Source organism: Cupressus sempervirens, chromosome 11 (genome assembly GCF_028749045.1).
Source record: "Cupressus sempervirens isolate cs-2001-9-10 chromosome 11, ASM2874904v1, whole genome shotgun sequence".
Taxonomy (NCBI): Eukaryota; Viridiplantae; Streptophyta; class Pinopsida; order Cupressales; family Cupressaceae; genus Cupressus; species Cupressus sempervirens.
Window position 1 is genome coordinate 600,263,992 of NC_143128.1, and position 144,179 is coordinate 600,408,170.

A 144,179-nucleotide genomic window follows, 5' to 3' on the forward strand; every position below is an offset into this window, starting at 1 on the left:
TCTTGTAATAAAATGTGTCGAAATGAATCATAGGTCATCCTATGGCCTCTTTCAACCCACATAAACGATTGTAATATGTCCCTAGGGCTCCTAGGAGCCCTAGCAACATATGTTGTAATAAAATGTGTCAAAAGGGGTCATAGGTCATCCTATGGTCCCTTTTGACCCATATAAATGATTGTAATATGTCCCTAGTGGTCTTAGGACCCCTAGAGACATATGTTACCATAGAATGTGTCGAAAGGGGTCATAGGTCATCATATGGCCCCTTTTGACCCATATAAACAATTATAATATGTCCCTAGGCGTCCTAGGGCCCCTAGAGACATGTTGTAATAAAATGTGTTAAAAGGGGTCATAGGTCATCCTATGGCCACTTTCGACCCATATAAATTATTCTAATATGTCTATGACCCCTACACACATATGTCATCATGGAATGTGTAGAAAGGGGTCATAGGTCATCCTATGGCCCCTTTTGACCCATATAAATTATTCTAAAATGTCTTTAGGGGTCCTAAGACCCCTAAAGACATATATGTCATCATAGAATGTGTTGAAAGGGACCTATGACCCCTTTCAACCTACATAAATGATTATAATATGTCCCTAGGGGTTCTAGGACCCCTAGAGGCATATGTCATCATGGCATGTGTCGAAAGGGGTCATTGGTCATCTTATGGCCCCTTTAAACCCATATAACGATTGTAATATGTCCCTGGGGGTCCTAGGACCCCTAGACACACATGTCATCATGGAATGTGTTGAAAGGGGTCATAAGTCATCCTATGGCCTCTTTCAACTCATATAAATGATTCTACTATGTCCCTAAGGGTTCTAGGATGCCTAGAGACATATGTCATCATGGAATGTGTTGAAAGGGGTCATAGGTCATCCTATGGCCCATTTCAACCAATATAAATGATTGTAATGTGTCTCTAGGGGTCATAGGACCACTATAGACATATGTCATTATGAAATGTGTTGAAAGGAGTCATAGGTCATCCTATGGCCCCTTTGACCCATATAAATTATTCTAATATGTCCCTACGGGTCCTAGGACCCCTAGGGACATATGTTGCAATAAAATGTGTCAAAAGGGGTCATAGGTCATCCTATGGCCTCTTTCGACCCATATAAATGATTCTAATATGTCCCTAGGAGTCCTAGGAACCTTAGAGACATATGTAATCATGGAATGTGTTGAAACAAGTCATAGGCCATCCTATGGCCCCTTTCGACCCATATAAATGATTGTAATATGTCCTTAGGGGTCCTAGGACCCCTAGAGACATATGCCATCATGGAATGTGTCAAAAAAGGTCATAGGTCATCCTATGGCCCCTTTCGACCCATATAAATTATTCTAATATGTTGCTAAGGGTCCTACAGCCCCTAGAGACATATTTTGTAATAAAATGTGTCGAAAGGAGTCATAGGTCATCCTATGGCCCCTTTTGACCCATATAAATGATTCTAATATGCCCCTACAAGTCCTAGGACCCGTAGAGACATATGTCATCATGGAATGTGTCGAAAGGGGTCATAGGTCATCCTCTGGCCCCTTTCAACCCATATAAAAGATTATAATATGTCCTTAAGGGTCTTAGGAACCCTAGAGAGATATTTTATCATGGAATGTGTTGAAAGGGGTCATAGGTCATCCTATGGCCCCTTTCGACATATATAAATGATTATAATATGTCATTAGGGGTCTTAGGACCCCTAAAGACAAATGTTATCATCGAGTATGTTGAAAGGGATCATAGGTCATCCTATGGACCCTTTTGACCTATATAAACAATTCTAATATGTCCCTAGGGGTCCTAGGGCCCCTAGAGACATGTTGTAATAAGATATGTCGAAAGGGGTCATAGGTCATCCTATGGCCCCTTTCAACCCATATAAACGATTGTAATATCTCCCTCGGGGTCTTACAACCCCTAGAGACATATGTCATCATAGAATGTGTCAAAAGGGTTTATAGGTCATCTTATGGCCCCTTTCGACCCATATAAATGATTCTAATATGTCCTTTGGGGTCCTAGGACCCCTAGACACATATGTCATCATGGAATGTGTCAAAAGGTGTCATAGGTAATCCTATGGCCCCTTTCAAACCATAAAAATGATTTTCATATGTCCCTAGAACCCCTACAGACATATGTCATCATGAAATATGTCGGAAGGGGTCATTGGTCATCCTATAGCCCTTTTTGACCCATATAAATAATTGTAATATGTTCTTAGGGGTCCTAGGACCCCTAGAGACATATGTCATCATGGAATGTGTCGAAAGGGGTCATAGGTCATCCTATGGCCCCTTTCGACCCATATAAATGATTGTAATATGTGCCTAGGGGTCCTAGGACCCCTAGAGACATATGTCATCATGGAATGTGTCGAAATAGGTCATAGGTCATCCTATGGTCCCTTTCGACCCATATAAATGATTCTAATATGTCCCTAGGGATCCTAGGGCCCCTAGAGACATATGCTGTAATAAAATATTTCAAAAGGGATCATAGGTCACCCTTGGCCCCTTTCGACCCTTATAAATGATTCTAATATGTCCCTATGGGTCGTACAACCCCTAGAGACATATGTCATCATGGAATGTGTCAAAATGAGTCATAGGTCATCCTATGGCCCCTTTTGACACATATAAATAACTATAATATGTCTCGAGGGGTCCTAAGACCCCTAGAGACATATGTCATCATGAAATGTGTCAAATGATCTATGACCCTTTTTGACCCATATAAATGATTATAATATTTACCTAGGGGTCCTACAACCCCTAGAGACATATTTCATTATGGAATATGTTGAAAGGGGTCATAGGTCATCCTATCGCCCCTTTCGATCCATATAAATGATTCTAATATGTTCTTAGGGGTCCTAGGACTCCTAGAGACATATGTCATCATGGAATGTATCAAAAGGGGTCATAGGTAATCTTATGGACCCTTTCAACTTATATAAATGATTCCAATATGTCCCTAGGGGTCCTAGGGCCCATAGAGACATATGTTTTAATAAAATGTGTCGAAAGGGATCATAGGTCATCTTATGGCCCCTTTCGACCCATATAAATGATTCTAATATGTCCCTACAGGTCCTAGGACCCCTAGAGACATATATGTCATCATGGAATGAGTCAAAAGGGGTCATAGCTCATCCTATGACCTCTTTCGACCCATATAAATGATTATAATATATCTCTATGGGTCCTAGGACCCCTAGAGATATATGTCATCATGGAATGTGTCAAAAACGATCATAAATCATCCTATGGCCCCTTTCGACCCATATAAATAATTTTACTATGTCCCTAGGGGTCCTGGGACCCTTAGAGACATAGGTCATCATGGAATGTGTCGAAAGGGGTCATAGGTCATCCTATGGCTCTTTTTGACCCATATAAATAATTCTAATATGTCCTTAAGGGTCTTAGGGCTCCTAGAGACATATGTTGTAATAAAATTTGTCAAAAGGGGTCATAAGTCATCCTATGGCCCCTGTCGACCCATATAAACAGTTCTAATATGTCCCTAGGGGTCCTAGGACCCCTAGAGACATATATGTCATCATGGAATGTGTCAAAAGGGATCATAGATCATCCTATAACCCTTTCAACCTATATAAACTATTATAATATGTCCCTGAGGGTCGTAGGACACTGAGAGACATATATCATCATGGCCATGTGTTGAAAGGGGTCGTAGATTATCCTATGGCACCTTTCGACCCATATAAATGATTATAATATGTTCCTATGGGTCTTAAGACCCCTAGAGACATATGTCATCATGGAATGTGTCAAAAGGAGTCATAGGTCATCCTATGACCTCTTTCGACCCATATAAACGATTATAATAATATGTCCCTAGGGGTTTTAGGATCCCTAGATACATATGTCATCATGGAATGTGTCAAAAGGGGTCATAGGTCATCCTATTGCCCCTTTCAACCCATATAAATTATTATAATATGTCCCTAGGGGTTTTAGGACCCCTAGAGACATATGTCATCATGGAATGTGTCGAAAGAGGTCATAGGTCATCCTCTGGTCCCTTTCAACCCATATAAATGGTTCTAATATGTCCCTAGGGGTCCTAGGGCCCCTAGAGACATATGTTGTAATAAAATATGTCGAAAGGGGTCATAGGTCATCCTATGGCCCCTTTCAACCCATATAAATGATTCTAATATGTCCCTAAGGGTCCTAAGATGCCAAGAGACATATGTCATTATGGAATGTGTAGAAAGGGTCATAGGTCATCCTATGACCCCTTTCGACTTATATAAATTATTATAATATGTGTCAAGGGGTCCTAGGACCCCTAGAGACATATGTCATCGTGGAATGTGTCGAAATGGGTCATAGGTCATCCTATGGCCCCTTTCAACCCATATAAACAATTTTAACATGTCTCTAGGACCCCTAGAGACATAGGTCATCCTATGACCCCTTTCGACCCATATAAATAATTCTAATATGTCCCTAGGGGTCGTCCTAGGACCCCTAGAGACATATGTCGTCATGAAATGTGTCGAAAGGGGTCATAGGTCATCCTATGGCCCCTTTCGACCCATATAAATGATTGTAATATGTCCTTGGGGGTCTTAGGACCCCTAGAGACATATGTCATCATGGAATGTGTCAAAAGGGGTCATAGGTAATCCTATGGCCCCTTTCAACTCATATAAACGATTCTAATATGTTCCTGGGGGTCATAGGACCCCTAAAGACATATGTCATCATGGAATGTGTCAAAAAGGGTCATAGGTCATCCTATAGCCCCTTTCGCCCCATATAAATGATTGTAATATGTCCTGGGGGGTCCTAGGACCCCTAGAGACATATGTCATCATGGAATGTGTCGAAAGGGGTCATAGATCATCCTATGGCCCCTTTCGACCAATATAAATGATTGTAATAGGTCCCTAGGTGATCTAGTGGATAATTTCAGTGAAAATTGAAGTGTTTTCAAATTTTTAGATTTTTGCACTATCAAAAAGATCTCAACATCTTGATTCCAACGCAACTTGAACGGAGCAAAAAGGAGTCTGTTTGTGCAAGTTACGCTCAGTCAAAGTTTTGGTCAACAGGTAGACTAGAGGGCTAGATAAGGGGCAAAATCAAACAACCTCAAAAGTGGTCAACAATGGGTTTCAAATTAAAGATCTCGTCACAAGCTTTTCGACGACGTATGTTTCATCAAAAATGGACTTCATATGTAAAAGTTATGGCAATTTGAATTTTGGAGGTAAAAAACATCTTTTTGAATTCTGATGACAGCATCATGATGTCATGGTGGCATTTACATATCATTGGCAAGTGGATGGAGGACTTTGGTCGGTGGGGGTCGAACTCCCAACCACCCTTCTACCAAAATAAGACTTTGCCATTAGGCCACGCAAGTATTCAAAATACATTTGTCAAACTTTCTATTTCAACCATGCATGCCGCCAAAGACTTTTTAAATGGTCGCCCATGGGGTTTGAAACCCTGACCCTGCAGATTCTAAAATAAGCATGTGCCGACACGCCACTTATGCAAGTTAACATATTGATAGCAAATGTTTTATTTAACCTATAACCAAATGTCGTACCCACCTTAAAATAGCCTTTTTTGTTAATTATTTAACCACCAAAATTGTATAAATGCCAAAATGTAAAAATGGCAAAGGAGATTTTCGAGGGGGGTTGTTTTGTTTTATTCCCTATTATTAAATTAATTGGTGTTGAGCCAATTTAAGAAAATTATTTTGTATAAAAAGGGGGGTAGGATGTCATTTGGAGAAAATGAAAATTAAGGGAGACTTGAGAGAAATTGCTCTTGGTGAAGTTTTTTTTAAAGGAATAGGGAGATTTTTCTATGAGATTTTTTGGAGCCATTTTCGTACTTCAGAGTATTGTTATGCTATCGAAGTGCTAGAAGAAATGGTCTTCTTTGGTGCATATTTGTAATTGATTTCTGGAGATTAATCGGATCAGTCGTACTCTATTGGAGCCGACCCGAAGACGTAGTCATGTTTGTGATGAACTCCGAAATCAAACTTTGTTTGCACTTTCTATCTTCTTCTTTCTTTCAATTCTGTTTATTTCACCTCAAGCTTTTGAGTTTGTGATGCTTAATTTCATTTATGTTAAATGTATTAAGACTTCCGCTAATTTGATTTTAGTTAAGCATTCAATACTGCAATTAATCTAGATCCGTCCATCAGATCACTAGGAGTCCTAGGACCCCTAGAGACATATGTCATCATGAAATGTGTCGAAATGGATCATAGGTCATCCTATGGCCCCTGTTGACCCATATAAATGATTCTAATAATAATAACAATAATATTATATGTTGTTATAGTAACAAATAAAAATAATATAGTAAAAACAACAATAATATAATATACTAATCATATATGGGTGAACCCACAATAATGGGTTCCACTTTAGTGGGACGAACAAAAATGAAAAAAATTGCAAAATGAGAAATTGAGTTTACCATATGTTCGTGCGAACACACTTATTGTGTTCACGTGAACTTTTTTTTAATTATGTTCACGCGAACATATTTTGTATGTTTGTGCGAACATATGTGATATATATGTTAGCGCAAACATGATTTGCATGTTCGCGCGAACATACGTTCACACGAACATGGTAAACGTGTTCGCACGAATGCCATGTTCGCACGAACATGCAAAATCATAAAAAATTTAACCTTTTTTTCTTTTCCTTTTTTTTTTGCTTTTTTGACTGCCATAATTGCAGAAGAATGATCTCCTACTATAAAATAAAAATATGTCAAAATGTGCTACTCAGAGCAAGCTTTCCAACGACTATAATTTTATTACATAATTTAATCATTAAGACTTTCAAATATGAGTTTAACTCATTATAGGTTCATTGTCGATTGAACATCAACTGACTTTGACACCTCAGAAAAACTAGTAAATTAGGTCAAAAAAATTTGAAAAATATGGAGGCACTGGCTTATTGAGACACCTTTCTATTCAAGAAAAAAAATGGTTTATGATAAATTGACTTCAAATTATCTGTGTCAAACGGAACATATGTCTGAATTACGGTTCATGTCACTTCAAAACTTCATAAACTATACAATATTCAACAAAAATAAATCAAACCAAATGCAGACACTGGAAAGCTTGCTCTGATTGACCACTTTTTGGAGGAGATAAAAAAAATTGACATAAATAAAATAAAAAATTAGATTTAAAAATATGGTTACAAAGTAGGAACAAAGTACTCAAAATCACTAGTTTATGTCATCTTGAAATTATTTATAGTTTTGGAGATATAGTCACTTGAACGTGATGTTTGTTGCAAAAATATTGATTTCAGTGTCAAAATTGGTCAAAAAGTGGAACCCATTATTGTGGGATCACCCATATATATATTATATTTATAGATTATAATTATAATAATAACATAAGATATTATTATATATTAATAACGTAGGTCATAGTAATAACAATAATATATATTATAGATTATAATTTATAGATGATAATAATAATAATAATATATGTTAATAACATATATAATATATTACGTTATTATATTTAATAATAATATAGTAAAAATAATTATAATATAATATAATAATTTCATATATATATTAATATATCTTATATTTGTAGATTATTATAATAATAATAATAACGTAATATATTATTATATATTAATAGTTAACATAGGTCATAATAATAATAATCATAATAACATATTTTACGTTATTATATTTAATAATAATAATATAATATAATAATTTCATATATATATATATATATATATATATATATATATATATATATATATATATATATATATATATATATATATAATAACATATATTATTATATTTAATAATAATATATTATAATAATACATTATAAGGTAATACATAACTCATAACTCATATATTTTGGTAATTCATAGCTCATTACTCACTAATAATCAATAGTAATTCGTTTTTCCCTCCAATATTTGGGTGGCAATATCAGGTATCCAATTTAAAAATAGGTATCTGATTTGAAATCGGATACCCAATTTTTACTAGCATGATTTTTTCCAAAATATTCTCTATCACTACAGACTTGACAACATCATTTTTTGTGGGCCATTTTCACGGGTTTTTGGAAAAGTCATGTTTTGGGGCCCAAACCATCGAAAAAAGTTTGATAGTATATCCCTTGGTGTCTGATATTCTCATCTGAATGGGGAGCGCCAATCGTCGAAAGGCTAAATGCAAAAGGAAGGTATCCAATGAAGACATTGCAGCATATAGGGAAATGGACAAAGTAAATCATCGAAGCAAAAGGTAAGGTATGTTAAATGTGAGTCAAGTTGACAATGAATTAGTCGAAGGTGAAATCATAGAGTCAGATATTGCATATGTGCAGTTGGGGAATGAAAATGTACCAATTGAAAACGATGATGTCGGGATTGAAAATTTAGAGAATGAAAATTTGGAAGATAAAATGCTACCAAGTCATAATGTAAATTGCATAATTGACCATGCCGAAGATGACAATGCATAGGAAACTAATGCACAAGAACCTGACATATCTCCTAATTATAATTGACATGAAGGTTCTAGAACACCAAAATGGATAATTAAAATTGGTGAAACGATTATTACCAATTTGGAAGCGAAAAAATCATAAAGAACCATTCAGTTATGGGCTTCAAGACTATACAAGATGTTTTTGGGCAACAAGATAGTGGTGGAGCAATGTCAGCTTTTTATGCACTTATTAAAGATGCAAAAGATGAGACTTGTGCTTTCCAAATTGAAGATTCGTGTCAATAAAAAATTGGAAAGAAATGTCATTATTGTGAAGAATCTTTTCAGTGCTCTCAATAGCATTGAAAAAAAAAGCAGGGAGAATGATAAGAGAGCTTCTTGAAGGGTTATTACAACCTCTTTGGTAAGTCATCATTTGAGAAATGGTAGATATATGAGACAAACTTGTATTGACTTGAACCTAAATCATACTACTTTGAGAAGAGCACTAAGTATACGAGAGAGAATTGATGATCCTCTTCAAAATGAAACATGGGCTTTTGGTGAGAGATTTCCATGCTTTGATAAGAAGTTATCCGATGATGTGAACGAAAAAATTACACAATTTTGGCACTCTAGCTCACGAGTATCACCCAACACTAAAGATGTGTTGAAGTTGAGAATTGGCATCAGAGACCGCATGCCACATCCTAAACACTATTTGGAGGTAAGTCAAACTATGGTGTTCAAACAATTTAGAGAGAGCCATCCAAGTCTTCATATATCACAAAGGGCTTTTGAATCTTTGAAGCCATTTTATTGTGTGTCACTTAAAATTTGAAATACATGTTGTTGCAAATATCATGTCGAGGTTTCTATGCACCATGAACTATTATGCTTCATCCATTCTACTTTGCATAGTAAAGAAATGTTGGAGAATTGTGGTGCTAGTGGGCTTCCAAAATCATCAAGAGACTTGCTAGATCAATTTTTATGTTGTAGAGTTGATGGTTGTTTCTTTTATAGAAATGCTTGCTTAAATGAGAAGTGTTCAAGATGTGGTGGCTTATCCAAGTTTGACACATGTTTCCATGAGGGGTGTGAACAAGATCTTGGAAAGACAATAGTAAAAAAAAAGATATATGAAACAATGAAATACACATTGAAGAGTAGGGGTGAGGGCTCTAGATGTGAATTGGTTGCAAAAGAAATCAGTGTGACTAGTTTTATTTTAGATTTCAAGGCAAATATTTTCTACAAGTATGCAAGACATAGACACAAGTCTCAGTGGTTGGATCAACAATTTAGAATGTATAAGGAGACTTTTCCCACTGGCACTATTATATTAGTTGTTGATTTTGTTGAGAACTACACATTGCAACTTCAAAATGAGACACAATCTCAATACTACAACTCCATTCATATTGCTATTTTCGTCCACATAACATATAGACATGCCCCTGATTGCACGGAAGATAACCGAAAGATTATTAGAGAGTATCATTTTTATACGAGTGATGATAGATATCACTCTCACAAGTTTGTGCAACATTTTTTCAAGAATTATTTTGATTTCTTACAGGAGCATGCAATTGCTATGGATAGACATATCATTTGGTCAAATAACTATATAGGTCAATTCAAGAATGCTTGCATATTTTATTGCTTGTGTAGGATGCAGGTAGAGAGGGGGGTGCCTCATATTTGGATTTTTTTTGAGTTCGACCATGGGAAAGGGGAACATGATGGAGTAGGGGCATGTGTGAAGAGAGCTCTAATTAAGAAGCAATTGAAGATTTCACCAGCAGAGCTTCTTGATGCTCATAGCATTGTTGATTGGTGTAATTTAGCATTATCACAAGGGGGGGACTCTTGATTCAGTGGTACGCAGGTTCTTTTGGTTGGTTGAGAAAGGGTCCATAAGTGATAGATCAAATTGTGCTATAGTGAGAGACTCCTCAAAAATGCATTCATTCTAGAGCTCTGATTCTAGCACATGGACCATTTGGACATGAGAACTAGCTTGCTTTTGTCCTAATTGTTTTTAGTGTGATTGGGATCAATGTGAGTCGAGTGAGTGGGTGGACAAATGGGCTCCACGTTATCTTACTCCATTGTCTATCATACCCGCTATCAAAAATGATGCAATGGAAAGTTAACTCGAACATAACCATCTATCAGATCTTCTTCAGCCAGGACATGTCTTTGCATTGGTTGCACTACAAGGAAATGATGAGAAATTTAATTATTGGTTAGCATGTTGTGTAAGAGGTAAACAAAATCTTACACAAGCAATCATAGATGATGATGGATTCACATATCCTACTGGTTCAATGGTTGTTGCTAGAACATGGCTACAGACATACATGCTTAGAAGGAATGGAATTCTTGCATTTGAAGACTATCAAAAGCACAAAATAATTCTCATATATTCGAATCTTATTATTGCAACAAATGTAAACTTGTTGAAGCATCAAGGAAGACCAAAATTAAAAGAACTTTTTAGTATTACTAATGTTGATCATGAAGCCCTGTTGGAGACCCTAAAACGGAGAGAGGAGCCTACTAGAACACTCGACTAGGTATATTTACTTCTTATGTTATTTTCTTCATAATGATTCAATGAACTGATAATTATCTTGTTTAATACAATAAGTTACTAATATTTTTTATGATAGTGGAATGTAGGTACATCATGAAGAGTAGGGAGGTGGGGTGTTGAGGAGAATTCCTAAGATTTATGATGTATTATGATGTAAAATGTGAAGTTTTTTTTATATATGGTTTTTGTAATAATGAAAAAGACAGGTTAAATTAATTACATATCCTAATTTCTATTTTGGTAGGTTCTTTGTAAGGAATTATAATAGGAAGATATTGAACAAGTTCTTGCAAATCATATTTGCATTTGATACAAGGCTATAAGGACAATTTTAAGAGCCTTTATAGCTATATGAGTATTGAAGCAAGGAGACAATGAAAGATATTTTCTTGTGGATATCTTATTACAAGTTTGGCTTTTTTCTTATTTGACATAGAGCTAACATTATGATTATTAAAACCATTTTTATCAAACTAATCAAATAAGAAAAATCTACAAAATACAGATGAACAATTGGAATACTTGATTCCTTAAAAAATAATTTGGGGAAGGTGTCAATAAGTTTGAATAATCATTCGTAATGAGGCATTGAAACAAGAAGTGATTTTATGATGCTAGTATTGTGTAAGCCTTTTAGTACAAGTCTTATCAATGCATTTCATTTCTTTTTATGGTATGAGGTTTCCATCTCTAGGTTATTATAAACAAAGACTCGTGGTGCAAGAAGAGTGATGGGTGGAAGAAATAGTTGATTTGGATAATGTTTTTCTATATCTTGGGAATGCTAGGGTGGTTTTGTTATACTTTATTAAAGTTGGTTGTTATAGTTCAAGTCAAATTTTGGGTTCTATATATTATATAGGCTCTAATTGTGTGACAACAATCACATAAACTTATTGAAACACTTGTGTGCTTTGCTACATTTATCCAATATATTTGTATAAACTCAAAGCATTGTTGTTAATATATATCCATTGTATATTTTACTCATTATTTTATTCTAATAATGTGATCTTGTATATTGTCAAAGTTAAACCCTTGCCTTTTTTTCTCTTTACCTATCTGTGACAAGTTCTTGCATACATGTGTTTTTCAGGGTTTCATGAATTTATATTGCTCAAATTCTACAATGGAAAAAAACAAAGCAAGCCTACAAATCACCCAAATTCCAAATTTACAACTCTAAGAAAAAAATTGCATTGGGACCCAAAGTCCCTAGGGAATAGGTCAACTCGAGTCATCCTATTTTGGAATAGTTGGACCTAGGTTAACCTATTCTAGACTTAGTCAACCTAGGTTAACCTATTCTAGACTCAGTCAACCTACGTTAACATATCCCAAAAAGAGAAGACAATGAATTATGATAATAACATTGAAAAATTAATCCTTATTGGTTATTATGACTCTAGTAAAGCCTATTGGTTGTATGATCCTAAGGGGGGTGAATTAACATCTCTAAAGATATGTCAAATTAAAATAAGTGTTTCACCTTTCAATGTTTTTCCATGTTGGTTTATTAGAAGAAAAACATGGTAGTGACACATCATCATACTTACCCAAAAATGTTGAGCTAGAATTCAGAATTCCTATTGAATCTATGTATAAGAAAGGAAAGATATTAACAAGCCAAATTTAGGCTTAATGTACACTCCACAATTGACAAGTATTATCCAAAGGTAACACTTGTAGCAAGCTTGAAAACTAACCTACTCTACCCTAACCAGTAACAAGACAAATGCTAAATAAATTCATTCACTGGTTGGCTAAAATAGTTGATTTTATTCTTAAAAGTGCCATGATTAACATGCTTGAAGCAAAATACCAAAATATGGATAAATGAACAATATTGAATCATTTGATGCAACATCTATTGAGGAATGAAAATGGTGTGACTTAATTCACATTGTTGATTGAAAGTATAAATGTTTGGGGTTGAATCAACATGTTGCATTTGATCCTCTCCATAATCATCTTCATGTTCTAGTGGTAGTTTGAATGGTGACTCCTCCCTTGACTTGAGCTAGGAAAAATACCTGATTGCATAGCCTCTTGAAAGCACAAACTTTAAGCTTGATTTGATGGTTTCTATAGTGTTTCTCCTTTTTGTTGGTTCATCATGGTTACCGTGCATTATTACAACCATGCCAACTCTTCCTCCATGGTCAAGGAGTCCCCTCCTTTTGTTAAGGTAGCTCAAAGTTCATAACAACTGTCAACTTGCTAAATGCTCTTGAGAAATGCATCCATCTTGCATTCATTCTTAGAATCGTTAGGAAAAATGCATATACTCTGAATTTTCAGTAGCAAGGTTCTCACAAAAAACATTTACAATATTATAAAAATAATCTTCTAAGCTTTGGTTAGCTACCATCTCATTCATATTTTTTATCTTGGCATTGAATCATCAGCACCATTAGCTTCAGATGGGCAGGTGAACCCTAGTGACATCCTTATTCTGGCCATGGAAATCCTCCATCATCCACGACCACCCCGTACTGAGTAGTCTCCAAGGTGCTCTAAGTGCATTTTGAGGTCAATCTTCTGAGAGTCATAACTCGAAGCTCGTGAGGGCTATCGATGAAACGTCAAATTTTGCAAGATGGTGATGCCGAGTCCTAAAATAACCTATCTCATTTTTGAGAGATCACTTTTTGTTTGGATTCAGCACAGCAATCTTGCTCGATGCCAAAACTTGCAGTGTGCCTTAGTTCATAGGTGCACCACAGCGTAACTTTGAAACTGTTGATCTTGGCATCGAATCATCAGCACCATTAGCTCTAGATGGGCAGGTGAACCCTAGTGACACCCTTTTTCTAGCCACAGAGACCCTCCATCATCCGCGGGCAGCCTGTACCGAGCAATCTCCAAGGTGCTCTAAGTGCATTTTGAGGTCAACCTTCTGAGGGTCGTAACTCGGAGCTCGTGAGGGCTATCGATGAAAGATCAAATTTTATAGAAAGGCAATGCCAAGGCCTAAAATAACCTATCTCATTTTTTGAGAGATCACAGTCTGTTTGGATTCGGCACATTGATCTCGCTTGATGCCAAAACTCGCAATGTGTCTCAGTTCATAGGTGCACCATAGCATAACTTTGAAACCACTGATCTTGGCATTGAATCGTCAGCACCATTAGCTCCATATGGGTGAGTGAACCCTAGTGACACCCTTTTTTCGACCACAGAGACCCTCCATCATCCGCGGGCAGCCCATACCGAGTAGTCTCCAAGGTGCTCTAAGTGCATTTCGAGGTCAATCTTTTGAGGGTCGTAACTCGAAGCTCATGAGGGTTATTGATGAAAACTTGAATTCTACAAAAAGATGATGCCAAGGCCTAAAATAACCTATCTCATTTTTGAGAGATCACATTCCATTTGGATTCAGCACAACAATCTCGCTCGATGCCAAAACTCACAGTGTGCCTCAGTTCATAGGTGCACCACAGCGTGACTTTGAAACTGTTGATCTTGACATCCAATTGTCAGTGCCATTAGCTCTAGATGGGCGGGTGAACCCTAGTGATGTAAGGAAACTCAGGTGCGAAAACAGCTTCCTATACTAATCTCTTAAGAGAAGTATGGTGCAAATCCTAATAAAATATTTTACACTTACAGATTCAATATCATGTAAACAACAATATTTCAGGCAACCAAGCATTAAAAAAATTGATAGAGAAAGAAACACATAACACAAAGATTTTTCGGTGGAGAAAAACCTTTTGGTAAAACAACCCCACCCCTCTAGAACCTGCACAATGTATTATCTTCAACACAAGCTTACAATACACTTGCAATGCAAGTTCAATAGCGACAACAGAAGACTCCAGTAGCAACTCATAGTACCAACAACACTTTTTCGCATCCCTCCTCTTCGCAACCCTAAAAATGCTTATAACATGTGCTTCACTTTTAGGGTTACTCCCAAAGATAATCGTATTAGGGTTTTACCATTCTCTGAGAAAATAGGAACCCTAAAAAAAATTTTGGGCAAACCCCACTATTGGGGTAGAGTGTACAGTACTCAAAATTATCAGTTTCCACATGTCTTCACCTATCATTAGATCTTCCTAACATAGCTCTTACGTGTCATAGGAATCTGTCATAACCATTTTAGTGATGATCTCCTTATACACAATTCAAGATGCCAACACATCAACATTATTTGCAAGAAATACATTTTACAAAACAAATAATAAGAATAGGAATTATCCAAAGTTGAGACACCTTATTCCTAACAAGTGATACTCTTGTTTTGGCCACGGAGGCCCTCCATCATCCATGGCCACCCTGTACCGAGTAGTCTCCAAGGTGCTCTAAGTGCATTTCGAGGTCGATCTTTTGAGGGTCGTAACTCGAAGCTCATGAGGGCTATCAATAAAATGTCAAATTCTACAAAACGGTGATGTCGAGGCCTAAAATAATCTATCTCATTTTCGAGAGATCACATTCCATTTGGATTTAGCACAGCGATCTCGCTCGATGCCAAAAATCGTAGTGTGCCTTAGTTCATAGGTTCACCACAATGTAACTTTGAAACCGCTAATCTTTGCATCGAATCATCAATGCCATTAGCTCTAGATGGGTGGGTGAACCCTAGTAACACCCTTGCTTTGGCCACAGAGACCCTCCATCATCTGTAGCCACCCTATATCGAGGAGTCTCCAAGGTGCTCTAAGTGCATTTCGAGGTCGATCTTCCAAGGGTTGTAACTTGAAGCTCGTGAGGGCTATCAATAACCCCTTACCAAGTTTGGTGAACTTATCTAATTAAAAATTTTAAGTTATATCAAAAATTGTTCAAATTTGCAATTTTGCAACTTTTTCTTGCAAAGTGAAAATGAGTGCAAAGAGTCAGTTAGTAGTTTGAGCACGACCATACAAGGTTGGAAACACGTATATAAGGTGTGAAATTATAGCATGCATTAATGAAGCTAATTTTTTTAAGTGGATTGGTATGGGTTATGTGAACCTTGTGTACGAGGTTAACAAGTGTGTTTATGTCATGAGAGCACTTCAAATTAAACATTGCATCCAAATTTGATAATAAAAGTTGTTAAAATGTTATTCACAAATTATTGCATTTGAATCGAATATAAAAAACATGTTCAAAATTAGTGATATTCCATAAACATGAATGATACACATGATCCACGATAAATTAAACAATATTAGATACTAAATTAATATGTATATCATTGTGCACATAAATGACAAAAATATATATCAAAATACATGTATCCATAGACAAATTACACAAATATATATCAAAGATCATGTATCCATAGATAAAGTACACAAATATATATCAAAATACATAGATACATATACAAAATGTGGTTGATCATGCCATGGGAATGTGTATAATATCAATGTTTCTGTAAAAAATGTGGCATATGCCATCTCAAAATGTCTCATGACACATCCTATGACAACTATACTATCCTAGGGTGCTAGCGGATGCTCAAAATGGAGCCTCTTCACTGCACTAGGTAGATCAGATGCCTCCTACATAAACAAAAAAGGAAAAACCAAAGTTAGACTACTAAATTTATATGATTCTTTGTATCTAACATTGAATTACTCAAATGCATAATGCTCTTTTTTTAAATAAAATTTATACTATTAAACTTCATAATAAATACCTCTCTCATCAACCTCCTACACCGATCAAGAGTCCTCTCGTATGCCCTCGACAATGCTCATACCTCGCTGATTGTGGCATGTGTATGTTCAAATATGTTTGTCAGATGAATCTACAACTTAAAGTATAACATTATAATTCATAGCATGCTAAATTTATAAAATATTTAATCATGAATTCAAACTACAAGTTACTAGTGTAGGCTCCTCCTCAGGATATAGTGGCAACATCATCAAATCTACAAAACTCTCCTGTCGAACCACACATGCACTAGGAGTTTCCTATGAGATACAAAATAGTAGTTGTTAATATCATAGAATTCAGTTTTGAATTTATTCATGAAGATAAGGAAAATGAAAAATAAATGATACTTATACATACAATGGGGCTCTCGGTGCGAATAGAAATGCCTGAGCATCTACGAAGCGGAATGTGTATGCGCTCATCGCCAATAGCCATGGCCTATATACAATAAAGAATGTAATTAAATTTCATTACCATAAATATTTTACAAGAATGCATCGTATTTAATCAAATATAAAGCACCTAATTACCTTTCCTTTATTGATGGGTGTTGGCTCATCCCCCGCACTTTGTCGCCCAAGGACAGGTGATACTTGCAAGATAAAAGAAAGATTAGAAACCATATATGCTACAATATCAAATATAAAAAACAATGAGAACACAAAATAATGTATTGTAGATGTCTCAAGGCCAAATGAAATGGCCGAGAGCGTAGCATCATCAACCTGTCTCAACCTCCTCTGTCATCAACTAAACATGAATGAAGATCACATACATGTATAAGTCTGTATGGCTTGAAACTTAAAATTTCTCTATAATAAAAATTAACTTTAAATCGCATATGTCATAACAAAAAAATGTATACACGTACTGACATAGGATTCCATGCCTCTATAATCCCCTTCTCTCTCACATCAGGGGTTGTAGCCTCTACATCTACATCTGGTGTATCCTCATCTAATACAAAATGATACTCAGGAAGATTACCGATGGAACCCAAGTAAATATTCTTGCATGTAATGCAAGTGTGAGGCACACAAACGTGTGATGCGCTAGCTGATGATCAACTGGTGCTAGCATCATCAACACGGGGAGGCAGGACTGACCTAGTCTGAGATATCAATAGGCTACTCAATCTATGAATGGCTCTAATGGTTTGAGAGCTAGCCTCTACAATAATATCAAGATGCTACACTCGAGGAGGGGGGAGATATTAGTAGGGGGGACAAAAGTGTCAGCTTTCTTCCACTGGGAAGAGGGTCTATCCTGAGGAACTCCTAGTCCTACACCCATGTTGGGCTTCATGCTCCAATAATTCACTTTGAGTTTCAACACAAATTTTGCATACAATTTTTTAAGGAAATAACATGGCACCTCTAAATTGCTATGTGGAGGAATATCAAAAACCATCCACCAACGATCCCAAAAGCTTGCGCGTATGTCATCATTTGTGCACCATTTAATCGATAATTTGAGTTTTTTGCGATCGACTGGTAAACTAATTTTTGGGTTCACAAAAAGGATAACCAAATCATCTTTGGTTATATTGAGGGCCGCAACCTCATCATGGTCCAAGCCATCATCAAACATCTCATGCATTTGGTCATGCCAACAAAGAGCAGCATTTTGTTTGTTGGTAAGGGTTTCAATTTTATCCACTATGGTGTTTAACACGGATAACATAGGAGCCAATGTGGGTACATTATTATATGTTCTTTGCAAACCCCTCAATTTAGTGAGATTTTCAATTATCAAATCCTCGATTCAAGGAGGGTTTTGAGGGGGTAAAGGATCATTTGGTGGATGATTTTGCAATGGCACTGGATCGTTTGTTGGGGGGTTACGAGAAATATTATTCCTTGCCTCATGGTCATCATTTTGATCAGTCATTCCTATTAATTTGTAAAACATAATTTATACTTTTAAAAAAACCTAAATCTTAACATTTTTTATCAAAAAAACTCTAAATTCTAACAAATTCAACTAAAACTAACAATTTTATAATAAATTTTATTAAATTTATATTAAAATTGATTTTTTTTTTTTAAATCAAACTATTATCGCGTATCTAATAGTAAAATGGATATCCATGCTGAAAACAAATATACGACTGTGCAACACAAGCCGCAGGTTGATTTTTTTTTTAAATAACACTATCACTTTTCTAGTATCCGATATTATATTGGATACCCAATATTTTTGGGTATCCGATATAATATCAGATACGCGAAAAGTGACAGTGTTATTTTTTTAAAAAGATCAACCCAGCGGTTGTGCATACCCATTATTAAGGGTTGGGTTTTACTTTCCAGGTTTGGTATCAAGATGGGTGAAAAAAAGTCAGAGTGGATTTTGAAATGCTTTTAGACATTTTCAAACTCTCTCTTTTTCACATTGCCACTTTTTGGCACACCATGATCCTACACATACCCATGAGGAACGCATGTTTTATCCTAGCTCAGTAAATGAGTCTTTTATATTGGCATGCAGGGTAGAGGAGAAGTTCTTGATTCCTAGAAAGCAAGGGGCTAATGTGACAAGAGAAAAAGGATATTCAACACCTTTTCTCCCTCAACCTACTAGGTTGACTCCACAACAAATTGAGGAGAAAAGAATAAAAGGGTTGTGTTTCAATTGCGATGGCAAATATAGTCGAGGACATAAGTGTTGGAGTTGAGGAAAGCCAACTCCGAAGACGCCCAAGATCACCTGCATGCGAGAACCTGTTAAAGAGAAGCCAAGAAAGGAAGAGCATGGAGCAAGGGAAAACCCTAAATGGACATGAGAGCAATATGTGCAAACACAAGAAGAAAATGTATTTACAATATGCAATATGATATATGTTGTAATGTTATGAAAATACAATGAGAAGAGCCCGCTTATAAAGAGCTCATGGAAGCTTGTAGAACAAGCTGGAAGGTGCTAGGAGATAAGTGTGACAACTAGAAGGGAACAAACTCCCGTGTTGTCAACAACTAACCACTACATGCATTAAATATTAAATATTAAATAAATGCATGACCTAAGTAAGCTTAAGCAAATAGAATAAATAATTAATAATTAATTAATTAATTATTTACTCTAACACCCCCCCTTAAGTGCAACTTAGGGAAATGCCTTAAGCTCACAAAACTAAGATGAAATGCATAATGGGTCCCGACAACGAGGCCATTTTAGGTACCCAAGTACAATGCAAGAAGATGAAACCTCTGTAAATGGGGAAAGAGAGAAAACCACGTGGGAAAAACCCTCCCCCAAAAAGAGGTAAGAACCTAGTGAAGAACTGAAGAAGTCTCCAACTAGGGAAATTGTCCCCTAAAACAGGAACAAGGAGTGATCATGAAGAAGCATCACTGAAGCATGAAGAAACTGCAAATCTGCTAAACTGTTGATCTGAAGAACCTCCATGGAAGAAGAAGGCACGAACCAAGCATGTCTATATGGTAGATGATCCATCTCACTGAAATGCATAGGTAGCCAGCCACTGCAATCGCCTTGTATATAGGATCAACCACTGAATACATAGTTCACACTATCGAACCATCGAACCACGGATGCATTAGAACAACAGCATAACCCCCCCTTAATGCAGACGGGGTGTGATGACAAGCAACTGAGAAGGTGAGCCAAAGTCTCCTACAGACGAACCAAGAACGAGGAGAGAGGAAAAGAGGTACAAACACCGATAAAGACACGGTCAAACTGACTCTGCATGGGGCTAATGTCGTGGAAGGGACACTCACTTGACAAAGGGAGAATGCCTAAAATAGCAAACAAATAATCCCCCCCATGGTGCTTTATGAAAATAGTGCAAGTACAACTGACTCAAAACAACGTTCATGATTCCCAGAATGCAAAAGTGGCACTTTATCTCAGTGCGAAACAAAAAAGTACTTCAAAATGATAGCTACAATTATCAGAATTGAAAAAGAGCTGCAAAAAAATAAAGTACAGCTGAAAACAAAGCAAACCATGCCAGGAAAATGATCCTCGGGCCTAAAACACTCAAAATATCAACCATAGAGAAAAAATGCCAAAATTATGATAGAAAGAGTAGAGGCCAAAAACTAAGGACAAGGACTGCATTTCTGAAAAGGTGACAGAACCAGCTTTCCAAAAATATAAAGTTTTCAAAAAACTGACATGGGACACAAAAGATATGCATGTCGGAGTCAAAAATAGGACTTCGGACTTTAACTGAAAAAAAATGCAATAAAAAAGCATCAAAACCAAAAAATACCTACACCAAAATCTCTATCTCGGAACCAGCTTTCTGGCGCTTCTTTTGGATCATAAAAATACCTCCGTATGCAAAAGTTATGGCCAAAAAACCACAAGTAGGTCCAAAAGCAAATCAGGAGAGGTGCATGCAAGGTATGATGCAGCGCTGAACTCATGGTGATGTCAGCAATTTAGGGCATTAAATTTGACGGCCCATCAGCCATCGCCACAAAAAAGAGCCACGTGGCATCGCCATGTGGAAGTACGAATGATGACGTGGCAGGGGCGACGTGGCGGGTCCACGTGGCAGTGTGCCACGTGGTGCCCAGGCCACGTGTCAACCCTGCTGGCGCTGACTGTGCTGCAGATCAGTGACAGAGTGGACAGCGGGGTGCTGACGGGACAGACGGCAGTCAGAGCAGCGATTTGAAGATGCGCCGCCGGCAGAGGTTGTTGAAGGGCGCACCGGAGTGGCCCGCGAGCGGCGCCGAGCCGCAGCGGCTCAGTGACGGCGCTGCTGGTGGCAGCGGCCGGCGAGCTGCGCGGCGGCAGCCACTGGGTGGTGCAGTGGTGGCCGCTGGGTGGCCGCCCGGCAGAGCGCGCTGAAATATATATTTTTTAAAAAAAAATTTGACCCTGCGTCCGTACGATCCGTACGGCAGACCCTGGAGGCTTCAAAAAATCTCCAAAATTGCCCTGTGTCCAAAATCGAAAAGTTTTATATGAATCCTGACTGCAAACGGCCTTCCGGATCCAATGGTGATGTCCGTTTGGGCTGAAAGTGCTCTGAAAATTTTTTGATCTCCTGATTTGAAGAGAAAATTGCACAAATAAACTAGGGTTTGTGACTCCAAATCACGGCTTCAAAATTCTTCAACGAAGCTGCAGCAGGAAGGCTCTGATACCATGTTGGAGTTGAGGAAAGCCAACTTCGAAGACGCCCAAGATCACCTGCATGCGAGAACCTGTCAAAGAGAAGCCAAGAAGGGAAGAGCATGGAGCAAGGGAAAACCCTAAACGGACATGAGAGCAATATGTGCAAACACAAGAAGAAAATGTATTTACAATATGCAATATGATATATGTTGTAATGTTATGAAAATACAATGAGAAGAGCCTGCTTATAAAGAGCTCATGGAAGCTTGTAGAACAAGCTGGAAGGTGCTAGGAGATAAGTGTGACAACTAGAAGGGAACAAACTCCCGTGTTGTCAACAACTAACCACTACATGCATTAAATATAAAATATTAAATAAAAGCATGACCTAAGTAAGCTTAAGCAAATAGAATAAATAATTAATAATTAATTAATTAATTATTTACTCTAACAATAAGTGTAGTGAAAAGAAATTGTTCTATATTGAAGGTCCAAGTGAGGAAGAAGAGGATGAGTCCATATTAGAGGAGGATAGGGAGTCAGGTGAGGAATCACATGATTCTCAACCAATCATTTCTTGTCATACACTTTCAAGTTTTAGTGCACCACAAACCCTCAAGGTAGTGGGTTTCTTAAAGAAGTAGAAAGTAACAATGTTGATCAACTCAGGTGGTACTCATAATTTCATCAACAAAAAGTTGGCAACTCTTCTAAATTGTTTTATATATCCATCCCCATAGTTTTAGGTTTTGATTGCAGATGGGGGCATAGTTAGTTGTTCGAGGAAGTGTCATAACATCAAATTATCCATGGGAGATTATCAACTTGATACCCCAATGTATGTGATATCAATGGGTGCGGCGGATATTGTTTTGTAAGTATAATGGCTTACTACATTAGGAACAATTGAGATGAACTTCCAAGAGCTATTCATGCAATTTCAATCAAAAGGAAAGGTAGTGGAATTAGGGGATTGAAGGAAAAATCCCCACAGATTGTAAGCTCTCATCAAATGCAAAAGTTTCTTAAGAAAGGTGTGAATGGATTTGTGGCCCAGCTATGTTCATTAGAAGTCTCTCAATCTAATGCTCTTACTCATCCAGATTTACAAGCAATAATTGATTGTCGCTCAGTGATTCTTGGAGATATGCCTAATGGACTTCCTCCTAAGACGGATCATGACCATGCCATACAACTAGTTCTAAGGAGCCAGCCACCAAACATCAAGCCTTATAGGTACCCACACATACAAAAAAGTGAGATAGAAAAAAATTGTTGAGGAAATGCTACAGGTAGGAATTATCAGGCATAGCCAAAGTGCTTACTCCTCACTTGTTGTGATGGTGCGTAAGAAGGATGAAACTTGGCGCATGTGTCCAGATTATAGATTGCTCAACAAGTACATCATTAAAGATAAGTTTCATATTCCAGTCATCGATGATCTTCTAGATGAATTAAATGGAGCTATGTATTTTACCAAGTTAGATCTTACATCGGGTTATCCCCAAATTCGGATTAAGGAGGAAGATATTTGTAAGACAGCATTTTGAACTCATGAGGGTCATTATGAATTTTTGGTGATATCATTCGGTCTTACCAATGCACCATCTACATTCCAAAGTTTGATGAATTCTATTTTTAAGTTCTTGAGAAAGTTTGTGTTAGTATTTTTTATTATATATAATTTATAGCAAGACTTGTGAAGAACATTTGCATCATGTAGATCAAGCATTACAATTACTCGAAGATCATCAACACTATGCTAAGCCATCCAAGAGCACTTTTGATCTTAAGGAGGTAGAGTATTTGGGACACATAGTTTCACATGGAGTAAAGGTGGACCCTAACAAAATTAAGGCTATCTAGAATGGCCTATTCCAAAAACTATTAAGAAGTTGAGGGATTTCTTGGGATTGATAGGATACTATAGAAGATTTGTGAAGAATAATGATCTATTGAAGAAGGATTCTTTTCATTGGAATGAATCTGCTAATGTATCATTTGAGGAATTGAAGAAGGCTATTTGTACAACTCCAATGCTTGCCACTCCAGACTTCACCAAGGAATTCATTGTGGAATGTGATGCTTCTGGAAATGGGATAGGAGTAGTTCTCATGCAAGAAGGTCGACCTTGCTTTTGAGAGTCATCAATTAAATGGTAAAAATCAACTCAAACCTATTTGTGAGAAGGAAATGCTAGCAATCCTTCAAGCAGTTAAAAAATAGAGGCCTTATTTAATGGGTTGACACTTCAAGGTTATGACAGATCATGATAGCCTAAAATATTTTTTGGAACAAAGACTATCGTCAAAAGAGCAACAAAAATGGGTCACTAAGATGTTGGGATATTATTTTGAAATTGTATACAAGAAAAGAAAAATATTGTGGCCAATGCGCTTTCCAGGAAGGATGAGAAAGATGAAGCCTTATTATGTGCCCTTTCAATATTACAAGAAAATTGGGTGGTAGAAGTCAAAGAAGAGTGGCAAAATGATGTTGTAGCAAGTAATTTCATCCAACAAATTAAAAGTGACCCTAGTACTTTAGATAAGTTTTGTTTAAAGGGGGGTATCCTTAGGTAATAAGGGCACTTGTATCTCTGCAAGAATTCCACTCTTAAACACAAGATTCTCAAAGAACTACATGAGTCCCCAATTGGTGGTCATTCAAGATTTTTGAAGACATATCATCGGATCAAGAAAGATTTTTTTTGGGAAGGGCTAAAAGGTGATGTTCAAAAATTTGTGGTTGAATGCTTGGTTTGCAAATAAATAAGGGGAAAACAATTAAGACACCAGGTTTCTTGTGGCCTTTATCTATTCCTAGCCAACGTTGGGAAGAGGCATCCATGGACTTCATCACAAGTTTTTCCAAATCTAAAGGTCATAATGTCATCATGGTAGTAGTTGATCACCTCACTAAATATGCACATTTCATTGCATTATCACATCCTTTTACATCAAGTATAGTGGAAAAAGTTTTCTTGGAGAGTATCCAAAAGCTACATGGTACACCTAAGATTATTGTTAGTGATCGTGATCCTATCTTTACTAGTGACTTTTGGAAAGATTGATTCTCATGTTTGGGCACTCAATTGGTTCATAGTTCTTCATACCATCCTCAATCAAATGGGCAAACTGAGGTTGTCAATAAATGTTTGGAAGGATATCTACATTGTTTCACTATGGAAAAACAATCTCAATGGGTAGATTGGCTACCTCTTGTAGAATGGTGGTACAATACTTCTTTTCATAGCTCATCAAAAATGTCTCCATTTTTGGCACTTTATGGATATCATCCTCCTTCCATCACATCATCATTAAAGGTGTCACCAAGAGTTCAGGCAGCAGAGGACCACTTGCTTCATCAACAATAAGTGCTTTCAGAACTCAAGGAGAATTTAGCTATGGCACAAAATCAAATGAAACAAGCAGCGAACCAACATCGTAGTGAAAAAAATTTTGAAGTTGGGGACTGGGTCTTCTTGAGATTGCAGCCTTATAAACAAATCTCAATGAAGCAACAAAAAATGAATAAGAAGTTGTCTCAAAAATATTATGGGCCATAACAAATCATGCAAAAGATTGGTAGTGTTGCCTACAAGCTTGAGTTGCCACCAACAACAAAGATACATCCAATTTTTCATGTTTCCTGTTTGAAGAAGGTAATTGAGCAGAATATTCTTACTCAAACAGTACCACCAAAACTCGATAAAGAAAGAAGAATAATTTTGGAACCAAAGTGCACTCTTCAAACACACACAAAGAAGTTGAGGAATAGAACCCTAACTTAGTATCTTATCCTAGGACAATGCTTCTTTCAAGAGAGGGGGCATGCTATGCCCTTAATATTGGTGTATATAGGGTTATGGGTACTCAACTTGTGGCTATCTTAATCCTTAATTAAGTCATGTTACTATTATTATATTATTATTTAGGTAGGTCAGTCCGCCTAGGTGTTATGTAAGGTTGTGTCTATTCAACCTAAGCATAATTATGTATATAAAGGAGGTTGTGAGTCTTATTTCAACATCACATTGTGAAGTGTGTTCTCATTGGAGATATTTGGAGGTTGTCCCCTCGAAGTGGCCTATTACTCTCAATTATTATCAAGTATTTATATAATACTTTATATTATTTCTTCTATTGCACAAGTTATTTCATTACACGTCGTGATCTGCACCGTGTTGTTGTTTTAACAATAAATGAAAGAAAACGTGATATTTTAACTTATAATTGCATAAAAATATGTGAAAATAATAGAAGCAAAAAAACTTTAAAGTTACCAAATATTACTTTCTAGAATGCAATCTTCAGAATTGTGCTTCACCTATTTTTCATTAAATTTTGGTATTTCCCTACTTAACTAGTCGAGAGAGATGTTTTCTTAGCATCAATGACCACAAAGAATTTTCAGTGAACTTATGAGGTTTAATACATTTGTTATCACATGCATTGTTATCTACTCTCTGTTACCATTTTCACATTGAATAAAAAGAAAATGTGCACTTTTAACTGTAAATAAGCTCACTTCAAATTATAAAATGTGAACTTTAACTGTAAACTTACTTCAAATTATTCAATTCTTGATTTCCATATTTATTTATTTATTCACTCACACACATATATTTATTTATTTATTTATTGACATTTACTCAATAAAATAATATTCGCTAGGAAACGGTACAAATGTAATCTTGTTGAAAACTAAGGAACATAATGAAAGATACTAATCTTAATTGTAAGGAAACAATCCATCACTTCTTAAGAAATCTCACTATATGAATCAAAATTCTGGAATTCAAACAATACTTGTCCCGTTGACAACACTCTTATAGAAAGAACAAGACACGATTGATTGGAAAACAAGCCAATTTTCTGCAGAATTAATGTATCTGACAGTGTCTGTGTAGTCCACTGAGTTGCATTTTCAAATTAAGATAACTTGAACTTCTTCCGAGCCAGTAGTTTAATACCCACATATGATATAAACATTAGAGTAAAAATCATTATAACTCCAGATGTAACTAAGCGATATATCTGCACTGCAAGTACTCTTGCCAACTATTAAAGAGGCTCTAAATGAAAGAAACTACCAAAAGAAACACACATATTGGCATCTTTGACGGCATTGCTCAAATTGTACAGCAATAAGACTTTAAATTAAACACACGTTAAACAGGAAAAACATATCTAGTTGGAATGAAATGAAAGATGTATATCTCATTATTTCATTACATGAAGAGCCAAAATTGATGCCTTCAAATTTTCTTTTCTAGTCATGGAAAAAGAGTTACTTGAATACCTTAGCAATGCACTTCAAGTGGCATGTAAGGCATGACTTCCTCTAGCTTTTCTTACCAAATTTTGTTAGGAACCACAAGTACCTCTATCAGCCTATAGAATACATCCTTGAATTTTCAAATTGTGTTCGAGAATACATTTTCCAATCAAAGTTTTCACCAAATTCCAGAACATAAGTATGAAACTTAACAAGTGATAACCTGTGACCGACAGATATGTAGGTGTTTATCTTTCTCTCTAAGAAAGAATACAACCGAGACTCATTTGCTAAATCCAAAGCACTAGTGGCTTCATCCAAGAAAGCCATCTTTGGCTCATGCAGGAGCAACCTAGCAAATGCTAATCGTTGTTGCTCCCCGGCACTGAGTATGTCTGCCCAATCACAAGAAACACCAAATCCTCCTGTTCTTCCAGGAAGATCAGCCAATGAAACATCATTAAGGAAGCTCGACAGCTTTTCATTGCTAAGACTTGAAGAGCACTTATCAGAGACTGGAAAGAGCAATTGATCCCTTAGTGTACCAAGTGTCATGTATGGCTTTTGTGGAAGGAAAAAGGTATCCTTTTGGGGTGGTCCTTGAATCATGCCTCCACCCCTGTTCCATAGTCCTGATATAGCTCGTAACAAGGAAGATTTGCCACATCCTGAAGGGCCTATGATCAGCAATGATTCTCCTTGTGTGAGTGAGAAACTCAAATCCTTGATAAGTAAAGTTTTTAAGTTGGGAGTTGTCACATATAGTCCCATGGTAATTAAATCACGTCCCACTTCTCGTGATATAACACCTGTACAAGAAATATATAATGAGTCTATAGTTCGAAGGAAGCTCACAAAATGAAAGTTCTTTATAAATAAGTATCTAACATACTAAGAAAAACATACCAGTGGGAACCTTCTCGATTAGAGGTTTTAATTCAGAAGATACCCACAGTATCTCTGAATTTTTCTGTGAGTAGAGATCCAATTTACCAAGTTGATTACCCAGAGCTCTATGAAGTGCATCTAAACGCTCTGTTTGTGCTGCAAGACCGCTGCAAAGTTCATAAATTAAACCCTGACAGATGGAGACAATAACTAAAAATGAATATCTTTAAAAGCATACTTCCCATCCCATCATTATTTCCAACTTATTCCCATATCTTGATAATGTCTGATTCTTGATTGTACATTAGGAAGGATGATCACTATACAACCAGATATTTTGTCACATGAATGTCTAGTGATAAATGCACAGAAGATTTTGCCGTGACTGGAAAAAATTAGTAAAATTTTGATTTGTTTTCTAAGCTTTAAAATAAATCACTCAGGCAAATCTCATAAATGCTCGATTGATGGATCTGTAACTTCGAAACTGTTTTTTGATGTATGCCTTCAAAGTTAAACTAATAATACAGATAGATTATTATATTATTAATGATGCATTTGTAACCAGCAACAAGCAAAATTAAACTAATAATGCAGTTAGATTATTCTTATATTGTTAATGATGCATTGCAGCATTTGTAACCAGGAAACAAGCAACACATTCTGTATCAGCTCCAAACCTCATGTAACCAAAAATGTTGTAGGAAATTATCTTAAGGAAAATTTTGTTCAAAATGAGATTGTGAGGAACTCAAATCAGTCAATTCAAATACAAATTGGTTTTCTATTGGGATAGTTTTTCATTGGTGAATTGTGAGATAAGGGTGACATAAGAACATTTTGCACCCTTGGTAAGGAAAGAAGCCGTAGGATGAAAAGCCCAAGGCAATGAATTACATTCACCATTCCTTCCAGTAACCAAATCCCAGGGAGTCTCCTTGCCACAATATTTTTAAATTGTATGAATCTAGGTGTGTTGTGGAGAAGCAACGTTGACAAGTCTATAATTATAAAAAAAAAAACAGAACTAAAACAAACAATGATGTATTACTCTATGAATTTTGTATATGGCATACCCTTACAGGCATCTGATTATCTATCCTCTAGCTGTCTATGCTATGATCTCTGCTTACTTTGTCTATCAAAAATACTACATATGCATATAAAAAATAATACATTTACAAGGTCAGTTACATAAAGAGCCGTTAAAAAAGGTTGTGTTTCAATAATTGTTGATGGTTCACTTACCAATGGATGTGACAACTCCAGATGTTATATGGAAAGGTCCATTGCTGCATGGCTTTAAAAGCACAGTCAAGTATGGCATGGCATGGAGGCTCATCTCGGCACGCGGGTCAAACAAAAACTTTGTATCACGACTCATTCCAAACCCAGGACAACAATAGAGCTCTAGTATCTGCTTAAAATGTTTTCCTGATTTGTGTTCCTAGGTTCTATCTTTCATTCTAAATTTTTGAGTGGTTCTTTTGAAGTTTTCAGTTTTATTCTGTAAAGGTGAGCACATTTCAATCTCTGTTTTGATGTATTTCTCTGGTTTTGTTTCTTAGTTTGTTTTTATGGTTTCATTTTTCTATTATGCTCTCAGTTTCCTTTATTTCCTTGACTTAACCATTTTCCTATTGTTCTCTCAGTTTGTTTTATTTCCTCAACTTAATCTCTATTTAAATTTTTTAGCTGCTGCTCATGGATCAGCTAGGACTTGAACCTGGGACCTTCAATTTTCTGCTGGAGTATTCTATGGCAGAAGTACTGGCCCCTGTGTGGCTAGTTCAGCATTGGTCCAGGTGTGTGGCTTATTTCCAACATCCACCCATAAGCCACACTGCAAGTGCTTGGAGTTCCTAGTCTGCCTTATTGCTCATGAACCAGCTAAGATTGAAGTGATTGGCACTAGATTGGAAGTGCAATGGTTGCACTCACTTTGCAAATACAGAGAGAATTATCACACCACAATGTTGAAGTTCAAATCTAGTAAGGCAGTTCTTCATGGCCTTTCCATCGAGGGCCCTAAGACAGTTACCACAAGAGGATGGATGGAACTTTTGTAGAGACCAAATGGCTTGGGCAGCATAATGCTTAATTACCTATATGTGGCCATCCAAGGATGAGAGGTCCCACCTTGTTGATATTCAATCTATCTTAGTTTAACAAAGCAAGGTGTTCAATGAAATTTGTCCTGGTTTACCCCTGGATAGAGACTTTCTGCATGTGATTGAGCCTAGGGAAGGAGTGCCATCACTGCTGCTTATTGGCACCCAAGGTTAAGGAACTATTTGACATAGGGCACATATAACCTATTTCCAACCCATTTGCTTCATTTATGGGCTTGGTCAAAAAGAAAGATGAGTCCAAAATATGCCTTGATCATAGATCCCTCAACAAAAAGGCAATCAAGAATCGCTACCTCACAGTCAGAATTTGTAATAATCTCATGTTATCAAAATAATATAAATATGCATCAATAATTTAGTTCCAATTTTTCCAAATAAGAAAATATAATTCCACCTAGAATTATTTGAATTTCCATTAACAGAATGTAGTATACATGTCTATTCTCATTAGAAAATCAAAATAACCAAAATTGACTGAAAACCAATCATTGTCACACTTCACAAAGTAATAGTTATTACAGATATTAGAAAAACACAAGGGATGTAACAAACACCAGGTTTTTGGAGATTTTGACAAGATGGATACCAGGTTTATGGGGCTTTTCTGGCAAGATTCATACGCTTAATCACAACAATATTTTCATCATTTTTTGAAAATCCAATGGCTATTCTTGTATCTATGCTAATTCTCAACTCTCTTTGTTCTTGTTTTTTAAAGTTTTAGATAACCATAACAGAAAAGTAAGATGAAGATCTATAGGTTCTTTCTCTATCTTGTGAATCAATATGACCTTGTCACAATGACAGCCATGTCCTATATCACTAAACATCATAGCTTGCCAATCTTTCTATATACCCTTGTTGCAACAACCAATACAATCGTACACTTTTAAGATATCCTTATATTAGCCAGTGATGCTCGTTTTGTTATCCAATACCTAACCTTACCAACTCAGAATATTTATAGATCCCTATTGTACTCCCATATATAAAGAGAATTTGACTCAATAATATGTTCTTTTGACATAGCCACTTAGTGAACAACAAAACCCAACATCCTAATAATCATAATAGATTTGAGTCACTGTTGCACACAAAAAACGCTTTCAAAAGCTGCAAACATTTTCTTAAATTTATCATACCGGCATCAGCAAAACAAAAGCATTGAATTTGGTTGATCTGCAGCCTCAAATGCACCACCAAACTAATTGCAGATTAGGTATCAGTACTAGTAATTTCATAGATATATATTCACTCCTCAAAGTCTTAATATGTACGGGACTCAAATAGAACAAGTACAGTCTTCCAGAAAACCCAAATCAGAAACCCTAATTATAGACAAATACAAAGCTTAAATGTTGTTGCTCACCTGAAACGATCAAATTTTAATATAATGACAGACACAGCATGCAGAATTCTTTTGAATGCCATACCAGATTGAGTCACAACCCCAAACTCTACCTGAGGATTTCCCAAAGTAAACATTAATAGTATGATCTTAGCACCATTGCCGATATTGAATAGAAAGAATATCATAACAAAATACCATCATGTAAAATTAGTTGACGCACCTCTCCTCTAAAAAACCTCGGGGCAATTATTAAACTTGGAATAATGAGCACAGAAAAATCATAAGCATTGCTGAAGAGAGCAAGGTGCCTGTTCCAAATTATAAGCTCTCTTGCATTTTTCACTAGGGATGAAAAAAAACCCTGCTCAGGAGTTTAAACAGCAAGAATTGTTTATTTTAAACAAGAAAGAGTAATGCACACTATCTACCCATCATATTGTCTCTAAAGGAGCCCCATGTCATTTCATAGGCATGAATTGCTCTCAGAGACTTATATAACACAATACAGACTAAGTTTACAATCATGTTTGAAGAGGGGAAAAGAAATAACTGCTTAGTACTGAAATTGTCCACATAGATGAAATTTCCGAAGTTGTGAAGTAATTGCAGTATGGGTAGGACTTAAAAAAATTTAGTGTACCTTAATTGAAATGGACTCGTGTTCTTCCCCCCTGTAGAAAGCAATGGCCTCTGCGTTGTCTCGTATTCTAACCAAGGAATACCTAAAGTCTGCCTCCTTTTGTAAGCCCTTCATAGAATAATTGATAACCCTCATTAGTGTTAGCTAGAGTGCCTTACTTAAAGAATACAAGATTATACCTGCCATAGATCTGACAAAAAGCACAAGTATGTGGAGCTATAACAAAATATATAATGATAGCTACAAAAACAAGCCATAAAGCTTCCCCAAAAAACAAAGTTTCATATATCACAATAATATCTTGCAAAGAACATACATAGATCAGATGGCCTGGGCATTTCTCAAATTCATGAAAAAATATTACGCATGGCTTTGGCAATTGAAAAAAGTAATCCATTATCCCTGCTTGTGAATTGGGTTTAAAAGTCAACATCACTTAAGTTATCAATTAGGTGGAAAGAAATCATAATTGACCCATCTGCTTTTAAATATGGGATCACAAGATAGATTCCAAAGCTAGGACACAGCTATTAATGAGGGGTTCAAAGAAAACTTTGAACAATGTGTTACCTGTAGCTTCAAAAACATTATCTTTTGTCCAAAGATCCAGATTGTTGCAAAAGTTCCAATAACCGAATAGAGCAAAAGAAAATATACCAGTTCTGGAGCAATAGACCTGAATGTACCAAACAATATTTCTTCCAAGGATATGTTATGTATAGCATAAATTAATATCGGAAAAAATTAAAATTGTTTCATGCACTTGCGAAATGTAAATTGCAAGCCAGCAATATGCCAAACATTACAAAGTCACATGTCCAAAATAGTTGCTCACCATAGTACTCCTGTAAATGCAAAGATATTGAGCACTTTGCTCGATGTCAATGCTATGATATCAACAGCATTTCTCACAAAGCTTGCCACATCTTCACATATTCTTTGATCAGGATTATCAAGCTTTCCTTCCATTTTCAGATCAAAATATGCCCTATTAACTTTATACAAACAATAGTTAAATACAATGCCTGATATTTGTGACATTCAATAAACCTAGGCAAATGCAAGTGAACAACAAAATAGAAAATAGAATGTAAGAAAAATTCACAAGTGAAGCATGCTCTGAATTGTAAAAAAAAGTCTCATACCAAAATAGTTAGAAAGGAGAAAATCTGTTAGCCATATGCGCCATTCAACACAAAGGAGATCCTGAAAATAGACAGGAAAGTATTTGTTGAGAATAGCCAACCAAAGTATTTATACTTTTATAGCAAGGAGATTCAAAGCGTTGATTATTTCTAATTCCAAAAAGATTAAAGAGTGGCCTAATATATGATATTTACCCAGTTATGACTTAGATTCAGTCAGCTATTTAATTTGCTTTGTATAAACAAAATGACAAACAATCAGAGTGTCATAAATGACATTGAATTCTCTAATAAGTTAATAACTCTACGTTTGTGAGGTATTTCTTTTTGTTTGAACAAGACAACCCTTTTCTAAATATAAGATAAGGAGTGCACATGGCATCTTTACCTTGTTTTGCTCAACAGCATCAAAGGTAAAATCATGGTCATCGACAAACTCCAGTATAGGGGCAAGGACCATGATCCTGTCCCCACATGGATAAACCCACATCTCACAGTGGTAATATTAATATACACAGTGTTGACCATATTCATTTACTCCCATAATCTGATTTGAAGTCACATCTGCTTCCACATTTCTTGGTGACTATTTATACAATAAAGTCACATGCTTATTCATACACTCTCATACCTTGTTTTGAAGTGGCATGCCCATTCCTCGACCAACAGCTCCAAGTGGCTATATTTATGTATAAAATAATTATGCGCTTATCTGTTCTATCCTTGATTTGAAATGGCCTCCTTGTTGCCCAAGTTCTCATACACCCCTGCCTCCAACTGTCGCCGATAACACCTTATAGACTGTTAAAACTAAGTAAAGGCTTGCAATATATTGCACTTGAATACATAGATAGTGACATGTTGTGCACTTCATTACAGCTTCATTTAGTTATGCATTGTATTGCACTGATTCGTCATAAGCTCGCACTCTATATAGTTGTCTTTGAAGTGTTACAATTTGCCATCCTTGTTGCCCAAGCTCTCATAAACCCCTGCCTCCATCTGTGATAACACCTTAAAGACTGATAAAACAAAGTAAAGGCTTGCAATGTACTGCATTTGAATACTTAGAAAGTGACATGGTGTGCACCTCGTCACAACTTCATTTAGTCATGCATTGTATTGCACTAATTTGTCATAAGCTCATACGTTATTAAGTGTTGAAATTTATGATGTAAAAGTCCCTTGCAGAAAATTAGGCCCTAAAGTTGTGTAAGTACAGTACATTAGGCTAATCGTCACTTGTGGACTTTGGTCGAAAGAATAAGATTGAACTTATGCGCCAAGTTATGATTTTACTCATGTCTCTTTATATCATGAATGATATCGTCATTCATTGAAAAGCTTGAAACTTGAAGAGATATCATCTAGCATATAGTTGGGAACACATTATATTGTTGGGTGTGCAAGTGCCCCAACACTTTGGCTTCGCTTTCTAGAGTCATTTTGATCTTCCTATTGTTGATTTTGCTTTTGTAGTTAAAGATTTAATACTTATGTGCAGTAAATATTTATCTCAGAAGTATCTATGAGAAAAAAATCTAAATTGCTGGGACATAAATGTATTACAAATGGAAGAAAATCATTATAATTTATAAAAATTGTTTTATTCGAATAATTTTGAAATAAAACTGCCAATAAGTAAATACATGAACATAGCACACCTGTTGTGTATAAGTTCTCGAAGTCACAACTCACCATGGATGCATAATAGGACATTTTGGGATCTTTGTTCCCCCTTGCGCAGATGCCCTAAACACAAGGGGATGGGTATACGATACCATGTCTTTATAAAATATTTTTCTTTTAATCAGTGATAGTTGTGAATAATATAAATAAAGGATTACATTCACACCATCTTCAAGCCTAATATAAATTGTTAAATATATCACAGTGCCAGAACAACCCTCAACCTGAATAGCAGCTTGAGATAATATCAAAAAAATCTCAGGGATATAGACAAAGAAAACAAATCGAAGAGGGAGTACAACTCAAACGATGTAAACAAAAATTCCCCCCCCCAAACCCAGAAGCTATGCCTGCCACAGGAGAAATTGTCAGTCAGCCTGCAGGGGTTCAAATAGTGAGGTGATCACAGCATTTCAGATGGATTTTGATTCTAAGCTCCAGATTGGGTTTTATTGATAAATAAGGAAATATTTATAAATTTCATAAGTTTGATTTTTAATAATATAATATTAAACTGATAATGTAATCACTTTATATTAAATAAAATTTTAATAATTTATCGGCCTTCCTTCCTATGTGTCATAACATATAATTTTATTATTGCCAACTTAAATAATGGAGAACTACCCTTGCGGTTGGATTTTCTTATGAGGACATAAAGAAAATAAAGTTATTTTCTTAATAAAGAGGGCAAATGAAACCCTAATTCGAAAATAGTGTTGAGGTTGGAAACAAAAGTGAATAAAAACCATTTTTGGGCTCATTTTTCATCATTCAAATTTATGATTCATTTGAGAATTGAGAGGCTCATTTTTCACCATTCAAATTTATGATTCATTTGAGAATTGAGAAAGCTCTAAGTTCAGGGTTTTCAGCATGACATTCAGTCCCAAGAACAGATTCTTGAGGATTTATAGGTTGGGTGACATCCACCCTGGATAAGAAAGAAGTTTCAGCATTGCTCGGCTTAAGGAAGTGATTTATGTTGGAATTTGTTTTGATAATTTTTACTGAACAAGGAGGAATCAAAATTTCAGCATTTAGCATTCAGATCAGAGTATTTGCAATGGATTTAGACATCCAGGCTAGTCGTACAAGCCTAACCAATTGACTTCACCAGCCAAGGAATCAGGAGTCAGCAGGAGATCAGGTCAATCATATGAGAGGACAAAGCTGGAGTTTATATTTGCGGATCCAGAGAATTTGAAGTGTTTATAGTTGCAGACCCAGTGAATTCGAAGTGTTATCAGATCTGTACTTGCATTTACAGTAGTCATACTGTGTTATTTCAAGCTGACGTCACCTATTGCAGGCAGCTGTAGAACATGTCAGATTCTTGGGAGCTTGCAGTTGGCCAAAATCTGTTTGTAAGGTTTCCTAGGATGGTTCTAAAACTCAATATTATATGTCTGGCCCTCATTTTACCTTGTACAGCATATTGCTTATGTATTTGAATGCATTAAATAAAACGAAAACAGAGTCTTTCAAAAGTGAGTGGAATTACTTCTTGTTGTTTATTATCAATAGTTAGTTGCTCTCATTTAGTATTGCATATCATTGAGAAAATACCAAACAAAATTAGAAAACATCAAAAACACAAAAACATCAACACTCTTGCAAAAATTCAAATTACCATTTTACATTTGTCAAAGACTACTTTGGAAAACAAAAATCAGTATTTAATTCTTTATTCCTGGCCAGCATCTTTCACAGCTAGTGGTATGGTCGAAGCAAGTCCAACAAAGATGCATTCACAATCACTTCCATTCAGCTAAACATTTCTTCTAAACAACATGAAATAAAATTCTGATCTAAGTGAAGAAATGAAGAAACCATGCATTACTCCAAAGCAACACAACTAATCCACCATGAAAAACAACAATGAATTAGCCATTACTTTGATAGCATTCTGGCAACAATTTCAACAAGTCTCATCCTACTCTACTCTATCTCTAATCTATCTCATCTCTAATGAATTACAAATGAGAAGGACTTGGACTTTTATAGTAATCTCCAGTATAATGATTAGCAAAGATTGATTTGAAATTAAGGAACAAAATTAATCCAACTTTGCCCTAATTAGGGTTTCATAACCTCCACTAACAATTATTAAATGGCCACTCAATTACAAGGAGCACCTCCTTGTGTGCCAATAAGAAAATTACAATGTTTTGTGGACCAATGATAAGAAAGGTAAGGTATAAACTTATTAAAAAAGCCACCAATCAGTGAACTAATAATAAAATGCCACTTGGGCTTACAACAAATCTTCCTTTAGAAGATGATTTTCCTTGACTTTCCCATTTTTGCAAGTTCAATGAATCTGGACATAGTATTATTAAGCTCCCCCACTACGACACTTGGCATGATTTGAACGGTTGAAGAAATGGGCACCACCTCAACATGCTTATTTTATAGGCTTAATAAATACCTTTGCCCTCTTCATAAACTTCTCTTATCCCTACAAATCTTCTCATTGGATTAGCTTGATCTTGCATTCTTAACTTCTTGATTTGTATTTTCTTGGATTTGGGTTTGGATTTGCGTCTTGTTGGCTTGATCTTGATCTTGAAATCCCCTCACTTATCTCCTTGATTCAAGTTGCAATACCAGGCCTTAACCAGATTTTAGTTTCATTTTATCAAACTTGCAAGACGTAAATTAAATCTTGAAGTTGCTAGGTGCTGGTATATTAAAATCGGGCTTTTAAATCATTAAATCAGAGTTCTGAAATAAAAAGCCTAGGTCTGTAATAGCATGAAATACTTGCAATTTCAATCCATTCTCAACCCTACACATCATAATACTCTTGCTAACTCACTTTCACTTTGCTGCTTATGAGAAAAAGTGACTGAGATCTGCAAAATAATACTTGGCACAGAACTATATATCTCTGAAAAAACAATTTAGACCTTTATCTCTAATAGCAACAGCTTAGTAGAAAAGTAAAAGAATTCAAGTCTTCATCTATCTTAATTTCAGGCCTTTAATTTGCTGGCGATGACTGGAATCTGAATTTTATTTGAAGGTAAATAATACTATCTGTCCTCTTTTGGCATGAAAACTTGAAGAAGATTGATATTTTTATCAGCACTCATATGCAAACCTACATCAAAATTTATTAAAAATCTTCCTTGATTTGCCCTTTATTGGTTCAATTTCTCCTGGTATACCTGCCATCAGATTTGAAAGTATTTTCTTTGAAGTATTGAAATGGCCTTGTTTATATCGTTGATCTCTTAAATTTATTTCATCTTTCAAGACTACAAGAAATTGAATTTCTACCATCAAATATTAAATGGCAATATTGATGATAGATCTCCATTTGCATTGAGTGTATGACCTTTCATTAAATTCAATCCTCTTGCCGTTTCAAATTTCACAATTAGGCCCTCTAGTTGGATTGAATTCCTCCTTATGTTCATCTAAATGCAATCTCTTATTAGATCTGGGTATCCGTCAGTTAAATTTGAGGCATATCAAGGCCTATTGGAGGTTCACCATTAAATTCGATGAGACCTTGTATAACATTTGAGACCATGGCCATTGATTTTGAGCTCACATGTTTGCTACCAAGGCTCATATGTTACCTTTATGGGCTGCATATATCAAATATGAGGCCACATGTTTCCCATTTGGGACCCTACGTTCGAGGCCTAAGGCCTATTTTGTTTGAATTCAAACCCACACATCTCATTTTCATGTCAGATGCTTAGAATTTTGAGCGCATACATTGCATATATAGCACCCCATGTTAGCAAGCTGCAGGGAGAGTCAGCACCCCTTCCAAGGCACCAATATCAATCAAGCCCATTAACCTGGAGGTAATCACAGTTTGCATCTACTGGGAGATTCAATTTCTGAATGGAATAACACATTCCAGATTTCTGAGTTCAATCATTTTCATTTGCATGAAACTTGCGTATTATATAATGACTTTGTTTATCTCCAGTAATGCATGATTATTGTAAATCTGTTATTGGTGTATATTGTTATTGCCCCATCAGGAAACAGACCATACATATGATTTTATGATAGACTTCTAAGTACTGTGCATCAATTTTCTAGGTATATCTTCTGTTGATACAGAAGAATTATATTGTATTTGGAAACTGAATTTGAGCTTCTAAGGTTTAATATCATTTTATAATTATTGTTGTTAACCTTGGTATCTTTTGGAACTGTAAGCCTTTTATAAGCAGGAATATTTTATCAGCCATTTGAAATATCAAAAAAAATGAAATTCAATTAATGATATTATTGCTGTTGTAATTTTTAAGCATATTGTCATGCATCAGCAATACATGGTATTACAAAATAGATATCTGTTGAAAATTGTATTGTATATTTTTTGTGTTCAGTGAATGCTATCCATATTTGGAATAAGAAATCCAGTACTGTGAAGATTATTTCAAATGTCCTTAAGAACAAGTGAAATAAAAACTCAGATCAATAGAATGCAAACTGTTCCGTAAGAGAAAATGTAAAAATGGAAAGTTTTAATCAAAACACTCTTGGAGAGGTTATTTAAGTGTAGCTTACCTGCATGTAATCATGGAAAGCAAACAAAGGAGTTGCTACAATAACGATGCCAATGAATTGCCATGTTGCGCGATGGAAACCAGTCACATCTTTATTGGATAGAGTTGTGGAAAAGTCTCTTTGTATGTAAGACAAAATAACAAAGATACCTGTGTGAAAGAGCAAATAAATAATAATGAGTCCAAAATGTAGTAGTATGTATGTGCTCCCAAAAGTTTTCTCTTTTGGATATAAAATAGAAAGTTTACATATACTTTCCATAAAATCATAAAAGGCCTTATTCCCTATTTCTTGTTATTCCTAGTACAAGATTCTGTGAGAAAAAAGTATCAAGTTCTATGCCTTCTAACTACCAACTCCGTCACATGAACCACATAAAAGATCAAGTACAATAAAATAGAGACAATAACAATATTCATGTCCAAACAATCCTCACATTTAATTTTATAAAATTAAAAGAGTGGGTATCTTTTATTCTATGCCAGGTATCTTCTTCATAGTATATCAAAGAAATATTATCATACAGACAAAACAATAACTTACATCCTAAATAACAGAAACTTCCCCAAACAGTGTTTCATGGAACACTACAATCTTAATTGAGTGTCACAAGCTTATGATGAACTGAGACAAAATGTTGTGTTTTAAACAAAATATAAGTGATAGGAAATATCATAAAGTACAGAATCAGTAACACAACACCCCTGACCAAACATCAAAGAATCCTGAGTATGACCTACTTCAAGAATTTCACACATAACATGGGAATTGATCATCTTATCTTAAATTAATGCCCAAATCAATTTCAATAAATCATGTTAAATAGCAAACAAATAATATTTCTCATTTCACACCATAGAAGACAACAAACCAATACTAGATCGAATAATGTTATGTCCCATTTTTTATTAAATTAATTGTGGAGAAAATGCTCATTCCCATATTTCCCATGGGCTAAGGAGAATATCTAGACAAAAAAATTAACTAAAGCTAATTTTTGTTCTTCATAAAAAATGGTGTCCTATAAACTTTTTAATATGCCCGGTGACACTAGCACCATGCCCTCCAAGTCCACGTGAAATGCGTTTGACTTGGAGCTATAAACCAATGAGGCCACAAATGGGGAACCTCATCCTCATTTAACAAGCTAAGGCACAAACCAATGAGCACATTGGATCAGCAAGGGCACAAGCTTGCGATCACAGTGGCCTAGCTACAGTTTGAACCTCAGTGAGGACAACAAGAGCACCACCTAACCAACAGACTAAGTGCTGAACCCCAAGTTGATTGTTTGTTCTTGATTTAATTATTATATCTCATTTTTATAAAAGGGGCCATACAATTGATAGATATTATTATTTATGTGTATTTTCCAAGAGTGAAAAGTCATGAAGATTGGTATAATGACTCAAATCATGTTATATCCCCTATTTTGTGGTCTTGAAAATTATCTAGCCGTTGATGTTTCACACTAACCCGAAATGGTTGGTCATTTTTTTATTACGAATGGGAACATCTGTTATTTGTTATGTTCATGAGAAATGGAAGGTATTGATTAGTCGTTACACTACTATAAGATTTGGAAATGATTCATCAAATTGGTTATTAACTATAATAACTAGATTTTCTTTTGAACGATATATGTTATTACCATGATAAATTTCTTCTTCCAGGAGCACGACTAAGGGGGAAAGAATTGCCAGAGAGGGAATTGGGCATGAGGGCACCAATCTACCACTAAACCAATAGGTATGAGTCCTAAAATCCATTGCCATAGGAAAATGAGCTAGGCAAGCAAGGGTATGCCAAGCGTCCACCATGAGCTAATCAAGTCAACAAATTTAAGAAGATACATAAATTTTCACTTGAACATTAAAACAAATTACGAATAATTGTTACCTTTAAGAAAAGGGAAAATATCAATCCTTCTCGTCATGATAGACATGTCCTAGTATAATGGTACCCATGCTAGTTACAAACTTGTACATGTACATACATGTATATGTATGTATGTGTATATTCAAATATGAATAAATGAACGATTTTAATGACATCCATGAGACCACGACAGTGTATGGGACCAAAAGAACGCACCACTAAGTAATTTCCATATTTCTTTCCATTTCCAATTTTCTGATATGGATCTTAACCAAGAAATCTGCCATTTGCTTGATCTTGTCAACTTCAAATAAGCTATGCATGTTGTCTACCTTTTGGATGACATCATAGTAAGTTTGGATGTTGTCATAAGCTGTGCACTAAGAGAGAAAATGCCATTCTATTTCAAAATGATGTACATGTATGTATTCATATACTTAAAATACAACATATAGACAAAAATATGTATATTTGGAATATTACGTGTATATATGTATATTTGTATGTTACACATACAAATATATGTAAGTATAATAAGCACCATTATAAGAAAACATAAGGAGTAAATTATTATTTCCATCTTATGGCAATGTGTTATTATTTTAGAGTCCATTGGCTTTTTATTTTTCAGCCCCTGAATTTATGAATCAAGAATGTAACTAATGTTGCCACCTTTCAAGTTCCCTGATACATGACTCCTCTCGGCAGATTATAATTTTAAAACAACCATAGCTCGAAGGGAGACTTATCGTAGCCATTCTAAGCTTTGCAACTCTTCTCTTCTTTCATCCCAACAAATTTAGCAGTAGCGAAGGATCAAAATATTTACATCTGAGGAGCCTATCAAGGCCAGCTTCAATAATTTGTATCCACCAGTTGAGATTAGACACACACTTGCATTTCTAGTCTACTAGGTCATACATCTCTTGTGCACTTTCCATAATATCATGCTTAAGCTTTTCGGTCTAATAGAATTTATGATCTGAATCACAAATATGCGTGCAATCGGTCTGGTTAACAGTTGATATACATGTTTATTTATTTTGCCTTTAGAACTTAAATTATTTGAGGAGAGACCCAAATTGTAAGCTCTTCTACAAAGGTATAAAATAATATGCCTCTGAAATAAGATCAGGTACCTTCTCAATGTGTTGATAATATTATTGTATGTCATGTGACTTTCTAATTTCCATATAAGGCCCAGGTTGGACAGAGAGTTTGACTATGGTAAACAAAATTATTCAAGATTTATGGACAGCCACACCTGTGATCATCAAGGCCGACCAAGCATGGTTGAGATTTAAGGTATAGGCTGATATCAAAGGATTGTGGGAAAATACCTGCAAGTCAACAAGAAAAAATCAGTAACAAGCCAAACATTAAAAGAAACATAAGCAACTTAAATGATAGACCCGGTCAGCTCTTGGTGGGCAAGAGGGTATAGTCCTGTTTGTCAAGTCAAGCGATGGGTGATCGAGTACAAAGTGCCCATGTAAATCCCTGGCAAGGTAGGTTAGTGGCAGACTTGCTGCTGTGATCACTAGAAGTCACGGTAGCTTGCAGTCAGATGGATAGGTTGATGGGAAGAACTCCACTGTCTAGTCAACTATATAGCTAACACTCTTAACACTAGGATGCTCACGTGGCAGGATGAGGTGGTCTCTCATGCCAAATCCCACGCAAGGTAGGACCATTCTTAGATGAGAATGAGAGAGGATACATACGGTCCATGGTTGGGAGGTTAAGCCTTTGACAATGCTTCTTCTCTCCACCTAATGCCAAGACTTGCACAAGACAAATCAAGATTGCATTCTTAGCCTTTTCCGTAGCAAGTATTTTTCCTCCTTTTATGTTTATTCATGTTTAGTTAGCTACGCAATTATTATGTGATTGTTGCAATTACTTCCTTTCAGATTATATCGAGTAGGAAATGATTTCTCTCTCTTTCATTATGTAATGGTTAGTTATGATGTTAGTTTATAAATGCATTAGTTTGATTATGATTTCTCTAATTCATTTGTTAGTTAAGGCAATACTGAAAATTCAGTTATTCTGTTATAATTAATAATCTAGTTCTTGTGAATATGTAAATCTTGCTTATGTGAATATTAAATGAATGGGTAAATACAGGGGTAGAAAAATTTGATGTTACATATGGTATCAGAGCTCTAGGTTCGACATTAAACCTTGGGCTCATCATTGTATTCAAAACTGAAATGTAATGCTGAATGGAAACAGGATGAGAACTGATATGACACCTCGAAAGAAACCTCACCACCCCGTTCATTTCTTCCAATTAAAAACATTCCCAAATATGACTACTCATGTTGTTTCATGCTTGGTGATGATGAGACACTAGCATATGCTTTAGTTAGAATCAAGAGGGCAAGAATCAAATGGACTCCTGCCAGGAAGGCAATCATGAGAAGCAAACTCATCCATATTTGGAATGCAAAACAAAACAACCCACTTATGATTTATTATGCACCATGTAGAGGGTAGAATAAGCCCGAGGAAGGAAACAAACAAGATACCAAGGGATGGGTTGTCCAATCTTCTTAAGAAGTCAAGTTAGAAAAAATAAAATTGTACCCTCGGTATAGGGGAAGTTTTGTAAATAAATATGGTTGCGATTGCATTCTATCTTATTCATTGAAATAAATGAGAACTAATGGCATTGTGCACTTATTATTTTCTTAAGAAAACAATTATTATCGCTTTTTCTTTCTTTTAAGTGCTGAACATATGCATGAAAACATATTATTGACAAATAAATCAACTATATTTCTAAAATCTTAAATTACAATGAAATGACAAATAGTGAAACTCCCGACAACGACCTCGTGCAAAATGAGGTATCTAACTCATAGGGTTCCATGGACCAAACTAGAATGGAGAAAATGAAAAAGAGAATGAATGAAATAGTAACCCAACTTGGGAAGGGCGGGAAGACACTCATTCTTCACCCCATCTTAGAGCCGAGCCAAAACCATCTGCTCACAATGAACAAGAAAACATACACCCTCCAATACAGTTGGAAATTCAAAAGAGTTATCCACTGATATTAAGAAGATCTAACCCCCTAGGTTTTTAGAATCTAAGTCTGAGGATGTCCCTAAGGAGTGGTTAACTGAAATGGAGAAGTACTTCGATATCAGGAGTTTCTCTGAATCCTCAAAAGCTGTTTGGGGAATCTACCATCTTACTTGGGAAGCTGCTACATGGTGGGAATATAGTAAAACATACTCCATGGTTACCACAAGCCCTTTATGATCGAAAGGTGTTAGATTTTCAAAACCTCAAGCAAGGGAACCTGACAATAAACCGGTATTGGGAAAGGTTCACCCGACTTTTGAGGTATGTTTTTGCTTGTCAACGAGATGGGAGTTTCAAATTCAAAAAATTTATCATAGGGTTGAATAATAGGATTGGGGGAGAGCCGTAGATGTGCTAGCACCACAAACCATGGAGGAGGCCCTTGAAAGGCCATCCAAAAAGAATACAAGGTAAAGAAGGATAATTCCATCTACGAAAAAAAGAGGAAGGTCAATTAAATCGCATCTAGTTCTGAACTAAGAACTCATAAGAGGAACTTTAAGAACTTTAAAACCAACAAAACCCAACACCAAGGGAAATAATAGTAGAGATTCAAAAGGAAACTCCAACAACAGCAATGGCAACAGAGGAAATGAAGGCCATTCGCAATAACAAGAGGAAGGCTAATTGGAGCACATTTAGTTCCAAACCCGGAACTCATAAAAGGAACTTTTAAGAACTTTAAAACCAACAAACACGACTTCAAGGGAAATAACAGGAGAGATTTGAAAGGGAACTCCAACAATAGCAATGGCAACAAAGGAAAAGAAGATGAAGGACTAGCTAAAGGTTGTTTTGTTTCTAGTAGAGACCATTATGCCAACCAGTGTCCTAGTAAGGGCACATCCAACTAGCATACGTGTCCTCCCTTTCCACCTGATCAAACCATCTTCCAACAAAGGATTATGTAACCCTAGACAACCATCAAGCATAGCAGTAACTGGGCCCCATTGAAACCTCTAGTAAGATATATAAAAACCCCATTTCTACATTGAATGACACTGGAGCCATATAGTGATTTATATCTCCAAAATTATTAAGAAGATTTCCAAAAAGAATTGGATTTATGGCAAATCCCTGGACTATTGAATATGCAAACCGATCAAAGGCTCGGGTGGACCAATGTTTATTTGAGGCTCGCGTAGACTTTCCAAACTTCTCTGCTGCATTTAACTTGTACGTATCACCTCTGGGGTCATATGATATTATCGTAGGGATAACTTGGCTCGATGAGCATAAGGCAAAGTGGATTGTCTGGAAAAGAAAGTAGAATGCTTAGATGACCTAGGGAATCCAATAAGCATTCAAGGAAAATTACGCGAAGTAAAAATGCGTCAAATATCAGCCATGCAACTTAAGAGATGTAAGAGAAAGGGGTGTGAAATCTATGCAATTAGAAAGTATATCAAGATGATTACATTCTAGAGGATCTAAGGGAAAACTAAGAAAAAGTATATCAAGATGATTACATTCTAGAGGATGGTGAGATTAGGGGAGGAATAAAAGAATCCTTTGCAAAAAAGTATCCCTATCTTAGGAACTATCAGGATGTGTTTCCAAAAGAACTACCTAGCCTACCCCCTTAAAGGATATTTGATTTTACCATAGACTTCATACTAGGAGAAGAACCCGTAACTAGAGCACCTTGCAGAATGACTACTATAGAGTTGATGGAGTTACAAGTACAACTCATTCGTCCTAGCATCTCTCCTTGGGGAGCCCCAATGTTGTTTTTTAAGATAAAAAAATGGAACCATGAGACTATGCATAGACTATAGGATGCTCAAAAAGGTCGCCATCAAAAAAAGATACCCAATTCTCTGGATTGATGATTTATTTGATCAAATGAGAGGAGTTGAGATATTTCTAAAATTGATCTCAAATTGAGTTACCACCAACTCCAGATTAAGGAGGAAGGCATTCATAAAATTGCTTTTAGAACCCATTATGGTCATTACGAGTTCACAGTTCTGCCTTTTGGGTTGACTAAATCCCTTGCAGCCTTTATGAATCTTATGAATAGTGTATTCCAAGATTGTTTAAATAAGTTCGTGTTGGTCTTCATTGATGATATCCTCATCTATTCTCGAAATGAGGAGCACCAAAAACACTTAGAAATAGTTCTACAAAGGTTGCGTAAGCACAAGTGGTCTTTTTATCAAAAGGAAATCTAGTATCTAGGGCATATTATATCAGCAAAAGGAATCGCAATAGATCTTGCCAAGATCAAGGCAATCAAGGAATGGCCAGTACTTAGGAATGTGTCAAAAGTCAGAAGCTTCATGGGTTTAGCCAGTTTCTATAGAAAATTTGTTAGGCACTTCTCTCGGATAGCATACCCCATAGCTACCTTGCAATGAAAGCGTAATAAGTCTGTCTAGTTGGAGAAATGCCAAGCAATGTTCAAATATTTGAACGAATAACTAACTACAGCACCAATACTCAAAGTACCAAATCATGAGAGTCACTTTGTGGTTATCACTGACGCATCAGGAGAATGATTAGGGTCGTCCTAAGGCAAGAAGACCAAGTCACTGCATATGACTCCAAGAAGTTAAACAACTATGACCAGATGACTTAGAATTAGTAGCCATCATTCATGCTCTATAGATGTGGAGACACTACCAAATTGGAAAACCATTTGAACTCAGATTAGATCATCACAAATTGAAGTACATATTTACTCAACCCAATCTTAATGCTCATCAAAGAAGATGGTTAGAATTCTTAGCAGATTGTGATTTTGAGATCAATTATATCAAGGGAAAAGAAAACCGAGTAGTTGACCTCTTGAGTAGGTGAAGACATATCTCTGCTATAATAACAATAAACATCGAACTTAGAGAGAAAATGCTTCAAAGTCTTCCAGGAGATGATTTATATAATCAAGTACACCAAGCGCTCCGAAGGAACCCTCACGACATCAGATATGAAGGTTTTCAATAGGAAACAAATGGACTCTTAAGGTATAAGGGACAGATGTACATACCTAAGGATTTTAAAATCCGGAGAATAATTTTGAGAGAAATTCATGTCGCCCCATACTCAAGACACCCGAAAGTAACAAAGTTGCTAGCTGCTATGAAATCATTATGCTTTTGGAAAGGCATGAAGCAGGAAACAATTGAGTTTGTAGTAGGTTGCCTCAAATATCAAAAGGTCAAGGCTGAACACAAGAAACCAACTAGGTTGTTACACCCAAATGAAATTCCAAAATGGAAATGGCAAATAATCACCATCGATTTTATCCAAAGATTGCCTATGACCAGAAACAGGCATAACACTATCCTCATGATAGTAGATCAATTAACTAAGGCAGCCCATTTCAATCTAAGAAATTTAACTAATGGGACACTAGAAATTGCCCACAAGTTTGTAAAAGAGATCTTCAGACTTCAAGGAGTTCCAAAAAAGATTGTTTCAAACAGAGATGCTAGAATGACATCTAGGATTTGGCAAACCCTGTTTTCAGCATTAGGGACAAAACTAAATACCAGTTCAACATGCCATTCAGAAAAATGACAACCAGACAAAAAGGGTGAACCAGGTACTAGAAGACTTTCTGAGGATATACTATGTGGATCAACAAGACCGCTTGGAGATGTATCTTCCCTTGGTTGAATTTGCTTATAATAACTCATACCAGTTCACTATTAAGATGACACCATTTGAGGCCCTGTATGGGCATAAGTGTAGGACACACTATAAGTTAGAACAGAATTGAGGATCGAATCATTGTTGGTCTTGAGATGCTTTTAGAAATGGAAGAACAGGTAGTTCAAATCCGTCAAAGGCTAAAAGAGGCAAACAACCAACAAGAGAGTTATGTGGATGCTAAGAGGACTCCTAGAGAATTTAAAGTGGGAGAAAAGGTTCTCCTAAAGATAAATTCCCAACAAAGTACTATCAAGTTTGGTAAGAACGCCAAGCTGGCCCCAAGACATGTGGGACCCTTTAAAGTATTGGAAGTCGTAAATCTTGTGGCCTACAAAATTGCCCTACATCTAGCCCTTGCCCAAATGCATAATGTGTTTCACATATCATATTTAAAAAAGTATATAGCCAATAATGAGCATGTTATTGACTAGAATCTCTTGCACGTATGAGAACCAAGGGTGGTGGAAATAGAGCCAATCAAAATACTCGAGGTGTGTAAGCTCCATTTACGAAATCAAGACATTATTCAATGCAAAGTCCAGTGAAACCAATATGCTGAAGAAAATACTAGCTAGGAAGATTATAATGAGATCTTCCAAAAATTTCACCATCTCTTTTTTTCAAGAACATGAACTAAAGTTGATATTATTATTTTGTAATTTTGAGACACTATGAAATGATGCTATTTGGGATTGCATCACATCTATTTCTTTCATTATGGATATCCTTGTGTATTTACTTGCAATATTCATCGAGGACAATGAAACGCATGGGCGGGGGGGAGGGGGAGCAAGAGATGAGGTTAAGTTACATCCCCTATTTTGTGATCTTGAAAAATTATCTAGCCATTGATGTTTCACACTAACCCAAAATGGTTGGTTAAATTAGTTGCTCATTTTTTATTATTAAGAATGGGAACATATGTTATTTGTTATGTTCATGAGAAATGGAAGGTGTTGATTAGTTGTTATGCTGCTATAAGATTTGGAAATAATTCATCAAATTGGTTAAGTATAATAACTAGATATTCTTTTGAACGATATATGCTATTACCATGATAAATTTCTTCTTACAAGAGTGCAACGAAGGGGGAAAGCATTGCCAGAGAGGGAATTGGGCATGAGGACACCAACCTACCACTGAGCTAACATGTATGAGTCCTAACCACCATGGCCGTCGGGAAATGAGCTACGCAAGCAAGGGTATACCAGGCATCCACCATGAGCTAACCAAGTCAACAGGTTTAATAAGATATATAAATTTTCACTTGAACATTCACATGAATTAAGAACATTGTTACCTTTGAGAAATGGATCAATCTCAATCCTTGTAATAAAAGACATATTCCAGTATAATGGTATCCATGGTACTTACAAACATGTGTACATACACATACATACATACATGTATGTATGTATGTATGGGTATATTCAAATATGACATACATGTATATGTATGCATATACTTAAAATACAATGTATACACACACAAAAATGTACATTTGAAATATTACATGTATATATGTATATTTATATGTTACACATACAAATTTATACAAATATAATAAGTACCATTATAGTAAAACATGAGTAAATTATTATTTCAATCTTATGGAAATGCATTATTATTTGGGTCCATCGGCTTTTTATTTTTGACCCTTAAATTTACGAATCAAGAATGTAACTTATATCACCACCTTTCAAGTTACCTAGTACATAACTCCTCTTGGTGCATTATGATTTTTAAGCAAGCATGGCTTGAAAGGAGACTTATCGTAGCCATTCTAACTCTTCTCTTCTTTCATACTATATGAATTTAGCAGTAGCAAAGGATCGAAATATTTACATCTAAGGAGCCAATCAAGGCCAGCTTCAGAAGTTAGTATCTAGTAGTCAAGATTAGATGCACCCTTGCATTTGCAGTCTGCCAAGTCATACATCTCTCATGCACTTTTCCATTACAAATTCTTATGATTATGAAGCTTTGCAAACGAGCAAATTTTGAATGAAAGATTTAAATATATTTTAAAATTGTCCCAATCGGATTAGGATTCATGAATGTATGATCTCTAAAAATGCTTAAGCTTTCTGGTCTGATAGAATTTATGATCAGAATTAATCGAATTAAATATGTGTGCAATTGATCTGGTAAAGAGTTGAAATGGCCAACTTTTCGAGTAGTTTTCTTGAAGGACTTAGGTCAAGGACTTTCCAAGAAGAAGCATCAATAGGGCCTCATGCCCCCTAGCATATCATTGGCTACATTTGAGTTTTTGGAACTTAATTTATAGGTTAACTTTGTAAAAAGTCACTAACTATATTGTAACTGGCACTGGTTTCCATCTAGTTACTTTTATGCTTGTGTGGTATGTTTTGTGCAATGAAATCAATGATATGGAAATAAGCAATGAAAATCTATTCCCTACAATTTTATAGGGTGAACTTTATATTTTTTATTTACTATCAATATATCTATGATGTGGAAATGCCTTTAAATTTTGGAAGGGAAAAAGGTCATTTCTCACAGTTTTTCTCCAAGTTTTACATTTTTTGTTAAATTCGATTTTTTTTAAAAACGTTCCCTCCTTTGCCGATATTTTCCCAAAACAATTTATGCTTCTATGATATGTATATTTTAAAACATACAATAGTTTATATGATTTTCATATGACATAAATATTTAGTACTATAATATTATGTTTATATTCATTTGATATTCAAATCTCTCTCTCTCTCTCTCTCTCTCTCTCTCTCTCTCTCACACACACACACACACACACACAACTCAAAGAAAACAAATTAAACAATTAGATTTTTTAGAGATTCATATTGATTAATTTGATATTCAAATCTCTCTCTCTCTCTCTCTCTCTCTCTCTCTCTCTCACACACACACACACACACACAACTCAAAGAAAACAAATTAAACAATTAGATTTTTTAGAGATTCATATTGATTAATTAATCAAATGTGTCTATCCACACACACATAATAAATTATATTATCTTAAAGATAAAATAATAATATCTATTATATAAAATAGATATATAATTAAATAAAAAAGGTTATGTAAATATTATATGTACAACAAAAAACTATAGTTCCACACAATTCCCTAACAGGGGGACATAGGGACATGGAGATGGGTTTCAGAGACAAAGGGCCAATGGCCAAAATTTGGAAATGACAAGGGGTCAGCGGACAAATGACAATGCAGATATAGTGGACGGGGTGGCGTTTATATACAAATTGAGGTGAATGAAATCTTCAAGGGAAAACCTATAGTATAACATCTTTGCAAGGGCCTAATAAAAGGAAAACTAATTTTCTGAAGTTAAAAGTTCATTAGTATGTAATAGCATGTACAACATTGCAAGCGATCAAGGGGCATCCTTGATGAAGGTGGTAGAAGTAATATTTTTGTGGTGGAAAATGTTTCCTCCAATTCCCCAAGTCTCGAAAACTTTCCCCTTCAAGGGGTGCAATCTTTTCTTTTGTTGAGAGGGTGGGCAGATGCATTCCTATGGAATGCCACAAAAATTGAAAACTATCCTATCCACTCCTGATTTGGATGGCCCAAAACAGTCCTCTAATTCCATGACCATTCATCTTTGGAAATTGTGATAAATAATGAGGAGCTTGTATCAGCTTATTTCGACCATTTGACAACTTAGCATGCAATCAAACAAAGGCCATATTTTTCAGCTATTCCAAAAATATCATAACAATTACTGCCATCATATATTAGATCAATGATTTATGGTTGACAATCGAGTCTTGGGGATAGAAAGGAGGATTTTAAGTTTGAGCAACTTACTACTCAAAGCTATCCACTAATGGAATATCAAACAAAAAATCCCTTAATTTCACCCACAAATATCTCCTTCAATTGTTGCCACAATACCCCCTTCACACATAACCACGGCGACAAAGAAAATACATGGAAAGAATCCAAACTTCATGGATTCTCATACAAAATATGCAGACAACAAACAAAAAAAGCCTAAGAGCTGTTTTCATAAATTTATTTTTCAATAAAAAAGTTATTAGGTTTTGTCCATGTGAATATTTGAACAATACCCTCCCTTAATGGTCATCGTGCTAACTACCTTGTAGAAGACAATTTGCAAGCCTTGGTCACAAATGCATAGAAGGCTGCCCTCTTCTAGTCATGAATGCCTAGAACACTCTGCAAAATGAGCCTAATGTTGAGACCTTCCCTAAATCTACATAACATTTGGAAATGACCGAGATAACCAAAATCCTTCCAACATGATGTCAGGTGAACAAAAATTATCTGCCCCTATAGCCAAAGATACCAAGAGCAACTTCTCAAATTGAAACCACGATTTTGAAGAGAATTTTGCCAAATGCAAGCTACATTAAAAACCTATGTTCCTCGGGGACGCGTACCCGGCCTAAAACTAGGAGTTTCGGAAACGGGGACGTCCCGAGGACGGGGGTACGGGTAGGGGACGTCCCCCAGCCGTCCCCAAAAAGGGCAAATTCCCAGGGGACGTCCCTGAAACTTGGGGACGGCTGGGGAAAAAAAGGGGGATGGCTGGCCATCCCCGGTACGGAAAGGGGACACCTAGACGTCCCCCAACCGTACCGGGTATGGCCAGCTGTCCCCAAATTTTTTTTAAATTTAAAATTTTAAAATAAAAAAAATTTAAAAGTAAATATTAAAAAATAATTACAATGTTGCCGAGATGGGCCCCACCCCTCCAAATCCGGTAGAGGCAGAATAGGAGCAGCAGTCTGCTTCATTTTTCTGTGTTATGTTTTTTATGTTGAACGTCAACATGCTTATGATACATTGATACTTATTACTTTATGGCAACCCTCTAGCTTTTGGGCATATAGCTTTAAGTATATTTAGATTTAGATTTAGATTTTCAGATTTATCATGTTTATCATTATGATATTGTTCACTGATATTGATATGCATTTTGACAATTGAGTACTGAAATTGAATATTATTTCTTACATGGCATTCAAATGTTGGATGTTATGGTTCTATAGTGTTTAAATGACATGCTTTGCGCTTAGTTTCATATGAATGACATGTATATTTGCAAATTTCAATGTATATTTTAAAATTTCCCTATATATATGGCTGTCACCATTTGCCGTCCCCCCCGTCCCCAAAATTGCCAAAAAAATTTGCCGTCCCGGAAACTCGTCCCGCCGTCCCCGTACCAGAAACTCGAGGGAACATAGTTTAAAACCCACGGTTTTATTTTCAAAGAATACCAATAGGTTCTACTAATGATCACTATGACCCAAAACATACTGCAAGAAACCATAATTTTTATAGAAAAAGTGTTGAAACCTTGTTGTGATGCTAACATCACCCATGAAAAAAAACTTGTTTAGGAGAAAAAATAAAAATCTCAACAATAAGTTTTGAGGAAAACAATTATAAAACTCAAAAATGATTTTTAAGGAGAAATATCAAAAAAAAAAAAAAAACAAGAGTTTAAGGAGAAAAATCAATCAAAACCCAAAACACTAAAACACCAGTTAAGATTTTTTGTGGAAAAAATCAAAAAATCCTCTTACAAAGAAGATCCCACGATTTTTGTTTGAATAACTAGTGAAAAAGAAACAAAATGCATCACCACAATTTTGGGGTAAATCAAGCTAAACCTTTGTACAAAATCGTGAATTTTTCGAAAATTCATACAAACCCCATAAAAAACCACTTTTTTTGGAAAATCCTATAAAAACCCTAGCCAATATGAAGCAAAACCCACAATCTTTTTACAAACCCTTGATCATCTGAAAACCCTAAGTAGAAACAACTAAATAAACAAAAAAACACAAGAACTCTTAGCTACAGGAAAATGAGCAAAAAATTGAAACCCTAGGTTGCTACTAATAAGTGCCTAGAAAACAATAACTGCAACAAATCTTAGTATTTTGAAAGAAACTCTAGCCATAGGGAAAAAATGCACAGAGCCGCCACAATCAATCTTGAACACCCTCCAAAATTGTAGGAAAAAATTAAGCTAAAGAAACTAAGAGCTGTCACGAGCAAGGACATGGGAGAAGGAACCAAAAGCGGGCAACAAAACTTATTTGCACAAAAGAAAATGCAGGTTTGCAATATGCAAAAAAGCAACTGTCATCTTAATAGAGACCTTCCTTCTTGTCGAATTGAGAACATAAATAGTCACAGTTCTTTAGAACAGCAATTGAAATCCTTCATGTAGGCTTAAGACACAGTTGTGCAAGCTTAGACACAGTCATGTGAGCAAAAGAATGAAAGCTGCAGAAGCAAAAAAAAAAAATGGAAGTCACAACACCAAAAACATCCACAAAAAAATGGGAACAAATTGTCGCATGTAAGAGAAAAGAACAAACACAAAATCAAAAAGATCGTAGATCCTAGGTCGTTGACAAACACAGAGAAGAAAAGGACAACTGTTGAAGTATAGCATCAGTCAAAGTGATACACTCAATACATTGAGTATTTCTATTCATGATTTATATGAACATTGTTTTATGTCATATATTATTGATAAGAATAATATATATATATATATATATATATATATATATATATATATATATATATATATATTATACCTTATATAATAATATATTACATATATGGTTAATATATTAATATTACATATATGCTTAAAGGTGAGTTATACAGAGTTAATTAAAGATGATTAACTATAGGAACATGTCTGTTGAAGAGACACGTCTCCTCTTCCCATTCTCATATTTATATGAGATCCAAATTTGCATTTGGAAATCATCAATCACATTAACAATGTTACTACATATGCAAAAACGATCCATGTTACTTAACATGGTATCAGAGTCAAACTACAAATGTGAGAAAATGTGATAGATAGACTCAACTTCATTAGAAAGTATGGACAATAGAAGGAAATAGTTAGAAACAAAGATTATGAAGATTTGTTTGAGATTACATATGGCACATACGGGTTGGAACGGCTTCAAACACACATTGTAGAGAAACTGAACAATAATGAATCATTTTTAAAACACAACCTTACAATATCTGTGAGAGAGGAATTGTTTGGCCCCAAAGGAAAACACATTCCCATTGGGAAAAAGAGGGATAGGAAGGAATGTTGTAGCACCATTTGCTTTACGTGAGACAAGAATTCACACTTTCATTTTCTTTGTCTGTAATGACCCATACCAATAGGCCACTAAACAAAACCCTAAACTTAATACACTACTAAAATATATACCTGAAATAAAAGAAATAATAGTGCCAATGTATTCATTCAATGAAAACCAAATGTTTTTACAAATGATATGGCAAATTTCAGCACCAAAACATTATGACATAGCACATTACAGAGAAACCCTAACTGGCTATATACAATTGAGAACTTGTTGCAACTACAGATTGAAATGAAGAACCTGGATTGATCAAATGGTGAAGACTGGATGCCAGAGATGATATGGTGAAAGTGCAACTCCACTGGAAACTCCAGATCAGCAATTACGCACAAATGAAAGGACTGAAATATCCTTCCCACAGCTGCAATAATTCAGGTGATCTTTCACACCCTCAAAATTGCGTACCAATTGAGAGTTTTCATTCTCAATGGCCAATTGTGACTATTTGCAAAAACCCTAGGCTCCACAACGCACATAAGCAAAAATCAATAATAAATCTCGATAATAGGCAATGAGCCCTCAATGCCTATTTATTCTTTTTTCCTTGATAGGTCGGCCTCCCTTTTTAATTTTTCTCCGCTTCTTCCAGCAACCTCTAGAAGCTTTTTTTTTTAATTTAATTTATAAAGTTACCTTGTAATAGATATATTTTAATTGATAACTTTATAATTAATTCCTCCAAAAAAAATGGGACATTACAGGTCCGCCCCTCCTAAAATTGCTTGGCCTCAAGCAATCTTAATGCTGGATGCTGCAAAATCACTTCTCCCTCCCAAGTAGCATCTTCAACAGGTAAATCTTTCCACTTAACTAGATACTCTCTGATTACTCTCCTGTGAAGCTGCTTCTCTCTACTATCCAGAATGAATTCTGGCACTAAGATCAATTTCCCCTCATCATCCAAGGGAGGTAATACTGCAGAAGACATCACATTCTGACCGAACGCCTTTTTGAGGCGTGATACATGAAACACATTGTGCACTCGACTATCTGTGGGAAGCTCCAACTCATAAGCCACGTCACCAACTCGTTTGATGATCTTGAATGGTCCATAATAGCGTGGCTTGAGTTTCTCTGTACCACTCTTCTTGAGAGTGGACTGCTTATACGGCTGCAACATGAGGTAAACCATATCATTTACCTCAAAACTACGCTCAGTCCTCTTCTTGTCTGCATACTGGTTTTGCTGGTTCTGAGCTCTAGCAATGTCGTTTTTGAGAGTAGCAACTATATCCTTACTTTCCTGTAATAGTTCACCTGCACGGGGTACTCGACTATCTCCCAACAACAAATCTAAGAAACTAGGTGCCTCATAACCGTAAAGTGCCATGAAGGGTGTCATTTGTATAGTCATATGATATGTAGCATTGTAACAATACTCACAGAGATATATCCATCTGACCCAAGCTCGCTGTTGATCTGCCACATAATTCCTCAAATACCCTTCCACCCATTTGTTTACAATCTCTGTTTGACCATCAGTCTGTGGGTGATAACTGGTACTAGGTGTAAGCTCAGTGCCACACAACCGAAATATCTCCTGCCAAAAGTGACTCATGAAGCGGTTGTCTCTATCACTCACAATGCTCCAAGGAAAACCGTGTAATCTAAAAATCTCCCTGAAGAAAACATCTACCACCTGAGTTGCTGAGTATGTAGTAGCGATAGGGAAGAAGTGAGCATATTTTGTCAGCCTATCCACCACCACATAGATACAATCACGCCCCTGGGCCCTAGGCAAGCCCGTAATAAAATCCATAGAGATGCACTCCCACTTCCTATCAGGAATAGGAAGTGGTTGTAGGAGCCCTGCTGGATAAGTGTGCTCTTGTTTGTTCTGCTAGCAAACATGACACTCACACACATACTGCAAAACATCAGCCTTAAGTCCCTTCCAAGTGAATCATTCCCGTACTAACCTGTAAGTCTTGAAAAACCCAGGATGGCCTGCTGTAGGTGAATTATGGAATGCTCTAAAAATCAACTGCTTCACTTTCGATCTTGGGGCTAAGTAAATCCTGTTTTTGTAAATGATCAAATCATCTATGAGAGTGTATCTGGTGTCAGTTGTTGTCCCCTCCACTATAGAAGAGGCCCATGTGTCTTTGGCATATTCTACTACAATCAAGTGTCGCCAATCCTCTGATATCTGAGTCATAGAAGTGAGGTGTGGCCTACGGGATAAAGCATCTGCAACAATATTCTGTGTCCCCTTAACATATGTGATATCAAAATCATACGCCTGTAACTTACTCACCCACTTTTGCTGATGATCATTCAGGTCCCGCTGTCCCAAAAAGTGCCTCAAACTATTATGATCAGTTTTAATACAAAATTTGCTGCCCACAAGATACTATCTGAATTTGGCCAAGGCATGCATGATGGCCAGCATCTCCTTATCATATATGCTGAATGATCTCTCAGCCCCTCTGAGTTTCCTACTCTCATAAGCTATAGGATGCTTGTTCTGCATGAGTACAGCACCAACTCCCTCTCCAGAAGCATCACATTGAAGCTCAAATGGCTTCGTGAAATCAAGCAATGCTAATACTGGGCATGTAGTCATTATTTCCTTGAACTGCATAAAACACTCCTGTGCCTCCCTAGTCCACACAAATGCCCCTTTCTTCAACAAATCTGTCATGGGCGCTGCATGTCGTGAGTAGCCACTAACAAACCTGCGATAGAATCCACATAGACCAAGGAACCCTCTTAACTGTGTAAGGTTCTCTGGTGGTGGCCAATCAACAATAGCACGGATCTTTTCAGGATCCATTTGCACTCCTTCCGCACTAATGATGTGTCCAAGATACAACAATTCTGTCATCCCCAAATCACATTTGGACTCCTTGGCATACAAGGACTCGCTCTGTAAAATGCTTAATACTATCTCCAAGTGCTCTAAATGTTCCTGCCATGTCCTGCTATAGATCAAAATATCATCAAAGAACACTAGCACAAATTTCCTTAATTGATGGTGGAAGACCTTGTTCATAGTGGACTGAAAAGTGGCAGGTGCATTAGTCAAACCAAAAGGCATGACTACAAATTCAAAATGACCGTAATGACATCTAAAAGCAATTTTTTCAATATCCTGCTCTCGAACTTTTATTTGGTGATAGCCTGATCTCAAATCAATTTTTGTGAAATAACAAGCCCCATGCAATTCATCTATCAGCTCATCGATGCATGGGATGGGATACTTGTTCTTTATAGTTCTCTTATTCAACACCCTATAATCAATACACATTCGTAGAGTTCCATCCTTCTTTTTTACCAAAACAACAGAAGATGCAAAAGGTGACTTACTTGGTCTGATGTGTCCCATTGCTAGCAACTCATTGATGGTCCTCTCGATCTCATCTTTGAGTCGTTTTGGGTGCCGGTATGGTGTGATCATGACAAGCTTAGCACCTTCCTCCAACTCGATAATGTGCTCAATACCTTTGTCTGGTGGCCTGCCTGGTGGAATCTCACTGAATACCTTCCCATACTTGATTCTCAATTTTTGAATATCTGGATGATATTCAGTCTTATGTTGCTCTCCCTGGGTAGGCATCAAGGCACATATTGCTGCCCATTCTATATTATTATGCCTGGCTAATCTCTCCAACCACCTAAATGAGATAGTCCTAACATCATCATTACAGATAGCCTTCAGCACATGAGTCCTGCCATCCACCACGAATCATATCTCCATATCATCCAATCTCAAGGTAACCTCCTTCAAAGAATGTAGCCATTGCATCCCAAGTACTATGTCCATGTCACCCATGTTGACCACATAATAGTCCGCCTTAAACTCATAGTTGTTTAGGTGCAAAGGTAGATCTCGCATCATCCTATCACAACGAAGAGTATATCCATCAGCTACCTTAACTCTTAGTCCCTCGAACTCCTCAGTAATGAGTCCACGCCTCTCCACAAATCGTGCATCAATGAAATTATGTGTGGCACCTATATCCAACAGAGTAATAATCTTTTGTCCTGCCAAGACTCCTCGAAATCTAAAAGATCCCTCTCTTTGAATACTAGACAGACGTGCCTCCTGTAAATGTATCTCTGGAGCCTCTTTTTTCTCAGTACTATCTACCTCTTGTTCTCCCTGTATCTCATCAGGATCCTCATCATGGTGCTCTGAGATGTCTGAATCTGAACCTTCATAATAAGCCCACATCACCCGGTTAGCCTTCCCCTTAGGCTTCATAGGACAATCATGACCAAACTCATAGGGACCTTTGCAAAAGAAGCATAGCTTCTTCCTACGCAAGTCATTAAGTGTTTCCTTATCCCAAAGTGCAGCTAGCTTGTCTTTTGAGTCACTAACCTTCTCTTTACCCTTGCTGAATTCCCCTTTGTTATCTCTAAATGATGAAGAACTCTTTGAACTAAACCGGTTTGCTGGAGCTGCAAGTTCCATACTGCAAGGCTTTCTTCATGGCTTCCTGTAATGTAGGAGGATCAAAGGCCTTTACCCACCCCTTGAGTGGTTCAGTTAATCCCTCTGTGAATAAAATGACTAGCCTCCTTTCTGAAATGTCAGGCACCATCACTGCAAGCTTTTGGAAGTCATTGATAAATTGTTCTAAGCCTCTTGACTGTCTCAACTGGGCTAACTCCCGGAAATAAACTTCAGGATTTTTTTTATCAAACCTTTCTATCAATCTATCCACAAACTCTTGATAAGTGGTTACCTGATTGTGTTGCAATGTGATCATGCCATGTGTCCACCAATCATGTGCTGCCCCATCTAAGTGTAAAGTGGCATACTTGAGTGCTTCAATTTCTGTCATAGTCTTCAGAGATAGGAAAGTATCCACCTTATGAATCCAAGCACGAGCAGTCATTTTTCCACTGCCATCAAATGTGGGTAATACCAACTTGTTGGTGACCTGTTGCAACTCATTGTGTTTATCTACTTGCTTCTGCCTGGCAGCTCTATAGTTCAGGTACCTGTCAAATGTCCATCCATCCTGTACATATTCTGGTAATGAATCCCACTCATTCCTCGCTTGTCGGAATTCATCTACAATATCTGTTACCATAGCATCAGGTGTGCGTGCTGGAGTTTCTTCTCTAAATGTAGGACGTGTGGGTCTATTAGTTGTTCCAAACCGTGTCCTATGTTGTGATCCTGCTATGCTTTTGTCATCCTGATCATGATTATTTCTCCTATTTTCCCCAATCAAATGTTGCATCATAACCATCACTACCTATGTACTTGCCTCTATTGACTGTAGAAGCCTCTCCTGTTGCTGTAAAGTCTCATCATCTCGCACACTTCTGGATGGGCTTGGAGAATGTCTCTCAGCCATATTCTTAGTTATGCTGATTCCTATGTAAACTAAATTAAATGGTGGCTGGGTAACCCTATCAGGCTAGCAGGAAACCGCTCTAATACCACTATAATGACCCGTACTAATAGGCCACTAAACAAAACCCTAAACTTAATACACTGCTAAAATATATACCTGAAATAAAAGAAATAATAGTGCCAATGTATTCATTCAATGAAAACCAAATGCTTTTACAAATGATATGGCAAATTTCAGCACCAAAACATTATGACATAGCACATTACAGAGAAACCCTAACTGGCTGTATACAATTGAGAACTTGTTGCAACTACAGATTGAAATGAAGAACCTGGATTGATCAAATGGTGGAGACTGGATGCCAGAGATGATATGGTGAAAGTGCAACTCCACTGGAAACTCCAGATCAGCAATTACGCACAAATGAAAGGACTGAAATATCCTTCCCACAACTGCAATAATTCAGGTGATCTTTTCACACCCTCAAAATTGTGTACCAATTGAGAGTTTTCGTTCTCAATGGCCAATTGTGACTATTTGCAAAAACCCTAGGCTCCACAACGCACATAAGCAAAAATCAATAATAAATCTCGATAATAAGCAATGAGCCCTCAATGCCTATTTATTCTTTTTTCCTTGATAGGTCGGCCTCCCTTTTTAATTTTTCTCCACTTCTTCCAGCAACCTCTAGAAGCTTTTTTTTTAATTTAATTTATAAAGTTACCTTGTAATATATATATTTTAATTGATAACTTTATAATTAATTCCTCCAAAAAAAATGGGACATTACATTGTCCCCACGACATCAGACGAAAGAGAAAGCCATCGGCAAAGATGTTTTCATATATCTCCAATATTTTGAAGTCCACTTTCAAATGTGTATCTTTACTAAAACGTGGCATGTTAAAGGTAAGTACAGCTAATGTGTTCAATGATCGGCAAGCCTGTAGATCATGACAAAATTGTTCAAGGTTTGTTTTTTAGTCTATAAGTAGATTAGGGCGACATTCTGGCAAAGAGGCAACCAAATTGCCAACACAATTGTAAGCACGAAGGAGAGTAAACAAGTCGTTGAAAGCCTTTGCAAAGCCAAAATGAAGCCTAGCATTTTTTATTCTCTCTGACACATAAACGAGCATTTCCTATTCGTCCTCTGCATAGTGTGGCTTTTAATATGATGCTTGAAGGGATGCTTTGTGAAGGAGAATCTTAGCGTCCGAAGGAGCAACAAACTAGGTGTTGTAGCTTACAGATCTTCCATTGTATTTGTTAGCTACTGATAGGTAGAGCCCTTGAAGATCCTTATTGGTCAATTTAAGCCACAAACGGCCATAACAATCATGCGTTGGGTCGTAAAGTTGCTTCATACTTTCACTATCAATGAGATCTCTCGAAGCTCATATTCTCAAAACCTCAAATGCCAATTGTTTATATGGCTTTAGAGATGGTCCTGCAGTCGAGAGAATAAGCTCCAATTACAAAGAAAAATATAAAGTGCACTATCAAGCTACAATATGATAAACCATTCACCATCACAAAGAGGATTTCAAACGTCATCTAAAATCAAGGGAAAATTATAAATCATGGAACAAAAAGAAAGTTAAGTCTCTTTCCATAGCCACCAAAAAAAACAAGCATTAGACCCGAAATTATAGGGAGCACCTTATCTAAGGTATGTAATATTACAATAATATTTTGTTATTAATAATTTAAAAAAGGCAAGCTTTAGGTATTGTAATAATAATATGTTTTATGATCTTAAATTCCAGATTAGAAACAACCCTCAAATTATTAGAGAAATTTGAAGAAATTAGATTCTCGCATACCCACAGAGAAGGTAACATAGAAGCAGATAGCTTAGCTAATAAAGGCATCGACGGAGAAAACTTATTAAAATTTAACCAAAGTGTAATAGGATAATCTTGAATTTAGGTTGATTTATTTCCCTCCCATCATCTTACATATCTAGTTTTAATTATAATTAAATCAGGCTCGTACCAAATTATGATGCATATCTATCATTTGTGTATGAAAATCCATCTAATTCTGATTTCAAGTGACATTTCTAAACCCTTTAGGGTGTCCTTGCCATCATTTCGGGTTCCAAATTTTTTCTCCTAAAATCTATAACTAGCAGATCAGGCTTGGAAGTGTTAATTCTCACTGTAGCCATTTAATTTGTGATTTCGTTTCTCCATGGATACAAATATCTGCCTATATCATGCTTTCGAAAGTCGCACAATGGCCTTTTGCGGTCCTATTAAGCAAGAACGATGGAATAGGATCTTCTGGCTAATAGATGACATGAGTCGAATTGCAGTAAGTAGAGCATTGGGTGAAGGGGTATTCAACTACGAGTATTCATGGAGGACGAATAGTGATATTATAGGGCAATGGGTAGGCTGCCTTACTAGGGTAGGGATTGAGAAATGGGACATTGTTAGGCTGAGCTACAACCTTTTTGACCCCTATTGGTTGCTAGGGCTTGAGATAGTGGTAGCAAATATTGATGATAGGCTATGTATCCCCCTTCCTAAAGCGTATATGGAATATAAATTGGATAGTCTAGAGCTAGCTAGAAGCCCAAGGCGCCCGTGTCTGGTAGTCAAAGACAACGTTCAATTCTTCAGAGAGTGGCTGAGGATGGAAGCAAGCATTCATTTCCTACTAAGACGGAGAGGAATTATTGAGGATCCTGGTAGAGACTGGCTCCTGAATTATTTGTGGGCCTTTGATGCATGCATCCACCCGGATGCAGACCTCTCTAATTTGGAAAATGTGGAATTCTGCTTCCCAAATTATGATAAGTCAAGCAAAGGCAGGACGACCTACGAGTTTCCTCCGGGTTCGAAGGCCACAAACCTACACAAGGCATTGGAGATCATAATGGTATTTAAGAAACAGAATTGACTTCTATAGTTGTAATTCTGGGTCATTTTGGTAATATTATATCGACCCAATTAAATATAAGATATAGAACCTACATACAAGTTTAGTTTCTATACTTCTTGCCGACTGGTATCTGGTTTTAATTTCTTAATATACAAGTTTGTAGTAACGTTGCATTTTACAAGCAGTCCTCTGGTCTGCCCAACGTTGTCCTGTATATAGTTTTGATATGTAAATATCGTTTTTAGAATAGATAAAGATAGTTATTTATGTCATCTCTCAAATTCATGAGCTGGTTTAAGACCTTTGTAATTTTGGCATGCGGATCTCTTTCAGTCTTTTAATTTGGTTTTCCCTTCGTGTGCACGCGTGTCACTTTACTAGATCGACTTTTGCCTCAGATTGATATTGACACTTTCACTTCTTAAATCCGTAAGGAATTATAAAGAGAGGTGTACACTTATAGCAACGGATTATTCGTTTTATCCCCTTTCTTTCAACAATCTAGCAATAGTTTACTCTTTTAATATTGAGATCTTATAATCATCAGTTATTTGATAGATTTTTTGCTCCCTTCGGATTCTTTTAAACACTAGCACATTATAGTAATTTTATAACTTGATTTAACTAACATTTAATGCCATTTGTTGTTTATTATGTGATGTCTTATAGAAGTCAGTATTACGAGGTAATTGGCAAATACTTGCTTGTTAATAACAGAGACCGAAAGGTCAATTTATACAAAAGAATGAGATGATGTTTCCTTAGGAAACGATCGTAAAGAATAGAAACATTCTATTCCAGAGAAAGCAAAAAACGAAAGCAAACTAAAGCTTAAGATATTTACAAGATAACCATTAACTAATAGACGTCTTATCTATTATTGTAATAGCCTCCCTTAATGGTTAATCTAACACACCAAGCTGTCCTCTGAATTTGACAAACTTATCAGGACCAATAGGCTTGGTGAGAATGTTTGCAGTCTGATTTGTGGTAGGAACATACTGCAGATCTATAGTCCCGTCTTCAACCAGTTGTCGTATGTAATGACAATAAACATCCACATGCTTGGTTCGTTCATGGAAGACTGGATTCCGTGCTAACTTGATAACGCCTTCGTTATCAACAAACAAAGTAGTCGGTCCTGCTGGTGACATCTGAATATCCCCAAGCATCCGACGAAGCCAGACAGCTTCACATCCTGCCTTAACAGTCCCTCTGTATTCAGCCTCTGTAGAAGAGAGAGAAACTGCTTGCTGCTTCTTGCTGGTCCATGTGACTGCACCGGATCCCAAACTGAACACATATCCAAATGTTGACTTTTTATCATCAAGAGAGCCTGCCCAATCTGAATCTGTGAACCCACTGAGTTTAGGATTAGAACTCTGAGAATACAGAAGTCCATAATCAAAAGTGCCCTTCACATAACGAAGCACACGCTTTGCTGCCATCCAATGATCAGCCTTAGGAGCTTTCATAAAGCATGAAATATAGCTGACTGCGAAGCTGATATCAGGCCTAGTAGCAGATAGGTAGATGAGGCTGCCTACTAGTTGCCTATACGTAGTATCATCAACGGAAGGAGAATCAGACTGGGCTGATAACTTGAGACCTTTCTCCATAGGTATAGATGCAGGTTTGCAATCCTGCATTCGGAATTTGTCTAACAAGGCCCTGGCATATTTGGACTGAGAGATGAATATACCAAAAGACTGTTGCCAAACTTCAACACCTAAGCACTAATGCATGAGCCCAAGGTTAGTCATATCAAAAGACTGGCATAAGTGTTGTTTGATTCCCTGAATCAAAGATGCCGAACTGCCAGTGATGATCAGATCATCCACATAGATAACCAGAAGGATGATGTCACTGTCAGTAGTCTTGATGTACAAATTTGAGTTTGAAGAACTCCTCTTGAAGCCTTGATCACTGAGGTACGTATCAATCTTGATGTACCATGCCCGAGGGGCCTACTTCAAACCATAGAGAGCTTTTACCAATCTGAGAACCTGATGGTCTTTACCAGCAACCTTGAAACCCGGAGGCTGTGTCATGTAGACCTCTTCATGGAGATCACCATTCAGGAAAGCACTCTTTAAGTCCATCTAATGGACCTTCTAGCCAAACTGTGCTGCCATGGCTAGGACTAATTTGATGGTGCTCATCTTTGCAGTAGGAGAAAAGGTCTCCTCATAATCAATGCCCTGACGCTGAGAAAAGCCCTTTGCCACTAAACGAGCTTTGTACTTGTCCAAAGTACCATCTGATTTGTATTTGATTTTGTAGACCCATTTGCAGCTAATGGGTTTCTTCCCTGGGGGAAGATCAAAAAGGACCCAAGTGTTGTTCTTCAGCAGGCTCTGGTGTTCAGATTGCATGGCCTGTTCCCACTCTGGAATTCCTTTAGCCTCGGAATATGTTTGAGGTTCAAACACACTGTGAATGTTGGCCATAAGAGCAAAGTTAACAGAATCTGTAGTTTTGCTCTTTTTTCGAGCAGTTCTCCCATCAATGAGCTCATCATCATGAAGATCAGCAAGTGTCTTAGCCCACCACTTAGGCCGGAGAGGAGAATGACCAACAGTAGTACTAAGAGATGCTTGATCAACAGGATCCTCATCAGAAGAATCTGGATCAAACTCAGGTGAAGCATCTTCAAAACGAGGTGATCCTGCAGGAGAAGCCGGAGGTGCCTGTACAGGTATCACTGGCATGACTAGAGCTGCAGGAGCTACTGGAGCCCTCCCATCAGGTGGACCTAATGGAAGCCGAACTCCCAAATCATGAACCTGCATAGGCTGGTCTGCTGGATCAGGAACAGGAGAAACAGGCATGAATGGTCCTCGCTGCTCATCAAAGACTACATCGTGGCTGTATATGAGACGAGATGTCTCAACATCAATAAGGCAGTAGGTTTTGTGAAGACTGCTATATCCAGCAAGCATCAGTTTCTAACTCTTGGCATCCAACTTGGTGCGTGAAGCATCAGGGATCCAAACAAAAGCAAGAGAGCCAAAAACCTTCAGGTGACTGATTCTGGGCTTGCGACCTGACCAGGCCTCTTCCGGAGTTTTACCTTTGACAGCCACTGTGGGTGACCAGTTCAACAGATAAACTGCAGTGTTAACTGCTTCTGCCCAAAAACGCTTCGGAACATGTCTGTGTTCGAGCATGAAACGAGCCATCTCGGTGATTGTCCTGTTCCGACGTTCAACTACACTGTTTTGTTGTGGCGTGTGGGGTGTGGTGAACTGGCGTTGGATGCCATGTGTATCCAAGAAGCTGGAGAAAACATTAGAACAAAATTCCCCCCCATTGTCTGATCTAAGAGTAATAATAGATTTCCCAGACTCTTTTTCAACTAAGGGTTTAAACTTCTGAAGTACAGTAAATGCATCGGATTTCGTTTTAAGGAAATACACCCACATTTTTCTACTGAGATCATCTACAAACAACAAAAAATACCTGTACCCAAGAACAGAAGGAGTGGCCATAGGGCCACAGATATCAGTATGAACAAGCTGAAGTACCTAAGAAGCTCGCCAAGAATCGCCACTGGAGAAAGGTGTGCGATGTTGCTTCCTAGCCTGACATGCGTCACAAACTCTAAGGTGTTGAGTTTGAATCTCTGGCAAACCAAGAACAAGCTCATCCCGAGCAAGTTGTGAGAGATAATGCACATTTAAGTGCCCATATCGCTGATGCCAAAGTGTGCTGATGGAAGATCGCCGAGCAGCCATAGCTAAGTCCTGAGAATCACCAGAATCAGTAAGTCTGAAAAGACCATGATCCTCAAGACCAACTGCAACAGTAGACTTAGTCACCTGATCAGTGATGGTGCACTGATGTGAACTGAAAGTGACTGCTAAGTGTGGAGAATGTCACAACAACTGACTGACTGAGAGTAGATTTAGTTCCATCCCTAGAACGTAGTACACATCAAGGAATATGAGATTCCTCCCAACAGACTGAATCTGAATGTTGCCTTTACCAACAACTGTGTACTCTTCTCCACCACCAAAAATAACAGAATCTCAATAAGGCTGGTAGTCAGTAAACCAGTCTCTGCGGTGAGTGAAATGTCGAGAGGCACCTGAATCAATGTACCAGGCAGATGACTTCACATGATCTGCGGGTCTTTTAGCCATGAAGGCGTAAAAGGCAGATTCCGCCTGCTCAGTGTGCTCTGCACTGTTCACTTTGGGTTGCGAACCTGATTGCTTAGACTGGGCAGCTAAGCGTTTCCGACATTCAACCTTCATGTGACCATACTTGTGGCAGTAGTTGCATTGAATGTTCTTCTTTTTGGTACCATCGGATGCTGGAGCAGAAGACTTCTGCTAAGATGGTTGCCGAAACTTGCCCTTATCCTTCTGAAAGGATTTCGCAGCAAAGGCTTGCTCAGTGGAGGTGGAACTGGAGCTGCTACCTAACTGTTGTTTCCACCGATCTTGCTGAAGGAGCAGGGTGCAGAGATCAGTGAACTTTAGAACAACACCAGTAGATGTGATGTTGAGAGTCTTGATAAAATGCTCATAGGATTTTGGTAAACTCCGAAGAGAGATTACCACAATATCCTCTTCCTCCATCTTGCGACCGATGGCAAGTAACTGATCACGGATTTCCTGAATCCGATTCAGGTGTGCCTGGAGCGAGGTGCGCTCATCCATGACAATAGAAAACAGAGTGTTTTTCAGAAAGAAGGCTTTGCTCTTGTCGGAAGTCTCATGAAGACCTTTTAGATGTGTCCAGATTTCGGCAGCTGTCTTGCCGGATGGAATCTGAGAAAGCTGGTCATCAGCTACGGATAGTTTTAGAAGCATTACTACCTCTCGATTGTTCAGATCCCATGTATCTTGATCAGGACCCAGAGAAGTCGGCCGCTGCATAACACCCAGAACAAGTTGAGCGGTGTTGCGATATTCGAAGATTGCGATGATGCGCTGCTTCCAGGTTCCATAATTGCGACCATTGAATTTGGAATTATGTTCGAGCAGAATATTTGTCAGAGATGCCATGGCACATTTTTCAATGAAAATCTGTGAAAATCTGTGAAGGCACGTTCTTCGAGGCAAAAATACGGAAGACCCAGAAGAATCAGAGAATGACCCAGAAGAGAGCTCGAAAAACCCAGAAGGAATCTGCTGTCGTTTTTTGAATCTGCTGGCTCGAAAATCGAGGCACCTAGAAAAAACAAACGACAACCCAATTGAACTCTCTTATAACCCACTAAGAATCTGCAAACAAAATATTTTTTCGACCCCAAAAATTAGGGTTTCGGGCAAAAAATAGGCGGCGGGCATTGATGGAAAAAAGTTGCAGAAAAAATGTTGATTTTCTGGAAAAAATGGTCAATTTGGCAATGGCTGGTATTTGATTTTATTAAAAAACACAGAGCCGTTTGAAAACGACTGTGTTTGACCTCAAACAATGGCAAATTTGGCAAGTGCAAAGGTTTGTGAAAAAAAAACGCAGAGCCATGAGCGATAAAAACAACTGATACCACGTGAGCTTGCTGAAGAAAGAAGCCACGATTTTCACCAAACGCAGAGCCGTGAGTTTGAAGGACCAAACAATCCGTGGTAAAAATACCAATTAAAAACGCGATTTGCAGAGGATGTTAGGCAAAAGAAATCACGATTTTCAAATACAAGTTGAGAATGGTACAAAATGACCACGATTTTCATGCAATTTGTAGACCCGAGTTCAGAATTTCTCTAGACAGAAAAACCTAAGCGGGTTTTTGGAGAAAATAGCTGAAATAATTTTGGAAAAATTTAAACAAATAATTTCAAGAAGAAATTATAAATTTTAACAAAAAAATTTAAGTATTTAGCTCTGATACCATATTACGAGGTAATTGGTAAATACTTGCTTGTTAATAACAGAGACCGAAAGGTCAATTTATACAAAAGAATGAGACGATGTTTCCTTAGGAAACGATTGTAAAGAATAGAAACATTCTATTCCAGAGAAAGCAAAAAACGAAAGCAAACTAAAGCTTAAGATATTTACAAGATAACCATTAACTAATAATAGACGTCTTATCTATTATTGTAATAGTCAGGACCTTTATGCAACATTCGAAGCTCAAATGGTTTAAAAGATCAATTTTAAGCATATTATGATGTAATCCTCTTGACATAATGTCAGACTTTTATAAACTGGGGTATGCCCCTTTTATTGATGTATAATATAGGACTTCGGTTCCAGGCTAGACTGGAGGTTTTCTTACTCCGTTCTTTCCTACCAGTGCCCGTCAGAAAGGAGAAACTCTTGTACTCCTTTAATTTTCTTAATATAATATAATAGAAGGCTACGACCGTTTACCAATCAAAAAAATAATAATAATATGTTTTATTGATAAAGGTGAGAAGGTAAGTTGTTTTAATTAAATTAAATATATTGTTATAATTATAAAAAGGAATTTTGATTGCACTATTAGAAATATACTTTCTAATTATAATGAATATTGAATATTCAAGTTTAGAGTATATATAATATAGGGAACATGATAGTTCCCAACTTATTCTAATTATTAAGTATTTATTATCATTTGAAATGAAATTTATTCAAATAACATTAGTGTGAAATTCTATTATTGGTTGGTACATAAGTAGAATATGTTTTATCTATTTGAATAATTTGAATATATTATTATTAAGAAAAATTATTCAAGGAATTTTTATTATTGTAAAAGATATGTGCCTTGATCTCTTCTTCCGAGAATGATCTTGCAAGAAAAGGAGGATTAATATCAAACTCAAAGGGAGTTTGACATTTCATTAGAGGCAACCTTGAAAGAGAGGGAGCAGATGGAGGTTGTGATTCAGTCAACCTTTGGTGATCTTGATTATATTGATTCAGAGGGAGTAAACAATGTTGAGATGGATCCTCCAGTGATCAATAAATTGCCTTAATCAAGAGGACCGTGATTTATAAATATACCTCGTGACTATGTGATTTTAATGGGCGTGCCTCCTGATATATAATGATGATCTTATGTGATGCATAATATATGATTAATCAAAAGATCTAACAAATACCTTTGCATGAACAAAGGAAATTTGAGTTGTTGTGTGACGTTAATGAAGCTTTTAAGAATTCATTTGAACCATCTACAAGTCTCTCTTTGATGAATGAAAATTGACATATGAGTTGTAGATTCATTCATGTGGCACACTCATACTCAATCTAGATATTGGCAAATCATGGATGAGTTTGCTTCTACTGTTAAGCTTATTGAATGTTTGGATCCTCAATGGATGAAAAGAGCAAGTCGGAACTTAGAAAGAAACTATCATATTTGATCTGATGTAAAAGTGTTCAACAATATAAGAGTGAGAATTTTACATTGTGGGGGGGAATAATAACCAATGTTTCATTCCCACTTGAACCATCCTTAGAAAAGGAGATGTTCCATGACCCTCATGGGCAGATATGTAATTGTATCTTTTACATTTATCTATTCATTTATTTGTAATTCTATACATACTATAAAAGTTATTTGCTTTGATCTTTTCCTTTATGTTTGAGGATATTCTTACAGGAAAAGAAGGTTGGTACTTTACATATGCTACCAAATATTGTGTAGACTAAATCTAATGATAGTAGCTCCAAAGAGCCTGATGGTCAAGATGGATAAAGTGAGGCTCTTGAAGCAAACATCCTTGATGATTAAGATTATGAGATTCTTCTACATTAAGAGGGAGTATGACACTTCTTTTAAGACAATGCAAGAGCTTAGAAGATCGGTACTCGAAGGGAGTCTAGAAATACATGTGAGTGACTGCATGATGTAATGGACCTACTCCTATGTATACCATGAGAAGTGGTGAATTATCACTAGAAAATCAGACATTTGATTCAAAGTGAGTTTGACAGACATCCTTGGGTAAAGAGAATCTCTGAGGAAGTAACAAGAGGACCTAACTTCCCAAGATTGATGTTCAGAGGGAGAAATTTTGAGATGAAATACTTTGTGAATGATATCTTCTCTATGAGAAGAAGTTCTAAATGAAATTCCTTGAAATGCATTCTTCTCTGTGAGAGAGAATTGAGGTGAAAGCCTTTTGTACCACCCTCTGACTGGGTTCATGGTGGTTATTATTTCAGATATGATATGTAATGAAAGGTGATGATCTTTCATTGACATATATAAATAGAAGGTAACTATTATAAGATGATGATCTTATAAATGGTAGACCTATTATCATGGTTCTTTGGGCCAGATTTTTTCAAACACCATGATAATGAACAAACAAAAGGTAATCTTTGTAAGATGACAATCTTGCAAATGATAGGCCTGTTATTATGACTATTTTTGTTCTGGATGAAGTCATTGATAACGAAAGCATTATGATTACTCTAGATATTGTTTTGGACAATTAGAGATCATAATATATGTTATAACATTGTGATTGTAATTATTTGACAAGTCACTGTTTCAAAGTGTTAAAGTCAGATAATATATTGTGTATAGATATCCTTGAAACAGATATCTGATAAAATGTTTTTTGTCAGTTCTCCCTTGCTAAGAGGGAGTGTTGAAGTATAGCATCAATTGAAGTGGTATACTCATTACATTGAGTATTCGTATTCATGATTTATATGAACATTGTTTTATGTCCTATCTAATTGATAAGAATAATATATATAATATATATATGAGTGTGTAATATAATATATATTACATATATTATACCTTATATAATAATATATTACATATATGGTTAATATATTAATATTACATATATGCTTAAAGGTGAGCTATACATAGTTAACTAAAGATGATTAACTATAGGAACATGTCTCTTGAAGAGACATGTCTCCTCTTCTCATATTTATATGAGATCCAAATCTGCATTTGGAAATCATCAATCACATTGGCAATGTTACTACATTTGCAGAAATGATCCATGTTACTTAACAACACTTAAAACTTGTAGAAATGTCTTTAACAAAACCCACATGATATTATAGTAAAATAATGAATGTGTTATTAAAGCAGAGATCATAAATGATCTAAATATACAACTATACACAAGAATGTTTCTATAACAAACAAAGAGAGAATTAGAAATATTATGAAGAAAGAAAGAGAAAGTTTCCATATTGAACAAAGAGAGAATATGGAAATATACAAAAGGAGTGACCATTAGAAATAGAAGTAAATCTACAAAAGAGAGAGAAACAAAAATAGAGAGATTTAACTCTAATACCCTCCCTTAATGGTCAATCTAACTTCAAAACAAACAAAAAATTGCAAGGGAATCCGCTCTATATGTGCTGCAATATTGGTTTGTGGTTAATATATTAGCAACCGATTATAGCGTCCGTCTTAGGCTAAATATTAGGCTGACTAATATTAATGATAGCAATTTGCTTATAGAGGATGATTAAGGGTTATGATGGCTAGTGATAGCAAAGAAGGCATGCCATTAAAATAAATTATAATAAATACTTGCTGTGTTTTCTGGGCAGATTGTGTTCCTTTTTTTTTTTTGGCATCAATGTTTCAGATCACACTCAATGATCCATCATCAAGACGAAAGAGCTAAAGGAGGGAAAAAAATACAACCTGCCCAGAAAACACAGCAAATATTGTAATGGATTGTGGACAACAACTATCTTCTATAAAAAAATACTTCAAGGCAGCGACTAACCTGAAAGGTTATGGCTCTTGTAAAATGAAGAGGATGTATAAAAGAGAGATTGACTCATTTGTAGAGGGGAGAAATAGAATAATCAAATCAAGTTTGTATTGGATAAGAGTTCAGAAACAAGCCTGAGTTAGAAATTAAAAACAGCAGTCTATAATATTATAGGAAATAATTGTGCGCATGTATTATTGGATTTATTTCAACATAAATCTATTAGGAAGCCTTTAAGTCTTTACTTATATGATTTAATTGTCAATTCATCCAGAAATATAGGATAAGTAATTATCTGCCTAATTTCCATCAGCAGCCAAGTTTGGAATCAATGCAGAACTTTTGCAAATAAGAAGATTAGGCAGTGTCACTCTTCCCTCATCAAGTGCACAACCTCAAGATGGATGGACTGGAGGTCCTACCATAAGCGTGGGTTGAGGGGCTGACTGGATTGGAGGTTCATTCTATGCCCTCAAGCTTGGTTGAGGTAGACAATCTCCCAAGATCCTATCGAGCTTTTCCATCAGATTCATAATATGATTGACTATGGGAATAAGTCATAAAATAGATATGAATGACATTAGGATACTTTGATTCTAAAACTGATTATTTGCATATGATAATAGATCCTTGATATTAATGTTTAGATGTTAATTAATATTGTTTATAAAATTATAACACCTAAATTAGCATTTTCTCTAAATAGGCATCGCAATTATGTAACTTTACTATAGAATTCTAGTTGTAAATAAATTGCATTTGTTGGAATGGTTATTTTCAGCAAAATCAGGTCTATCCCAAAAGGGGACATTACAGAAACCCCTAGATTCTTGGAGGTCGGAGAATGAAAATCCTGCGGGTTCTTGAGGGCAATATCAATTTGAAGTTTTGTTTGGATTTCCAACATCTATTTCAGTGTTTGTTATTGCAGATTTGAGAAGATGGTGCTACAACCAGCATAGTATAGCTTCAGATTTTCGTATCCATCATGTATTGCCATATTGCTGTGCACATTTGGTTATTTGAGATTTCCAGTATTTTGCTGTCATTTTTAAAATATAAATCAGCCACATACATTTGAGTGCAAATATTTTTCATATGTTACAAATTTATGTGAGTTTCATGACATAGTTTATAAATAAAAAAGAGTGAAATTTAAATTTTATCAGACAAATTTGATGGTGCTTATTTCAGCATATTTATGTCATATTTGCTGGCTATTTAGATCTAAATATTTATATAAAAAATTTGGTTGGGTACATTAGACAGATAATGAAGCCCTTTACAAGCAAGACAATAGTTACCACATGTGAGCCACATGAAGCCACTAACAGATTACCATGTGAGCCATCAAATTTAAGTTAATGACATTAATTGTACTCAAGACAGGACAAAGTCCAACAAGAAGCTGAATCAAAAAGAGGCTACTGAATTCCCTGTGGAAATGTCATCTTATCATTCACCATCTAAGATTGCAATTTTCTCTCTCTTGCACTATGAAAAAGGGTCTAGCTATTGTTGCTTCTGAAATGCATAAGCTGAAAACATTAGCTTGTCAATGTAGTAAGAAAAAAAACTTGCACAAAAGAACTCATTCACTTATAAGTTATAATGTGCTTGATGTACTTGCAGAAAAGATAAATGTCCCCAGTTACAAGTATTGTACTACAAAAAAACTGATATAATGCTATTTCTTTTACCCTTTCCAGGTGTAGCAAAATCTATATCAGAATTTTACCATTCCAAAAACTGTTAAAATGATTGACAATATAGGTGTTTTCATTTTACAAAGCGCTCCACAATTTTAAATTTACAAAAATTCAGCTATTCTGAGTGGAGGTAATAAAAGGTAGTATAAATGCACTGAATCGTCTATATTTTTTTGTTGATTTTGATAAACTTCGAAATAAATGACAACAGTTGAAGTGATGCATTTATAATGTATGTATGTAGTTATAGTACAAGGTAATACAAGTTCACTAAGTCATCCATGTCTTTTTGTTGATGTTGATAAACCTCAAAACAAAAGACAATAATTGATGCATTTATAATGTATGTATGTAGATGAAAGTACGAATATGATACATATCTGTTGATGTACAGCATATGCTTATCTAATTATGTAGATGCATGCACACATATCGATTCATGATTCTAAGTCAAGAATAAGACCTAAGCCAATGATCAGAAGTGACTTGACAGTAACATTCTGCACATGGGATCTAGCATGCTGTATTTCATTAACAGACCATTAGATTCCAGAGGATTCACTTGAGCAACAATATCTTATCACGTCATTGCTTGATGGGGATTTTACAATGTTCAAACCATAAAGGGATAGGGGATGGTCCAATTTTATTTATATGGATAGCTAGCTATTGGAAGTCATAATAAGGGAGTGGAGATGGTTAAGTGTTATTACATGTCAATGTAGACTGTCATATATATATATATGTGTGTGTGTGTGTGTGTGTGTGAAACAAACTTTTACCTCATTGCATTCCATGTGCTTTTTAGGATTTGGAGCATCTGAAATTTCCCCTTTTTCTTTTTGTTTTGCTTTGAGTTTGAGGCAGTCAAGACATTCCTCTACAAAGGAAGAAATGAACTCAAATTGAGAGTAGTTGGAACAGGTGCATATCTGTGGCAGCAAAGATTTTCCCGTGCATAGGAATGAGCTTTGATTCAGAGTTGTGAGAATTATTTGCAAAAAAAATTAACATGCATAAGCGTCAAATAATTTATAATAGGAATCTTAGTTTAAATTCACTGTGATACCATTTTTACTAGATCGATTTTTTTGTGATGGCTTGCCAATTTCTCTATCTAGTGTCCTCTTGTTCCATTTTAAACTATATCTAAATCCTGTCCAGCTTCTGTTCAAGCAGGAAAAAAAGCTTTCTACATTACATGACACATTCTCTCACAATTTGTTTTTAGCACATAACTACCTTAACTTTGTCTACAGACCTTGCATTATCTACCTGGTAATTTGAGCATTCTTTAAGACTTTTGTCTTTCTTGGCACTGGTCTCAGAATGTCTAATATCGTCATCAGCTTTCTCATTTGGGTATCCCTTGTGAATTTCACCAGCGATCCTTTTTGTCTGTTCACCCCAACTTCCATCATCTTCCAAATTCCCTGAATTTGCTATCTCTAGAGCTCTCATATTCACCACTCCCTCTACCATCATTACACAAAATCTCCTCAAAACTATCAGAATCCACATTTAGCCCAAACTCCTTGTGCTGCCCTCAATCTGATCATTTTATTTTTTAACAATTACCCTGCAGCTATATCTTAATCATAATATCTGCTGGAATAAATCAAGAGACTAATGATAATTAAATCTGCCGGAGTACATCAATACAGTAATAATAATAATATCTGCTAGAATGAAATGATTTTACTAACGTCCACAAGACCAAAGGTCTATGGGACCAAAAGGGGGATCCACTAAATATCCTGCTCGGATTTTTCCAGGGTGTCCCTTCTTTTGTGGAGCTGCATTAGCAAGGCGGCCACCTTGTGAAGTCTTGGTCCCTCAAAAAGCTCTTTTATGTTGTTCACTTGTATGATGTCCATAAATTGGACCCCGATGTCTTCGTATGTCGTACACTCCTTGATATAGTGCCATTCCATCTCCATTGCTCCCTTGTTACAGAACCTACAAATTCTCTCCTCCCACCTTTCTTTAGGGATCTTCCATCTGCCGGTTTCACACCTCAAGTGATGTGAACCGGACCTCAGTTGAGCTATTAGGATTCTTGCATTTCCTCTGATGTCGGCTCCTAGGTATTCTTTGTCACTGTGCTCGCAAGTGTGGTTAGATTTGTTGACATAGTAAGTTTTTTTTCTACGTATCTGATTGGTCCACATGGCAGTCCTACCTTTTTCTAATACCCACTTTTTTATCTCTGTGTTGGTTTGCGGGCACTCTTGATTATCAATGTTCCATTTGTTGAGCCATTTATTATTTTGTTTCCTCCATGTCTTCTCCCGACCATTTAGCTTCTCCCCAACCACTAACTTAGGCCAGCAATATGCATCCATCTTTTCTACTTTTTTAAGATAGCTGAAAAAGCAAATAACTGTATAGGCTTCCACTGGTAACATGCTTGCTTCAGCCAAAAGAATCTCATAGGGAACTATTGATTTGACTTTGAGGTTGGTGGTTATGAAGTGTTTTTGAATTCTTTCTATTTGTCACTATTTATGGTTTGATATGCTGCTCCCCCATATTTCGCTGCTGTATAGAACAACCGAAATCACCAAAAGCCCAAATAGGATTTTCTGAGTCTTCCAGTCCCACAACTCTGCTTTCCTACACCTGTTCTGAAGGAGGTAAGAGGCCTTCCATCCCTCTTGTATCCTTTTTGATCTGCAAGTTTCCCAACCTAGCTGATAATGGAAGTCAACCCCTAAATACTTGTATTCTTTCACGATTTCTAATGTGTTACCCTTAAATATGAATGCGTGTTGCTGTTGTCTTTTCTTCAAGGAGAAGATCATGATTTTGGCCTTAGATGTGTTGACTTCCATCCCTACCTCTGTGCAAAAGGTCTCTAGTTTACTCAAATGCTCTCTCAAGCCTCTAGCAGTCTTAGCGATGAGGATGAGGTCATCCGCATAAAGAAGCAGTCTAACCACATAACCAACAAGTTGGATACCTTCCCTCTTGGCCTTGTTTATCCATTCTTCCAGCTTGTCTATATAAAGTCCAAACAGGGTAGGGGAGACTAGGCATCCTTGTTTGACCCCAATGTTACTCCCGAAGCACTCTGACATGCCCTCTTTAGTTCTGATTTTCACTTTAACCTGTTCATACAGCTTGTAAACAGCAGCCCTGTATTCATTTGGCACTTTCAGTACTTCCATTCTACTCCATAGTTTATCTACGGGGACAATATCGAATATAATGATAATAATGTGGAACTAATAGAACTCAGGCACTTGGTGGAAGATTTTCAAAAACCAGATCAAATGCTGCTCCAGTTGGCCTACAGATTAGTCTACCGATAGAATATAATGCTGTTAGCTAAATGTAATCCATGGATGACATTGCCCACAAGAAAAAAGAAGGCCCCTACTGCACCCTCTAGGCCTGAAATGTGTGAAAGAAGCATAGAACGAATACCTAAAGCTGGATTGTTTTCTAATTGTTTACTGACTGAAGAAGAAACTTAGGAAGCACCTACAAGAGAAGAGGAAAGTCTTAAAGCTTAACGAAAAGAAAAGTATAGCAAAAATGAACTCTGCAAAAATAATATTTGTTGGGAACCCAAGCATAATGCAAGGACACAGAAGTGAAATTGTTACAGGAAGAATTAGAAGTTAAAGAAGAGGAAGCTAGAAAAAGATGACGGAACAAAAGGAATAGAAGTACTTGAGTTGCCTTGAAGATGGTGAGTTAAAGCAAGATGAAGGTATGAACTCCTCCAATGATGAGGAAAATGTTCCTACACAAGAAGATTGACAGAATGCCTTAATTTTAAGAATGATGAAGTTTTCTAAAAATCAATTAGTGAAGAAAAAGCAATTGAGTTTTTGCCGATAATATTGCCCCACCACTTATTAAAGAAGATTGCAAGCAAAAATTTGGAGAGCTGATTTAGAAAGTCCTGCTACTCCTAAAATTGAAAACATATTGGAATTTTTTTCTGAGTGGAGAACGAAGTTGCTTAACTGACTTAGAATAAGGGCCTGACGAATTGCAAATAATGAAGAAACAATTATTACTTCATTGGTCTCAGAGAACAAGAATTGATAGCATACGTAATTTTATTGAAGACCTCTTTTAAAGGGCTCAAGTTGAGGAAAGACAGAAAGGAACTAGGGGTGGAGCTACTCTTGTGAATCTTCAAACTATCACACATGGGAGATAATGACATCAGATAACTTGCATTTGCTTTCAGATCAGTATCATGCCATCAGGTTTGCAGAAAACACCTTTCATGCATACCAAGAGAAGCAGAAAGAGATTGAATCAAGCCTTATTCACTTGACTCTACCAAACTGAGAGTCAATCATCTACTGCAAATACCCAAGGAACAAGAATCTGATGTAAGAATGAGGGACTTCAAGCAAAGAGTTGAAGGAATTGGTGAGTTTCAAAAGCACCCTAATTTGGAGCCAATTTATCCTTGGCATCAAGAAGAAGAATTTAAAGCAGATGAAAAACTCCAAAGTGACTTCAGTAATCCTAGTACCATGGTGGTTCAGTCTATTGACAATGCTTGAAATGTGCAAGAAGAGAGCAAATTCATGGAACTAGAGAAGATATTTTCTAATGATTGTAAGTTTTTTAAATTGAATTACAATGAGTTGGTGATAGACTTTGCATTTACAAAGTCACCACACAAAGATGAACACTATCATGAGTTACAGATTGGGTATTTGAAAAGCATTCTTCTTAGAGATGATGCCTTAAGCACACTCACAAAATCACTTAGAAATGCTCACAAATACCAGAATAGTGCAGCATAAGCTTGATGAAGCTATTTCATTTTTAAGGATTTATGCGAAAGTTCACCAACAAAGTTTGTTGGCGGGTTGTGATTATATAAGGAATATACCATGGAGGAGCATTGGTTACAATTTCAGATTCGGTGCAGCTGTCATCATTCCAATCAGCCATCGCTGGCTTTGGTTGCATATATTCAAGTGGCTTGGCAAATAATTTCAATCAAGGAATGTGGTGTTTTTCCAGTCGTTAGAATGCCCATATTCTTGTTAGTGCAAAGAGATTTAATTTTTGGAGCTGTTGTTCCACTACCAAGTAGCTAGCTATACTTGATCAAATCAGATTGTAAGTTGTAAATTTCAGACTTGAGCAGCAGCAAGTTTATTCCCTTTGAAGATGTGGATTCATTAGAGAATGTTGGAAAATATTTCCAGCTGAAAAGAATGAATACTTCACCCAACACAGCCTTCATTTGGATGGAAAACCAAATGATTCGTGGCTGTCTATATTTATTTTCAGCTAAAAAACAAGCTGATTCGTGACTTATCTTGGACAATATCATTAATTAAGATAATCTTGCAAAGGAATGTGTTGTCGATTCTAATAATGTTTGTTTAAGAATAGCATGGAACAAAGGATTTATGTGCAATGGTGATTAGTGTGCGGGACTTCGGACAGTAAAAGCAAAGAATAATTGAAAAAATCACAGATTTTATCAGAGTAATGCAGCAGAAGCATAGTAGTGTAAAGCAATTTTTTTGAGAACTTACCAATATTTTGCAAAGGATTGTTGTATTTTTAGTAAGAAGAGTAAAGGAGGTTAATTTTGAAGGTGGAATAGAACATAGTGCATGTTATCAACAAAGTTGCACCCTGGCTAAGCTTTCAACTTAGCCACCATTGATACAAGGGATGAGTTTGAGCTCTGATGGTAAAGTTCAACATCCTGAGAAGGATAGTTACTTTCAATGCTTCACCTAATCTACTGCTTGCTAGGAAAAGGGAAAACAGACTACTTTAAGAATGAAAACTACAACTAAAGGTGATGCACAAAATAAGTTCTCAAAACTCATATTATTGTTTTGCACACTTAACGAATCAAAGATACAGCTGTCCTATGCACAACTCATGTCCATGCATTAGTAATTCACAGAGATGGTGATATTCATTGTCTTGAAAGGTGAATGCAACATTTCATCACAGCTTTTGACCATAAATATCATTCACAGACAATGACCTATACAAATCATGTATTCCCTGCCTGAAGGTGCTGACAACGAGACATGTTACCAAGGATTTTCATATAAATCATGAGTAAAATGCATCACATATCTGATAACACACAATGAATCAGCTTCTTTGAAGGCAAAATTGCATCTTTTATTAATTTGAGAAAGCATAAAACAGTACACATGTCTAAAATTTTAGCTACAATTCGTAATAGGTACAAAAGAACCTATTTCAGGTTCAATGCAAGCCTCGAAAAGCAAGAGCTAACTCAGAAAAGAAGTCTGAAGTTGAGTTTATAGCTGTGCAACAACCCTGCACAATTTAGGACATATGCAAAGAAGAGAAATATAAGAATGACATGTTGCTTAAGTTTGCTGGGTCAAACTCTTTGCTTGGGAGACCAACTGAGCTATTGCCACTTTTGAGGCCTCAACAATGCTCCAAAATGCTGTTTGAATGAAGAAAAATTGTAGCTTTGCCCACATCCATCAGTTTAGGTTCCTTGCATAGCTTCTAGATGCCCCCAACTGGCTCTAACTGGATCAAAACTGCCACCTATATCTCCTTAACTGCTTGGAAAAGTCACAAACATCTTCCTAAATGCTCTCCACAAAAAATAGCACATGTGCTTTTTGGTTATGAAGCTGAAAAGACTCCTTGGGTCGTATGCAAAGAGAATAGGTCATCTAAGATCTTCAAAATTGCTTTAAAATGTGTCACAATGACCCAAAACTGTTCTTCCATAGGTTTCCTACCCGAGTCACCTTTGTTCATGTCAAAATAATAAATTATCATGGAGAAGGCCTAAAACTGAGTTTGATGTCTTCAAAAATTCTTGCTCTACTTTCAGAGGACTATCATTTCTTCCTATCTACCCATCTATTGACCACCCTCCGTGAGGCCCTTGTTTCAATATGATCATCTTACCACATTGAGATTCAAACCCTTGATAGTAGTTGTAAAACATTATCATGTCTCATTAAGCATTTACTTCTGCCCACATATCATCTAGCATGCCACTGGCTTGACCTGCCTTTGCCATGTTTTTGTATTTGTAAATCGACCTTGAAATTATAACTGGACTATTGTGACTATTCAACTTATTCCTGCAATAGTCCTCTCCACAGTACCCTACAAAACAGATTTGACTCCATGAAGTCCATACTTAAATTTCAAATATTATCCATCTTCAAACCATGCATGATTATCACTATCTCTCTTGTCAACATTGCCTTTCTCTTTTTATGCTTACTGTCACAACTTTTATTCAAAGAATCATCCTTGCATTCTTGCACAAGAAACACTGATAGTTACCTTCAAAATTTAACAAGACTAACGGTCAATAAGCTAAGAGGTGTTTATCTTCATTTCTTTCAAAGTCTTATAGTTAATGACTTCAAAAAATGCTTATCATTTTCTCTTCATTGTCATGATAGGAGCATACACTACCTGGTTACTATGCATTGCTCATTAAGATCATGCAAAATCACATCTCAACATTCATTGTCAAATGGTCTTAATACTGTCATCTCCCTTGTGATTGTTTTTGCAGTTACACACGGATTTCAATTATGATGGCATCTGCATGTACTATCATTTTTAATTTAAACTTCGTACTAGCATCTGATGTATGCCTATGTTCATCCTTATCATAGAAATCCATGCATGTGTTGACTATATTTTCCATATGCATATGTTATATATTCATGAAGCTCTTATGCAGCTATTGATGTATCATAGATGGAACAAGATGAAGGGTCATATCTAGACAGCCTTATTCATTTGTGATTTCAGGATACATGTCAGGTGCAATATACTCATGATTTGACTAACTTTTCACGGATTCTTATCAACATAACCCATTAAGTTTTGTCTCTTTTGGCAGCTTTTGCCATGACTAGCATCTTCTCTTATCCCAAAAACTAATCATTGCTCATCATTGCCTTGCTGAATCTCCAAACTATCTCTTCATGTATTTGATTGTACCTTTTTCATTTGGACCATCTCATTACTCCATAATTGTTCTCGTGCATAGACATGCAATTCATGGCTGTCAACTTTCCTTGTCTTATGACAATGGTTGTGACTGTTAATGATTCCCCACAAGAGCATGCATACAAGGTTCAACATTTCTTTATTTCAAGCAAGTCGTGTCTTTATTGTTAGCTTTCTCTCTCTCTCTTTCATGGGTATACCATGTATTCCTCATAGCCGTGTCTCTCATGCACTTCATGCAATCTTTAAATCTTTTCAGGCATCTATCAGACATTTTCAACCACACTGCCACTTTCTTGTAGCACTATCCCATTATCAACATTGCTTCTCAACCTGCACTAGTCTTTTCATTCATGTCTTGACTGTCATATATAGCTGAGAATGATTCTTTTTTATCTGCAATGATTATCCAATTGTTCTTTACATCACCCATATTGTTATTTTAGAGATCCTGCTATGCATGAAATCAACACTGCTTCACTAGCACTGAAGACTATCACACATTAAAAAAACATCATTCGAAAACCTCAATATGAACATTCTACTTCTACTGAGAATGAGATTTCTTGAAACTTTGAACAAACTCGTCAATATTTCAATATCCTGAGACACCTCCATGAATCATACAGAGCTAGTTTCAAAGGCTACACATTATTATGATGAGTGAATCCTCTTCCCATTACTTCCATTTACAGTTGCACCACTTTGCAATCGTCATTCAAAGCTTCCATGAATCTATAGAACAAAAAACCCCAAGACAGCTGTTCATGAAATCCTGCACTATAAAAGGCAAAAATATTACTTTCAGCTTGTAAAGAATGATATTAATATCAGCTTTTGCTACTGGATCTACCATGAAGCTTGTTCAAAATAGATGTAAGCTTTTGAAAGTTTTATATTTCCCTCCACCATCACTATTCTGAGCCTTTTCATTGCTTTTTGATTGACCTGATTGACTGTCTTTTGTTTCCCTCTGTCATAACAGTCATCTTGACTGTGTCTTTGATTTTTCATGCATTTCTTACAAAACCTTAAGTTCACCATAACTTGTGACAATGCCCTAATAATCCCTCATGCATTGACCTTACTTGGACTTATGAAAGCACTGCTCTCCTACATCCTATTATCCTCAGTTGAAACAGATAGAACCCTGTTTTGACTTTCCCTTCTTCCTCTTTTTGTTTGTTTTATCAATGAACCACAAATGTATAAATAACGCATATAATTGAACAGAGATATATTAGACGAATAGAACTTCTGCTGTGCTTTTCCCATACCTAACATAATGTGAAGACAAAATCTGGCTTTTCCATATCCTCCACATGCATGCTGACTCAGACTAAAAATGTGCTGTGTTGGGACTCCTTCAACTTCCTGCACGCAATGCTTAAGTTGTTCAACCACATCTCCAACTGTTTGCCACCATTGTAGAGGAAGAATGCTAGAGAGAAGCAATAAGAGAAAATCCTAGGTTGATGGCATGGAATTGGTTTCCCTTTTTATTTGCCTTGCAGTGTACCACAAAAGCTATCAAAACCTCTGCCTGCAACATGACATAATTTTCTCTCCTTGTTAAACTGAAAGCAAGTTTCTTGAAAACCAAAGGATTCACAAACCTCCTAAATTGATTGGGATCTTAGAGGCTACAGCCACATTGATTTTTAAAGAAATGACCAATTAGCTGAGATTGAATTGCTTGAAAAACAAACAATTCTGAGAAGTGAGGACTTTACATGTCCCTTTTTGGGTCCACTCCAACATTCTCGAGAATTTCTAAGATTTTTGAGGAGTGTTGGTTTTATCAAAATAGTTTTCAAACAGTGGTAGTGTTTTGAGAATCAAAATGACTAAAACAGTTTTTCCCAAGTGCAAATCGAACTTTCAGGAAGCATTCTGTTTTTTTTTTTTTGGAGATTTCCAACATAATTGAAGAGCACCAACATTCCTATGACCTGGTATGTGTGGATAAAATTTTATATTTACATTTAAAAGAATAGCATACAACATAAAGTATTTTTAGAAGATCAAAACTTGTTAACACTAGACATGGGGTGCTAGTGACTCAAAAGGTTATTAATTAAAAGTGACAATGAAATGGAAGATTAAAAAGTAATATTTAATTTTAAAAATCTCAAAAAGACACTTTATTTTATTATTGAGGAAAAAGTGAATTTTTTAAAGGGAATTTATTTTGGTAGCCCTGAAAGTGCCTATCTTTAGGAAGTGAGTGGACAAGTAAAGTTAAGGCTAAATATTGTATTTGTTAATTACTTGGGAGTAAGACCCCTGAGTCTTCTCATATTTTCATGACAACAAAAGCCCTCTTGGAATACCAAATTCAAGGAAGAAAACCTTCCTAACTATAAGCAGTATTGGGGACAAAAATCCTTAACATCCATTGGAGTAATTTCATCCAGAGATTGCCTCAATGCTGAAAGAGAAGATTTTTTCAATTTATTGCTGAATATCGATATTTTTTATGTATTTTGAAATGCTAAAGATTTTGATGTTTATTCGAAATTTCAGAGATTTTCGGAGATTTTGTGAAGTGACTGAAGGAGATTTCGGAGTAAGTGGTACAAGTACGTGTTGTTCAGAACTTTCTTGCAGGCCATAAAATTTAGATTCATTTTAAAATTTGAGGGTTTAACATATTATCTCTGTTGTTCTTTATCTTTGTTGGCTGCTCCCACAGAGCATATGAATTGGACTTCAGAAATTCCAAGGACCAGAAAGAGGTTTACAGCTTTTAAGATAGAAGTAATAGGATATTATTAAAAAATTATGTTTGATATCTTATACATTTTCTGTACAGACAAACCCAACATACCCAACTCCTAAAAAGAATTTTGCCATACCAGCATGCCCAAACTCAAACTGTTAGCCTTGAATTAACTAACCACTTTGCATTTGTAGTTTGTAATTATTTAGGTAACATTTGGATCATGGAACAAAGCAGAAAAAATACAAAATGCATGCCTGATTCTGACAACGACTTCTATAGAGTAATTTCAGCATGGTTCTTGGCAAATAAAACTCACGCTGCAATCCACCAAAAACATGCACAAAGATATTTAAGAAAGACAAATATTACCTTCAAACGGCCCAAGGTGATTTCCTTGCCACTTTTGACTGGTTTTAAAATACACTAATTGGTTTAACAATCAATTGTACACTGAATAAATAGCCTAATATAGTGGTAAATATTCCTGTTAGATACAACAAAGAGATTCTTGAAAAAACAAACCACAAACTGCTATACTTCATCATTGAATGAATGAATGAATGATTGAGAAGCCTTTACTTGTTTTCCTACTTGAACCTTGCAACTTCATAAGATAGATCTTGCTTCATTGATAGAATCAAGCTCTTTCACTAAGGAGTAAGAACACCAAAATAAACAATCAGAAATCTTAAAATGAAGGTAGTGCCAACATAAGTATTTCGGCTTCAATGCTTTCTGAAGGAGGTGTCACGTGAATTTAATCATATCAAAGATATTCCCTCCAAGATATTATGCGTAGCCAACCTCCATGGAACCATTAGACAGTAACATTATGTCATGCATTGCTCGATGTTTATGACCAGAAAGGGCCTATCAGGTTGTGGCCTAGTAGTAAGCTACATTGAAGGCTTACGACATGCCGGATTCAAATAATGCCAGGCAAACTCCCATAATTTTCTAGTTGTGATAAATTAGGTTGAGTATTGTATCTCCATTTATAGTTGAGTTCTAAAATAAATTAAATGGCTAAAAAGAAAAATAGTGAAGGCGACTGTTACTTCGCAAAAACATTTGTCCCTCATTACAGATCAACTGGATAGAATGACCCACTGTCAAAAGCCCGAATTCTAACTTGGCTGACTTAAAGCCCCACGGAGGAGCTTCAGAAATCACTCGCTTAGCAAAGTACCCATCCAACCAAACTAGCTAAGCCTCTCGTTAAAAGCAATGAATATGTATCCTAAACAAAGAAAAACCCTAAAAGAAATTACTATTTTAGAGGTCCTTGAAGGTTGTTTCGTCGGTTAGAATGAAATGGTATGAGATGAGTCTTGAGTTCCTGAAATGGTATGTCGCGTCACGAATGTAAACCGTACAAGAGGTCGTCCTGCTCAGTCCCAAAGGATCTTATCACATATAATGTGTGCAATCAAACTATTCTGACCAGATCCAGAAGGCCATCTCACATACAATATGTGTGAAGGAAAACATTCTGCTAAACCACAATTGAATATAAAATTAAGCATATTACACCCTTATAAAACTTGAAATTGTGTTCCCCCATACCCCACATGACAAGGAAGCCCATGGCCCAACGCAACAGAATAAGATAAATTCAGTTAAGATTAGATGGCAATTTTTAAACTCTATGATAGGGACATTTTTTCGTTCCAGGGTTCAAAAAAAAGGAACAGCCGAAGCTGATCGGGCAAATTGAACGACAGATTTGCAGTAACTGCTCAATAGAACAGTGTATTGATTAAGACATGATTTGTATTACCTGAATTTACTCCGCACAGAATGATAACAGAAGAGAGGAATAGGTAAGCTCTGAACTTTTGGTCAGACCTGAAATAAACGGAGCCCAACCTCCACACCTTCTTTGCCATTACCCATGTTTCGGCAGCATTTGCTGCTGCTGCCGGCCCTGCCATTTTCCTCCAACTCAATGGCAATGGCCCGCCGTCTACAGTCAATCTTCGGTAAAGCCAAGTGGAGACCGTTACTGATCTCCAGATTAACTAGAGACTGCAAACGTCATTTATTCTTGTTGATCGAATGGAGATGTGGGATGCCAACTGATAATATTTTTTATTTGGTTGGTTGTAACGAAATCCATATGTAAGTCTCCGGACAATTTTGTTTCCCGTACTAATGACCCGTCCAATTCATGTCCCCAGCTTGCTTTTTGACCAGGCGTATCATTTTTGTTTTAAAAACCCGTCCAATTCATGGCGCACGCAAATGTAGTGGAGGATGCACCTTTGGGTCAAACGTACATAATGGACCGTTTGGCAAAGGGAAAACAAGCAGAATAGGCATATGTAAATTTTTTAATTCTTCATTTGGATGTATCAAATCAGAATTGGAATACAAAATAAAATAAGAATACGTATTCTAATTTTGATTCAAAAATAGGGTTTTGCAATTCCACTAAAATAGGTGTTAGAATACGTATTCCTATTTCACTTTTATTTATTTTAGAAAACATAAATTGTGAGATCTGCAAATTCTCCATCAAATATTGGTTGAACCAAACAGAGAACAGGGATATGTAGCCCCATTTTCTATTCCAAAATAAGTATTCAAGAATAGCTATTCCTATTCCCGCAGCCAAACGAGGTGAAGATATAGTAGCACTTGCACCAAGGAGGAGGTGCAAGGGATACTCCATAAGAGTTATTAAAAAAATAAAATTTGACTATATGTAAAATTTAAAAAAGGATTTTAAACTTGATAGTATAGAATTAATTTTTATATAGAAATGATATGTGTGTGTGTGTGTGTACATGTATGTATGTGTATGTATATACATATACATACATACATATATGTATGTATGTATATGTATATACATATCTGTATGTGTATGTATATACATATACATACATACATATATGTATGTATGTATATGTATATACATATTTGTATGTGTATGTATATATGTATGTATATGTATACACATACACATACATACATACATACATATATATATATATATATACACATACATACATACATACACGGTTAACATATTTCGTGATTTTGAAGTTGTAGAACTCTAATATATTATTTAATGTCTGACATCTAATTCAAGCATTGTTTCGAACTGTACAATATTTGATTTTTCTTTTATTGTAAATACAAAAGTAATTAGAGTGTAATTATTGGTCAAGAAGCAAATACCTATACGTTAAAGAAAAATTAGATTAATTGATAAGAAGAAATAAATAATAAATAAGGAAATAAATTCAAGGAAAAGTAAGGAGCTTGACATGGAAGAATTTTTACAATTAATAAAAGACCATTTCTAAATAACCATGGTGTCGTCTGAAATTATAATTACCATAAAATTTTGATTCTTTTGCAAAATATGCTTCATTATTTTAATAAGGCTACATCCTTTTTAACTATTGGCATCAAGTTTAGGTGCATGAAGATTATATATCTTATTGGTTTTTTTTTGCATCTCATTTGTAATACTATCATTATTTTTCTTAATCATTTTTTATATTTCTCTTAATCCTTTTTATATTTTATGTACTACCACTTCCAAGGTGAACCAACAACACAACCTTTAAAAAAAAACAATCCCCATACACAGAGCTTTTTCTTTTCTCGGCAAATTTATTTAATTTAGTTTGTGTGGCTCTTCAATTATAAAACACTAATGTCTACATTTGTTTTTCGCAACATATTCACGGCTTATAATCATTTATCTCCATGTTGTCAAATTTGTTGCTAGTCAAGGTGGATAATTACCAGGGCTAAATAAATTGCAGAGGAAGATAAAGATTCTATTTAGTTTGGCAGAAAATATGACATTAATAGGTATACACAGACATTGTCAGTGGACAATAAGTGGGTTTGCGAAGATATATCTCTCTCATTTTAAACATTATACATTTTCAGCTACTGCTAACAATTGTCTTTTAGCACAATAGTAGCTTACAAACTAAAGAACTATTACATGTGCACACAAAAAAAAAATCAAGATAGCTCTTCAATGATTAGTTTTTCTGAACTGCAAAACCCCATCTCAGAGCACTTAGTAGGAGAGGATGATTAGGGGCCAAATGTAAAAATCGTATACAGAGTTATTAATAGGCATTCCTCTGAACACAACATGTCTCATGTGTTCTAAAATATTGGTGTAGCTTTTACAAGCATATTAGTAAAAAATTCATTCAATTTTCTTGGGAGGAGATATAAGTAATAATAAATATATTTGGAAAGTGGGAAGTTGGAGAGATTTTAGACATTGTTTTCTTACTTAAATTATGACTACTAGAGCCACACTTTACAATCGTCAGCTCATCCATAGTAAACGAAAAAAGTAAGGGGTTCTAATAGTTTAATTAATTTATAAAATTCATTCTCTCATACTCCATCATCGACACTTTATCAGTCGACAGTGAATCCTCCTCCCCTCCCGAAAAAAAAAAGCTTGCGATGGTTGCATAATAACATGCACAGAAATCACAAAAGCAAGGAGGCTACCTTTTCTTAGGACCAGGTGGTCAGTGAGTCTATAGATGTCTGGTGATGGAGTTCATACATTAAAAAATAGATGAGTAAGTGGCATTTAGGAGGTAATGACAATAGTCAGTGGTTACACAACCTTCATCTCACCACCAATTTTGGGCAAGTCTCAAGACTTTTGTCATGTGTCTAACTCTGTACAACCTCCGCACATACAATTCCAGATGACAATTTTATTTGTTTTGTATAAACATATTATATGAGGCAATTAATTTTGTGTTGCTTATGATTTTTGTGACTAGTGTGCAAAAATGGCAGAGAGAAGTGAGTGCAAATATTGTGCAAAAATAGAGAAGGGAAGTGAAACAACAAGTTAGAGAAAATGGTATCTATAAATGCTCATATGAGGCTTCTTGTTTCAGGTAAAGTGTTTGAAGAGGAAAAGCTCATCAAATATGATGGCCTATTATTGGATCAGTTTCTTGACATCTGAGAGGAGGGGATAGTGAATTCTGTGGGGATTGTGCAATTTGGTGCATGCAATGGCAAAATTACTATAGACTCTCTCTTTTTTAAGTCCAATATCGTCCAATACGCTACTTTTAATTTTCATACAACTTTGTATGGATGGAAGAAATGGTTCAATGAGTCATACATTATCTAGTGTGGGTATTGTCCATTACAACAAGCACTTCACTCATTTGCACAAATATACTTAAGGTTGTTTTTGCCTATTTCAATTTTATAGAATTGAAGAAATTGTCATTGAGTTATTTATGAAGAGTTTTATGCATCTTCTAACACCATCTTTGAATTTGAGAAACAAGCTTCATGGTATGACTAATCTATCATCCAGAGTCAAAACATAAGAATATACAAAAAATAAATAAATAGCCTAAGTATCCAACTTATGTCTTAATTACATTGTGTGATCTTTGATATTCTTTTGAGTTGTTGATTTACCTTAGCTACTTATGCCCCTCATTCATTCCTATAACAAAGATGAAGCATACCCCTCATTCATTTCCTATAACAGATATGAAAGATACATAAGTATACAAAAGATGGAGAACAATGGGCTACATGTTATTGGAAATGACATAATTCGAAGCTAGATATATTAGTTGAGCATGGCATTATACACAATTGACATTATAAAATAAAAAAATTCGCTACACGAAATGCTCCTAGTGAAAATGAGCAAAAATAAAGAAAGAAAAAGAGGAAAACATGAACTTGAAGCTGCAAGGGTCTACGATAAGTCCCGGTTGATTGTGGATACTAGAAATATGGAAATAAATGGTTCACTATTTAACACCTGATATGCATCCCATACATAGTTATTGTGAGTGCAAGCTCATCTAATCATGGATTACTTACCATTAAGATTAGATATGTTGGTTACATCAAACGGGATATGCCTATCATATCAAATATGGCTTTCATTATACTTATGTAAAATGAATGCCTGTAGCTTACCTTGCTGCACTAGTAGATTTAAAAATTAGTAAACATTAGTAAAGTGAAATCTCCCAACATATCCAAATTTAATGTTTAACATTAATGATGATAGATGATAGATTGAGGTAAAACAACATCTTATTAAAATCATTCAACCTACATTCAAGAATATCAAATCCTTGGAACTTAATGCTAATAGATCGAGCACAATAAAAATCTTCTTGAAATCATTCAATTTAAAATACCATTAATCGATAGTCTAAAATACCGTTAATCGATAGCCTAAAACCATTTGCAAGTAGCACGAGTCAAATTTTGGTTGCAAGCAACCTCATAGGGAAAGTTTATCGGCTAATAAATCATTTTGCGGGAAGCTAAGCTCTAGGCAACCATGTTTATGTGTAACATATTTCATACATAAAGCTAGTATTTTAATCTCTTTGATAGTTTGTAAGTGTCTCTAATGTGATTGGATGGCCAATCATTAGCATTCATGTCGCCTTCCACCAAGAAATCTTTACTGGCCTCAGCTACAATTGTGGACTACTAACTATGTGCATGGTAACCATGTGTAATATTTAACTGTGTAGATAGCATAACTATGATTAACTAATTGGAGCACAATTTGAAAATTTAGAAATGTCCTAAAAGAGGACCAATGCATCATTTTTGAAATTTCAACATTTGGGTAGAAATATGTGATGTGATAATCTACGATGCAAAAAAAATTGTGTTGTTCTTGAAGAGGTGGCAGTCTTGCACAGTTGTGGTAAAAGTTAGTTGGATAAAGAAGATGAATACCATCTGCATTTCATTTTATAGTCATTTTATCAACATCCAGTATGGAACATGATTTTTTAAAATAAATTTTATTGTGTGTTTTGCCTACGATACATTATTAGTTTTGATTAAGTAAAAATAAGTTTTAAGGGACTCGAAACCTTTTACAAAATAACAGAAGTCTAAAAAGATAAGCAAAAAGCTAACAACAGAGTATAAAAGTACAGATCAACATAAGATAGGCCTCCAAAAAGAGCATACAGTAGGCCAACCAAAAACCAAGCTGTAAAGGACAGCAAAAAGATAGCAAAAGACCAGCACCTGACCAACTAGATAGTCTTTATCAGGTCAGCAGCCTAGTCTGCCAGGATGTGCATATTCTCTGAAGTGGCCTTCACCTCTTCCATCTTGTTCACTTCCGCATTCTTCTTAGAGTGAGCCTGAGTGCATTTACTAGGACCCTGGTTCTCAACCACCGAATTGGAATCCTATCCTCTATCTTGCTCATACTTTTTCAGAAGATTGGCCACATTATCTATCATAGCCTTTAGAGATTTTCTATTATTGTCTGCCATATACTTGGTCATCTTTTCAATATTGTTCAGTCTGGCTTCCAGTCTAGTAACCTTCCCCTGATTATCACTATTAGCCTTTTCCAACACCCTATTTAACTTCGAGCTTCGAGTTGTGGAATCTTGTGCATAAGGTTTTTAACCTCTTCAGCATTTCCAATTACCTTTAAGAGCCGGTCAATATGTTGTCCTAAGGTACACTCTCCTCTAGCCAGTTTGGTAACCTACTTCACTTCCTTACCAATAAACTGCATTTGTTGCTTCAGGATGCCAATCTCCTTCTGAATGGTCCCAGGGCCTAACAGAGCTTTGGAAGAACCAATCACACCCTTTTTTTTTATCATCAAAATCTGGATTTTGTTCCCGATCCCCCTCATCCTCTTTCTCTAGCTCCATATTCTTCATAGCATTCTAAATCTTCTCCTCTTGAAACCTCAAAGATTTTTGCTTCCTCTCCAATCTGTGAGCAAGAGGTTCATCATCAAATGGGGTAGAAGCCCTAACATCATTGTGACCCTTGAAACCCTTTCCTTTACTACTCCTCTTCTTCTAGTAATCTCTCACCATTTCCTCCACAAAATCACTTTCGTGATCAGAGTCACTCCCTTCAACAATCTTCTTCTTCTTCTGAGAGCTACACCCATAACCTCTTTTTAGACTCTCATTACCCCCATCGGCATCATCTTGAGTATCCAAGTCATAACCTTTCCCTGGGAGACTGCCCCTTGTGTCGTATTCCACTGCCTTCAAGCTACCCCTGGGTTTCATAGCCTTTTTGGATTTTAACACATTCATAACAAGAACCACAAGGCCCTTATGACACACATGTTCTCCATTTAGATCATTGTGAATTGCTTGGATGGAGATGCTTAGAGATTGCCTCAAATAAAAGGGGAAATTGATCCTCAAATCATGCCTAAAGTGATTAGCTAACATAAAATGATACCCATATAGCTTTGTATACCTACCATCCAAAGTAAGGTACTCCATAATGACAAACAACAAGAATCTCCAAGGTTGAGAAATAGAGGCTAGGTTGAAATAAGAATTACCTATTTTCACCAGTCGACTTCTCTCATTTTTCGACTCCACAAATTCGTCAACGGCCCTGTCCGACAGCTTTCTATCCCAATAAAAGTTGATATTGTCCATATCCAACCCTCTGGCCTCTGCTATCACCTCTTCAGTCACTTCCATACGCTAGTTTTCAACCATGATAGAGTTGTCCCTCGAAGTTTTAATGAATTGCTAAGTAATGGTAGGATTATTACCTTTGAGCCTTTCCATATAACCTGTCAAATTCACGCGCCTTAAAATGTCCACTCCTTGCAACTTGCAGGTTCCACTCTTTTCCTTTTTCCTCTCATATTCCCCCCTTCAATGTCACTAGATTTCTCTCTCTAAAACAACCGATACACACTACTACCAAAAACAATACTGCATTCAAAGGACAAAATGGTAACAACAACCCATAATCCATGCAAAATAATGCTCAGCTTTCTAAGAATCATAACCCAGCACACCCCAAGAGTGATCAACACATAATTACAAATCTCTGACATCATCATTATTCAAACATTTTTGCTTACACCTCAATTTATCATAATCGATAAATTGGCAACCATCAACAAGTAAAAGGCTCATTATTATCCTAAATAACTTTATGCTCACTTAATAAAGCCACGTTAGCTACCCAATAAGTAGCATGGTTGGCTTCCCTGAAGTTGTGAGTGACAATACGTATATCAAAAGAATTGATAATATGAATAGCTTGAAAAATAATATTACTAATAGTCCATGAAGGTTGAGTAATTTTATTAAGACAATTTATGATGTTGAGAGAGTCTCCTTCCATCCAAACCTTTGTCAAATTCAAACTCTTTGCATAAATAAGACCATGAAGAGCAGCATAGGCTTCGGCCACATAGCCATACAACCCACTTTATCCATAAGAATTCCTGATAACAACTCCACACCCAGTAATGCCTAGGTTCCCTTTAGAAGCCCCATCAAAGTTTATCTTGAACCAATTCACCGGAGGGCTATCCCATCTAGCACTATCCCTTGGATTAGGTTCCTATTTATCGATACACAAGCTCCTTAGGTTCCATTTACGGAACACCTAGTCTTCCCAGTCATTATGAGGTTGCTGTCCATAACCATTAGTTTTAATATTCTCTATTATAAGGGCCTTAATTTTACAAAAAACTTGATCTAAACTATATTCCACCCCTCTAAAAATCCTATCATTGCGCTCCTTCCAAATACCCAACCAAAGGTAAGGAAGAATGAAGTCCCACATTTTTAATATCAAAGCATTCTTGGAAGGAGGTTTCCAACTAGTAAAGAACAGTTGAATAGTAGTAGGGAAAACCCAATTCAAATTCAATAAGTTAAAAACCTTATCCCAAAGCTTTTTGGTAAAGGGGCAATGCAAAGTAATATGGTTGACTGATTCACAATCATTCTTGCAGAGAACACACCTATTGATAATGATGAAGCCTCTCTTCATTAAATTGTCAAGAGTCAATATCTTATTCTACAGAAGAATCCAAAAGAAGATATTAATTTTAGGTGTCAAGCCTTTCACCCAAGCCTTAGCCCAACAAGGTTCTTTGTATAAGTCAAAATAATTACAATAGGCTGAGGATATAAAAAACATTCCATTGGGATCTAACTTCCATATTAGATCATCCTCCTTTTGACTTAAAAAGATAACATTCAGACACTTATTAAGATCAATCAAGTTATCATTCACCCTTTTAAGGTCCAACCACATATCATTCTTCCAATAATCCACCACTAGAGTACCAATAAGATTCTTACATTGCTCCATATAAGTGTTCGCCTTGGGTCATCACAAAGTGGATGGTCCAAGATCCAAATATCTTCTCAAAAGAGAATTTTTCTTCTGTTTCCCACCTTCCATCTAACCCCTATCCTTATAATGTTTTTAAATTTCTAAGCATTTTTCTAGATCATGGATCCCCTTTGTTCCAAATCAATATTAAGGAAATGATTAAAACCATAGTTATCCCTGTTGTATTTATCAACCCAAATTTTCTTCCATTCCTTCATAATAGTTTTGCCAATAAAAATTCATTCATTGTAGAAATTCTTCTCAAACCAAGCCCACCCTTATAAAGGAGCATACAAACATTTTCCCAAGCAATGAGTGATAATCTTTTTTTAATCTTCATTCTAGTCCATAAGAAGATCTTTTGGATTTTCTCAATAGCCAGAGCAAACTTTCTTAGAATTTTAAAAACACTCAAAGCATAAAGCAGAACACTTTGCAGGATGGACTTCAATGCAATTACCTTTCCAACCTGGCTAAGGAGGGAGCCTTTCCAATCAACAAGTTTCAAGTGAATATTATCAATCAATAAATTTCAAAAGCTATCAGGAGGGTTTAAACCCAAAGGTAACCCCAGATAGGATTCAGGAAGAGAGCCAATCTCACAGCCAATAATCTTTTTTATTTTATTTTTCCTGGCCTCACTAACATTAATGAAGTACATCACCCTTTTTCTCCAATTAATGATTTGGCCATAAGCATTCCCATAGTCAACCAAAGCTTTTTTAATATTCCTAGCATTTCTAATCGAGGCCTCTCCCATAACAATAGAGTCGTCAACAAATTGTTGACGAGAACATATCAAAGTAGAAGAGGAAGGATTAAGGCCCACAAAGTCCCCCTTCATCACCATATTTTCCACAAATCTCCCCAAACATTCAGCCAAAAGAATGAAAAGAATAGGAGAGATCGGGTCTCCTTGTCTAAGACCCCTAGAAGCCTTAAAGAAGGAGGTAGGAGATCCATTAACAAGCATTGAGAAGGAAGACAATGAAATCAAATCCTGAAATCTTTTATTAACCCCAAATGCTTCAAGGCCTTGGAGAAGGAAGTTCCAGTCCACTCTATCATAAGCTTTGGAAAGGTCAAGCTTAAGAAGAAGCCCTTCCTTCTTGGACACCAAAAGGGAGTGAATATTTTTATGAATAGTAATAATGGAATCCAAATTTTGTCTACCAGGAACAAACCCGTTTTGTTGTCTTGAAATGACAACTGGAAGAAGAGGTTGAATTCTAAGGGTCAACACTTTGGAAATAATCTTATAAAAAGAATTACACTGGCTAATAGGCCTAAACTAATCCAAGCTATTCGCTCCTGGCTTCTTCAAGATAAGAGAAATGAAAGTACCATTCACTTCTTTGAGGATATTCCTAGAACCAAAGAATTCCTTAACCCCATTACAAACATCAATACCAATTATGTTCCAGTACTAATGAAAGAACAAAAACGGGAACCCATTAGGTTCAAGGGCTTTATCTCCCTCAAAGAGAAAACAACCTTGGAAATCTCATCCGAGGAAGGGATAGAAGTGAGAAAATTATTCTGATCCTCAAAGACACAAGAAGGGATGCAATCAAGAAACAAATTATGCTTTTCCAAATCCAAATTGGGGTCACCTTGAAGCAAGTTACTAAAAAAATCCACAGCCTCCCTTTTAATAACCTCCTCATTTTTAGTAAATCCCTCTTCCATTTTAAGTCTTGAGATTTTATTTTCCATCCTATGCTTTAGAGTAGTCATATGAAAGAACTTAGTATTACGGTCACCTTCCTTCAGAAAAACCTTTCTAGAACGTTGCCTCCAAAACATCTCCTCCTTAGTGATAATGTCATGAAATTTGACCAATTTGATGCTTTCCTCCTCCCTCGAGATAGCCTCATAACCATCCATCTGAATCCTATCATGAATATCATTAAGTTCATCCAAAATCTTTTTTTAATTCTTAAAGATGTTGCCAAAGGTGTCTTTATTCCATTTTAAAATATTTTTCTTGACATTTTTCAATTTAGCTGCAACTCTAAACATTGTTGTACCTTCCACATTAATACCCCACCACTCCTTTATGAGGATCTCCAAATTTGGATGAAGAGTCCACATTTTTTCAAATCTAAAGGGGAAATTTCTCTGATAGTTAAGCTTATCAACCACAAGAAAAATTGGCTAATTGTCCAATCACACATGGACTTGAGCACTAAGAGAACATTTGTAATTTAGGAACCAATCATTTCTAATAAGTGCTCAATCCAACCTGACCTAAATGAGATCCTTTTCAGTTCTTCTATTGGTCCAGGTGTACTCAATCCCATGCAAATCAAGATCATGAAGAAGATGACTATCAATAAAGTCCATTAAATCTAATCTATTATTCAGATTAGTTTGATTGCCTCCCCATTTTTTCAGCTTCTTTTAGAGGGGTATTGAAGCCCCCATAACAATCCAATTTTCGTTAGCAAAAAGTTTTCTCTAGTTAGAAATTTCTTCCCACAAAACATTTTTTTTCCCACTTGAAATTGGTGGCATAGACATTAGTTAGAACCCAAGTAAAGCCATCCTTTGAATTAGAAAATCTAACATTCATCATATTTCTATTCTGAGAAGTAAGCTCCCCTTGAATCCACCTATTTATCCAAAAAATGGTCATACCTCCTAAAGCTCCCTCAGAATCATTTCCTATAATCTTCCCACCCCTAAAAATTAGAAGACCTTCTACCTTATCCTTCAGCATCTTGGTTTCCTGAATAACAATAATATCTAGCCTATTATCCCTAATCATATTTTTCAAAATGTCATGTTTGTGAGGATTGTTTAACCCTTGAATGTTCCATGAAATTATATTCATAATTTATGAAAATTTTTTGATTCAAGGATGGTCCTCTGACTACCATCCACCATGCCTCTTTTTGCCTCAACAATTCTTTTCTGCAAACTGGAAGGTCTTCCCACTGGGGAAGGGGAGGAATCAACATCCCCATTCTTCAGAATAGTCCTAGTGGTTGTTGAAGAAGGACAATAATCTCTACCCTTATCAACTTTAGAATCCCCTTTTTTTATTCAAATTTGGACCCTTTCTTATTATTATTTTTGGTTGAAGTAGTCTCCACATCCTTTTTAAGGTTGGCTTTCTTCCTACCTTTAGAAGGTTTTCCAACTGGGATCCAGTTAGCATCTAAAGTCTCCTCCCCCCACATTGCTTCTTCATCTTGTGAAATAGTTAGGAGGTCCTCAACTTCACCTCTAACAAAGTTGCTTGCTGACACAACATCTTGGGCTAGGTGATCTGTAGACGCAACTAAAACCTTATGGGTCACCCCTTTGTTGCTATCCCCCCCCCCCACCCTCCTTGGGGTTGAACTCTATGTCTTCTAGGGTCTTGTCCAAATAATCACTATTAGGATACATCAAATTGTCCTAAGCAGAAGCTTGAGAACCTATCTCATGTTTTTAAACTAAATCTAATCTAGGTTGAGGAACCTCCACACCCAAGGGCTCACCACTATCTATACTTTTGGTCTGCTCCTGAGGAGGAGCATTCTCACCCAAAGATCTAGGTTGAGGAACCTCCACACCTAGGGGCTCACCACTAACTGAACTTTTGATCAGGTCCTGTTGGGGGGCATTCTCACCCAAAGCCACCTCTCCTCCCTTTAAGTTCTCCGAAATATTATTCTATGCCTTTCGCATCCACACTTTCTTGACCTTATTAGGTATCCCCTTCAAAGAAGGGCATTTGTTGGCCTAGTGACCAGCTTTTTTACAATGAAAGCATGCAAAAGGAATAGATTCATACTCAATGCATTTGTCCTAGGTCCCCAGTTTAGATTTTAATGAGATAACTTCAAGCAAATCAACACCTTGAGAAACTCTAACACAAAATTTGGTGTAGTTCAATCTCCTCCGAGATACAATCATAGGATCCAATGAAAGGAGCTCTGCAAAGGTATTGGTGATACCCTAAAACACATCCTCCACCCAGAACTCAAGTGGGAGGCTAGCCAGCCTAACCCAGATAGGGGCTTGGATGGACGAATCTTCCAAAGAGTAAAAGTTTGGAGTCCATTTCTATAATAGCAAGGTATGCTTCCCCATAACCCATGGAGTACAATAGAGCATATTCTGCTTGTCTTCATCACAAGAAAAACACAAAGAAAGACACCCTTTGGCCATCGTTGTAATGTCCACTTGACCTTTCAATTTCCATTTCTTATGAACAAAGGGCCTCACATCTTCAATGATCGGTCTGGTACCTAAAAACATTCCAACTAGCATCGAATCCATACAAGAGATGTTTTAATCAATGATTTGATTTGGGATTTCAATGGAATACATACCTTTATCCTTCGAAGCGATATCCTTAACCGGTAGAAAGACAAATTTGCTAGTAGGTCATACCCCAAACAGGCTAGACCATTTTTTAATCTGCTTGGGCCCCCACCCAAGTCTTCCAAAGTCCCACCATCATCAAGGTTGCTAGTTTTAGTAGAGGAATCTCCAGCTGACTTAGATCGTACTCCCGACTTAGAGGGAGCAGTCACGATTCCATCAGAGGAATTCAAAATCAACTTCCCGCCTACTCCCTTCTCCTTGCTCCTGCTCGCCATTCGAATATCAATTTTTATGATCAAAATATATTATTAGTTTATCCTTTATCTTCTAGGGTAAAATCTAAAAATATCAATATGTTTCCCGTCATTGCCTACATTATTCATATTTTAGTATATTTCTATTGAGGATAATGTGTTTAAATTGGTAAGTAAAGAAATAGTGTAATGTATAGGTTGTGTATATTAAAGGATATGATTATATCAGTTTTGTCGTGTGCAATGAATAACAGGTTTGTGCATGAGAGCAGAAATAAGTAGCTTATGTATAGTAGGGGCAGGAATAAATAGTTGACATAGTAATGAGAGGTATGTAGCATCGACTATATTCTTCCTTAAATACAACTTGTGTGGATCAATATGTGAGGGGTTTAATAATCAATTTAGTTTAGATTAATTAGTTGTAATTGAGTTTTTTAATAGCCCGAAATTATTATTATTTAAAAATAAATACATCCTTAGTGGCTTACATTGTTTTCGTATTATGCTTAAATTTCCTACATGTTTGTGATAATAAAAAAGGATTGTCTAATAGATATGCTTGTAAAGACATTTGTATGTTTGAAAGAAGCAATTTAATTCGAACTATATTTAAATGGAAGCCTATGAGGGAAACAAAATTTGACTCTAAAGCATGTAAGTAAAACATTTATCAATTTGGAATGCACAACAAGAAATATATCAATTCTCTCAAACACAATCGCAAACATTTCCCATTACAAGTATTTGCAAGGCTCGTAATGGCCTTGAACCATGATGAAATTTTATCCTCTATATCTTACAGACTGCTTATTTTTGTAACAAACCTAATTAGAGCAGGAAAAAATAAAAATTGGCCAAGATGTTATCCTTGACGGTTTAGAGATGTAATCCCATTAATTTTTTGTGTTTTTTATTTTGTAAGTGGAGCAAAAAGTGTACTGTATTTGTGACTCATATGTAAAAGATTGTTTTCCTGGCTTCGTTACTTTGCAGCAGTGACTCTAGACCATCCAATAGCAAAACATTTTTTTGCAAGTTGCATTTGTTTAGTTGTTCATGCGATACAAACACTTTTTTTTTTAATGCTATATGCATGGATTTTTGAAGTGCATGGGCATTTCTAACTCATTTCCTACCATTTGATAGAACAGATATGGTTTACTATGCATTTATTGGCTTTTTTTTTTGTTTAGAATACCCATATTTGGTTTGAAAATGTCTTTCATTGTTTGTTCGTCTCATACTTAAATATTACGAAAATGTGGTATTATGATATTGTACATGTAAAAAGAAAAATATGAAGTGCATATATATTATTATAATTGAGATAGTGTAGAATATAACTACTTATGATGTCAACAATATATTGAAGGGATACTTAAAGTATACTTTTGAAGAGATAATATAATGTAACTGCAATGGTGTCAATTATAACAATAAGGGTTTCAATGGAAATGAAGTAGTAACTTAGTGAGCATGTCTTGAACAAGTTTGTCAATTAGAGGATAAATATAGGCAGTTGTAGTGTTGTTATTTGTTTTAAATTATGATGACTAAAATATTTTGCATCTTCCCTAGTTGGGTTGGTCGCATAAAACATATTTATTTCCAATAAGCAACACACAAAATGTACACATTAAGAAATGAATAGGGCACAATAGATTGTCTTTTATTCATATTGTTAACTTCACCACTTTCCTATTATTGAGATTTGAATCATATCAAAGTACATTCAAGGATATTCATTTTCTTGTCTTGAGCATGAAAAAATAAAACATAATTGTATATCTTGGTGTTAATGGCACTTCTTCCTCACAACTACCACATTTGTATACTTGTACATTAGTGAGAGATTGTGATTGATGAATGCATTGTACCAATTATGTTGTGAATGTGGTTTAAATTTGATTTTGTTGTGCCCAAAAATATACAATATCTTGTAAAAAGGGTAAGTTCTTACAGAGGTGCTAACTTTAAACATACCACCATGTTTTGTTAGGGAATCCTCATGTGCGTCTACAATTGTGGAAAGTGAAGTTGAGAACTTCGAACCAAAAAGTAAAGAACACATTGATAGTCCCTATATTAATGTGTAAGTTCCATTGCTCTTGAATTGCCTCTTTGTGTACAATATGTTCCCAAATGTAAAACTTGGGCAAAAGATAGATGCAAATAATAGAGTAAGCCAAAATTCTAAATATCTATACCCTTAATGGATATATTTGTAGTGTGTAGTATAGTTTATGATGGTTGGCAAGTTAAATAATTGCAATGGGATGTTAAAATCACTCAATGTCTTAGTAATATTTGGGCATTGTAACCCTCTTGTTATATTATTGCAAACTTCATAGGATACAAAATTTAATAGACAAATTAAAACATATCAGTGATACAGTTGAGGCACCCTACATTGTGGGAAGAGTGAGACCTTTAGTGGATACAAAAAAAGGTTCTAGTAATTTACAACATGGATGGAGGAAACCCAACAATATAATTTCCTTAGTACATCAAAAAGTGTGCAATATGTATAATAGTTTGAATTGACCTTCTTAGGAGAGAAAGGTTCATGTGATGAGGACTTCTCCCAGGCTTGCTAGAGTTGTTTATGTATGTGTAAAAAAATAACATGGTAAGAATTTATAGTCATTCATATATCTTATAGTTTCAACAAATATTGTGTGAAAAGTTTACTTGATTTTTTGTTAAATTCAAAGAGAAAGTAGGCCCCAGACTGTGGTGGACAATGTATCCAACAAAGTAATCAAAGATAATGCAAATGGTAATCGAGATAGTGGCACATTTACTTCTGAAAGTGGCAAAGATAATGATGACACTGTTGAGTACAATAATGATGACGATTAAGAGAAATCCCAAAGAGGTTCTAAGATTTGATTAATTTATTGAAAGTCTATTCATGATGTGTCAAGGCTATTTTCTTACATGTTGTAAGCTTTTTTGGCGTGGAAATTTTGGATAGATAGATATATAAGCTTGAATGGTGTGTGCAAAGATAGATATATTACTATATGGTTGAAAGTTTTTCTATTGGAGGAAAGAAGATGTGGGATGTTGTGAGGATGATCCGTCATAGGATGCACATTCATAATCTCTTTTTAACTAAAGGATCTAGACATGGGTGGCCTCCCACATGCAAAAGAATAGGTGTCATTATGAGTCCAAATCAAGTGGGTACATGTATAAGAGGGAGAGAAGTTTTGAGTACCAAATGAGGAGCAGGTTTGAAGTGCAAAGAAAACATGTAGAGAAGCACATATGCAAACCTATAATGTCTCACTTGACCTCCTTCTGACAGAGGGCAAGACCAAGATTGAAGAGGAAATGTGTCATTATGAGAATAAAGAGGTCAAGGCTCGAAGAGATTGAAAAGAGTGGTAACATTGGTAAAGAGAAGAAATTACAAGGTTGGATCATTTAAACAAAATTATGTAGTTTATGTGATAAATTATTGTAAATTTGGATATCGCTTGTATTTTATTGGCTCATATTGAAAAAATGTGGTGTTCACATGGGACTCCCGCTAGGGATAAATCAATAGATGTGTCACCTTCTACCCCAGTTGTAGGTGGAAATAGTTCAAGGCATCCATCTTGTGGAGGATAGACAAAGTTTTCTAGAAGGAAAAAAAATCATAACAAACAATGAAATTGAAGGTTGTATGAAGGTTGAGGAGGAGAAGGTTGATCGACTTTGTATGGAGAAATGATAGTGTGGAGGTAAGCATGAAGACCCTAGTTTCATCTTCTAGTTATGGAAGATAGAACAACATAATATTGTTTTCACTTTTTTCACCACTCATGCTAATGTAAGTTATGATCTAGTTGGTTTGATATCTATAAACTGAGAAAGAAAGTTTTTTTAATATGCCAAGTGTTGGTTGAGTAAAGACATGTTGTGAGAGCGGAGGGTTATGAATATGGTTTTGTCCTAGGACTCCCAGCCTATGCAAAAGTGGGTGGTAAATCCACTTTGATGAAATCCAAGAGTGAACGTAAGCCAGTGAAAAGAAAGAAAAAAATAAGTAATGCATGTTGATATTGAAGAGGTGGAAGTTGGGGTAACTATTATCTTGTAGTTACAAGCTACAAATTCAACAATGGTGGTGGTCAACAATGCACATGAGAGAAGCCTATAATTGAATGTATGGATGAAGTGATATGTTTGCAAAGAATGTAATGATTGGTAGAGAGTTGTCTATAGTGATGTCGATAGTGGCATCCATAAAATTTATTTTGTATATTGTCTACCTATATGTTAAGAAGGTCCATAGTGCTAGGTTTTACTTGAATAGTCCACCCATGATGCATGACCTAGATGGAGATGCATGCTTTGTATTTTGGCTTAATGTCTTAGAGTTGAAATAAAGTTTTCTTTCAATATCCCATATTTTTACATACATATTTTATATTTTGTGTGTCAAGACACTCCTATGAGAAAAGGTCCCTTGTCTAATAGTCGTTTGGGTGAGCAGTCGAGAAGGTTGATTAGAAGTTCATCCTCGATTCCATCAAAGAAGTGCAAATTCGTAACACCAAATAGTCCAAATAATGTAATTTCTTGTCTCTATCACAGTGAGATCTATATTTTATAGTGTGCCAACATTCCTTTCACTTGTTTTCTCTTTATAAGATTGTGGCGTAGAAGAAACAATGTCTCTAAATAGTGGTTTTGGGGTTGACATCCTTTAAGAGGATGCAATAGTCGACATGGGAATGGAAAGTGAGATACCCGCAAAGCATATGTTAGTTTTGGTGGATAAGTCCCACACTCCTTTTGAATCATTAATTGTCCCTATTATATCATTTATTTGTATTTGAAGGAGAAATACATATATTTTCTAAGTATGACACACGACTTAGGATACCTTTGTGCATTTATTACAATTGCAGGCTCAATATGACTATGTGTGGGCCATAGAGGAAGAGTTTTTCACTTATGTTATTGGTGATCACATAGACTTGTGATCCGAGGGTACATTGGTAGGAAAAGGAATCACTGAAGGTGTGGGAAGGGATGTGTTGTTTCACAACAAACAACTTCTTGGGGGACTACAAATGTCAAAACTATATAGGTTATTGGACCCAACACTACATTGTTGTACTCTCATGCTTTTTCAAAAGTTTTTAATTACTTTTTGAATTCATTTGAGGCATGGGACCTCTCATATCTGATCTGTAATACACCTTTTTTGTAGCATAAGGTATTATTCCTTCTATTTTTTCAATTTGTTCGTATAAATTTACTTGATTATTATGCAAAATTTGGCCTCCTTATTATTTAGAAGGTCACACTCACCCAACTTTTGTGTGTAACTTTAGGCTAAAGTGGAGGATACTTTGAAGGTGGATAAAGAATCTAGCAAGCCCCCTTGTCATGTTAAAAGATGTAGCCTGAGAATTTGATTCTTAGGTATCACCCCTCTAACAGCGCACAAGGACCTAAAGAGTTGCAATAGATATTATGCAAGCCTTTCCTTGGTTTCACAAAATAGACAACAGAGGAGGAAATGAGGGGTCTTATTGAGTAGTTAGTGTAGCCAATGTCATTAATAGAGTTACTAACAATTTTCAATGTTAGAGTAATCAAGTATTTTCTTATTAATTAAATCATATTGATTTAATTATTAAGTCACTTGTTATCTCTAGTTTACTTAAGCTAAACTTTGTGCATATAATAATTAATTCTTTTATTAATTATTATCATGCAACCTAGTTTTTACCTTTTAGGGTTTTGATCTCCTTTGTAATGATTAATCTCTTTGTTTAATTCATTCACTTTTGATAATATCAATTTCTCTTTTTGCTCATTAAGAATGTCTCATCTATGGATCTAGGAATTCCAACCTCCATAGCTTTTGTTTTTCTCTTTCTGTCATAGGTGTTTGCATGCGGGTGATTCCTGGGACATGTGGGATTGAGCTTTCATCAACTCCAACATGGTATCAGAGTGCTAGATCTTCATGCCCCTATTTTATTTATGTGAGGTTTAGCTTGGCTTTCAAATCTGTGCTTTCTTTTGCAGAGGGTTTTGATTCTTCATTACACTTTTTATTTTGTATTTGGGGGTCATTGATTTTCAGGTCACCTTGAGCCCAAATGGACATTGTGTTGAGCTCAGAGTGCCCAAAAACCCCTATTTTCACATAAGACACGTCCAATTTGGACATAATTGCAATTAAGGCAAAAAAATATCTCCCCAAGGTCTCAACAAGCAAATCGAGGCGATATGTGCATTCTGGCTCAAAAAAACAAGATTTGTGCATGAAATTTTGAGATTTTTGGCATGAAAATCGAGGTGATATGTGCATGTTGGCATAGAAATTGAGGCAAATTTGTACAAAAATTGATATTTGGGCACAAAAATTGAGGTGAGTTGGCATGAAAATCAAGGTGATCTATGTATATTGGCACAAAAATTGAGTCACATTTACACCAAAACCAAGGCAAGTTGGTATGAGAATTGAGGTATATTGGCATAAGAATCGAGGCACTTTGGCATAGAAATTGAGGCATATTGGTATGGAAACTGAGGCATTTCATCTCTACTTGTCGTTTTGACTCTATTCGGACCTACCTTCACATTTTTGCTCATATCTCAAGCATACAAACTTTATTTTTTGCAAATGAAATATTCCCAAAAAGTTGATTCTAAGCCGGATGCATTGGTGTAGGTTTTATTGGTAAAATTTCTAAAATGGTACCTAGTTTTATTTTCAAAGAGAGGGGATCTTTTTTAGACTCTAGGAGACATATCTTGAGCATCTGATCTTTGATTTGGGAATCTTTATGTCAGTGGAAAGGTCTTTCTATACTCTTTCCATTGATGCTAGTTATTTTCTAGATTTTGTTCCAAGCGCATTCTATTCAATAATTTTTTATTTTATTTTGCATCCTTTTGCAATCTATTGTATTAGCCCTATGTCTCTTCTTGTATATGTAGACATCATTTGTATGCATTATTGCAAACATACTTAGATAAAGTGTCATTTTCCATCTATATTTTCATTTTAATTATTTTGCCTTTTTTTTCCTTCTGATTTGAGCAATATCATCTGAGGACACTCATGCAGATTATTGTATTTTTGGGATTCACCATATCTTGTGCCTTATTGTACATGAACTACTCTGATTAAAGTTTCATGGGGGTTGATGTTTTACCTTTGTTTGTCATCTTCTTTTGTCTAGTGAGTTTCCCTTCTATGACATTAGCCTCATGACATGTTTGAGATTGATCACCTTAGTACACACATATGTATTCTTTTGTGCATCTTGATTGTGGTCCCTTGACATGTAGTTCTATTGGCCCACTTTTCTAGTTTCCTATCACCTCACCCTTGTTTGCATTAGGGGGGTTCTTATGATGTCTCTTATGCTTTCTTTGATCAATGGAGTGAGCTATGTATTTAATATTTGTTCCTATGCACTAGGCAGATGCAGTGGCTTTGTACCTATGCATTTTGGTGAGATGAGTCATCTACCATATATAAATTATTCTTTTTTTTGTGCCTACTTTGGTTGTATCCTTCCATGTTTGATTGATCAACTCTTCAAACTTTTGTGTTTTATGTCATATGTATCTTTAAGTTCAATTGTTTTGCCTTATTTTTCGTTCTGATTCAAATAGTGTCATTTGTGGATGCTCATACATATTATTGTATTCTTTGGATTCACCATATCTTGTGCCTTATTATATGTGCACTACTCTAATGAAAGTACCATTGGGGGTTGATGTTTTGCCTTTGTTTTTCATCTTCCTTTATCTAGTCAATTTCCCTTCTATGACATTAGCCTTATGACATGTCTGAGATTTATCACCTCAATATACACATATGTATTATTTTATGCATCTTGGTCATGGTTTCTTGGCATGCAATTCTATTGCCCACTTTTCCAGTTGCCTGTCACCTCACCCTTGTCTGCATTAGGGGGTTCTTTTGTTGTTTCCCATGCTTCCTTAATTTGATGGAGTGAGCAATGTATTCAATATTTGTTCCTTTATACTAGGTAGATGCAGTTACTAGGTACCTATGAGTTTCAATCAGATGGGTCATTTTCCATATAAACACTCTTCTTTTAATTCCTACTTTGGTTGCAACCTTCCATGTTTGATTGATTAGTTCTTTAGGATTTTGTGTTTATGTCATATGTATCTTTGAGTTTAGTTGTTTGCCTTTGTGTTCCTTCTTATTCGAGTAGTGTCTTCTGAGAGCACCCATACAGATTATAGTCTTCTCTACTATTCAAGTTTTATTTCAGTGGAGGTTCTCCAGATCAACAATTACTTTTGATAGAGCTTTGCATCTTCTACATGCTTCAGTAGTGTTCTTCATAATCATCTTTTTTGTTTCTATCTTCTAGGACATTCCCTAGTTTGGAGGCTTCTTTTGTCCTTCACTAGTTCTTTTCACCATTATTTCCATCTCTTTTTGGAGTAGGGTTTTTCCCATGTGGTTTTCTCTATTTATCCTCTTTGTAGAGATTTGGTTGTGCTTGGGTACCTCATCAAACCTTTGTTGTCGGGACCCAAATTTACTTTCAATAATAATTTCTAGGTTTTTAGCTACTCCCTAAGTTTATCTTAAAGGGGGGTGTCAGAGTAATAAAATATTTTTTTATTAATTAAATCATATTGATTTTATTATTAAGTCACTTATTATTTCTAGTTTACTTAAGCTAAACTTTGGGCATATAATAATTGATTATTTTATTAATTATTATCATGCAACCTAGCTTTTACCTTTTAGGATTTTGATCTCCTGCATAAGGATTGATCTCTTTGAAATAATTCATTCACATGTGTGTGTGTGTGTGTGTGAATTGGTGTTACCATTGCCTATAGTGCACATGAGTCTTAATCTTGTATAGTGATGTGCAAAATTTTAGTTCATATATGAAGAACCTGTCCATACCTGCTTTATATTCCAATATTCCATTATATCCTTCCTATGATCTAGACTACACTATGAGCAACCCTGGAGACTAGGTCAATCTTTATGATGGTGATATGCATGTTGCTTAGGGTGTGGTAGTAACAAATGACATGATTCCAAATTACTATAGTGTCATAACTAATACCCTAGTTGATGAAGTGAAAGTTCATGTTGAACAAGCGCTTGTGAGAAATGCTCAGTCTCCTTTTGCTGATGGATTGGACTTTGAAGATTTGTTTGTAAAAGCCAACCAAACCATTCAATCATGAAATATGTGTTGTATTAAATAATCATCCAACCTGATACAATAATTGTTTATGTGTTGATCAAAGCTAAAATATTATCACATTCTGTAAATGGATCTGCTTGCGAAAATGTCGAAAACAAAGAACTCCTTCAGTTATCCAGGCTCGAATTGAGGGCAGAGGAACAAAAGGAGACACTCCAAAAATGTGTGCGCCATCAAAGTAGTGAGGCAGGGATATTCTCCAGTGAACCAGAGCAAATTTCACCACCTAAAATATGAAAAATAGATGCAAGGTTCGATGTTCCTACCACCAATAGATTCGAGGCACTGGATAAATCGGTAGAAGAGTCTACCTGTTTCCATCAGAAAGGAGGGCTTCAAAGATTTAAAATCAATGCAGAAGCTCCCTCTGGTATCATAAACCAATCTGGAATGTGTTCCCAATTTCCCATATTCACGGTAGAACAACTTGATAACCAGATCCAGGTTTTCAACATGACCAAGTATGTATTTCCAAATCCGTTCAAAACTATGTCCCCTCCGAGAAGCACCTGATTGCATTCTATCCTTCCAGATGTTGAATCTAATTTAAAACCAATCTCCCCTCCAACCTACATTCCCCCTCATAGATGACTTAACAACTCATCCCATTCTTCTAACCCTAATTATTCTCTTGGATCACCGTAACCAAATGCCCTTGACAAACCGGTTCACATCACCATTGATGATGTTGAAAATACTTGGTTTGACTGTCCGAAGAAAGGGATCTTTGCGATTTGGACTGGCCCTTCCTAAGATATCCATCCCCAAATGGAATGGCTATCGGGTAACTGCCAGGAGCAAGTAAGTATCTTTCACCATTATGAAAATGTATTGTTTTTAAAATGTGAAGAAGAGGCTGTTAAAAATGAGTTTATTGTTGTCTCGGAATGCTTTTTTAAAGGTTTTTGTGTCAAATTTGTAGAATGGTTTCCTAATTTTCATATTGATAGGGTAGATGGTATGATCCCGTTATGGTTTTCCATGCTATCTCTCCCCCCGAAGCTGTGTGATGTTGATATTATCTATGAAATAGGATCTGCAATAGGAGAAGTTATTGCTATTGATGCTTCCTTTTTTAGCAGTAACAATATTAAAATTCTCATCAACCTTAATATTAATCACCCTTCAGAGTTCCAAAAAAAAAAAATCACCAGGAAAGCCTCTTATGATATAACCTTTCAAAAGTATAAAGGGAAGATCATTGATATATTGAAATTTGAAATTAAAGATAATCACAAACCTGAGGTCCTTCCCCTTACCTCGCACTTTAGGACAAATTTCCAAGGCTAAGTTCGAAGTTAGTCAGAAGGAATAAAGATTCAGGAAATCAAAACTACCGATCAGAGATTCATATTGGTCAAAATTCTCAAACAGAATAGAGGGCTTCATTGATAAACATCATGCCAGATAGGATAGAAGGTACCCTATTAGCCTCAAAAGCGGATTTAACAGAGGATACAAGAGGAATGAAGACTGGTGTTTGCACCAAAAATGACAAGGAATTCAAGGGAACAGGAACTTGTGACAATAAACATAAGACTAATAAAACTGGATATGATGGAATTAAGACTCAACTTCCAAATGTCAGAAGTAATTACCCCAGAAAAATGAAAGAGCCAACTGTAAGACAGTACAAGGAAAAGAACAAGGCCTCAGAGTGAAGTAAACTAGAAGACAAAGCAGATAGTAAGGATTATAGGACAAACAAGGAGAATTTGGGAGATCAAGTTTCCCCTCCCTCAGAATTGGATTCTGTGAACCATATAGAGAAGGAAGACCAGGACGATAGAAAATAGAAGGAGAAGGAAGATTTAGCAACAGTCAGAACTAAGGCAGAAAATAGAGGAGAAGTTGATCAAAATCATGAAACATTATGCAAACCAGATGGGAGTTGGATCAGAGACCAAAATCCAGAGCAAGACATAGTAATACATGAGGCTCCTGCAAAGCACAAAGAAGGGTGTAATAAGGAGAATGGAAGTGAAGAAAGTAGTTGGAAATCAGATACAATAAAGGGAACCTCGATGGATATGTATCAGAAGGAGCTTGAAGGGAATAAGGATATTTTAAGACAAGGAGAGATACAAAACAGCACCACAGAATCAGTGGATTTTCAAAATATAGGTGAAGCAGAAAATGACATGCTTTTCTCTTCATCCAAGGTGAGGATGGAAAAAGCAGTTTATACAACAGAAAAATAGGATACTCAGCAGCTGAATACTGATATTATCCTTGAATCAGAGTTATCCACTCCACAAATTGAAGGAGCTAGAAGAACTTCAAAATTTTGGCAGACACCAGATGGACACCCTACCTTGCCGTTCACACCAGAGGAGATTCAGTCACAGACATAGATTGATGGAAAAAGTCTAGAAGTCTCTATTAGTAAAGTCCTTCAGAATTTTTTAAATGAGGACCTAGAATTTACACCAGAGGTTGGAATATCAGAGTTTGAAGATAACAATCTTGAGCAGCTAGCAGAGGAGCTTATTAAAGTATTTGACTTTGATAACTTAGATAAGAGTACTTCCTCTCAAAAAGAGAGGTTGATCCAAAAAATTATCAAACTGGGAGGAGATGAATATACAGCTAAAGATCTCCAAAGGGATATGATAAAGATACAGATGGAGGATAATGAAATGAGGCAGAACAAACAGAGTGGGAAGAAACCTAAAGTCAATCAGGAAGGTGACCGGACAAACATGGGAGAAAGAGAGAATAAAGAACTGGAGGAGGATAGTCTTGGGATTAAAATCTGCAAGGAATTGGAAATGGAAGAATTTGAAAAAATAGAGGAATGCATCTTATCGACAGCACAAGAACTGGGTATATTTCAGCAAGAGTTTGGCATAGAAAGGAATTAGGAAGGTCTAACGTTTCCAAAATTTGGTAAGCCTAAAGGAAAAAGGGGTAGGAGATCACTGAAGGATTTACGTGAAGTTGAAGGCCTAGCTAGAGAACAGAGGAAAATTGATGAGCTACTAAACATGGGGAAGGGGAAGTGCCTTCCTAAGACAACATGAGGATAACTTCATGGAATGCTAGGGGTTTAAATGCCCCTAGTAAAAAAAAGGTTATTTAAACAACATTTAAAAAGCTTTAATTCAGAAATAATATTAATTCAAGAAACAAAACTAAATAAGGTAGAAGGAGACAAATTTAATAAGATGTTAGGATTGTGGGATTCAATCTTCACAGAGGCAATAGGTGCTTCGGGGGGTTTAGGAATTATTTGGAATCCTAAGAAAGTCAGTCTAACATATCTAGTAAATAACAATAATTGGTTGTGTGCTAGTATACAGAGCCTAAAATCAGATACAAAATTCTTTCTTATCAATGTGTATGTGCCTAACAATATAATAAGGAAAAAAACTGTTTGGGCTGAATTAAGTACGGTTATTACAGAACACAAAGATAGCCCAATTATATTAGGAGGTGATTTTAATACGATTTTAAGTTTAAATGAGAAAATAGGGGGTACTCAACATCTCTCGCTCTCATCGATAGAATTCAAAATATGGATTGAAAATTTTAGTTTATTAGAAATTCCATCAAGTAATGGTATATTTACATGGAATAATCGAAGAAAGGATAATGATTATATTGTAAAAAAGTTAGATAGATTCTTTTTTGTAGGAAATATCTCTTCTTACAATAAGGACCTCCAATCCTCCATTCTTCCCTTCGCAGGATCAGATCATTTCCCTGTATGTTTGGAAATTTCAGAACCTTCTAAACCACAGAGAAATCCTTTTAAGTGTGAGAAGATGTGGTTTCAAGATCGGAGATTTTTGGAACTGGTTAAGACATGGTGGACTCAGGCGAACTTCGCTGGGTCTAGAATGTTCATTTTCATTTCTAAACTCAAATTGCTAAAACAAAACATTTTGAGGTGGAACAAAGAACATTTCAACAACATTTTTAAAGAAAAGTTGGAAATTGAAGATAAACTGAAAAACCTGAATCAGGAAATTATAAAATATGGTATGAATTATGAGAAATTCACTTTAGAAAAAGAGCTCCTTATGAAACAGGAAGATATTTTATCCAAAGAGGAAATCTTCTGGAGACAAAAATCTAGGGAGAAATGGTTGGAAGAGGGAGATCGAAATACAAAGTTCTTTCACAATTCAACTATTCAAAATTGATCTCTGAAGAAAATTTCTAGTATCTCGACTCCGCAGGGTTTGCATACAGAAAACCCAACAGAAATAGCAGACACGATAGTCTCTCATTTTAAAAATTTACTTAATAATTATGAAGGGTCCAATGGGGAGGCATAGGCTCGAATGCTCAAATTTATTCCAAAATTGGTCACAGTAGAAGAAAACAAAAATCTAAACAGACCAATAACTTTGGAAGAGGTAAGGACTGTGGTATTTAACATGAGTCCAGATAAGTCTCCAGGTCCGAATGGGTTTCAAGCTTTCTTTTTTCAAAAATGTTGGGATATACTTGGAGAAGACCTATGGAGAGCAATTGAAGCCTCAAGAAATGGTGGATCCTTGCTGGCTAAAATCAATAATTCATTCTTCACACTAATCCCTAAGAAGGAATGTCTGAAACATCCTGAAGACTTTCATCCTATAGCTCTGTGCAACACTATTTACAAAATTTTCTCAAAAGTTATAGCTAATAGACTCAAGGCAATCATGCCAAAATTGATTTCTGAGGAACAGACGGGTTTTGTTCCAAGAAGATCTATTTTGGATGGCATACTCATAATTTAGGAAGCTATTCACTCGGCTGCCACAAATAAGGAGGCATGTATGTTTATGAAATTAGACATACAGAAGGCTTATGATATGGTTGATTGGCATTTCCTATGTAAAGTTCTAGAAGCATTCGGATTTTCGTGTCAATGGGTAAACCTAATATTTAAGTTTATCTCTACCCCAAAGATTTATGTTCTCATAAATGGGACTCCCGAAGGTTTCTTTGAAATCTCTAGGGGCATTAGACAGGGAGATCCTCTATCTCCCTCTCTCTTCATTCTAATGGCTGAAGCTTTCGGTAGAGCAGTCACCTATGCCTATCAGGTACGAAAGATATCTGGGATTTCTGTTACTAGAAATCTCCCTAACATTACCCATCAACAGTATGCAAATGACACCATTTTACCGGGCAAGAGTTCTATCCAGGAAGCAATGGGTTTTAAAAATATACTTCAAAATTATATGGATGCTTCAAATCAGAAGGTTAATAAAAAAAATCCGAGATATTTTTCATGAACACCTCTCCAGAGATGGAAAATAAGATATGTGGGATTATGGGATACAAAAAGGGTATGTTCCCATGCAAGTATTTGGGTATCTCCCCGGAAAAGAACTTGAGATATACCAAAGTTTGGCAGGATACGATAGAAAAGGTTGATAAGTGAGTTGGAAGCTGGAAGAATAAATGGCTCTCTAAGGCTGGTAAGATTACTAAAATCTGATTTGTCCTTTCAGCCATTCCAATTTTTCCTTTGGCATGTCTTCCTCTCACAAATTGGATGTCTAAGAAATTTGAATCCAAACTTAGGAATTTCCTTTGGAAGGATAAGGAAGATGATAAGAAACTCGCTCTTATTAAATGGGATAATTTATGCAAACCCAGAGAATGTGGAGGTTTAGGATTGAGGAAGCCTCAATGGCAAAATGAGGCTCTGGCAGCTAAACTTGTATGGAGGTTATACCAAGAACATGAGCACAAATGGGCTAAAATTTTATATAATAAATATCTAGATCCGATGAAGCCGGAATCACTGTTCAGGATGAGAAATTTGCCTAAAGGATCAGAGTGCTGATATTTCATGGTTAAATGCAGGGGTATCATCAGCAAATACCTTACGTGGGACATGGCTGCAGGAGATAAAGCCTTGTTCTGGGAAGATTCCTGGGACGGGCATCCCCCTTTACACTCATCCCCCAACTTAGAAAACCTAATAATTACGCTAAAATCTCTGTGGGGTAGTAAGGCTAAAGATTACAAAATCAAAGAGTTGATTGATGGGGAACTTCAATGGAGATGGAGGTCAATAGATGGTTTAGATCTTGATCCAGAATCAACTGTAACCTTTAAAAAGATTATCTCGAATAGAAAAATGAAACAATCAGAAAGGCCAGATAATCTTATTTGGGCTGGATCAAAGGATGGATTATACAGTGTGAAACAAGGTTATCAGGCTATTATTCATTCACAACATTGGAACTCGGTGGAGATCCCTTTAAAGTTGTGTTGGGATATAGCCTGCCTTCCTAAGGCTGGTTTCTTCCTATGGCTTGCCCTTCAAAACAGAGCTCTGACAACTGACAGACTCACTAGATTTGGTATAATTGGTCCCAATTGGTGTGTCATGTGTAAACAGAGTAATGAAGATGCAGATCATCTCTTTCTTAATTGTCCCTTCGCTCAAAACTATTGGGATTGGCTCATGTCCCGACTAAACTGGGCTTCCCCCCTTCAGAACTCTCTTAAGGGGCTCCTCTTCTCATGGCCCACGAATATGGGACATGGAGTCTACAGTATAATTTGGAATATCTGTCCATCCATAGTTGTATGGGAATTATGGAAAGAAAGAAATCATCGTATCTTTAAAGATTAAGAGCAAAATTTAGAAAGATTTATTCTAAACTTAGAAGCTTCAATAGTAGAAGTAATGAATGCTAAGCTGAGGAAGACGACGCATGTAGAAGGATCTTTCTCATATTGGGATGGCATTATGAAGAAACTATGGTCCAATCTTATTAATCCGCCACTGGTGTATGCAGCTAATAATAAGGAGGCAAGGGAAAAATGCAAATGGGTCCCTCCTCCCCCAAGTTGGCACAAATTGAATTTTGATGGTGCAGCGAGAGGGAACCCGGGCATAGCCGAGGTAGGATGTATCATAAATGATGAGAATGGCAAATGGATAGCAAAACTAGCATCCCCTCTTCCACCTGTTTCCAATAACATGGTAGAACTTGAAGCTTTGGAGAAGGGTCTTCAACTTTTTCATAAATTAAGCCTCCCCAGAGTCCACATTGAAGGCAACTCTCAAATCGTCCTTAACGTAGTCAGACAAAAAAAGACCCCAAATTGGGTCTTGAACTCTAAACTCCAAGAAGTGTTAATATTATTAGAGCATTTTGAGGAGATCAATATCAGTCATATTTATCGAGAAGGAAACTCATTGGCAGATGAACTTGCCAATAAGGGTGTGGATGGAGAATCAAGCTTATTGTTCAATTCAAATATCTCTCCTCCTTCACATTAACTAGATAGTTACATATAAATAATATGTAAGAACAAAAAGAAGAAAGATAAAGATAGAAAAGAGAATTTAGAATTAACAATGCAGATTAATATAAAGTAACCTTTTTGGACAAATCCCAAGTCCAGATCTAGCTCACATTCGAATTCATAATTAAAGAATCGCAGTTATCTTCAGCCAATCCATAATAGCATTAATATTCATCGAGACATGATCAAAGCTTCTCAAAACATAACTTAAGTAATGTATCATATTAATAAACTTAAATTCTTTAAATATTGCTAATATTCAACTGATTTATTAACCTATATAAGATTTATAAATCTCTTATTTTATATTATTTAAAAATTAATTAAAGACCAAATTATTAAAATTACTTAATAATATGTTTAATATATATAGATATACATAATAATTTCTTTTGAAACTATATAAATCTATATATATACAGCAATAATAAAATTCTCATTTATATATTTAATCATAGAATAATATGTTAATCTATACAGAATTATTAAGTCACCTGTACAAATAGGAAGATTAACAAGTATAATAAGAATATAACAAGAATTTAATTAATAAGTATTACTGAATTAGGATTAGGTTTACTACTATAATCATTAATAAATAACACCTTTTTTAATAACTATAACTAGCATTCGTAATCAAATTATTAGCTAAACAGTCCAAAACCGTCAACTACAAGTAGAATTAATGATTACTCAGCATTGATGTTAATTTTTGCCATTTTTCTCATCAGGAAGTGTACGAGTAGTCCTTTTTTCTCTGGATGTCTCGCTGAAATTGTTTCCTGCAGAATTGTTTAACATAGCTAGAGATTTTGCCGGTCGATTCAAGCATGCCACCATTGAGCAGCATCACCTTTCCATCATCACAAGATATGGAAGGGATCTCCCAAGTATTTTTTTGAATGTCCTAAGTTCATTATGGCAGGGTATGAAATATGGTTACTTAAATTGTGCGATGTCAATTACAGAGTTCAAGCCAGCTTGAGATTATAAATGACCACTCATTCATTTAAGGTTAAAGTACTTTCCCAGGATTGTAGCAGAAGAAAAGGTTTGGGGTGTAGATCTCTGGTCATAGTTCTTCCTATCTTAGACTCTGCCTAGAACTTTTTTTCATTGAGGCCCTCAGATTTAAGATGGAATCCAACATCCACGTCTTTCACTCGACTGAATCAAGAACTATGGCTTTCTTAGGTAAAATCAAGCCTGAGAGATGGAGTTGGTTGCTGAGAATCACTGATGACATGATAAGATTTGTTGTAAGTAGGGCTCTGGGTGAAGAAGTCTTTGATTATTCAGGAACCTAGAGGACAAATAGCTCCATTATCGACTCCCTCATTGGGATAATGGTTAGGGCAAAGATCCCTAAGGACAACATTATACGACTTTGCTTTGACATTATCAGCCTGGTGTGGAGGAAGGGGCTGAAAAAGGTTGTATGCAACATAGACGATAAAGGCAGGATTCCATACCCAGAAAAATACATGGGTCTCCCAGTTGGTGATGAAGAATTGGAGACGGCCCCGCACCGACAAGTCCTAACTGTACGGGAAAGCCTAGCCTTCTATAAGGAATGGCCCTGTATGGAAGCCAGCATCAATTTCCTTTTGCTCTGGAGAGGGATCATTGTAGAAGACAACAATGAATGGGTTTTCAATTACCTCAAAATGTTTAATGCTTACATTGAGCCGGGAGTCTCCTTTGAAGATTTGAATGCTATCAATTTCAACATCCTTAAGTTTGAAAAAATGAGCAGGGTCGCAATTTGAATTGAATTACCCATGAATATGGTCACGGATGATATAGAAGATGAACTCGAAGTACTCATGGTTACTTGAAAAGAATAAGGATGGGGAAGGTTTTTTAGTATAAAGGACTTCTTTATGCAATCTGATAATATAGCTTGTAGAATTTGAATTTAGGTTTGTTTAGACTCTAGATCAATTCAGTAGTCACATAAACCAATATGTCAAACTCTGTATCGGACGGATAGATACTTCCTATTTTTTGTGCTCTATTTTTTCTGATGTTTTGGATATACTGGGGGTCTAGGGTCTAATTTTCTCTCAGATAGAAACTTTTCTACGTTGTATATAATGAACATGATAGTATTCGGAAGGTTCAAAACTCCCTGTATTTTGGGTTTGGACAAAAAGCTTGTATATATTGTTCTGCCTTTTATATAATAGTCTTTAGTTTAAAGCCTGAATGCAGTAGGTGCACTGGTTGGCTGGAAGGAATTTATCACCTGCTATAATAGGATTTTATGTAGTAAGCCTCTGGTTAATGAATAGTAAGAGTTTCTATTTCTGTGCTGGCTCATTCAACTTCTTCTTTTTTCTTTTTTTTTTAAAAGTGATTATTCAGAATTTTCTGGATTCTCTGTATGTGTATTTTTAAAAAAAGTGCTAACTGAACTTTTAATCTCAATATGCTTCCTTACATGATTGATATCCGATGATGTTTCCTATCATTTTCATAGATAAATATCAGTGCTATGGCCTAAACTTGAGGGTACGATCTTTAATATTTCGCTGTATGAATTAGGCCTCTATTAAGATTTCTAGTCATTCTTTTTGAGCAAGAATAATTCGGTTTATTTTTTTTTGGAAGAGTACTTGATAAATTGCTGGAGCATTTAATTTCAGCCCCTCAGTCCAAACAGGGTATCTTCTTGTATTGATACAGAGATGGTGGACACTCAGGCCTTCGTATAATATTATATAGTGGATTCTTCTTAGGAACTACTTTGGTTAGAGATTCAGTCTTCTAGTATGGTCTTTTAAAATGTATGCTATGAAAAGATATCTTCGAGTAACCTATAACTTGAGGTATTTATAACATCTAAGATTTGGTAAAACTGACATCACTACATTACTGTTTTTCTGGCAACTGGTGGTTCTCAGGAAATGATCAGGAGTTAGTCCATATTGGCTCTATAATTTTACTTCCTTCCTTATATTTTCTTTATTAGAATAGGTATTTCCTAGATAGGTCTTCAGAATAGGTTGGAGTATAGATGCTAAAAGATCAGCATTATCAGTTAATTTTGTTTGTTACTAACCAATTTTTTGAAAAGATTTTAGAAAGATAAGTATAGTTGGCACAAAATGGAAAGGAATGTGCTCTTATAGACAGAGTTTTAGTTTAGTTGGAAAGATTTAGATAGCTAAGAGATGGAATTGAGTAGATTTCTACTTTAGATCTTTCTTCTAGTTCGGGGTTAAGAGGATGCAATATGTGATAATACTTGCTAGAAAAGCAAATGTAAATAATAAGGGTACGTTCCAAAATATTTTGTAATGAAAATGGTGATTTTATTTACTGGGGTATGCCCCTTTTATCAATGTATAATATAGGACTGCGGTCCCGGGTAAGACTGGAGGGTTTCTTTCCCCGTTCTTCCCTACCAGTGCCTGTCAGAACGGGGGACTCTTTGGAATTCCTTTATTCAATTTATAAATTTAATCAAGGCTTCGGCCATTTATTAAGCGAAAAAAAAATTTAAAAAAAAAATTAATAATAATAATAATTGTTTATGTGGTTGAAACATATTGTTTACTTGTATAGTTTTTGTGATTCATGTATACTTTACACTAAAGTTGGTCCTATGCAATAACTCTTCATGTTTGTGTGTAGGTAAATGAGGGTATACACAAGAAAAAAGCAAAAGAGAATCAACAAAAGTATGGGTTGGTCAAAGGATGATTGCTCCTATATGTTTGGCTTGTTTGTGTGCATGTGTCATAGATAATGATTATGTGAAATAAGAAAAGGACATAGAGAGTCCCTAACATTCTACCTTGTTGCATATTAGTATTTGTCAATTGTTTTCCTTCATGCATGCATAGTTGGAAGTGCAGTTATGCTATTTCAGAAATTCATACTTTGGTGGAGAATTTGCGAGGGATTGAACTATCTAAAAGGAACATTTCAATGCACATAGATGACATGGACTTATTTTGTTTGATAATCCATTTTGAATAGTGCTAACGCCTTGTACAATTAAGATATGCATGTGTGTGTGTGTGTGTGTGTGTGTGTGTGTGTGTGTGTGTGTGTGTGTGTGTGTGTGTGTGTGTGTGTGTGTGTGTTCCAATGCTTGATTATAAGGTTTCTCTCTACAAGAATCTCTTTAATTCTCTTTTCTTGTTGTATATCACCAATTTACCATCATGTTAAGTTTAAAGTTGTACTTAAATGGTTATGAAATTGTTATGGACAAAAATGTATTAAATTGTATAATTCTTAATATTGTGTAATGGTATATGTTGATCCCCTTGGATATGAGACTACTAAAGATTAAATTGAAGGATATGTGAAGGAAATCCTTAAGTCTAATCCAATTGAAGAATTTGATAGATTTGGTACATATGAAGAGAACATGCAGAAGACTTATCAAGTGATACTTGAGAAGTATCCTAAAAAGAAAATGGAAAGCATGATATAGAGGATCATGGAGTAGGTACATGTGACATCAGAAGGATCTACTACAATAAGGCATATAGTATCTACTATGATGAATATTTGTCAAGAAAAATATCATGTTTGTGCCACTACTAGAAGCAACAAGCTCAAAGTTTACATGACAAAACCTCTTATTCCATAACCACACATCCTCAATTCTAGCAAATAAAAATGTCTCAACTATAGGATTATGATAATATAAGTTACCTTTTGGTTGCATTCTTGTTCCAATCAAGTTTCCCTCATCATCAAAAATCTTGACCTTCCTTTTCTTAAATTCCAGCTTGTGACCCGATTTATTCAATTGTGCAACACTCAAAAGATTATATTTGAGTCCTTGAACCCAATATGCATCATCACATCTAATCTTATCATTCGACATTAATGATCATTTACCTTTTATTGGGTATGGATCATCATTACGAAACTTAATAGTTCCACCATCATCAATTTCTTCAAGTTTATCAAACTTACTTAGACCACCAATCGTGTGATGTGAACAATCTCTACAAATAATCCATGAGTCATTCTTACTAAAATGTGAAATAAGAGCAATTTCACTTTCATACCTTTCACCATTTGGATCTTCCTTGATTACAACATAAACCATCTCAACTACTTGTCATCATCAGAACTAGACTCAGTATGCTCTTCCTTAGCAGTGTATCATGACTTATTTCCTTTGTCTTTGTAATCCCTATTCTTTCTATACTTGAAATATTTCTTATCATTTCTATTGGACTTGCTTTGGTTAGGATATTTGGTAGCAAAGTGACCAACCTCATTGCATTTGAAGCTATAAATCAAGGGCAATTTATCTTTACCTCTTGAAAACCTTGTTGCAAGTAATACTTCAAGCTCATCCAAATCATCTTCAATTTTAGACTCACTTTCTTCTTTACTTTTTCTTCTCTTTCTTTGAACAATTGATGGTTATTGAGTACTTAAATGCATTTCCCATTGTAACCATACTATTCTCATGATTGCTTAGCTCAAATACACTCAACCAACCAACTAGACTATCAAGTGTCAGATCATTTCTAGGGATAGCTCTTACATCTTGAATTGCCGAAACTTTAATAGCATTGACATGCAAAAGAGTTCTAAGAACCTTACTTACAATTTTAGAATCTATGACAGTTCCTCCAGAAAATCTGATTACAATTACAATATCCTTTATTTAGTTCACTGTATATTTTGCAACATTGTCACCTTCTTTCATTCTCATATCATCCTTCTTAACTCTCAAACTTTCAACTTTGGCTCTTCTAACATTATCATCTCCTCCATGTGCAAGTTTCATTTATCCCACATTTTCTTAACAATGATATAATGTCTAGATCATTTCCAAACATAGCTCTTGACCTTCATTTTGTCAAATTCCATCTTGTAATCTGAATTGTTTAACTGTGCAACACATAAAAGATTATATTTGAGTCCTTGAACCCAATATGCATCATAACATTTGATCTTATCATTCAGTGCTAGTGAGTAACCATAATCAATAATCCATGTGTCATACTTACTAACATGTGAGATAAGGGCGGTTTCACTTCCATACCTTTCACCATTTAGATCTAGGTTGATTGCAACATAGACCATCTCAATTACTTCCTTGGTATCATCTGAACTAGACTCAGTATGCTCTTCCTCAGCAATGTAGCATGACTTCTTTCCTTTGTCTTTCTAATCCTTGTTCTTATTGTACTTGAAATATTTTTTGTCATTTCTATCAAACTTACTTCAGTTAGGACATTTGGAAACAAAATGACCAACCTCATTGCATTTGAAACATATCAAGGGCAGATTACCTTTGTATTTACCTTTACCTCTTGACAACCTTTTTGCAAGCAATGCTTCAAGCTCTTCTAGATCATCTTCAATTTTAAACTCACTTTCTTCTTTACTTTTTTTTCTCTTCCTTTCAATTGTCGATGGTTAGTGAAGACTTAAATGCATTTCCCATTGTAATCATACTATTGTCATAATTTCTCATCTCAAATATAGTCAACCAACCAATTCGACTATCAAGTGTCAGATCATTTCCAGGAATATATCTTACTTCTTGAATGGCAAAAACTTTAATAGCATAGACATGCACAAGAGATATGAGAACCTTACTTACAATTTTAGAATCTACGATAGTTCCTCCAACAACTTTGGTAGCACTTACACTTTGACTTGCTTTATCTGGTTCATATATTATACAATATTATCACCTTCTTTCATTCTCATATCATCGTACTTACCTCTCAAACTTTTAGCTTTGGCTCTTCTAACATTATCATCTAATCCATGTACAAGTTTTAGTCTATCCCACATCTGTTTAGCATTGACACAATTCTTGATGTCATCAAACTCGACATCATTGAGAGCAGATGTAATTTCAATTATCAGACTTCTCTGATTTCTTTTCTCATTCATTTTCTCTATAGTCAGGGTACCAATAGGTGTAGTGTACTAATTCTCCAACCAATGTGTGGCATTATCTCCAAAACCCAATAGATGTAGCTTCATTCGGTCTTGCGATGATTAAAAGTTCTCCTTGTTCAATCTTGGTACCTCTCTCTTATACATCTTCAATCTTTATGAACAAAACCTCATTAACTTCAACAGTTAACACTCGTTGTAAACATTAATCAACTTTGTCAATCAATATATTTTAAATTATTAACTCAATGTTCTTTGCATTACCAAGTATCAACAAACTTACTTAGTTATTACTGAGTTGGAGTAAACTATAAAATATGTAAAAAAATTGAAACACAAATAACCTTCACACATTTGACACCATGCTTATAATGTGGAAACCTTGAAAAGGGAAAAACCACCCAGGACCGACAACCCAAAAAATTTCACTCTTTTGAAGTGTACTCTGCTAGGAGCCAACCTTGTTAAATGTTACATGCACATGTTAATGTGACCTTGTTAGAGGATTTCACCAAAAGATCATCTAGACCCTATCACTCCTTATTCCTATCTAAAGAGTGGCCATATAGGATTTCATAAACTTGCTAGGTCCACTCAGTACTTCTGAGATTTTTTCCTACAATGGTTAAATACTAGCATGATAAAATGATATGTTAAAAATAGAAACTACCTTTCCTTTTTAAGATCTTTTTTCCTTGTCTGATCTCTCTCTTGGATCATTTTTCACTATATACTGTCAACTTGGTTGATTAACACTTTCTCTTTCTCCTTCCACTACTCAGTTCTCTTGGCTCAACAATCTTCTTTCACCTTCTTCAACTTTGCATTCACAAAAACTTTAAGAATTCACCATAATCAACTTCTAACAAAACAACCTAAATTTGTCTTGACTTCATCCTTAAATAGTCATCTTCAAGCTTCCAACTTCTTCCATCTTAAGTTAATGCAAAATTTCCAAATTTATAAATTTCATACAATGAATCTAAACATTCAAAAAAATAATTTGTATAGAACTTTGTGTCCATCCTTATCCTTCTTTTATCTCCATCATCAAATTCTTCTTAAATTTTCTCGATCATTGATCTTGTATAAAACTTTGACTCATGCCTTAGACCATCTCGAACTTTCCAAAATTCCATTAAAAGTGGGCCTCAAATTCCAATTTTCCAATCTTGTTCATCTAGTTGTTACTTGGTAAACATAACATTTACTCTGGTAATATAGACATCATGTATTGCTAACTTTTCTCGAGCAACACAATGTTTCTTCTTTTTCCTTGTCAATCATTCAGGTAATACTATAGTCACTTGGTGAATATAGTCACCATATATCAACCTTGTCACTTGGTTAAGCTTGTATCGTTCAATACATTGCAACAATACATGATTGTAAAATAATTAAATCACTAATACATTATCATCATTGAACACATTCATATATCCATTGAATAACTTACATATCACTTATGTCTTCAAATCCTCTTCATCAATCTAATGATATGGTACTCTATGGAGTTAGCGTAATGTCTAGCCAACTAAGAGTTTGACATCAATGACAGTATAACTGATATGACTCTCTTACATACATTCATAGAATGATTAGTTAACAATCTCCCACTATCAATTACATTATCAGTTGGGGCTAACAATATCTTCCTTTGGCATTGATGGCAACACATATCATAAGATTTAACATTACAAAACCTTACATAAGATAATAAAATGTATGCAGTTACAATAATACAACTTTGTAGTTCTTGCCTTCAATCTCATACTTAGTCTGTATCTTCAACATTATCAACAACAATCATCTTCAACATATCTCCCCCTTATGTTATGATCTCCATTTAGTTATAGTCTTCATCTTCGTAGCAACTCTATATGTTCTCTCCCCCTTTTCATAATCAGCTCTCTTTAATCATTCTCTTTCTTCACTTCCCTTTTCTCCTTATTTTTCTCCCATTTTGACAACAATGCCAAGGGTTATTATAAATTTCATCATGAAACATATAAAACCTTGTAAGTATCCTTGTACCTTGCATGTAAATTTTACGTCAATTTCATCACATTTAACTTCACAGCTTTAGAAATGCTCCTAAAGTATGAGCACTTTTGCATCAACACCTAAAGACTATTATAATTCATCCATGAATTTATGCAACATTCCTCTTCACTAGGTGAATTTTGGATACTGACATGACCCCTAGTTTACCTGTTACATACTCAAAAGCATCCTTAGGTATTGGCTTAGTAAATATATTAGCAATTTATTCCTTAGACTTCACATATTCCAACCTCACTTGCTTTTGTTGAACTTGTTCCCTCAAATAATGATATTTGATTGATATGTGCTTTGTTTTTGCATGCATCACAAGATTCTTTGACATATTGATGACAGTTGTATTATCACAATAAATAGTAATAGGCTCAATTACCTCTTCTTGCATTGATTCCAACTATTGCTTAATCCATACAATATTTGAACAACTTATTACAACAATAATATATTAAGCTTCAATAGTAGATTAAGAAATGTAGCGTTATTTCTAGCTTATCTATGTAATCAACCTTTCTCCTAAAAGGAAAGGTCCACCACTTGTGCTTTTTTTTTCATCAACATTTCCAGCCCAATCATCAATATATTTAGACTTTAAGAATAAAGTTGTCCTCTTGTTTATACTACAGGCCATAATATTTAGTTCCTTTGAGATAACTAAATATCCTTTTCACAACAATCATATGAGTCTCATTTGGATTAGATGAAAATCATGCAACAATTCTAATAGCTAGTGCAATATTAGGTCTACTATGTTCAACATACTTTAGCTTTTCAATCATAGATGTATATAGTGTTTCATTTACCTCACCAGTGGTATCTTCTTTTGATAATTTAACTCTAGTTACATACCAACTAGTTTGGACTCATCCATCGCAAGTATCTTCAAGATTTCCTTCACATACTTAGATTGAGTAACATATATACCTTTCACTATTTGATGGAATTTTAATCCAATGAAGAATTTTTTCTCTCCAAATATTGACATATCAAATTTAGTTTTCATTTGTTGAGCAAATGTCTTACTCAACATGTCATTTCCTCCAAATATTATATCATCAACAAATGTTTCAGCAATCAACACCATATCTTCATAATCATTTTTCAAATATAGTTTATTGTTTTCACTTGTTCTAGCAAATCTAATCTTAATTAGATAAGAGTGTAATATTTCATATTGTGCTCTAGGGGTTTCTTTCAATCCATACAATGCTTTGTTCAACTTGCGGACCATGTCCTTCTTTTTCAGGTTCAATGAATCCTTTAGGCTGTTCAATGTAGACTTCCTCTTGAAGTATTCCATTTAGAAATGTAGATTTAAAATCATTTGATATACTTTAAATTTCTTGTATGCAGCATAGGCTAGCAATGTTCTTACTCCTTCCAATCTTTCCACATGTGCAAAAGTTTCATTGTAATCTATTCCTTAATTCTTATGCATACCCTTTGCAAACCAATCTTGCCTTGTTCCTTACCACTTCTCCATTCTCATTCTACTTCTTGATGAAAATTCATTTGGTTGCAATTAAATTTTTATTAACAAGTCTCGATACTAGTGTCTAGGTATTGTTCTTCTCAATCTAATTGATCTCCTCATTCATAACATTAACTTAAAATTCATTATTGGACACACCTTTTATAACAACTAAGCATGTACCTTCTCTTAACTTTCTCCTTGTTTGTACTCCAACACTTCTATCTCCAATTATATATTCAGGTGAATGATTCTTCCTCACAAATTTGGCCAACACTGGTTCAGTTCTTTGATTTTCAGCATTTCTCTCACTTAGTAGAGGTTTAGTTTCCTACTCAGGTTGAATTGTCTCATGCTCAGGTATAGTGTTTTGTAACTTGATAGTTATTGTTTGGTTCTCAATAGCTTTGCATTGCAACTTAGGTAGTGTATTGGGATCCTCTTCATTGACATAAATAAAATTGTTGTAATCTTTAGGTTCCTTCTTTCTTTCTACATCATTCCTCTCTACAAACTCATCAAATCTCACATTTGCACTTTCAATCATCTTGTTAGTAGCTTTGTTCAAACACCTATAAGCTTTACTCTTAAATTAATAACTAAGAAATGTGCCATCATATCCTTTAACATCAATTTTTCCATTCCTTTCATCCTTATTAATATAGCATCTACTTCCAAAGATTTTGAAATAACTTACATTCGATGTATGACCATACAACTCATAGGGAGTCTTGTTTGTTCCTTTCTTAAAATGAACTTGGTTGAGAGTGTAAGCAACAATACTAATTGCTTCTCTCTGTATTATTCTGAGAAATCTCCTTCTCAATCACCAATGCCCTTGTATAATCCATGATAGATCTATTTCTCCTTTCAACAATACCATTATGTTGGGTTGTCCTTGGTGCAGATAACTATCTTTTAGTACCATTCTAAGCACAAAAAATAGTCAATCCAGTAGACATAAACTTGCCATCTCTATCAGATCTTAAACATTTCAAAGATTTACTAGTTTCCTTTTCAAGTCTAGCTTCATACCATTTGAACATATCAAAAGAATGTGATTTCACCTTCATGAACATTATAGTAATCATTCTTGAATAATCATCAACAAACAATATGAAATATTTATTACCATAGTAATTATCAACCCCAATTAGACCACATGGACCAGTATGTACCAATTCCATAATATCATTTGAAGTGTATGAATCTCTAGAAAATATAGACTTTGTCATCTTACTGAGCTGACATTCTTTGCACATAACATTTTTTGATTTTTGCAGATTCAGTAAGTCCCTTACTCTTTTCTTTCTACTGATTTTTACCATGTTCTCAAAGTTTATGCAACAAAACCTCTTATGCCGCAACCACACATACTAAATTCTAGAAGATAAACATGTCTCTCAACTATAGGATTAAGATAGAATAATTTACCTTTTGTTTGCATTCATGTTCCAATCAGGTTTCCCTCATCTTCAAAGATCTTGACCTTCTTTTTCTCAAATTCCAGCTTGTCACCTAAGTTGTTCAGTTGTGCAATACTCAAAAGTCTACATTTGAGTCCTTGAACCCAATATGCATCATCACATATAATCTTATCATTTAGCATTAGTAATCCTTTCCCTTTCACCGAGCATGGAACATCATTACCAAACTTAACAATTCCACCATCATTATTTTTTTTCAAGTTTATTAAACTTACCTAGACCACCAGTCATGTCATGTGATCAACCACTATCAATAATCCATGAGTCATTCTTACTAAAATGTAAAATAAGGACAATTTCACTTTCATACCTTTCACCATTTGGATCTTCCTTGATTACAACATAAACCATCTCAACTACTTCCTTGTCATCATGAGAACTAAACTCAGTATGCTCTTCCTTAGCAATGTAGCATTACTTCTTTCCTTTTATTTGTAATCCCTATTCTTTTTGTAGTTAAAATCTTTCTTGTCATTTCTATCAGACTTACTTTGGTTAGGACATTTGACAGAAAATTAATTAACCTGATTGCATTTAAAGCAGATCAAGGACAATTTATGTTTGTATTTACCTTTAATTCTTAACAACCTTCTTACAAGAAATGCTTCAAGCTCATCTAGATTGTCTTCAGTTTTAGACTCAAACTTTTTGGTTTACCTTTCTTCTCTTTCTTTGAACTGTTAATGGTTAGAGAAGACTTAAATACATTTCCTATTGTAACCATACTATTGTCATAATTGCTTAGCTCAAATGCAGTCAACCGACAAACTAAACTGTCAAGTGTCAAATCATTTCTAGGAATATCTCTTACTTCTTGAATTAGAGAAACTTTAATAGCATAGACATGCAAAAGAGTTCTAAGAACCTTATAATTTCAAAATCCATGATAGTTCCTCCAACAACTTTGATTGCACTCACAACATCCTTTATTCGGTTCACATACTGTGCAACATTTTCACCTTCTTTCATTCTCATATCATCGTGCTTACCTCTCAAAATTTTAGCTTTGGCTCTTCTAACATTGTCATCTCCTCCATGTACAAGTTTGAGTTTATCTCACATTTGTTTAGCATTGACATAATTCTTGATGTCATTAAACTCAACATCATTTAGAGCAGATGCAATCTCAATCATCGAACTTTTGTGATTTCTTTTCTCATTCATTTGCTTCACAATTAGGGGACCAATTGGTGTAGTAATCATTCTCCAACCAATGTGTGACATTATCTCCAATACCAAATAGATGCAACTTCATTCAGGCTTTCCATGATGAAACGTTCTCCTTGTTCAATCTTGGTACCTCTATCTTTTACATCTTCAATCTTCAGGTCAAGTTCCTTTAAACTTCTTTCTCCAATAACTCATCTTTGATACCAATTGTTAGATAACTAGGGAGTGGGGGGGTGTGAATTAGTTAAATACAACTATCATACAATCCCTTCAAACATTTTAGTACTAACAAAACTTCATTAACTTCAACAACAAACACTCAATGTAAAAATTAATCAACTCTATCAATCAATATATTCCAAACTATTAACTCATTGTTCTTTGCATTACTAAGTATCAGTAAACTTACTTAGTAATCACTAACCATTAACTTAATTATTACCAAGTTGCAGTAAACTGTAAAACAACTTGCAATACAAATAACATTAACACATTTGACACCATGATTTTAACATGGTAACCTTATGAAGGGAAAAACCACATGGGACCAACTCAATTTTTTTTACTCTTCTAAAGTGAGCTCTACTAGGAGCCAAGATTGTTAAAGGTTACATAAACATTTTTTACTATGACCTTGCTAGAGGATTTCACCAAAAGATAATATATACCTTATCACTCCTTGTTCCCGACTAAATGCTGACCCATTTTAAAGGGCATACAAACACCACTAATCGATGTTACCATATAGGATTTCATAGACTTTTTAGATCCACTCGATACTTCCAAGATTTTCTGCTACAATGGTTATCTAATAATAGGATAAAATAATAGGTAAAAAATAGCAACTACATTTTCTTGTTTAGATCTTTTTTCCTTGTTTCTCAGTCTGATCTCTCTTGGATCTTCTTTCACTCTTTGTATTGTTGACTTGGGCTGATTGACACCTTCTCTTTCTCCTTCTATTGCTTGGTTCACTTGGCTCAAAAATCTTCTTTCACCTTCTTCAACTTCACATTCACATCAACTTTAACACTCCACCATAATCTTCTAACCAACAATCTTAAACTATCTAGACTTCCTCCTTAAATAATTATCCTCAGACTTCAAGATTCTTACATCTTTTGTTGCTTAATCACAGTCACCAATCTTAGGTTCATGCAAAATATCTAGATTCATAAACTTCAAATAATAAATCTAGACATTCGAAAAATATAACTTCTATAAATCTTTGTATCCATCCTTATCCTTATTCAATCTCTATCATTATATTCTTCTTGAATTTTCTCAATCATTGATCTTGTAAAAAACTTTGACTCTTTCCTTAAACCATCTTGAACTTTTTGAATTTCCATCAAAATTCATCCTCGGATTCTAATTTTCCAATCTTGTTCATCTAGCTGTTACTTGGTAAACATAACATTTACTCGAGTAATATAGAACCCAGTTATTACTAACTTCAGTCGGGAAACACAATGTTTCTCCTTAATCATTGTTAGTCACTCATGCAATACTATAGTTACTCGATGAATATAGTCTTCCTTTATTAACCTTGTCACTCAATTAAACATGTATCCTTCAATGAATGGCAATAATACATGATTGTAAAAATAATCAAACCAATAATACATTATCATTGTCAAACTCATTCATGTACCCATTGAATATAACAATTAACATGACTCTCTTACATACATTCATAACATTATTAGTTAACAATCTCCCACTCTCAATTACATTATCAATTGGGGCTGACACTTGTTGCATGATTCTTCTTGCCCATTTCCCTCAGGGTGGTATGGAGAAGAGTATGAAACAATTATTCCATATTTTTCACAAAAATATGAGAACTCTTTCGATCTAAATCATATTCCATAATTTACAATAATCTTTCAAGTTACTCCAAATTAGATTAAAATAGTTTCCATTAGGAACCTAATCACTACTTTACTAGTAGATTGCCTTATAGGGATGACCTCCACCCATTTAGTGAAATATTAAGTAGCTACCAAGATCCAACTAAGTCCCCCACTTAACTTGTCACTTATTTCCTCTATGAAATCTATTCCCCATACTTGAAAAGGTTCTTCTATCTACAACAATCTTAGGGGAAGAGCTCTATCTTTCTTCAACTTTCCAATTTTTTTTGACAAGATTCACATTTTTTGACATAAGCATGTTAGCCTTTGAAAAGATGGGGCCAATAGTAGCTCGCATGTAATGTCTTCTGTGTTGTAGTTCTAGCCAAAAAATGACCATCACAAACTCCCTCATCGAGTTCTTTAGAGACAATTTCTTCATGATATGTATCTAAATAGAAAGGCAGTATTCCATCTCTATTCTTCCAATAGAGGTCACCTTCGATTAGGACGTATCTTGGTGCCTAGAGCTTCATAGGTCATCATCATCATCTCCTCCTCCTCCTCATGCTCCTTTTTCTTCCTCATCCTCTTCATTTTCCTCTTTTTATTCTTCTTCTTCTTCTTCTTCATCTGTGTCCTCATATTCCCCTCCTCCTCCTCCTCTCGCTTCTTCTTACTCTTCCACCTCTTCATGTTCTTCTTCTTCCTCCTCCTCTTCCTTCTCCTATTCTTCCTCTTCCTCTGCCCCTTCTTCATTATCATCATCATCTTCTTGTCCTTACTCCACCTCCTCCTCTACCACTTCTTCTTCTTCTCCTTCTCCATTTGATTCTCCTTCTCCTTCTTCTCCTTCTCCCTCTTCCTCTCCCTCTCCCTCTTCATCTTCCTCTTCCTCTTCCTCTTCCTCTTCCTCTTCCTCTTCCTCTTCTTCTTCCTCCTCTTCCCTTTATATGTTCTTCTTCTTCCTTCTCCTATTCATCCTCTTCCTCTCCCCCTTCTTCATTATCATTATCATCATCTTCTTGTCATTACTCCACCTCCTCCTCTACCTCTTCTTCTTCTTCTTCTTCTCCTTCTCCTTCTCCCTCTCCCTCTCCCTCTCCCTCTCCCTCTTCATCTTCCTCTTCCTCTTCCTCTTCCTCTTCCCCCTCCTCCTCCTCCTCCTCTCCTCCTCCTTTCTCCTCACCCTCCCCCTTCCCCTCCCTCATCCCCTCCTCCTCCTCATCCTCCCATTCATCATCATCATCATCAACATATTATTCTTCCTCCTTCTCCTCCTCCCTTTCCTTACAAATACTCCAACAAATATGAGGAGGGATTTGTTTCCAAAGTTTCCTGACTTGATGATTCTTTAATGATGAGGGCCAATTGATGACAAATTGTTGAATTCTACTATGAAAGATCTATTGGATGTTGAGTTTTTGCAAGACCTTATGCTAGATGTATGTAAACAAAAGGCATTAGATGAATAAAGGGTGGATGGTATCTTCCTTCTTTTTACATGAGAAACATCTATTGGGTAGTTCATGTTAGATTAGAGACACATAAATAAGAATTACATGAAAATATAACCGCTATCACAAAGGAATAACACACATATAAGCAAAAAAAAGTGATGTAGGAGCATCTTGGGTGTAAGAGCAATCTTGCATCACCCAAAAATATTTTATTTTCAATCTTTTATATTTTAATAAGGACTAGCAGATAGGGGGTTGCTATTTATTCGAGCTTACTATTTTTAGTAAGTTTGTCATACAAGCTTAGAATGTTCTCATTTTCTATAGGAAGGTTCATTTTAGAGTTATAAGCCCACCATAAAAATTTCATTTCTCCAACTTAAGTATCTGAGAAGTTATTACAAATTTTCAATGGAAAATTTGTAGAAAAATCTTCAGGCTCACTGTTGGAGGCCTTAGAATGTCTAGATGAGGTCTGAAAACTCGACAGAAGGGCACTATTTCCATCTTGATCCTGTAGATTGAGAGCTGGCATTTCCAAAAAAGTGGTTATAATAGTCAATAAGAGCAATGGTTGGAGAGTTATGGCATTTCGAAGTTGGGCTACCCAAAATTTCTAAAATAATTGTCAAATATCTTCTTCCTATTCCTCTCCCCCTTCTTCACTATCATCATTATCTTCTTGTACTTACTCCACCTCCTCCTCTACCTCTTCTTCTTCTTCTTCTTCTTCTTCTTTTTCTCCTTCTCCTTCTTCTTGTTCTCCCTCTTCCTCTCCCTCTTCATCTTCCTCTTCCTCTTCCTCTTCGTCTCCCTCCTCGTCCTCCTCTCCTCCTCCTTTCTCCTCACCCTCCCCTCCCCCTCACTTGTCCCCTCCTCCTCCTCATCGTCCTATTCATCATCATCATCATCAACATATTCTTCTTCCTCCTCCTCCTCTTCTTCTTTCTCCTCCTCTTCTCTTCCTCCTCCTCCTACTACTCCTCCTCCTCCTCCTCCTCCTCCCCCCTTTCCTTCCAAATACTCCAACAAATATGAGGAGGGATTTGTTTCTGAAGTTTCTTCACTTGATGATTCTTTAATGATGAGGGTCAATTGATAACAAATTGTTGAATGCTTCTAAAATAATTTCAAAGATCTTCTTCCTTCTCCTATTCTTCTTCTTCCTCTCCCCCTTCTTCATTATCATCATCATCTTCTTGTCCTTACTCCACCTCCTTCTCCTCCTCCTCCTCCTCTTCTTCTTCTTCTCCTTCTCCTTCTGATTCTCCTTCTCCTTCTTCTTCTCCCTCTTCCCCTCCCTCTTCATCTTCCTCTTCCTCTTCCTCCTCCTCCTCCTTTCTCCTTGTCCTCCCCTCCCCATCCCTTGTCCCCTCCTCCTCCTCCTCCTCCTCCTATTCATCATCATCATCATCATCATCAACATATTCTTCCTCATCCTTCCTTTCCTTCAAAATACTCCAACAAATATGAGGAGGGATTGGTTTCCAAAGTTTCTTGACTTGATGATTCTTTAATGACGAGGGTCAATTGATAACAAATTGTTGAATGCTACTATGAAAGATCTATTGGAGGTTTAGTTTCTGCAAGACCTTATGCCAGATGTATGCAGAAAATAGGCATTAGATGAATAAACAGTGAATGGTATCTTCCTTATTTTTACATTACATATAGAGTTGGCCACATACATCTTTGACAATTATTTTAGAAATTTCGAGTAGTTCAACTTCAGAAGGCTATAACTCTTGAACCATTTCTTAGATTGGCTATTATAACCACTTTTCAGAAATGCTAGCTCTCTATCTACAAGCTCAAAATGGCAATAGCACCCTTTGTTGAGTTTTTAGACCTCATTTGGGCATTCTAAGGCTTCCAACAGTGAGCCTGTAGAATTTTCTACAAAATTTTCCACCAAAATTTTGCAATAACTTCTCAGATAATTAAGTTGGAGCAATGAGATTTTTATGGTAGGCTTATAACTCTAAAATGAACCTTCTTATAGAAAATGAGAATATTCCAAGCTCATATGACAATCTTACTAAAAATAGTAAGATCACATAAATAGCAACCCCCTGTCTATTAGTCCTTATTAAAATATAAAAGACTAAAAAGAAAATGTTTTTGGGTGATGCAAGATTGCTCTTACACCCAAGATGCTCCTTCATCACTTTTGTTCACTTATATGTGTTTTATTCCTTTGTGATATAAGTTATATTTTCATGTAATTATTATTTATCTGTCTTTAATCTAACACCAACTACCCAATAGATGTTTCTCATGTAAAAAGAAGGAAGATACCATTCACTGTTTATTCATCTAATGTCTATTTTTTGCACACATCTGGCATAAGGTCTTGTAGAAACTCAACCTCCAATAGATCTATCATAGTAGCATTCAACAATTTGTCATCAATTTTCCCTCGTCATTAAAGAATCATCAAGTCAAGAAACTTTGAAAACAAATCCCTCCTCATATTTGTTGGAGTATTTGTAAGGGAAGGCAAGAAGAGGAGGAGGAAGAAGAATATGTTGATCATGATGATGATGAATAGGAGGATGAGGAGGAGGAGGGGATGAGGGAAAGGGAGGGGGAGGGTGAGGAGAAAGGAGGAGGAGATAAGGAGGAGGAGGAAAAGGAAGAGGAAGAGTGAGAAGAAGAAGAAGAAGAAGAAGAAAGAAGAAGAAGAAGAAGAAGAAGAAGAAGAAGAAGAAGAAGAGGAGGAGGTGGAGTAAGGACAAGAAGATGATTGATGATAATGAAGAAGGGGAAGAGGAAGAGGAAGAATAGGAGAAGGAAGAAGAGGAGACAGAAGAAGGACATTAAGAGGTGGAAGAGGAAGAAGAAGCGGTAGGAGGAGGAGAATGAAGATGATGAAGATGAGGAGGAAGAACAAGGAGGAGGAGGAGGAGGAGGAAGGTAAGGAAGGAGAAGATAATATACATCTTCAATCTTCAGGTCAAGTTCCTTTAAACTTCTTTCTCCATTGAACTCATCTATGATACCAATTATTAGATAGCTAGGGGGTAGGGGGGTGTGTGAATCAGTTATATATAGCTATCATATAGTCCCTTCAAAAATTTCAATACTAAAAAAAGTTCATTAACTTCAACAACAAACACTAAATGTAAACATTAATAAACTCGGTTAATCAATATATTCCAAACTATTAACTCATTGTTCTTTGAATTACCAAGTATTAGTAAACTTATTTAGTAATCACCAACCATTAACTTAATTATTACCAAGTTGCAGTAAATTGTAAAAAAACTTGCAATACAAATAACATTCACACATTTGACACCATGATTTTAACGCGGTAACCTTGTGAAGGAAAAAACCACTTGGGACTGACAACTCAATTTTTTTTACTCTTCTAAAGTGAGCTCTACTAGGAGCCAACCTCATTAAGTTACATACACATTTTTAATATGACCTTGTTAGAGGATTTCACCAAAAGATAATATACACCTTATCACTCCTTGTTCTTGACAAAAGAGTGACCTAATTTAAAGGGCTTACAAACACCACTAATTGATGTTACCATATAGGATTTCATAGACTTTTTAGATCCACTTGATACTTCCAAGATTTTTTGTTGCAATGGTTATATAATAATAGGATAAAATAATATGTAAGAAATAGAAACTACCTTTACTTGTTCAAATATTTTTTCCTTGTTGTTTCTCTATCTAATCTCTCTCTTGGATCTTCTTAATTTTACTCTCTACTATTGACTTGGGCTAATTGACACCTTCTCTTTCTCCTCCCATTGCTCAGTTCACCTAGCTTAATAATCTTCTTTCACCTTCTTCTACTTCACATTCACATCAACTTTAACACTTCACCATAATCAACTTCTAAACAACAATCTTAAACTATCTTGACTTTATTCTTAAATAGTTATCCTCAAACTTTGAGATTCTTCCATCTTTTGCCGCTTAATCACAATCGTCAATCTTAGGTTCATGCAAAATTTCTAGAATTCAAAAACTTCAAATAATAAATCTAGACATTCGAAAAATATAACTTCTATAAAACTTTGTATCCATCCTTATCCTTATTCAATCTCCATCACTATATTCTTCTTGAATTTTCTCAATCGTTGATCTTGTAACAAACTTTGACTCTTTCCTTAAACCATCTTGAACTTTCCAATCTTGTTCATCTAGTTGTTTCTTGGTAAACATAACATTTAATTAGGTAATATAGAAGTCAATTATTACTAACTTCACATAGGAAACACAATGTTTCAATTTAATCATTATCAATTGCTTGTGTAATACTATAGTCACTTGATGAATATAGTCTCCCTTTATTAACCTTGTAACTCGATTAAGCTTATATCCTTCAATGAATTGCAATAATACATGATTGTAAAATAATCAAACCAACAATACATTATCATTGTCCAACTCATTCATGTACCCATTTAATCGAACAACTGACATGACTTTTGTACTTACATTCATAGCATTATTAGTTAACAATCTCCCACTCTTAATTACATTATCAGTCGTGGCTAGCACTTGTTGCATGATTCATCTTGCCCATTTCCCTCGGGGTGGTATGGAGAAGAGTATGAAACAATTATTCAATATTTTTCACAAAAATATGAGAACTCTTTCAATCTAAAGCACATTATATTATTTGCAATAATCTTTTATGGTGCTCCAAATTTGGTTAAAATAATTTCCATTAGGAACTTAATCACTACTTTACAAGTACATTGCCTTATAGGGATGACCTCCACCCATTTAGTGAAATATTAAGTAGCTGCAAAGATCCAACTATGTCCCCAACTTAACTTGTCATTTATTTCCTCTATGAAATCTATTCCCCATACCTGAAAAGGTTCCTCTATCTACAATGATCTTAGGGAAAGCACTCCATCTATCTTCAACTTTCTAGAATTTTTTTGACAAGATTCACATTTTCTCATATAAGTATGTCAGCCTTTGAAAAGATGGGGCCAATAGCACCTCACATGTAATATCTCGTGTGTTGTAGTTCTAGCCAAGAAATGAGCACCACAAACACCCTCATTGAGTTCTTAATGAACACTTTCTTCCTGATATGTATCTAAATAGAAAAGTAGTATTCCATCTCTATTCTTCCAATAGAGGTCACCTTGGATTAGGACATATCTTGATGCCTAGAGATTCATAGGTCATCTTCTTCCTATTCTTCTTAATCTTCTTCTCCTTCCTTATCTTCTTCCTCTTCCTCCTCCTCCTTATTCTTCTTCCTCCTCTTCGTGTTCCTCTTTTTATCCTTCTTCTTCTTCTTCATCACCCTCCTCCTCATATTCCCCTCCTCTTCTTTCTCCTCCTCCTCCAACTCCCGCTTCTTCTTCCTCTTCCACCTCTTCATGTTCTTCTTCTTTCTTCTCTTATTCCTTCTTCCATTCCTCCTCTTCCTCTCCCCCTTCTTCATTCTCAGCATCATCTTCTTGTCCTTACTCCACCTCCTCCTCTAACTCTTCTTGTTCTTCTAGTTCTTCTCCTTCTCCATCTAATTCTCCTTCTCCTTCTTCTCCTTCTCCCTCTTCCTCTCCCTCTTCCTCTTCATCTTCCTCTTACTCTTCATCTTCCTCTTCCTCTTCCTCTTCCTCCTCCTCCTCATCTCCTCCTCCTTTCTCCTCCACCTCCCCCTCCCTTGTCCCCTCCTCCTCCTCCTCCTCCTCCTCATCATCATAATCATTATCAACATATTCTTCTCTTCTTCCTCCTCCTCCCTTTCCTTACAAATACTACAAGAAATATGAGGAGGGATTTGTTTCCAAAGTTTCTTGACTTGATGATTCTTTAATGACAAGGGCCAATTGATGAAAAATTATTGAATGCTACTATGAAAGATCTATTAGAGGTTGAGTTTCTGCAAGACCTTATGCTAGATGTATGCAAAAAAAGGCATTAGATGAATAATCAGTGAATGGTATTTTTTGTCTTTTTACATGAGAAACATCTATTGGGTAGTTGTGTTATACTAGTGACACAAATAATAATTACATGCAAATATAACCAATATCACAAAGGAATAAAACACATATAAGTGAACAAAAGTGATGCAAGAACATCTTGGGTGTAAGAGCAATCTTGCATCACCCAAAAATATTTTCTTTTCAGTCTTTTATATTTTAATAAGGACTAGTAGACAGGGGGTTGCTATTTATGTGATCTTACTATTTTTATTAAGTTTGTCATACAATGTCTGAATGTTCTCATTTTCTATAGGAAGGTTCATTTTAGAGTTATAAGCCTACCATAAAAATCTCATTGGTCCAACTTAAGTATATGAGAAGTTATTGCAGATTTTTAGTGGAAAAAATTATAGAAAAATCTTCAGGCTCACCATTGGAGGCCTTAGAATGCCCAAATGAGGTTCAGAAACTCGATAGAAGGGCACTATTGCCATTTTGAGCATGTAGATTGAGAGTTGACATTTACAAAAAGTGGTTATAATAGCCAATCGGAGCAATTGTTTGAGAGTTATGTCCTTCCAAAGTTGGGCTACCCAAAATTTCTAAAATAATTGTCAAAGATCTTCTTCCTCCTCTTTTTCCTTCTCCTATTCTTCCTCTTGCTCTCCCCCTTCCTCATTATCATCATCATCTTCTTGTCCTTACTCCACCTCCTCCTTTGCCTCTTCTTCTTCTTCTTCTGCTTCTCCTTCTTATTTTCCTTCTCCTTCTTCTCCTTCTCCCTCTTCCTCTTCCTCTTCCTCTTCCTCCTCCTCTCCTCCTCCTTTCTCCTTGCCCTCCCCCTCCCCCTCCCTCGTCCCCTCCTCCTCCTCATCCTCCTATTCATCGTCATCATCATCATCAACATATTCTTCTTCCTCCTGCTCTTCTTCTCTTCTTCTTCCTCCTCCTCCTCCTCCTCCTCCCTTTCCTTACAAATACTCCAACAAATATGGGGAGGGATTTCTTTCCAAAGTCACTTGACTTAATGATTTTTTAATGCTGAGGGTCAATTGATGACAAATTGTTGAATGCTACTATGAAATATCTATTAGAGTTTGAGTTTTTCAAGACCTTATGCCAGATGCATGCAAAAAATAGGCATTAGACGAATAAATGGTGAATGGTATCTTCCTTCTTTTTACATTACATATAGAGTCGGCTAAATACATCTTTGACAATTATTTTAGAAAATTCAGGTAGCCCAACTTCAGAAGGCCATAACTCTCAAACCGTTGCTTCGATTGGCTATTATAACGACTTTTCAAAAATGCTAGCTCTCGATCTACAGGCCCTTAAAGACAATAGAACCATTATGTCGAGTTTTCAGACCTCGTCTGGGCATTCTAAGGCCTCCAACAGTGAACCTGGAGATTTTTCTACAAATTTTTCCACCAACAATCTGCAATAACTTATCATATACTTAAGTTGGAGCAATGAGATTTTTATTGTAGGCTTATAACTCTAAAATAAACCTTCCTGTAGAAAATGAGAACATTTCAAGCTCATATGACAAACTTACTAAAATTAGTAAGCTCACATAAATAGCAACCCTCTGTCTACTAGTCCTTACTAAAATATAAAATACTGAAAAGAAGATATTTTTAGATGATGCAAGATTTCTCTTACACCCAGGATGCTCCTACATCACTTTTGTTCACTTATATGTGTTTTATTCCTTTGTGTTGTCAGTTATATTTGCATGTAATTATTATTTGTGTGTCTCTAATCTAACACCAACTACCCAATAGATGTTTCTCATGTAAAAAGAAGGAAGATGTCATTCACCATTTATTCGTCTAATGCCTATTTTTTGCGTATATCTAGCATAAGGTCTTGCAAAAACTCAACTTGCAATAGATCTTTCATAGTGGCATTCAACAATTTGTCATCAATCAACTCTCATCATAAAAGAATTATTAAGTCAAGAGAAATTGGAAACAAATCCCTCATATTTGCTAGAGTATTTGTAAGGAAAGGGAGGAGGAGGAGGAGGAGGAAGAAGAATATGTTGATGATAATGATGATGAATAGGAGGACAAGGAGGAGGAGGGGACAAGGGAGAGCGAGGGGGAAGGTGAGGAGAAAGGAGGAGGAGGAAGAGGAAGAGGAAGAGGGAGAAGGAGAAGAAGGAGAAGGAGAATCAGAAGGAGAAGGAGAAGGAGAAGGAGAAGGAGAAGAAGGAGAAGAAGAAGAAGAGGTAGAGGAGGAGGTGGAGTAAAATCAAAATTATGATGGTGATAATGAAGAAGGTGGAGAGGAAGAGGGAGAATAGGAGAAGGAAGAAGAGGAGGAAGAAGAAGAACGTGAAGAGGTGGAAGAGGAAGAAGAATCGAGAGGAGGAGGAGGAAGATAAGGAAGGAGAAGACAATATACATCTTCAATCTTCAGGTCAAGTTCCTTTAAACTTCTTTCTCCAAGAACTCATCTCTGATACCAATTGTTAGATAGCTAGGGGGTGGGGGGGTTGTGAATCAGTTATATACATCTATCATATAGTCCCTTCAAACATTTTAGTTTCAACAAAGCTTCATTAACTTCAATAACAAACACTCAATGTAAACATTAGTCAACTCTATCAATCAATATATTTTAAACTATTAACTCATTGTTCTTTGCATTACCAAGTACTAGTAAACTTACTTAGTAATCACCAACCATTAACTTAATTATTACCAAGTTGTAGTAAACTATAAAACAACTTGCAATACAAATAACATTCACACATTCAACAACATGATTTTAACGTGGTAACCCTATGAAGGGAAAAACCACCTAGGATTGCAACTCAATTTTTTTTACTCTTCTAAAGTGAGCTCTACTAGGAGCCAACCTTGTTAAAGGTTACATATACACTTTTAATATGACCTTGTTAGAGGATATTGCCAAAAGATAATATACATCTTATCATTCCTTGTTCTCGATTAAAGAGTGACCTAGTTTAAAGGGCTTACAAACACCACTAATCGATGCTACCATATAGGATTTCATAGACTTGTTAGATCCACACAATACTTCCAAGATTTTCTACTACAATGGTTATATAATAATAGGATAAAATAATATGTAAAAAATAGCAACTACCTTTGCTTGTTCAGATTATTTTTCCTTGTTGTTTCTCTATCTGATCTCTCTCTTGGATCTTCTTTCACTCTCTACTATTGACTTGGGCCAATTGATACCTTCTCTTTCTCCTTTCATTGCTCGATTCACCTAGCTCAATAATATTCTTTCACCTTCTTCAACTTCACATTCACATCAACTTCAACACTCCACCATACTCGATTCTAACCAACAATCTTAAACTATCTTGAATTCCTCCTTAAATAGTTATCCTCAAACTTTGAGATTCTTCCATCTTTTGTCACTTAATCATAGTAATCAATCTTAGGTTCATTCAAATTTTCTAGATTCAAAAACTTCAAATAATAAATCTAAACATTCGAAAAACATAATTTCTATAAAACTTTGTATCCATCCTTATCCTTATTGAATTTCTATCATTATATTCTCTTGAATTTTCTCAATCGTTGATACTGTAACAAACTTTGACTCTTTCCTTAAACCATCTTGAACTTTCCAAATTTCCATCGAAAGTCATCCTCAGATTCTAATTTTCCAATCTTGTTCATCCAACTGTTACTTGGTAAACATAACATTTACTCGAGTAATATAGAACTCAGTTATTACTAACTTCACTCGGGAAATGCAATGTTTCTCCTTAATTGTTGTCAATCGCTCATGCAATACTATAGTCACTCAATGAATACAGTCTCCCTCTATTAACCTTGTCACTAGATTAATCTTGTATCCTTCAATGAATTGTAACAATACATGATTGTAAAATAATCAAACCAATAATATATTATCATTGTCAAACTCATTCATGTACCCATTAAATATAATAACTAACATGAATCTCTTAACAACTAACATGAATTTCTTACATATTATTAGTTAACAATCTTCCACTCTCAATTACATTATTAGTTGGGGCTGACACTTGTTGCTCATTTCCCTCAGGGTGGTATGGAGAAGCGTATGAAACAATTATTCCATATTTTTCACAAAAATACAATAACTCTTTTGATCTAAAGTACATTCCATTATTTGCAATAATCTTTCAGGGTACTCCAAATTTGGTTAAAATAGTTTCCATTAGGAACTTAATCAATACTTTACTAGTAGATTGCCTTATAGGGATGACCTCCACCCATTTACTAAAATATTAAGTAGCTACCAAGATCCAACTAAGTCCCCCACTTAACTTATCACTTATTTCCTCTGTGAAATATATTCCCCATGCTTGAAAAGATTCCTCTGTCTACAACAATCTTAGGGGAAGTGCTCCATCTTTCTTCAACTTTCCAAAAAAAATCAGACAAGATTCACATTTTCTCACATAAGCATGTCAACCTTTGAAAAGATGGGGCCAACAGTACCCCACATGTAATATCTCGTGTGTTATAGTTCTAGCCAAAAAATGACCACCACAGACTCCCTCATCGAGTTCTTTATGGACAATTTCTTCCTCATATGTATCTAAATAGAAAAGCAATATTCCATCGAGCTATTCTTCCAATAGAGGTCACCTTGGATTAGGATGTATCTTGATTCTTGGAGTTTCACAAGTCATCTTCTTCCTATTCCTCTTCATCTTTTTCTCCCTCCTTATCTTCCTTCTCCTCCTCCTCCTCCTCCTCCTCAACATCATCATCATCATCGTCATCTCCTTCTCCTCCTCCTCTTCATCTACCTCTTTTTATTCTTCTTCTTCTTCATCCTCCTCCTCATATTCCCCTCCTCTTCCTTCTCCTCCTCCTCCTCCTCCTCCTCCTCCTCCTCCCTCTTCTTCTTCCTCTTCCACCTCTTCATCTTCTTATTCTTCCTCCTCTTCTTCCTTCTCCTATTCTTCCTCTTCCTCCCCCCCTTCTTCATTATCATCATCA

General features: G+C 35.8%; 1 protein-coding gene across 2 annotated transcripts; it reads right to left on the reverse strand.

Moving 5' to 3' along the window:
* Positions 1-27,069: 27,069 nt before the first annotated feature.
* Positions 27,070-87,934, reverse strand: LOC149531105 (uncharacterized). Of its 2 annotated transcripts, XM_089808672.1 has the most exons (11): positions 87,419-87,628; positions 75,716-75,865; positions 39,564-39,712; positions 33,333-33,393; positions 33,023-33,182; positions 32,758-32,863; positions 32,188-32,295; positions 31,768-31,908; positions 31,566-31,657; positions 28,083-28,231; positions 27,070-27,985 (listed from the first exon to the last, which is right to left on the reverse strand). In XM_089808672.1, exons 3-11 carry the CDS (start codon positions 39,567-39,569, stop codon positions 27,288-27,290), a joined length of 1,521 nt encoding a protein of 506 aa, XP_089664798.1. In that variant the 5' UTR covers positions 39,570-39,712; positions 75,716-75,865; positions 87,419-87,628; the 3' UTR covers positions 27,070-27,287. The 2 variants fall into 2 exon arrangements, with proteins under 2 accessions (XP_089664798.1, XP_089664797.1); XM_089808671.1 differs by lacking the exon at positions 75,716-75,865 and having other exon boundaries at positions 87,419-87,934.
* Between the last annotated feature and the right edge of the window lie 56,245 nt (positions 87,935-144,179).

Coding starts and splice junctions, on each gene's coding strand:
- LOC149531105 (XM_089808671.1), bottom strand. CDS start 87,572: ATGGCAGGGCCGGCAGCAGCAGCAAATGCTGCCGAAACATGGGTAATG. Junction 39,713..87,418: donor TCTGTGCGGAGTAAATTCAG/GTAATACAAATC, acceptor TCTTTCACACAG/GTATCTTTGTTATTTTGTCT. Junction 32,864..33,022: donor GCATTTACAGGAGTACTATG/GTGAGCAACTAT, acceptor TGGTACATTCAG/GTCTATTGCTCCAGAACTGG.